This window comes from Theropithecus gelada, chromosome 2 (assembly GCF_003255815.1).
Source record: "Theropithecus gelada isolate Dixy chromosome 2, Tgel_1.0, whole genome shotgun sequence".
NCBI lineage: Eukaryota > Metazoa > Chordata > Mammalia > Primates > Cercopithecidae > Theropithecus > Theropithecus gelada.
In genome coordinates, this window is record NC_037669.1 from 41886487 (window position 1) to 42000422 (window position 113936).

General features: G+C 39.3%; 1 protein-coding gene across 6 annotated transcripts; it reads left to right on the forward strand.

Moving 5' to 3' along the window:
• Positions 1-11966: 11966 nt before the first annotated feature.
• On the forward strand, positions 11967-74380 carry CD86 (CD86 molecule). 6 transcript variants are annotated; one of them, XM_025375878.1, is made up of 7 exons: positions 11967-12137; positions 45727-45776; positions 56296-56631; positions 59038-59340; positions 62100-62243; positions 71291-71336; positions 72678-74380. In XM_025375878.1, the coding sequence occupies exons 1-7, from the start codon at positions 12124-12126 to the stop codon at positions 72772-72774; spliced, it is 990 nt and encodes a 329-aa protein (XP_025231663.1). In that variant the 5' UTR covers positions 11967-12123; the 3' UTR covers positions 72775-74380. The 6 variants fall into 6 exon arrangements, with proteins under 6 accessions (XP_025231663.1, XP_025231668.1, XP_025231666.1 ...); XM_025375879.1 differs by lacking the exon at positions 11967-12137 and adding an exon at positions 32945-33144; XM_025375883.1 differs by lacking the exon at positions 56296-56631 and having other exon boundaries at positions 11996-12137.
• The last annotated feature ends 39556 nt before the right edge of the window (positions 74381-113936 follow it).

Here is a 113936-nt window from a genome sequence, read left to right on the forward strand (position 1 = left end):
CCAATTTCTCCCATTTCGAGTGGGAGCATTTACCCAAGGTCTGTACCCCTATTGTATCTTGGAAGTCACTAACTTACTTTTGATTTTACAGGCTCATAGACAGAAAGGACTTGCCTCGTCTCCAGTGAGACTTTGGACTGTGGACTTTTGAGTTAATGCTGAAATGAGTTAAGACTAAGGGGCTGCTGAGAAGGGATAATTGTATTTTGCAATGTGAGAAGAACATGAGATTTTGGAGGGGACAAGGGCAAAATGGTATGGTTTGGATTTGTGTCCCCACCCAAATCTCATGTTGAATTAGAGGAGAGGCCTGATGGGAGGTGACTAGATCATGGGGGAATATTTCCTCCTTGTTGTTTTCATGATAGTGAGTGAGTTCTCATGATATATGATGGCTTAAAAGTGTGTGGTACTTCCTCTCTCTCTCTCTCTCTCTCTCTCCCCCTCCCATTCTGCCATGGTAGGACATGCTTACTCCCCCTTCACCTTCTACCATGACTGCAAGTTTCCTGAGGCCTGCCAGCCATGCTTTTGTACAGCCTGTGGAACTGTGAATCAATTAAACCTCTTTTCTTCAAAAATTACCCAGTCTCAGGTAGTTCTTTATAGCAATGTGAAAATGGACTACTACAAAACCTGATCAGAACATCTGAGAACTGTCCCCTACCATCATAACTACTCTAATAAGCCACGTAAAATAAGAACAGAATATAGCTCAGAGAGTCGCAAGAGACAAATTCATTCTGTGGAGCAGTATGAAGGGAAGATCCAAAACAAAGCAGGGAAACACAAAGCCAAGTGGGGAGCAGATATTTAGAGAAACACTCTGGCAAATAGCCCATAGCCTAGCATAGGTATTACTAAAGAAATTTGAAGCCTATAGTGCACTGAGGTCAATGATACTAACAACAAACTTCAAATCCAACTAAACTCCACACTAAATTAATGTAAATCCCCATACTACTAAGGGCCTTGCAGAAGGAAAGGCATGTTTATCTGCAGCATAGAGTATATTTATCTCAGTATTTACTATCTTATACAGCACATCTAGCTTGTAACACAAAAACTAAAAGGCACACAAAATGGCAAGAAATAACAAAATTTGAAGAGACAAAGGAATCATCAGAATCAGATACAGATATGACAAAGATGTTGGAATTAACTGACATGGAATTTAAAATAGCTATAATTAATATATTAAAGGACCTATTGGAAAAGGTAAATAGCATGCAAGCTCAGATGGATAATTTCAGCAGAAAGACAAAAACTATAAGAGAGAATCAATAGAAATGCTAGATATAAAAAAATGCATGGACAGAAATAAACAATGCTTTAAACCAGCCTATCAGACCAGAGCAATAGAAAGTGAACTTCTGATCACCATACATTATGCATAGCAAAATATTGTTATGTACCCTATGTGTACAATTATTATTTGTCAATTAAAAAATAAAATTTTGAAACAATTTTAAAAGGTAAGAGAACTTGAAAATAGGTTAACAGAAATTACACAAACTGATATGCACACAGGAAAAAGAATGAAAAATAAAACATAGAACCACTAAGAGCTGGAGGAAAACACCAAGTGATATAACATAAATGTATTAAAATTTAAGAGGATCAGAGAGACAGAATATAAGACATAAGAAATATCTGAAGAAATAATAACCAATAATTTGTTAAAATTAATAGCATACCTCCAACCACAGTTCTAAGAAGCTCAGCGAACACCGTGAAGTATAAATACCAAAAACCAAAAGCAAAAAACTCACTTCTAGGCATGTTAGATTCCAACCACTAAAAACTAAAGAAGAAAATTTTGAAAGTAGCCAGAGTAAAAAAGATATTACACATAGAAAAACAAGAATAAGAATTACAGCAGACATTTTCTTCCAGAAACCATGCAAGCAAGAAGACAGTAAAGGGACATATTTAAAATGCTGTAAGAAAGAAAACTGTTGACCTGATATTCTTTATGCAGCAAAAATATTTTTCAGAAGCAATGGAGAAATAAAGACTTTTTCAGACAAATACCGGTAAAATTCATTACCAGCAGACATACACCACAAGAAATTTTAAAAGAAAAGAAGTTTTTCAAGCAGATGAAATATGATGTATAATATGGGTTAGAAACTAGAATATACATGAAGAAATGAAGAGATTTGAAAACAGAATAAATGAGGGTAAGATAAAATTTATTATTACTTATATTTCAATGTGCTAAAAGATAATTGATTGTTTAAAGCAAAATTATAACTGCATTATGTGTTTATAACATGGGTAAAAATAAAATAAATGATAATAGCACAATTGTAAAATTTACTGACAAGTTCTTAAAAGACTCAGTTAAAGAGGGACTACTTTTTAAAATACAATAAATTTACTTCAGAATGTAAATAGAAAGGATAATTACTATGACTTTTGAAGATTTTGAAAATAAATTAATAAGATATAGCCCTAATAGATACTAAAATTATTATAAGATACTTTAAATCTATGTTAATTAAGAGTATGATACATAATTGTCCCCAAACTGTATATTATTTCACATACATGAAAGATTTTACAATATTACTAACAAAACATCACAAATCAGTGGAGGAGTAAACTAGAATTAAACAAATAATAAGGGAACAATTGGCTTAAAATTAGGGAAAGGATTTATTTACATTCTCACCTCACCAACTTAGTAAAGTCAGTTTTACATAAAGTTACATGTAAAACTGCAATCTTGGAAACCAAGAAAAGATAAAATAGAAAAGTTTTATTTCAAGTTGGGAAATGGGTTTTGTCAGATTAAAAGGGGTTGGAAGAAGTTGCATTAAAAAATCCATATTTTTACTACAAAATATATAAAATATCTGAATTTCAAAAATGTCTTAAGGCAAACATGTTTGGAAAAGAAAATATTTTAAAAATCTTAGAAAATTGAAGAAAAACAGCAAACTTGGAGTACTGATACACCTAACTTCAAGACTTATTATAAAGCTACAGTAGTCAAGACAGTGTGGTATTAGTAAAAGAATAGATTATAGATCAATGGAACAGAATAGAGAGCCCAGAAATAGACCTACAAAAATACAGTCAACTGATATTTGACAAAGGAGCAAATGGCATACAATGAAGAAGATACCATTTTCAACGAATAATGCTAGAACAACTGGAAATCCAGATGCAAAAAAAAAAAAAAAAAAAAAATCTACACACACACAAGAATTAGCTCAAAATGGGTCATAGGCCTAAATTTAAAATGAAAAACTACAATACTAGAAAATGACACAAAGGAAAATATAGATGACCTTGGGTCTATTCCTGACTGTGTAGGTACAACACCAAAGGCACAATGCATGAAAGAATTGATGAGTTATATGTTATTAAAATTAAAAATCTCTGCTTTGTGAAAGACACCGTCAAGAGTATGAAAAGACAAGACACAGACTGGAAGAAAATATTTGCAAAAAGACATATTTAATTTTTAAAAAACTGTTATCCAAAATATATAAAGAACTCCTAAAACTCAGCAATAGGAAAATGAACCACTGATTTAAAATGGGCCAAAAACCTTAATAGACACCTTACCAAAGAAGATATGTAGATAGCAAATGCTGTGCTTTGAATGTATCCCCCGAAAAGCAACTGTTAGAAACTTAATTACCAATGTAACAGTGTTGGGAGATGGGGCCTAATGGGATAATTTTAGGTCATGAGGACTCCCTCCCTCATGAATGGATTAATGTCATTATCACAGGAGTGGGTTTGTTATCACTGCCATAAGTTTGCTATAAAAGTGAATTAGGTTCCTTTTTGTTCTCTCTCACTGTCGCCCTGTCTTGCCCTTCTGCCTTCTGCCATGGGATGGTGCAGCAAGAAGCCCCTTGAAAGATGCTGACTTGTTATTGGACTGCCCAGCATGTGAAACCATGAGTAATAAATTTCTATTGTTTATAAATTACCCAGTGTCAGGTAGTCTGTTATAGCAGCACAAAACAGACTAAGACGGCTATCTTTCCATTTATCTTTGTCTTCTTAATTTCTTTCACTGATGCTTTGTAGCTTTCAGCATATAGGTCTTTTAGCTTTTTAAGTATATTCCTAAGTTTTTAAGAATTTTTGGTGCTATTATAAATTGAATTTTCTTAATGTCCTTTGCAGATTGTTCATTGTTAGTGTATAGAAAAGCAACTGACTTTTCTGTGTTGATTTTGTATCTTCCAACTTTACTGAATTTGTTTATTAGATCTAAAATTTTTTTTTCTGGTGGAATCTTTAGAGTTTTCTATATATAAGATCACATCATCTGTGAACACAGATAATGTTACTTCTTCCTTTCCAATTTGAATGCCCTTTATTTCTTTTTCTTACCCAGTTGCTTGGCTAGGGCATCCAGCACTGTGTTGAATAGAAGTGATGAAGTAGGCACACTTACCTTGTTCCTCATCAAGGAAAAGCTTTCTGTTTTTCACCATTAAGTGTGATGCTGGCAGTGGGATTGTCACATATCTCCTTTATTATGCTGAGGTAAATTCCTTCTTTCCTTCTCTTCCTAGTTTGTTGAGGGTTTTATGATGAAAGAGTGTTGAATTTTACCAAATAATTTTCCTGTGTCTATCGAGATGACCGTATGATTTTAATGATGTACCATATTGATTTTCATATGTTGAACCATCTTTGAACCAGGGATAAATCCCATTTGGTCATAGAGTATAATCCTTTAAATGTACTGTATGGTTTGCTAGTATTTTATTGAAGATTTTTGCATCAGGGATATTGGCCTGTAGTTTTCTTTTTTTGTAGTGTCTTTTTCTGGCTTTGCTGTCAGGTTAACACTGGCCTTGTAAAATGAGTTTGGAAGTGCTCCCTCTTCTTCAAATTTTTGGAAAAGTTTGAGAAGGATTAGTGTTAATTCTTCTTTAAATGTTTGATAGAATTCACCAGTGAAGCCATCTGGTCTTGGGCTTTTCTTTAATGGGAAATTTTTGATTGATGATTTAATCTGATTACTGGTTATAGGTCTGTTCAGATTGTCTATTTCTTTATGATTCAGCTTTGGTAGGTTCTGTTTCTAGGAATATGTCCATTTCTTTTGGGTTATCCAATTTGTTAGCACATAATTGTTCATAGCAGTCTCTTACAATATTTTTTAATTTCTGTGGCATCAATTGCAAGTCTCCTATTTCATTTTTTATCTTATCTGAATCTTCCTTTTTTTTTTTTTGTATAGAGACAGGGTCTTGCTATGTTGCCCAGGCTGGTCTTGGACACCTGGCCTCAAGTGATCCTCCCACCTTGGGCTCCCAAAGTGCTGGGATTACAGGCATAAGCCACCATTATGCTTTAATCATTATTTCCTTTCTCTGCTAACTTTGGGTTTAACTTGTTCTTCTTTTTTTAGTTCTCCAACATGTAGAGTTAGATTTTTTATTTGAGATATTTTTAATATGTTTATTGTTATCAACTTCCTTCTTAGTATTACATTTGCATTCCATAAAGTTTGGTATGTTGTGTTTCTGTTTTCTTTGTTTCAAGATATTTTCTAATTTCCCTTTTGATTCATTCTTTGATCCACTTGTTCAAGAGTATGTTGTTGCATTTCCACATATTTGTGAATTTTCTAATATTCCTTCTGATATTGATTTCTGGTTTCATTCCATTGTGATTGGAAAAGATACTTGGTATGATTTCAATCTCAAATGTGATAGGACTTGTTTTGTGACCCAGTATGTGATCTATTAAAAAAATGTACTGTGTGCTCTTGGAAAAAATGTGAATTCTGCTGTTAGGTAGAATGTTCTGTGTATGTTTATCAGGTCCATTTGGTCTATAGTGTTGATCAAGCCCCTTGTTAACTAATTGATCTTTTGTCTGGATGTTCTAACCTTTATTGGAAGTAGGGTATTAAAATCCTCTATTATTATAATATTGCTGTCTATTTCTCCCTTCAGTTCTGTCAGTGTTTGCTTCATATATTTAGGTGTTCTGACGTTGGTGCATATAAATCTATCATTGTTATATCTTTCTGGTGAACTGAACCTTTTATCATTATATGATGTCTTTCTTTGTTTCTTTTGACAAGTTTTGATTTAAATTCTGTTATGGTCTAAATGTCCCCCAAAATTCATGTGTTGAAACTTAATCCCCATTGTGATGGTTTTAAGTGGTGGAGCCTCTTGGGACGTGATTAAGTAATGAAATATCTGCCTTCATGGATGGATTATAGCCTCATCAAATGCCTAGAGAGAACTAGCTTAGGCCGTTTTTGCTCTTCTACTGTTCCACCATGTGAGGACACAGCAATTCATCTCTTTTTGTCCTTCTTCCACCATGTGAGGATACAGCAAGAAAGCCTTCACAAGACTCGAATGCCAGCACTTTTGACTTCCCAATCTCCATAGCTGTAAGAAATCAATTTCTGTTATTTATAAATTACCCAATTTCAGATATTCTACTATAGTTGTACAAATAGACTAAGATAAAGTCTATTTTATCTTTTGTAGGTATGGCTACTCCTCCTGCCCTCTTTTGGTTATCATTTGCATGGAATATTTTTCCATCCTTATACTTTCAGCCTATGTGTGTTCTTAAATCTAAAGTGAATCTTGCAGACAGTGCATAGTTGGATCTTATTTTTTTAAAACTCCTTCAACTGTGCTATGTCCTTTGGGCAGCTTAGTCCATTTATATTAAAAGAAATTATTGATAGAAAAGGGGTTTTCTATCGACATTTTAAATTTTTTGTGTGTATGTTGTAGCTATCTTGTTGCTCTTTTTATCTCTTGCTGTCTTCCTTTGTGTTTCATTGATTTTTTTATAGTGACATGATTTTATACCTTTCTAACTTTATTTTGTGGAAATTCCATAGGTATTTTCTTTGTGCTCATCGTGGGACTTACATAAAACAACTTACAGATATAACTATCTTTTTAAAGCTGATAAAACTTAAATTCAGTTTCATATAAAACTTTGCTTTTACTTCCCCCACACACACACTGTTATTGATATCACAAATTATATTTTTAATAATGTACAGCCATTAATATATTTTTACAATTATAATTACTTATATGCTTTTGTTTTTTAACTTTTATACCAGAATTAAGTGATTTACACAATACTGTTAATTATTACAGTATTGTGTACCTATCTCTATCTTTACCAGTTAGCTTTATACTTTCATGTTTTTTAATTTTAATTTTTTATTTTTATTATACTTTATATTCTAGGGTACATGTGCACAACGTGCAGGTTTGTTACATATGTATACATGTGCCATGTTGGTGTGCTGCATCCATTAACTCATCATTTACATTAGGTATGTCTCCGAATGCTATCCCTCCCCCCTCCCCCACCCCACAACAGGCCCCGGTGTGTGATGTTCCCCTTCCTGTGTCCAAGTGTTCTCATACTTTCATGTTTTTGTATTGCTGTTTAGTATCTTTCCATTTCAACTTGAAGGACTCTCTTTAGCATTTCTTGAAAGGCAACTCTAGTGATTATCTTATTCTGCTTTTGTTTGTTTAGGAAAGTCTTTATTTCTCATTTTTGAAGGTCAGTTTTGCCAGAGAGAATATTCTTGGTTGGCTAGTTCTTTTCTTTCAGCGCTTTTAATACACCATCCCATTCCCTTTTGTTCTTCAAAGTTTCAGCTAAGAAATTCATTGCTAATCTTATAGGAGTGTCCTTGTATAATGAACTGCTTTTCTCTTGCTGCTTTCAAAATTCTCTTTTTGACTTTCGACAATTTGATTATAATGTGCTTCAGTGTGGATTTGTTTGGGTTCATCTTATTTAGGCCTATTGGGCTTCTTGGATCTGTAGTCCATTTTCTCCCTCAGATTTGAGAAGTTTTCAGCCAATATTTCTTTAAATGAACTCTCCAACCCTTCTCTTTCTCAGACTGCTATAACACATATATTGGTCCGTTTGATGGTGTCCAATAAGTCTCTCAGGCTTTCTTTACTTATTTTCTTTGTTGTTATTTTTGTTGTTCCTTTTTGCTCCTCTGGACAATTTCAAATGACTTGTAATTGAATTGCTGATTATTTCTTCTGCTTGATCAAGTCTGCAGTTGAACCCCTCTAGTGAATTTCTTAGTTCAGTTAAAATTGCATTCTTCAGTTCCAAAATTTCTGTTTGGTTCCTTTTAATATTTTCTATCTTGATTGAACTTCTCATTTGTTCATGCGTCACTTTCCTGAACTCACTGAGCATCAATATGACAGTTATTTAGAATTTTTTTTGTCAGATAATTCATATACCTCTGTTTCTCTAGGATCAGTCCCTGGAGATTTATTTTGTTTCGTTGACTTGACCATTTCTCCTGTTTCTTCGTATTTCTTAGAACTTTGTGTTGGTATCTGCATATTTAAAAAACAAAACAAACAAACAAACAAAACCAGCCACTTCTTCCAGTCTTTACCAGCTGGCTTGGTACTGCGAAAGACCTTCATAATCTTTCTCCTGGCTAAAGATTTTGGGGACCTCTCAAACATTTTCTGTGGATACGTTTTCTCTGGACTTGTGCACATAGATTCCTAATTAGAGAGATTTTCTGGCTTTTATGAGCTCATAATGTCTTGCTCCCTCTGTTGTCTATCTTCTATAGTGTGTGTCCTCCAAAGTAGCAGCACACTGTCCAGCTCTTTTTTTGTTCTTGGCAGCCCCTACTCTTCTAGTGTATGTTAGACCTTCTCTGCCTTAAGTGGGGCTACATGGAAACCAGTCCCTTTGGCAGCCCCCTGAAAAGCCAGAATTCTGGACACATGTTCTTTTCTTCTCTTGCCCTCCTGAAGAAGAGGGCACTGAGCTGTATTGGCCTCTGCTGCGCCACAGGTCCTTTGAAATATCACCACGCTGTTCGGCTCTTTGGTTTCTTTCCATGGGGTCCCAGGCATCTAGAGTATGCCAGTGATTCAAGACAGGCAAGAAAGAAACCAATCCTATGGGCATTTCCCCATTTCCCCAAAAAGCAGGAATATTGGTTGTATGCTTCACTCTTTTCCATGTCCCTTAGGGATAGGCCACTGAACTCTTATCAGTCCGTATCTGCTGTGGCAAGAACCCTCTAGGACAGCAATATATCACCCAGTATTTTTTTGTTCTCAGTGTCTCCCAGGCATCTAGAGTATGGTGGGTTCTATTAACTCTCTAAGACAAGTGAGACAGAGGCTAGTCCCTCAGGCAGCCCCCAAGAAAGTCAGACTTTGTTTTTGGTTGTTTTTTTTGAGACGGAGTCTCGCTTCTTCACCTAGGCTGGAGTACGATGGCGCAATCTCAGTTCACTGCAACATCTGCCTCCCGGACTCAAGCAATTCTCCTGCCTCGGCCTCCCAAGTAGCTGGGATTACAGGCAGGTGCCAGCACGCCTGGCTAATTTTTGTATTTTTAGTAGAGATGGGGTTTCACCATGTTGACCAGGCTGGTCTCAAATGACCCTGACGTCAAGTGATCTGCCTGCCTCGGCCTCCCAAAGTGCTGGGATTACAGGCATGAGCCACCGCGCCCGGCCAAAAAGTCAGAGCTTTGGATGTATGGTCCGGTCTTCTCATTTCTTCTTCAGGGAGAAGCCAAGAACTGGGAATTTCCTCCTAACCATGTGGCACTGTGCCAAGAGGACAGACTATGGTGAAGGTATACCATGAATTGTCTTACTAGCTTCCGTGCAGCTGTTTTATTGCTCACCTGGTGTGATGTAGCCTCTTAGCCAGCTTCTGGATTTCTTACAAAAGGAATTGGTCTGTGTATTATTGTTAAATTAATGTCTCTGTGGGAGGGAGCACAGGCTGGGGTTTCTTATTCTGCCATCTTGCTGACGTTCACTGTGGTTTTGATTTGCATTTCCTTAATGACTAGTGGTTTTGAGCATCTTTTCATGTGAGTATTGGCCATTTGTATATCTTCTTTGAAGAAATGTCCGTTCAAACTCTTTTGCCTACTTTTTAATTATTTGTTGTTTCTTCTGCAAAGTTGCAGGAGGTTTTTAAATAATATATTCTGGATACCAATCCCTAAACATTTATTGTTTTAAGGAAATAAATTTTGAGATAATTTGTTATATGGCAATGGATAACTAATAAATACTAAAAACTCCCAAATATATATACTAAATATATTAATTAGAAAATTGTAATATAAAAATACGAACAGCTAAAATTGTCTGATATTAGAAAGATAATTTTTCTACAATGTATACCTTTTTTGTGTGTATGAGACAAGGTCTCATTACGTTGCCCAGGATGGTCTCAAACTCCCGGGCTCAAGCAATCTTTCCACCTCAGCTTCCTGAGTAGCCAGGGTTACAGATACGTGCCATTGCAGTCAGCTTCCACAGTGTATACTTGATGTACTATTAATGTACTATTTAATGACTACTAAAAAGTTTACGATAGCAGGAGAAAATGCTTATGCTATCTTAAATAAAAATTTGAGTGTATACATTGATACCAAGAAATGGAAATTTGAGTGTGTACACTGATACCAAGAAACTGAAAAATGACATTCCATACCTTTAATATTTATTATGTATAACAAATGAGGTTTACATGGATGTTTTTATCTTATTTCTGATATGTCATGTAGTTATAAATACTATTTTATTTGCATTCCTGCTCTGCAATAATTTTGAAGATAGATAATTTATTTTATATCATTGCTATCTTCATTTTTTAAAATTCTCAAATCCAGATGAAATTATCAAAGTCGATAAAATAATAATTGTTCTATCTTCTTGTTTGAAGATTAGTAATGTGTTGATTTTGCTTCCTTTCTCTAGTTAGCAGTGATGTCATCTGTTATTTTTAAACTTCCTTAAAATAATATATGTTATCTACTTCTAATAATTTTTTCTTATTTACCATTTTGGTCTAAACTAATTCACAATTATTTCGTCTTATTTCTCCATGTTTAACTTGCTTTAAGGCTCAGCACTGGTGTTTTCAGCCATGGCTTCTCCATTTTAAGCCTTTCTATTTTAATTCATTTATTATTCTGGAATATATCCTTAAATAATTTATTTAGAAAGGCTGTCTTGGTGATGGTATTTCTGTTGCAGTTGTTGTCTTGCCTGCTTGGTGACATATTTCTATTGAGTTCACACTTAACTGGCATCTTATCTAGGTAGATAATGCTAACTCAAAATTCCGCAGATATTGTTCTGCTATTTTTTGCCATTTAGGGTTGAATAAGATGCCAAGTTGGTTTTTGTTTCTCTGTAGTCATCCTATGTTTTCATTTTGTTTTTTGCTTGGCCTTTGGAATTTAAAATGTTCACAATGATTTGCCTGGATGAGATTCGATTTTCATAACTTTTGCTTTGACATACTAAAAGTTTGAGTTCCTAGATGATGCCCATTTTAATTCATACGAGGAAATATCTTCTAGTATAGTTTCTGCTTGATTCATTTTATGTTTGTCTCTTAGGGACATCTATTAATTTTATAATGCTGTCTTTTTTTCAGGCTTCTGTTTCAGAATATTCTCTTTCATCAGTTTAATCCTTGGCTATAGTAGGAATGAAATAATAAAAGCAGTAGTTTCTGTTTGCTCTCCTTGGTTATGCAGTCCTCACAGAACATCTCTCCACCTCCCACCCCCACCCCAGCTCAGTGAAACTCTCCATACCTTGGTTGTGGAAATTGGCAGGGGTGGGTGGCTACTCACTCCCAATCCACATCCATAATGAATCACTTTTTATTATCTTACCAAAATCTGTAGATTATTCTATTTTGTAGCTGTGGAGATTTGTTTTCTCTTTCTAATTATTTTATTTTCTAGGTTTTTTGAGGGAATTTCAAGAGGGGAGATTTTTTTTAGTCAGGTTCATCTTAACGTCATGTCTGGAGCTCAAGCCACTGAATTATATATTTTTTAATAGATGTAGACCTACGTCAACGAATTTAAACTGCAAGGAAAGGGTTAAATTTCTTCCTCAAGTGTGGTCAAAATCTGTAGAAAAAAGAGGAACAGCTTCTCTTAAAGAAAGTTAGCTGGGTAGGTACACAGTCATTGCCGAGGAAGGCTTGCACAGGGTGAAAGCTTTGCATCTCTGCTGCTGTAACAGGGACTACCACAGACACACGGACGAGTGGGGTCATTTCCAGATATTAGGCCACAGCAGAAGCAGACAAAATGGATCCCCAGTGGTGAGTAATAATTCTTATTCTTTGCAGAGAAGTTATGAGTTGAGACTGCAGTGAAAGACTGAGGTTGAAGATGGTACTTTGTTGTGTGTCCTCCACTTAGTTCCTAAGTGGAGAAGCCTTTATTTTTTCTACAAAAGATCTTTGTCACATGAAGGTGAGAATTATTTGCAATGCCCAAAGCAGTTTATTGGTGGTAGTTATATATATCTTTTAGGTGCCTAATTTTGGTTTTGTAAATTTGTTATTCAAATACTGAATGTTATGGTCATTGATTTTAAGTGAAGAATCAGGAATTTTTAAAATATCTTCCTAAGAATGACAAATAACAGGGAATATGTTTTTTGTCTACCAGGGTCAGTTTGGTCTGAGGGTGGAGGAATGAGATAGAGAAGATAGAGGGTGAGAGATCAAGAAAAAGAAAGAGAAAAAAGAGATATAAGGAGAAAATACAAAACTCAGTTAATATGTCATAGTCAGGCCATGGGAGATTCTGGGCAGGGTTGGGTAGTGGAAGGATGTAGAGTGATTAAATTAGCTACCATGTATTGAACATGCATGATGTGCTGTGTACTTTACTAGTGTTATTTCACTGAATTTTATTATTCACAATGACTTTTGGAAAGATATCATCATTCTTTTTGACAGATGAGGTAACTGTGGCTTAAAGAGGCTAAATAAACTTGCCCAAGTTCACACTATTCATAAGGCGTAGAGCTAAAATCTTTCCTGCCCGCTTCACTGTGCGCCAGAAGGTTTCTCCATGCTGTGGAAACTTCCTGGAAGGAGTCACACCCGCCCTTCTCTTGGATGGTGGCAGCTGGCACCAGTCACTACGTATTTATTTATTTATCTACTTTTAATTATTTATTTTTCAGACAGAGTCTCGCTCTGTCGCCAAGCTGGAGTGCAGTGGCGCAATCTTAGCTCACTGCAACCTCCGCCTCTAGGATTCAAGCGATTCTCCTTCCTCAGTCTCATAAGTAGCTGGGACTATAGGTATGCGCCACCACGCCCGGCTAATTTTTGTATTTTTAGTAGAGAAGGGGTTTCACCATGTTGGCCAGGATGGTCTCGATCTCTTGACCTAGTGATCTGCCCGCCTCAGCCTCTCAAAGTGCGTGAGCCACCGCGCCCAGCTGTCACTAAGTACTTATAATTACTGTTCTTTGAAACTCGAAATAACTTTCATCTACCCAGTGCATACTGGTTTCAGAAAAAGCTTTGTTGCTTTTATTTCAGAAGATTAAAATTTAATTTTCAAGTAAAGACTCCTTTTGCTCCAATGGAATTTTGAAATGTTATACTCGTATGAAGAAAAAAAGAATGTCAGAATTTATAATTTTTATGGTACCATAGAGGGGATACTACTTAATTATGCCATCACTGTCTGCAGAGGTCTAAAGAACCACAGGCTGCTGTCTATATTGAACTTGTTAAGATTCCTTTTGTTTCAGAGTGCCTGAAGATTGGTCATGAACCAATAATGGCCGTTAAACAATGTTTACTCTCATAAGAGGTGAGGTAAACCCAAATTAAAACAACAGCGAAGTATCATTTTTGTCTCTATGAAAGAGATAAATATTAAATTTTAAAAAGCAAGTAAGCAAGAACCCTCCATCTTGCTAAGAAGGGAGGATTATTTATACCCTAGTTGCCCACTAACGGAGATATCATCTTTCTGGATAATAATCTAGTGATACATATCAAAAGCTTTTTAAAATGTATATGCCCTTTAACCAAGAAATTCACCTTTTAGGAATTTATTCTAAGATATAATAATACATGTTTGTAAAGTTTTAGTGATGGATATTTTTCTTGCTATTGTTTCTAATAAGGAAAATCTTAGAAACAACTTACATGTTTAAAAACAAGTGATTGATTGTTTATGGAACATCCATAATGGAATATCATGTAATTATTTAAAATTCCATTGTAGAATAATTCATAATATATTTAGTTAAAGGGGAAAAATGCAGAACGAACAGTGATGTATACAAACAATATTAATCAGAAATATAGGTGGTTTGTATTTTCTTCTGTGTGATTTTGAACTTGAATCCCATCTGCAAGCAGAAAAATAAAGCTAAATATTTAAGATTAAAAAAATAGCTGTTTTTTTTCAGAGAAGCAACCATCTAGTGGTGTGTGATAATTTATAAGTTGCGAGATTCCATAGTTAGGGCTTTAGCCCTTTGCATTTATCTTTTGTCATCTCTTGAATCCTCTTCAAAATACACCCACTCTACCCATAACTCATTAGATCTTGAAAGCAATGTTCTGATAGAATTTTATATTTAGAACAGGCCGGAGCACTCTTCCCTTATTTTACAGAAGTGATTGCATGACTCTCTAGGGTGAGTTGCATATTGAGAGGGAAGACAATGCAGTGGCTAAGTGGCCACACGTTGAAGCCAGGCTGCTGGGGTTTGAATACCAGTTCCCCAACTTCCTAGCTATGTGATTTTGGACAAGTTGCTTAACCATTGTAATTCCGAGTTTCTTGTCTGTAAAATGGGAGTATGGTAATATGTCATAAAGTAGTTGTGAGATTTTAATGAGATAATCCATATAAAGTGCTTAGAACTTTGTCCTGCTAAGTACTCAGGAATTGTTAGTAGTTTTTATTACTATTACTGTTTGGATTAAGAAACAGAGGAAAAGTGATTTGTCCAAGATTATACAACCATTTAATGGCTTTACTAGGAACAGAATGGAGGAAGGTTTTTTCCAGCAGAAATGTTCAGTATCCTCTGAGCCTGGCAGGACAACCCCAGGTTGTGCTTTTGGGATGCAGGAGCTGATCTGAAACAAGCAGTACCCAAGGACAAGGCCAGCCTCCAGGGAGTGACTGATCACAGTGGGAAGCCAAATGGTAGAAAGCCAAGTGAAGTTAGGGAAACTGAGAGTCAAGTTAGGAGGAGGAATGAAGCCTGGAGCAAAGAGCTACTATAAGAGAGAGCAGATGACTCAGAGACACTCATGGGAGGTTAATGTGGTTTGAAGTCTCAAGGTCTGGGTAATTAAATAGACAAATGGGGTTTAGATGCATGGGGGAATTTTAAGTATAGCTTTGAGAAGATGCCTAATGGGGAGTAATAATAGAGGATGAAACTGGGTGGGGTCAGAACAAGGAGCTCAGAGTCCAGGCATCCAGCTATGATCATCCTAAAGGAACAGCCTAAGTTTGAAGAATCGTAAATAGAGACATTATAAAATTTACTTTAAAAAAAATCCCCTGGCAGAAGAATGAGAACTGATTTGGAGTGACAAGACGATCATTTAGGAGACTATTGGAGTAAGCCAAGGAGAAATGGTGAGGGCATGAAACCAGGGCAGTTATGGTGGAATCAGAGAGGAGAGCATGCATTTAAGAGATATTTAAGCACCAGAATTGACAGAATTTGGTTTTTGACAGATGTAGACACTGGGAGGGGAGGAGAGATCTAGGTGCATAGTGGCATCCTTCACAAAATGGAAGGCATAGGAAGCAGAGTGGGTTTGTGCCAGGCAGAGAGAAAGGACAGATGGTGAATTCCTTCTTTAACGTGTTGAGTTTGAGGTGCCTGTGGAGCAGCTGGATGGAGATGTTCAAGTAGACAAGTAGATATTCAGGTGCAAGTTCGAGAAAGAAGAATGGCCTGGAAGGCACATGAAGAGTCTTCTGCATAAGTACAGTTGATAGCTGAAATTCTCATTGTGGGTCAATTCAGTAGCAGAGAGGATGGAGGACTGAATTGAGAGGAAGCCAAGGACAGAACCTGGAAAACCTCGACATTTAAGGAGGGAGATGAGGAAGAAGAATCTACAACAGATACTGAGGAGAGGCTAGAGATACTAGAGCAGCCCAGGAGAAAAGTGGTGTCATAGAAATCAAGTGGGCCTGTAGTCCCAGCTACTTGGCAGACTGAGGCACGAGAATAGCTTGAACCCGGGAGGCAGAGGTTGCAGTGAGCTGAGATAGCACCAGTGCACTCCAGCCTGGGTGACAGAGTGAGACTCCGTCAAAAAAAAAAGAAAGAAAGAAATCAAGTGGGGAGATGGATGCAAGAAAGAGGAGAATGCATCCATGGAAAGAGCATATTTACCAAGCTTCAGTGTTGAGCACGTGAGATGTGACATAAAAGGTAACTGTAGTGACTACATGCTAAGCGTTGAACTGTGGCTCCCTCAAAGTTCATATGTTGAAGTCCTAACTCCCAGGACCTCAGGATTTGGTCATATTTGGAGATAGGGTCTTTACAGAGATAATAACATTTAAATGAGGTCATTAGGGTGGGTCCTAATCCAAGACAATTGTGCTTATTGTAAGAAGGGGAAACACACAGTGGAAAAGCGGTGTGAAGACACAAGAAGACAGCCATCCACATGTAAGCCAGGGAGAAAGGCTTGCAGCACATTCTTTCCTCACAACCCTCAGAAAGAACCAACCCTGTGGATACCTTAAGTTTGGACTCCTGGCTTCCAGAAAAAAAATAAAGTTTTGTTGTTTAAGCCACCGCAGTCTGTGGTACTTCGTTACCACAGCCCCAGCAAACCAATACACTTGGCGAGAGTGCATACAGCCAGAGAAAGAAGCTGTGAATAAGTACATCAGGGAGGAGGGAAAGAAACCAAAACAGGATTGCATCACTTAAATTAAGAGTAGAAACATTTCACAAAGCAGAGTGTAGTCACAGGTCAAATTCTGCAGAAAGGCGAAGTAGGAGAATGACTGAAAATGTCAGTCCAGAGGCCCTCAGTGACCTTTGCAGAACGCTCCCAGTTGAGTGGAGGCAGTAGACTTTGGAGAGCTCTGAAGATGGAAGCAGCACAGATGGTCTCCTGCAGAAAGTCTGGTGATAAAATGAGACCTCCTCACTGGAGTAAACTCACCTCTGCTGTCCGCGGAAATAATCTGGAGCCAAGCCAGCTAGACCCGGAGTTCTTCCTTCCTCCATTTTAAAGGTTAAACAGAGCTGAGGTCAATGGCTCATGCTTGTAATCCCAGTGACTCAGGAGGCTGAGGTGGGAGGATGGCTTGAGGCGAGGAGTTCAGTTCAAGACCAGTCTGAGCAACATAGCGAGACTCTCATTCCTAAAAAAAAAAAAAAAAATTTAATTTAAATTTAAAAAAAAAAAAAGGCTAACCAGAAATAAAATTCGATACTTTATTTTTCCCACCCAAAACTAGTTTGGGAAGGATTTCTGGAAGAAAATAATTTTTGCAGTCATTTTACATGTTGGATTTTCAGTACACATACAGATTCTATTCTGTAGTATCAGTTCAGAGGCAAGCTATAATTTGAGGCTTTGCAGAGGTAAAGCCTCTGGTGAATCTGGTGATATAAAGAAGAAAACAAGCCCAAGAGAAATTTCAGGGATCATTTATAATTTACATCAATAAGCAGATTGGGAAAAAAAAAAACCCATTGGAGATTGGAATAGAGAAATATTTTCTTAGAAAGCTTTGAGTCAAAATTAATCTTTCTCTAGTGGCAGGAATATGATAAGCCAAACAACCCTAATGTCACAGCTCTATATTATTAGGCATCAGATTAATCAGATTTGCACTAAAACATCAAGTAAAAATAAAAGGAATGAATATTTGGTTAAGTGAACCAACTAGTCAATACAGGCCAGAAACTGGTAAAACTGGATAAACCTAAAATACTCAGCTACCCAAAGGCCAACCTAGATTATCACCCCAATCTTACAATTATTTTCAACCTACTAAACAATAAATCTTTATCAAGAGTCTGATAGTTTAAGGTACTGTGATTAACACAGATGAAATCACTGATACCTTTTTTTAGTCTATTTAGAAATAGAAACCCGCAATTATGAAATGACAAAAGCAATTAATGCAGTTAATAATTCAGTAATTGTTTTAAAAAGAAATAAACATGACAAAGTTCATTCTCACTAAATACTAAAGAAATGCCAATTCAAACACCAATGAGATATTTTCCTGTATCAGATTAGACAGTAAAACAAACAATCCAGTTAGAAAAATGGGCAAAAGATATAAAAAGACATATCCCCAAAGAAAATACACAGATGGTGAACAACCACATAAGACAGTCAACGTCATTTGCCTTTATGAAAAAATTAAACCACTACCTACCTATAAAAATGGTTAAAATAATAAAAAATAGTGACAACACCAAACGCTGGCAGGATGCAGGGAAACTGGATCATGCATCCATTGCTTGTTGGGAATGTACAATGGTCAAGTCACTCTAGAAAACAGTTTGGCAGTTTCTTATAAAACCAAACATGCATTTAATATATGACCCAGCAATGCGTTCTTGGGTTTTGATCCCAGAAAAATAAAAGCCTATGCTCCTGAAAAAATCAGTATATGAATATTTATACCAGCTTTATTCATAATAGTAACAAACTGGGGGAAAAAAGTCCCTCAGTGGGTGAATAGTAACACAAACCGTGTGTGCAAGATGTTACCACGGAAGGAAGCTGGGTGAAGGGTACACAGGACTTCCCTATACATATTGTCAATTTATTTTGAATCTATAATTATTTAAAAAATTAAAAGTTTAAAAAGTAAGAAAAACCAAAAATGTTCATCTTCACTAAATATTAAAGAAATGCCAATTCAAACACAAGATATTATCCTTTTACAAATTAACAATTTATGTGGATTTTGGGATGGTTGGGAGTAATCATGCTAATAAGTATGCAATAAGAGTATACCTTCATATACTACTGATTGTGGGAATATGAACGGGGAGAACATTTCTGGAAAGCAATTTCTGTCAACATATATCAAGAGTCTTAAAAATGGTTGTGCAAGCAGACACCCTGGGCACTTCCAGTTTGTCTATGTTCTTAGTAAATTTTTTTTCAGTTCATTCAGCATCTTTGTTCCAGGCACTGTGCTAAACATTAAAAATAAAGCAAAGATGAGTAAACATGATTTCTGTTCTCAAGAATTTCAGTTTTGTGGTAAATATATCAAAGGTGATTTTTTATAAGAGTTTTTTATAACTGTGTGACGTTTCACAGGAGCATGAAGGTAGCTGTTTCCTATTTGCCTGTAGGCATATGATGTCTTAGGTAAATGCAAGGGTTTTGAGTTAGTTTGGTTGGTGTCAAATAATAAGTAGTTAATAAATCATCTTCTATTTATTAGTGGTATCACTTTGGGAAACCTATCAGCTTCCTGAACTTCAGTGTCCTCTGTAAGATGAGGCTACTAGCACTTGCCAATGCCATGAGGAATATAATAATTTATAACAGACAGGAAGTCCTATGGAAAAAAAATATTTTAGGACTCGCATTCTTTGCTTTAAAATCTATTATTTCCTATATTTTTAATTGTCAGAGTTCTTTAGCTCTGCCATTCTGATTGATTTCCAGCAGATGGACTCTTACCTATAACCTAGAAGTTGCTATAGTAGATCTCCTAACTATAGATAAGAGAAGGGCATGCCAAATGCAGTTCAATCAGGTGAAAGTCAAGCAACAAAGCCGCCTAAAATAAATTTTATGTAAGGTAGGATGCCAAAAACATTAAAATAAAATTCTATTCTATAATAGTAATCATGTAAGTGCTTTCATGACGTTGTCTATGAAAACCTGCTTTTTCGCTTTCTGGACTTCTAAGTAAGTAAGCACGTAGAAAGAATTTTTTTTTGTTTTAAAGACGGAGTCTCACTCACTTTGTCACCTAGGCTGGAGTGCAGTAGTGCAATCTCAGTTCACTGCAACCTTCACCTCTGGGGTTCAGCCTCCCCAGTAGCTAGGATTACAGGCACACGCCACCACACCCAGCTAATTTTCTTGTATTTTTAGTAGAGACACAGTTTCATCATGTTGGCCAGGTTGGTCTCAAATTCCTGACCTCAAGTGATCTGCTCACCTCAGCCTTCTAAAGTGCTGGATTATAGGCATGACCCACCACGCCTGGCCTAGGAAGAATTTTAGAAAGAAAGCTCCATATCAGGAATTGAGAAGCCGGTGTTTTAATTGAGAATATATTTGCACAAGTCTTGGCATAAACATTGGTTTACAAACAAACATACAAAGTAATGTTCATTAATCTTGCATCAGGAGCTGCCCAACAACTCCGAAAAGTCAGCTTATGCAAAACCAGCCAAGGACAGATGAATCAGTCAAACAAGAGGGAAAGGGGAAGGGAAAGTGTCGTTCACAGGCAGTCTTTGAGGCAGTGCATAAACTATGCCTCTCCACCATCCAGACAAGACAACTGTGACACAGGGTTGACAAAGCAGGACAATAAAGGGTAGCTGCTCATAAGGTGGGGATGATGCTGGAGCAAGGGGGTGCCCCAAGAGGCAAAAAAACAAAAAACAAAAAAAAAAACAACAAAAAAAAAGATAGCAAACAAATATGTCAAAATAGTCATAGTAGTTACCTCCTGGTTGGTGGGATTATGGAAATAGGATTATTTCTTTGACTAAAATTGCCAAATCTTCAGTACAACTACATTGCTCTGCTGAGCAGGATGAAATCAAGTTGAAAAGTAATCTAGTAGTGAGGTACAGCCCCTATGCCACGAGTGGCCAGCATAGATCCTCAGATGACGGAAGTGAGTGATGCAGGCCTGTGGTTTATGTACAGCTCCATGACGTATGAATGGCAGAAGCTGTGTACGCCCACAGGCAAGTCCCATTTCGAGGAGTACTTCTGGTCACCACTCTGTCGTCCTGTGTATAAGGATGTGGTTCAGAACAGCCAAGTCTTATATTTCAAGAGGAGCCAGAAAGGCAAACTTACCAGTGAAATCCTAATATTTATATAATGGCTCAATGTCTGGAGGGGCTGGTTTGGTATAAACCACCAATTTTACCTCTGACCTCTGTTAGTGCATCAGAGGTTCAGGAGAGAGTGAGAAAATTGTAAATTGACTATTTTAGGAATATTATATTGGGGCCCAGGCTGCAGTGAGTCAGAGCTAGAAAGTAGGGGGCTGGAACTATTTGACTATTAATTTATTCAATAAAGTTTTATTTAATGTTAGAAAGATGAAGATGAATCAGATGGAAATCCTGTTTAGAAGCTTCTATGGGAAGAGATATCACCATAGCTAATATGTCTTAGCCTCTGACAGGAATTATGGCATACTCTATTGTATCATATATGATCTCGTTTAATCATCATAACCGCAGGAGGTAAGTACTATCATCCCGGATTTTCCACAAGTGAAAACTGAGTCTTGCTTAGTTACACAGCTGACAACAGAACCAGGATTCCAAATGCCAATCTGATCCCAGAGCCAAGCTATGAACAACCATGCTATATATTATTATGGCAGATCAGGGAAGGAAGACATTACTTCTAGCAACAAGAAACATTTGTGGATGAAAAGATTTGAGCTTGGAGAGAGCTGTGTTGAGCCATGTCCAAAACAAGTTCTGGCAACCATATGATAAAGGTAAAAGCCAGAGATTGAAAAGTAAAAGCTTGTGGACTAAAAATGGTCCTTAGACAGAGAGTCATCAAAACAACAACAAAAAAAACAAAAACCTTAATCATAATTAATTGCGAATATTTCAAAAATCTGGAGAATTCACATAAGTTTAGATTTCCAGCTCTTCTGGAGAATTAGAATATCTAGTAACAGTGTGCTAATAATCCCAGATGCATATACTGCATGAAACATTTTATCATCCATAGGCTTCTTAATTTCCTTAACAGCAGTAATATTAATAATTTACATAACCTGAGAGGCTTTCACCTCAAAACGTAAAGTCCTTCTAATTGAACAACCTCCTACTAACTTAGAGTGACTATACACATGGTAACAACTGGTGAATCTGGCAGAGGCTGCCCAACTTCCAATGGGGTATAAGCTATCCTCTTCCTATGCAACCTGCTTGCCTCATTTATATCAGCTGCTTGGATGCTGCAGATGCTTGAGTCTAAGAGCTGTGGTCTGGAAAGTGAGGCCCCAACAAGGAAGAAGGAACAACCTATGGATCAAGGGAGGTGAGAACTGGGAGTCCAGAAATGAAGGTTATTTGCAGCAAGTCTGGACCCAGCCATTCCACTCCTTTAAGGAGACAAGATTCTAAGGAAAAGGCCATTTACATTCTGCTCTCCAAGATCTCTGAGTGTTGGAAGAAACTGAATTGGGGGAGAGGGGGAAACTTGACTGGGGCTCAATACAGACATGTAAATTTGAAGGAAACAGAGTTTAGATGACAGGCAGTAGAAAAGTTAATGTGTCCATTCTATGGCTGACCCAAGATTCTGTTTCCAGGAGATCTCTCTGGCTTGTTAAGTGTTCACGGTTGCAGGGGAAAAGTTAGAAAAAAAGAAAAACAAGCCAAAACACAGCCCCTTAAATGTTTCTAATTTTATTTTCAAACAATCAGGCAGAGTAATCCCTTTACACACTCTTCAGGCATTGGCTGAGGGTCCCAGTCAAGAACCATTCAGTTCTGGGGGCCTTAGGAAAAATATTTCCTATGATTAAAGTAACTTTGGACAGGTTATTGCCTTCTTTGAGCCTCAGTTTCTTTGTCACTTAGAAGGCTGAATGGTTTCCACGTTCAGAGGGTAAGGAATAAGAGGGTGAATGAAGAAATATCAAGTACACAGCTCAGAGTAGGAAGAAACAAGTGACCACTGTGATGACCAGGGACAAGGCTAAGAACTTACTCAAAAGGTACCCAGCTGCTCAGTATTCTGTCCAAAAACCGGACACTGACATCAATCCAACATTCTAACAGTAGTCACATAGCATTATCAGCTAGAAATGAAAACACATTCAATTCTATATTCTGCTAAAAGCTTGAGGGTCACACTAGCTGTGTGATCCTTGGCAGCTGAACAAAACCCTCTGAAAGGCAGCTTCCTCACCTATAAAATTTTTTTTAATATTTTTTGTGAAGATTAAATGAAGTAATGCATTTAAAATACTTAGAGTGCCTTAGAGTTCTAGCAGAGTGCCTAGCTCATAGTAATCAGTTAATAGATATTGACTTTAATAAATAGATACTTAACTGAGCCTCCACTCTGGGCCTGTTACTATGCTAAGTACCAGGAGTAAAGGGAAATGAAACACGTTCCCCAAACTTATGGAACTCAGAGCAGGCCAGCTGAATGAGCAGTGACTTTTTAACAGGATGAGGAAACTGTTATAATGGAAAAATAAATAGTGTGAAGAGGGACTAAGGAAGATAAAGATATGGTGAAAAAAACAGGGAAGGGTTCAGGCTCCAACTGTGGAGTGATCTGGATCTGAAAGGAAGAGTGGAGTATTGCAGTAGAGAAAGCAGGGAAGACATTCCAGGCAGAAGAAACAGCTTCCACAAAGGTAAAGAAGGCAAAACGTTTTCAAAGTTTCTAGGGATGGGGGATGGTGGGGAAGATGGTCACGGAATAGTGAATGGTTCAAGTGTAACTGTTGTATGGGTTGTGGAGGCAGTTGTATGCGTTGGGTAATAAAATCAGAAGAGAAAAATTGAATTCACACTTTGAAAGGCCTTGTGTGTCTGGCTAAGAAGCGTGACCACTAACTCGTGAGGAGTAAGGCGTGGGTCTTTAAAGGAAGGAAGTTTCATAATCAAATTGTTCTCCATGAAAGATAATGAAGGGAGTCACTGTTGCAATCAATCGTCCAGACTAGAGGTGACGAAGACTCTAAAACTGGCCACCAATGAATTGAAAGTGGATGGTGAGGAAGAAAGAATACAGGGTGACATAAACACAATATGTAAACTCCAAGGTATGAAAATGGCCTTGTCCCTTCTTCCTTACCACAGTCATCCCAAGAGACCAAAACAAAAACACAGAAAATCTCTTTTAAAAATAATCTCTTTTGTTTGTATGCAAATAGGCCATCCACAGTGAAAATGCAACTCAAATTCAATATTTTGTCTGCAATCTGCCAAATGCAAAGACCAAATTGGTTTACAAATACTGTCCTTAAAAATTCCAACTCCTCACATTAAAACTATAGCCAGCTAGTGCAAGTTAAGATTGTTTGCAATCTTAAATAAGATTTGAGTAAAGCTGAAATTGAGACACTTTTCAAAAGAGGCCATCCCTTACTCACATTGCTAAAGAGTAGAAAGAGTGACACCTTTTACCAGAAAATTTCTTTCAGGCAGTAATGCCTCTGTGTGGCGGCAGACCCTTCAAGTCTTCCAGATAAAGCATGTAATGGAAGTAGTAGGGAGCTGCAAACATTGCAACTCTTTGATTCTGCATCACCGACTTGAAAACTACAAGCCCAGGTTGACAAATGCACATTTTAAGTGTTCAGAGAAGTCTTACGTGCCTTGGTCACAAAGATGCCACAGGGAAGTAAGTCTTTGAATGTGCAGTGCCCTGTCCCCACCTCTGTTGTGAAATGGAAACTTAAAAAAAAAAAAAAAAAAAATCACTGATTTAGAAAACCACTGGTTTTTTTTTTTAACAAGTTTAGTCATATTGCCTGTGTTCTATATACCCCAATCTATTTCATTTTACTTTGTAGTGTACATTTAATTTATACTCAAATAAATATTTTACATAAGGTGCTTTCACGGATCTTCATGCTTCCTTAAATTTTAAATATGCTGCCATTTGTTAAAATGTGTTAGTTTTGTTATGTGTTATATCCCTTCCCCCTGCATGCATAGAAAAAAAAATATGAACTTAACCTTCAAGCAACTTTTACATTTAGAATATTACCTCATTTTATTTCTTCTAACTGAGGTTATAAAGAAAATGGCAAATGTCATATGCTTTGTAAAGAAATGACAGTTTCTCAGAATATGTAAATGCACACCCTTAGACAAATAGGCCACTTAAATTCAGAGTCACAGTCTTTTGAATATTGGTTTAATATTCTCAGGTAAAGATTGAAAAGGTAACAAGTTTGGGAATCAGGTATCTACTTTGAGTTCTGAAAGGTAACATCACAGGTGTTGGTAGTTTATTGATATTTAATTTTTAAATGTGCTGCTGTATATATTTCATTGGTATTAGAAATATTTTACATAGTTATGTTATTTGTTAAATAATAGACCATCTTTTTATAACCTATCAGAAGAAGTCCTGATATTGTAAGATTAGATTGTAAATCCTACTGAATAGCTAGAATACAGAATTATTAAATTGGAAAGGAAGTTAAATCACTTAGACTGTCCTTCCCCCAGGAAGTTCTCTCTACAGTGTTATCCATGACAAATGTTTATGCAGGCACCCTAACCATTTAAAATATGAACAGAAGGAGAACAGATATATCGATAAACCTATTCCTGAGACAAGAAACCAGGGGAAATTTTTTTTAGTTGTGACCTACACAGCTAGTTAGAATCTACCTCATGCTTTTAAGATGGTGTTTAATCATAAGGATATCATGCATAACTGAAGTTATGTAATGTTGAAAATCATTTCGTGGCAAGTACCTCAACTTTATTAGGTCAGTGTAGGTCTCCTACATTCAACTATGGTCTCTAGGAGGACAGGGACCACACTTCTTAGCTCACCCTGGATCTCAAGACCAGTCCAAGGCCTTCATTCAGTCAGAGCTAGTTAAGAATTTGTTGATTGAATGAAGGAAATTTTAAAAAACTAGAAATTCCAAATGGTGCAATTACATCTGTGAATTTTAAGGTGTTATTGGAAAATGGGAAATATTACTGAGATTCGAAGATGGATAGGAACAAAGGTAAAGCATCAAAAATGTGCATATTTGTGTGTTACTAGAGTCAATAGTGATTGCCAGTTCCTATGCAGCCCTGGCACCACCTCTGAAACCTTAGCCAACCCCTTCCATGAGGTGTTGAGATACACGACAGACAGGTGATGAAGGAGAGGTGCTCTGGATGTTGCCTTGCCGCTAGATCCTGGTCTTTAGTGTCCGTGTCCACGGGGTGAGTTGTGAGCCCATCAGTTTCCCACACTACAGTCCTTCTCTGGCTTAGCCTTGCTTCCATATCCTGTGGTCCAGGTCCCCCCTGGCCCCTGTGGCCTGCCCCCAGGGATGGACCCCCCTCCACACACTTCTGAGGAGCTCCTGATTCTGGGCATGCCCCAGCACACCTCGACTCCACTCTGCCTTGTCTCCATCAGACCAGAGACCTCACTTAGACCCTGGGTATGGGGTTGCTGGTTCCCCATGTGCTGCGGTTGTCACTAGCCTGAGCTCTACCCAGGCGCCCATCTTTCTCATCTTCCACACTGCCCGTTCTGCTAAAGCAACTGCACATCTGAAGGCTATACTTATCCCCAATTCAATGGTACTTTTTCTAAAATGCATACACCCTAATGCTTACCCTTTTGACAACTTTCTCCTGAACCTACCTTTTAATATAAGCAAATTCAGTCTTCAATTCAAATAAGTGTATTTTGCTGCTGAAGCCACCATGTGATTTTGAGAGATAGTAAAGACAGACAGTCTTTTGCATTCACTTGTGGAATCCTGAAAATACCTCTTAGTGTCTCTTGCTTTTCTGACTTCTCGCTTGAAGACATCTAGACAAAAATGTGTCCCTGGGTCCTAGTTTCTGGGTTCAGAAATTGATTAAATGCAAGAAAACAATATACATTGCCTCTTCCTTAGCATGCATGAATGGTAGATGTGAATTTGCATCATGAGAAAGTAAATAAAAGAAGATTTCCCAGGGCAGCTAGGGAGGCAGAAAAAGCCAGCCTAGGATGGAAGTGGAGGACGTGACAGAGGTTATGAGAGTGAGAGTCCGTCCCACCCTACCTCGGTCACTTACTGGTATGATATAAATGCTAAGACTGCAAACTTTTGGCTCACACAAAGAAAACTACTCAACTTCTAATGCTTAACTATGTAAAATTTACTTTTAAAGTACAAGTTACAATTGTGTCGCCCCTCAAAGAAACAAGAAACTCATTACATTTCTAAGAATGTTCCTTCAGAAACATGGAACTGAAAGCTATTTTTAAAAATTGATCTGGCCCTTAGAAAACTGGGGCCTTTTCTTTAATTTACCTAAGGAATTGACATAAAAGTCTAGGGTTCTGCACCAGAAAAATGCAGAAAGTGTCAAAATAGAAGGCAGAAATACAAAAGGAGACTTTTCGCAACAACGTTCTATGTCTAGCATTTGATTCCAAGGGTGCAACATGGGGAAGTGAACATGTGGACTGTGAAATTGATGCTAATTTTCTTTCCCACTAGTCTAGCAGCCCTCAAAAATGTCATGTTATTAATTTAGTTACTTTACCAGAAATCCGTGTATGTGGTTAGTGTGTGTGTTTTTTTTTTTTAATTAAGAGACTTTACTTATTTTTAGAACAGTTTTAGATTTTCAAAAAATTGAGCAGATAGTACAAGAATTCCCATCTACTCCCTTTGTGGCACACAATTTCCCCTATTTTTACCATCTTGTACTAGTGTGATGTATTTCTTACAATTAAGCCATTGTTGCTGCTTCGTTGTTATTATTATTTAAAGCCCATAATTTACATTAAGGTTCTCTCTTTGGGTTGTACAGGTCTATGGATTTTGACAAACATATAATGTAATGCATCCACCATTATAGTATCATACAGAATAGCTTCACTGCCCTAAGAATCCCCTGTGCTCTGCCTGTTCACCCTTCCCACCTCTCCCCAACTCCTGGCAACCACTGATCTTTTACTGTCTCCACAGTTTTGCCTTTTCCAGAATGTTCTATCTTTGGAATCATAAAGTATGTACCCTTTTCAGACTGGCATCTTCATTAAGCAATGTGCATTTAAGTTTTCTCCATGTCTTTTCACATCTTGATGGCTCATTTCCATTTATTACCACAAAATATTTCGTTGTCTGGATATACCACAGCTTTACCAACTGAGGGGCATCTTAGTTGCTTCCAGTTTTTGAATAAAAGTGGCTATACATATTCATATATTTTTCTTAGTTGTGACCTACACGACTAGTTAGATTCTACCTCATGCTCTTAAGATGGTGTTTAATCATGAGGATATCATACATAACTGAAGTTGTATAATGTTGAAAATCATTTGGTGGCAAGTACCTCGTGTGTATTCATGTGTAGGTTTTTGTGTGGACATAAGTCTTCAATTCAATTGAATAAATATACCTAGAAGTGTGACTGCTGGATCATATGGTAAGAGTATATTTAGTTTTTTAAGAAACTGCTAAACTATCTCCCAAAGCGGTTTTACCGTTTTGCATTCTTACCAGCAATGAATGAGGCTTCCTGTTGCTCCACATCCTCGGCAGCATTTGGTATTGTCAGATTTTTGGATTTTAGCCATTCTAGTAGATGTGTAGTGGTATCTTACTGTTTTAATTTTCAATTCTGTAATGACATATGATGCTGACCATCTTTTCATATGCGTATTTGCGTCCGTGCACCTTCTTTGGTGAGGTATATGTTCAGATCTTTTGCTCCTTATTAAGTTGGGCTGTTTGTTCTTTTATCTTTGAGTTATAAGAGTTCTTTGTGCATTTTGGATACCAGTCCTTTATCAGATATATCTTTTGCAAATATTTTTTCCCAATCTGTGGCATGTCTTTTTATTCATATAATGGTTGATATGTGTTTCTGCTTTAAGGAGGAAGGGTTTTAAAAATACAATTTACAGTAGCAGTAAACATAAAAATTCACTGCAAATGTCTTATGTTCACTCTCAGGTAATGTCAGGGAACTAGGGACCCAGCAGAGTTTAATTAAAGGGGAGTGTCAAGTCCTGGGGGCTGTGGCTGACAATCCTACTTTATTAGCAATTGTGCAGCAGGCTGAGAATAAGAAGACAACCCAGTCCTGAGCTGCATCACTTCTAAATTAAGAATAATTCAGGAACTGTGTTTACAGTGAAATCCTGTCCTTCTCACATAGACTATATTATGTATAGGATATGAATTTCCATCCATGAATCCAAGTACATAAAAAATCATCACTTTGAAAATTTCCTTTAGCTCAACTTAATCCCATCTGTGAGCCTCCATTCTGCCGGTTAAACAAGAGACCGTAACTGGGTCATGCAGGCGTCACCTTCCTTTCCTGCAGCCCAGTCAGAATTCAAGAAGTTCACCTGGTACCTGGAAAATGATGGAAGGACCTCAAGTCCCTAGTCCGTCCTGGTTGCCATTGGCACCCTTACTATCTGAGCCCATAGTGGCCTGTGAAGTCCGGCAGCTCCCTGCCCCCATGCCACAGTGGGAAATGAGAATATCTACTGAGGCTGGGCCCCATGAGCAAAGCACACTGCCTTTCTAGGTATGAGCCGTCACACCTGAGGTTGCTACCCCTCGGGAGCACGGACAGAGGGTTAGTTGGGTTTCTACTGCTCGCGGGACCCATACAACCATCCCCTGCCCTCCCTTCTCGCATTTCAAAAGCATTCTCTCCCTCTCCTTTCACCTCTAAGCCACCTGCATCATCTCTTCCATGGGCTTTCACAAAAGTCTCGATGAACCTTTGATCTTGTATCTCTTCTGCTTTCCCCCTTGCACAAACCTCTGCATCAAGAAAGCTTAGAAAATAAACAGTAATTAACATTTCAATAAATAATGCTGCTCTAATTATTTGTGAAAACTATTCTATATTAGAACTCCCATCAGCGCCACCTCCTAGAGTGCTTTTACACTTGACCACTGGCCACAGGAGGCCACTTCCATATAACAACAAACAGATGACTGAACTTGGAAAACTCAGCTAAATGTTCAGAGGTTTCTAGACTCCCATGGGTTTCTGGCTCTGTCACATGGAGTAGATCTCTGGTGAAGTTTGGTGAGGGCAACTTTCACACCCACACATACCAGCTGCTGTGTGTAGCCTCTCCCCCTCTGGTTGCTTATCCTTGCAGCCTTGGCCTCTTCAGTTCTGAGAACATCAGAGAATGAGGCAGTGGAGGAAGTAGGCCCACACAGAAAGCAGCTTTCTGAAGTAACCTCAGCAACTTCCTCCTCACCAAACACAAGGAACTGATCTTCTCCATTGGGCTCGGCCTCCTGTCAGCCAAGGACAACGCTGTTGACCACTATCACAGTTGGCCCCGCTCCACCCTCGGCTCTGATGACATATGTGGGAGTTAGAGGAATTTTGATTGACTGACTGCTGGCCTGTCACACAAACAAGATGGGGCAAGGGGGTGTGATCTGATTTGACATGTGAAAAAAAAGCCATGGTGAGCAACCCCCTGCAACTGTTGAAAGGCTAATTCAATCTCAGACTCATTAACAAAAGTGATCTTGTTCACTGCCTGTTCTGCCCTGAGAGCCTTCTCTGCTAGGAGGTAGGTTGACTGACTCAGGGAGAAGGGTGCTGGCGGCAGAGCTGCCAATGGATGAGGGTCCTAGAGACCATCGGCATGAGGGGCAGTTGAGGACTGTAGTATTCAGCCGAGAGGAGAGACTACTAAGGAAATTTACAAAATCAGCTTTCAGTTATTTGGAAGGGTTTATATAAAAGGATAAAATAATATGTTCTCGTAGTTCTAGAAAACAGGACAGAGACAAGTAGATGGTACTTAAGGATCAGAGGAGTGAGTGTCAGTAGTTTGGGGATTATTTATAAACAAGACATTCTTCTGTTAACTCTCTTATCAAATAGTGAATTTCCCAACTTGACAAGTAAGAAAACACAGGCTAGACATGTATCTGTCATGACACTGAAGGGGTCCTTGCTTGCTTGAGTGAGAGACTGGAATGATGACTTTTGAGGTCCCTTACAGCCTAGTAACTCTAGCTAAGTTGGAGAATAAGAGAATTCCATGACACCATATCACCCCTGATTTCTGCTGCCTGCCTCACCATTCATCTCTCTTTACTCTTTTTAATATCCTTCTACGTTACAGCATTGGAGGAGGCTGCTCTAAGTAGGAACTGAAATAAGTAGATTAAAGAAGTGCTGTGGAAGGGAAAACAGTAAAACAACTCTTTTTTTTAAGAGCCTACTATTGCCAGGATCTGTGCTAGGCACCATATATATGCCATTCTATTTAATCCTCATGACATGCCTATGAGATATTTAGTATTACTTCTGTGAGGAAGCCAAAGCTCAGAGAGGGTAAATAACTGCCCCAAGAACACACAGGCATTAAGTAGTGGAGCAGGGTTTGAACACAGGTCCCTGTGACTCCAGAGCGCACTGTGATATTTATTTTTACTGATCTGTTTATGGAAAATGATACTGCTTTCTGATTTAGTATTAACACAAAGATTTTTTTCTAAATAGATTTACTTAAAGTATGTTATAAAAATACTATATAAATAATGGAACAGATTTTACGTAAGTATGAAGTGTTACTAGTAGCTAGAATGATGAAAGTTTGGGAAATACTACTCCAAATATTTTGACAGCTAGCCTTTCAGTTTAGCCTGTCTTATATTTGGACTGCTGAGTACAAGGAAAAGAAGGAAACATGAAAATTAAGTGAAATATGAGTTACTTCCCCTATGCTCTGATAGGTGGGTAATTGGTCATATGTTACAATGAGAAAATCAAATGAACCCTTTCAAACAACAGCAAAAAAATTGTGATTGTAAAATCCAGAGGAAAACCCCAGGTGGGATCTATCTGTATGAAGGATGAAGTTTCCAAGGTCTGAACATAGAATGACTGGGAGGAAGTGATGACCCTGTGAGTCAAGACCCTGGACTCTGGGGGAGCCCTGTGGGTTTGAGAAGCCCTGGATGAAAGGTGAAGGGTTTTACAGACCTGTTTACAGACCTCTGTAGTGACAGAAGGGAGGGAGATCTTTGTGCAAAGGTCAAAGTAAGAATTGGGAAAGTCTGAAAAGAAAATAGGAAAGTAGTAATGAAGATGAAATAACTGCTTGGCATACTCAGTGCCACGTTATCTACAGGCAAAGACTCCTTTGTTTTTCACAACAATGCAGCAAAAAGTGATTATGAATCACATTTCATAAGTGAGAAGACTGACATTCAAACATGCTCAATAACTGGCCCACGGTCCAGTGGTCAAGCCAGGACTGGACCTCGGACCACCAGTTCCAAACCCACACCCCTTCCCTTGCACCACACACTTTTGCGTGGATGAGCCTCCACAACCCTGTCAACAACAAACTGTCAGTTTGCGACTTTGAATGTCTCCTGCTTCACAGGACACAGCTAGCCTCCAAGAGATCAGGGAGGCATGCCCAGAGGGGGCTGCTTCTCTCTTTTTAAGCTCAAGTGCCACAGACCTCAGAGGCACGTAAATGTCCCCCACACTGAGCAGAGGACTTTGCGGTGCCTGATCAGGGCAGAAAAAGGAGGCATGCACCTGGGGGAAGATCATATATGAGTGAAACCTGTCCCCGCTGAAGCACTAGGTTTGGAGAAATCTGCTGGGCGTTTACACACCTTTCCCACTTCTGCTTGTGACTTGTAGCCAAACTCAAGAGCACCACCCACTACCGGGAATAGTGGACCAAGGTAACAGAAACATTCTAGATTCATACAATTGGGGTTAGATTACGATCATCTGAAAATGAAGGTTGTGTATGTCAATTGCCTTCTAACAGGATGGGTGGAGAGGTGTACTTAATGAATGATTTGGGGGAAGGGCTAGAAGTGAAGCACCTGGCCTCTCTGCTCTCACTCACTGAAGACTGTCTTCTGAAGCCTGTGGAACTCAGTGCCTGCCACATGGTTGCCCACATTTGTTGAACTGAACTGCATTTTCACCTATGGGCTTCAAAGGCTGTATGTACTCTGGGATCTCTGGGAATCTGTCAGGGAAGGCCTCTTTGTCATGTTTGTGGATGGGGCTGCCTTTGGGGGTTTCCCAGGGCTTTACACTCACGCTCCGAGGGTACGTTTGTAGTCATTCTCATCAGTGGAAATGCCCACCTGCCGACAGAAGTTATTTGGAACCAAGCAAGAGCACTGTCCCTGGCTGTGGTGTTGTTTCTCTAGTCAGTTCCCCTTTTTGTATTTGAGTTCTACCGTCAGTCCTGACATTATTTCCCTCTCTGCAAGGAGCCTTAGGAGGTACGGGGAGCTCGCAAAGACTCCTTTTGTTTTTTTCTTACTACCGTGCTTCTGTGTTCCTTGGGAATGCTGCTGTGCTTATGCATCTGGTCTCTTTTTGGAGCTGCAGTGGACAGGCATTTGTGACAGGTATGTTTGTGGAGGCTCAGACGCCTAGGGAGTGGCATGAGATAAAGCTGCAAGATGCCTCTGGGCAGAGGTGCTGATGAGCTAATGGCCGGCCAGGGAATGAGTAAAAGGGGTTGCAGAGAGCATGCTTAAAACCTCTGACCATCAGGTTTGCTTCTCAGATTGACTACATTGGAGGTGGGATATTACAAAAAATGTATCCCTTCCTGCCAGATCCCTTCATCTGTTTTTTGTGAGCTAAGAGACAGAATAGGCAGGAAATAGAAGGTGCCACTTACCAAATAACTGGCAGCTGTCCTTGGCCTTGGGGTGCTGGGGTCTCTGAGCAGCCTCTGCTCTAGAAGAAGCAGTCCAAAGATGTCAGCTGGCCCCGCCTGAGTCCCCTGTGCCAGTGGGAAATCCAGAGAAGGGGGATTTCCTCCTCTTGCAGCCTCTCTGCAACGGACTTACTTGGCTTTCCTGTTTGACCTTTCCCTTCTCTGGTCCAGAGACCCTTCCCCAATATTTCTTCCCATCCAAGTGCCCCATCCCAATATTAGCCCCACTTGGCACCAGAGACCAAGAACTAATTTAAAAAGAAATATTCTTGGGTCAAAAAAGAGCCCAGGCAAGTGATTGAACGTACTGTTTCACATGCTGTGAACATATTTGCATTTGCATTTGCAAACGGGCTTAAAATATCATCTCCATTAATAGTAATTTAAGGTTCTGGAGAGTCAGGTGAAAATAGTTTTTGGCAAAGGGAACTTCCTACTCCTCTTAAACTGTAATAATGAAGGAGATGAACTGTTTATCTTACATGTAACCTCAATCTTGGGACTAAGGCCCTGGACTAAAATGAGTCTATTTATGTGCTCAGACTTGCAGTTCGTGTTATATCTGCTGCTGCAGATACCATTAATATTATTTATGTGAGCTATCCTGTGTATAATGGAAGCTTTTATAAATCTCTATTTATGTGTTCCTAATATATTTATTAAGTGCTTGCTATATTCCAAGTACTAGGGACTTAACAGGTAGCATGAAAGACATAGGTGAAGCTGTACTCTTGGTTTCTAGCCTAGTGGGGAAATCACATTAATTTAATCACACTAAACATGACTACATAGTGCTTTAAAGGGAAGGAAATCGTTCTATGTGACTATATCAGCTGATTAATTACTAAGCCTTTGCATTTGATATTTTGGTTAGTCTATTATTCTTGAATTTCATATGCCTCTTCCTGGGTGGGGTGAGGATGGGATTTTATGGAGTCAAGGCTAGGGCGGGTAGGGAGAAAACATGAGAAAGATGAGATGAGCCAAGCCAGATTCTTCAGCAGAAAAATCAAGGTTGAAATACCATGTTTCAAAAATCAGATTGAGGTGGGAGTTGAGGTTAGGGGTCCCTAGGCCAGGGGATTGAAGCTTCAAAGAGATAAAACTAGAGCAAAAGCAAGCGCAGAGGGTGGCAGAGAGGTCCCTGGGCGGTTTTCCACAGTCCATTCTAGTGCTGGCAATTCACCTTTCATGGCAGGTAAGAGTATTTGTGGGGTGGGAGAAAGGGTAGGGCCATAGGCTAGGCACACAGCCCTTTACTGGCCCTTATCTCTCCTCTCATCTCCTATACAGCGCTGTTTCTGAACTGTACATTGGCTTACACTCGGGCTGAGGTTTGGGGAATAGGCGCCATTTTGAATATGTTTGGAGGAAGAAAAGTGTGTCTTCAGCACTTTCCACCTCCCCATCATGGCCCTGAGACCTCAACACCGGGAAGCATCTCGTTCCCTATTGGTCCTCCTTTATTCATGGATGGATATGATTCCTTTCTAAGTTCCATGTCTTTTTAGATAAATTAACTTGAACCTAATGCCTAATGGCTTAAAAACAAACAAACAAAAAAAACCCTCTCTCCTCCAGCTAGTATTTGCATTTTAACAGGGGCTTTCAAAAAATGCCTTAGCCCAAGGAATGAGTAATGTGGGAATTCCAAGCAGCAGGGTAGGACTGGTGCGCAGAATGGGGAGAGAAGGCCCCTCAAGTTGTGGCCCTGAAACGTTGGCTTCCTCTCTTTGACCATGATGCTGTTTCTGAGAAAACAAGAATCAGGCTACCTTAGGGGGCCAGGATGGGCATGGCTCCTTTTTAGTGAGTTCTGTAAGCCTCATTCCTGGCAGTCAGAGCCCTCGAGTGGATGAGCACAGACTAGGAGAAGCACTGTGAAACTTTGCATGATCCTTTTTTTTTTGGCAAAAAGGAAAAAAAAAAAACATTGTTTTCAAATTCATCAGTAGTTTGAAATAGGGTGCGCTTTGACTCAGAGAGTTTCGATTCTAGATACAACTCGTCATGCCCACCACCCCTTTACTGCTTCAGGCTCACCATCTCAAGTCGATGAGCCTATAATACTGGCTTTCTTGATCCACCCTGATACCAGCCGTCACCTCTTGACAGGGTTATTTTCTTTAAGCTGTCATTACATCATTTTTCTGCTCCCAAACTATTAATTCCAAACTCCCAATTTTCTGTTAAATTAAATATGAATTCCTTATTTGACTTTTCATGTGCTATTAAGCTATCTTGCTCCTTGCTTTACTTATAGAAACTAATTTCCCATTATTTGTCCAAAGACAACCTCTGCTTCAGTCCAGTCAGCTTTTCTTATTATAAAAATTCCGTGATCACTCCTCCATTTCCATGTGTCCTTAAAAAATGTTATTTGATTGGGTCTCAAAAAGTTTCCAAAGAACATTATGCCAATGAAAAGCATCAAACACAAGGTTATACTTGATGCTTTTACACGTGTGTGCATGTATGTGTGTATCAAAAATATGGCTGAAATGTTTATCCAGTGAAACTCAATCAACACTAAAAAATGGTTCTTTCGGAAGCATCAGTTCTTTGAGATCCATTAAACAGATGCCTCGGATGCAGGGTTATGTATTATCAGGAATCTGTCTTGGGAAGAATTATCGGGAGTTTGCAAAGCCTTTCAAGGACAGAGGAAGATAGTTACCACGTTGAGTTCTAGGAAATTAACAATTGTTATTGTTAAATGAAGACAGCGTTTCTCAGAGGAAGACTGTTAAACAGTGCTGTGGCCTAGGCTGACAGCCCTCATGAGTGGGAGTATCAGAATGAGCAGACTTAATTACTTAGAACCAATACTGGGTGGAACCTCATCTGCTGTAACAGAAATAGACTCGTGCAAGTTCTAACATGCAGGGTACAGTTCTGACACCAAGTCTGACTCACTGTCAAAGCTCAGCTCAACTATTACCACCTTTACACCACCTTCCAAGCTGTAGGAGTGCTTGCTATACATGTCTTCTGAAGCCCTGGATCACTTGTAGCCAGCTCAGCAGACTCTACCCAGACAGGGATAGAGATACATTAAATGTACCATATTGTCTACTATGTTAAAATGAGAGGAACTGACTCAGGGTGAGAGCAATGGAGTGTCCAGATGTTCTCCTTTATTTCTCCTTATTCCTGGAAATGTAATGAGAATCTTAGCGGTGAACTGAAAAGTTATGAGTTCAACCACCCACTCAATTCGAGATTCGCTCCTAAAATGTCTCTTCTGTGTTATTACCCCCACTTTGGTTTGAATAGTACTGGTGACAGGGAGCTTATCACCTCACAAGAAAATCCAGTCATTGATTGTAGCTCTCTATTAAAAGTTTTCCATCGTCTGGAACTGAAATCTGGCTCCCTGTAACTTTTAGTTATTGGAACTACTTGCCCTTCAGCAACAGTGTATGTATCCTCCCATGGAAGGGCCCTTAAATATTTGCAGATGGCCAGCATATATTTGCAATCTTTTCTTCTGCAGGTTCATTACCGTAGTCCTTTTAGTTGTTCTTCATCTGACATAATTTCATTATTCACTAGTGAACCTTGCTGCCCTTCCCCTTGATAAACTGAATTTGTCAGTGTCATTCAAGTATAACTGACCTCACAGAACGTGATACCACAAGCGATGTGGTCTGATTAGCAGAGTTCAGTGAATGAATCCTACGCTAGGATTGGATGAAATTTTAGTTAGCCGTACCACACTAACATTTATGTGATTTTTATGTTTACTATGGATAGACTATTTCTCCTGTGTCCACTTATTCCTCTTATACAGTTGTTATTTCAAAACTGAAGTACAGATTCTCACACTTACCCTTAAGAAATTCATCATGTTAGTATTAGTCTCTCTTTTCAGGCTTTATGAATATTAATTCAGCTAACCAATTTTTGAGCGATCTCATTTTGTCCCATCTGCACAGCATAAGTTTGATTTCTGTTGCTTTTATTAGTAGTTTTACTAAATATGTGAAAGTGAAATAGTAAAACACAGAGTCTTGTAGCATCCACTGTGGGATCAGTCTTTTAGACAAGAATGATGCAGTTGCTGAGTCAAATGAATAAATGAATAAATCAAACAATACTTTGTCCTCATTTCCTATATTGATCTATAACCATATCCTGTTAATTATAATTCTAAATATTTCTTGATCTATCCACTTTTCCCTCACTTCACCTGCTACTATCCCAGACCAAACAGCCATCTTCTTTTACTCAAACAAGTGCAGTAGCCAACTGATTGGTCTTCCTGCATCTGTCCTGGCTTCGCTGTCATCCATTTGCTACACAGAAACCATGGTCATCTTTTCAAAATGCAAATCTGATGATGTCACTCTCAGCTCTAATTTCTTTGATGGTTCACATATAAAGACCGAAATCTTTAACTGACCCAGAAGACAAGTGTAATCTGGCCCCTGCTCACCTCTTCAGCCTTGTCTTTCACTTGTCTCTTCATTTTGGCCACAGGGACCTCCTCGTACATTCTCTCATGTGCCCTCCTGCCTCAGTGCCTTTGCATATGCTGTTCCCTTTGCCGAGAACTCTTCCTGTCAACTCCCAAGCCCTTCACCTACTTAGCACCTACCTATTCAATCTGTTCTGTTTGCCTATTGATACATTACAAACTGTCCCCAAACTTAGCAGCTTAGAACAAACTTACCCACTCTCACAATGTTTGGGGTCAGGAATTTGAGCAGGCCTTGGCTGATTTTTCTGTTCCTCATGCCATCAACTGGTATCACCTGATGTTATTAAGCTGATGGATGGGCTGATCTGGAGATGCACTGTCCAGTTTTGTAGACACTGATCACTTGAAATGCAGCCAGTTCTAACTGAGATGTGCTGTAACTATAAAACACCCACATGATTATTGAAGATTTGGTACCACCAAAAAACGTTTAAAATATTCATTAATAATTTTTATTCTGATTACACATTGAGATTATAATATTTCAGATACATTAGATAACATAAAATATGTTATTAAAATTAATGTCACCAAGGCCGGGCGCGGTGGCTCAAGCCTGTAATCCCAGCACTTTGGGAGGCCGAGACGGGCGGATCACGAGGTCAGGAGATCGAGACCATCCTGGCTAACACGGTGAAACCCCATCTCTACTAAAAAATACAAAAAACTAGCCGGGCGAGGTGGCGGGCGCCTGTAGTCCCAGCTACTCGGGAGGCTGAGGCAGGAGAATGGCGTAAACCCGGGAGGCGGAGCTTGCAGTGAGCTGAGATCCGGCCACTGAACTCCAGCCTGGGCGACAGAGTGAGACTCCGTCTCCAAAAAAAAAAAAAAAAAAAAAAATTAATGTCACCCATTTCTTTTTAATTTCTTTAATATGTGACTACTACAAGTTTTCAAATTATATCTGTGGCTTGTAATTGTGGCTTGCATTATATTCTTTTTTTGAGATGGAATCTTACTCTGTTGCCCAGGCTAGAGTGCAGGGGCGCGATCTCTGCTTATCACAACCTCTGCCTCCCAGGTTCCAGTGATTCTCCTGCCTCAGCCTCCTGAGTAGCTGAAATTACAGGTGCCCGCCACTACGCCCGACTAATTTTTGTATTTTTACTAGAGACGGGGTTTCCCCATAATGGCCAGGGTGGTCTCAAACTCCTGACCTGAGGTGATCCACCCACCTCGGCCTCCAAAGTCCTGGGATTACAAGTGTGAGCCACCGCACCTGGCCTGTTTTATATTCTTATTGGACAGTGCTGATCTAGAGAAGGGATCAAGCAGTTTTTTCTATGAAAGGCCACATAGAAAATGTTTTCAGCTTTGCAGGCCATGAGGTCTCCATCATAGCTGTTCGACTCTTCCATTGTACTGCAAAAGCAGCCATAGATAATAATTTACAATAGACATGGCTGTGTTCCAGTACAACTATTAATAAAAGTAGGTGGTAGCCAGATTTGGCCTACAGGCTGTAGTTTGCTGACCCCTGATCTAGAAGATCCAAGATTTTATTCATATGTCTGGTGGCTTGGTAGAGATGGGAGGAAGGCCCAGATGGGACCATTGACCCAAACAGCTATACAGGCCTCTCCAGCATGATGGTCTCGGGATAGTGGGACATCTCGGGATGGTGGCTCAGAACTCCAGAAAACGTACTCAAGACAGACAGGTAGAAGCTTCAAGGCTTCTTATGACCTAGCTTTTGAAGTCCCAGAATACCCTTTGTACTGCATTCTATGGTCAAACAGGTCACTCAGGCTAGCCCAGATTCAAAGAGAGGAGATCAGACTCTACCTCTTCATGGGAGGAGTAGCAGCCAAGAATATGTGTTTATTTTTAATCTACTATATCATTCTTCAAATCTCAGTTTAGGCTGATCCTGTTATGGGCTCTCAAAGTACCATGAACCTCTCTTTTGTAGCACTTGTCATAGCTAGTTTTACATTTCTTTGTATGATTACTTGATCACTATCTTGCTTTTCTACTAAACTGTAGGCAACCACATGAAGAGGAACTGTTTCTGGTTTTGCTCATTATATTCCTAGCACCAAACACAATGCCTGGTTCAATAAATATTTGTGGAAGAAACAAATGAATGAATGAACCGATAGCAAATGAATGAATAACAACTGTATCAATATTAATACCACATTTCTCCCTATTGCTGTCAAATATATCATGAGATACTCTGTCAGAAGCCTTGCTAAAATTCAAATATATTTGATTCCCAATAACCTTCCTATTTTGCAGTTCAGAAACTTTATAAAGAAAGAAATAAGCCTGTCTTACTCCTCCCAGTATCTTGAAGGTAGTAATACCTGCTGCCAACGTATAGCTTCAGGTCCTGGTGCTCTGAGAAGCAACGCTGTGCAGCATATCACACCCAGAAGCAAGCCAAGGCCCCAGGCAGCTAGGGTTGCACTGGAACTCCACTCTCCTCTCAGCAAGCTGATGACGTGCCAGTCCAGCAGGCCTGGTTTGTCCAACCACAAGTATGAATTGGCAGAAGGCAGTGAGCTGGGCCCTGAGTGCTGCGGGGCTGAGGCTGACCTAATCCTTCCTCCACAGAGGCTGTGGTGTCCCCTGCTTTGCTCAGGGCAAGAACTCTTGTATACCTCACGATAAGCCAAGGACTACCTACCACCTTCCACACTGGCCCTGGAGCCTGCATTGTAGTTATTTGTGGACACTTCTTCTTCTTTTTAGTGTCAGGTGAGGGACCAAGGCCTGCATGTCTTTACAACCCCTCAACATCTAGAACAATCTGACACTGAGTAGATGCAGCGAATATTTGCCTGAAAGACTACCTCAATAAATAACCTTCTGAGGCACCAACAAACTTCTCAGCAATTTTCCTGATACTCCGGTTACCACTAACATTCTAGACAAAGTTGTGAAATAAATCTTTTTCTTTGTTGCTCTCCAACGTCTACCGTGGACCCCTCCTCTCACTTCCTGTTTCGTCCTCTCTGCACTCCCCTATCCCACCCCATTTCTGGCTGCTGCCACCCCACGTCCCCTCATCCTGCTCTTTGCCTGAACAAGAACCCACACGCTCCTTCAGACCTCAGACACAAAGATACCCCTTCTTAGTTCCTTCCTTTTCTGCCCAAGTGGTCATATTTCCCCAGAGCTCTTCTAGATGTGACTTAGATGGTCCACAGTAGTGTGCACCTGAAGCCTAAACCCACGCTGGGAAGCTAGTGCCTGCCCAGGTTAGAGTGGAGAAGAACTCTCTGTACCTGGCACACAGTGGGTATTCGAGTAGTGTTTGCAGAATGAACAGCAGCTCAGGGGAGAAACCCTCCTGATGCAAAGGGATGCTTTACGGCCCCTTCTCCCAGCCCAGTCTGTCTCTCTGAGTGTCCTCTCGATTCCAGGAGCCACCATCACACCTGGCCCTAGGCTGTGCTGCTCCCCTCTGTCTCAGAGGCTAGAGAGCATCAGAGTCCTTTCCGCTGGCTTCTGTGGCAGAGCAAAAACTGGGTGGCATTTTTAAAGGTGCTCCGCCAGTGTGAAAGAAACACAGTGAGGCTGCATGGGTTTAAATCTCAGCTGTACCATTTACTAGCTGGGCGGCCAAGGGCAAGTACTGTGACCTCTTTGAGACTCCATTCCTTCATCTGTAACATGGGGACAAATAATCTCACCCTGTCGTGAGCAGTAATAGTACGATTAATCATTTAGCTGGCTCTTACTCATGTTCTTTGATGGGCCAGGCATACAAAGTAAGTGAAAGTGGGTTACGGCAGGTGCTCTTCTTGGTTTCTGGAGTGAACCTTCAGTTACATGGAGGCTTGGAGGCTCCTCTTTTTAGATTGCTGACTAGTTCACCCACCTTATTCATAGACCTTATTCTGTGCTTAGCTGACAGAAATCTCCTCTCAGAGAATCCCCCCGGTAAATTCTTAGGTTCTTTCCTCTTCCATTCCCCTTTTTGCTCTCTCCCTCCAAAGGCAAGAGTTTTCACTTTACAGGCCCACTGGAGAAAGTTATGGCTTCTGGTTGTGGTTTGGGGTTCACTCATCTTCACAGTCAATGACATTGGAGAAACTGGCTTCATAACCGAGCACACACCCTCATGCACACACATCATGGCTAGAGTGGAGAGAAATTCTTCATATGGGGCACTTGTACTTAGTAAAAGAAAATCATATCAATCTTGTGTATTTTAGCATCCTATTACATCAGGGTCACTGATAAACTAAATGTCCAGAGTGTTTTCTAGGATGGTATATGGTCTCCAAATTAACATTAGTGAAGTTTACTGGAAGGATTACTTCTGGGCCAGGCCAGGATTTTGAGGAGAGATGTGGTTGCTGTCACCACATCCTTGAAGGACTTTGGCAGAAGTGTCTTAGGCTTACTCAGGATAGCTTCAGAGGACAAAACCGGTATTGACAGAAGGAAGGTAAGGAGAAGCAGCTTCTAACCCAGGGGAAGAGAGAGTTTTCAAACTGAGAATTCAAAAATGATACTGATTCCTTGTCAGGGTCAGTGCTTCTCCCCACTGTGTGAATTACAGGGGCCATTTGTCCAAGATTCCTCAGAGCAATACTGATTTCATGTAATTATTTGAATATAATTTTATATTGAATTTATTTTATTGTGAGTATGACCATCTTTTCAAATGTATGAGATAGTTATTTCCAGTTCCATGTACTATCTGTACATTTCTTTTGCCCGCTTTTAATTTGGGTCTTTGGCCTTTTTTCTTGTTTTTCTTATTAATTTGTAGAAGCTCTTTTTTACATAGAAAATTAATACTTTGTGACTAGTTGCAAATATTTTCAGTTGCTGAAAATACACAGTACGTGTTCCATGTAAGAGCTGAACGGCTGGTTCCTGATCGCTGCCTCCCTCCCTTCCAGCCAATAGATTTCAGAGTTTGGGCATTACCTATTGAGCCAAAGCTGACACCACAACAAGGGCAGAGCGTGGGAACAGAGTTCTCTGTCTGATTCCTGTGAACTTCCTCATACTAAATCACCAACAGCAACCTACTTATCATAGAATATGAGAATTGAACAAGTGTTGGCAAGGATGTGAAGAAATTGGAGCTCTTGTTCCAGTTGTCGATGGGAATGTAAAGTGATGTAGCCGCTGTGGAAAATAGTGTAGCAGTTCCTCAGAAAATTAAAAATAGAATGACCACATGATCTAGCAATTCCCCTTCTGGGTATATACCCAAAAGAACTGAAAGCAAAGTCTTAAAGAGATATTTGTACACCCTTGTTCATACCAGCATTATACACAATAGCCAAAAGGTGGAAGCAACTCAAGTCTGCATCAACAGATGAATGGATGAACAAAATGTAGCATATACATACAGTGGAATACCATTTAGTCTTAGAAAGAAAGGAAATTCAAACACATGCTACAATGTGGATGGCCCTTGAATACATTATGCTAAGTGAAATAAGCCAGTCACAAAAAGACAAATACTGTATGAATCTACTTATACCCCAAGCAGTCAAATTCATGGAAGCAGAAGGTGGAATGGTGGTTACCAAGAGCTGAGAGGAGAGAATGAAGAGCTATTGCTGAATGGGTATAGAGGCTTAGTTTTGCAAGATGAAAGAGTTCTGAAGGTGGATGTAGTGATGACTGCACGACAGTGTGAATGTATTTCACACCACTGTACACTCAAAAGGTGAAGATGGCAAATTTTATGTATATCATACCACAACTAATAATGATTTCTAAAACTTATGAGATGTAATTTCACCCTTTCCTATTGCTAAAGATCACAAATTAGAAAACACTTTGGGAAAAGGTACATGAAAATAAGTACTCTTGTGTTGATCAGAGCATAAACATAGAATCTCAGGGGAGAACAATTTGCAACTATTCTTCGACCCTTTGGTCAAGCAATTCTACTTCCAGGAATGTAGCTTACTCCCACCTGTGTGATATGGCATATAATCAAGGTTTTCCATTGCAACAAAAGATTGGGAATGACGTTTAAGTATCCATCAGTAGTGGTCTGGAGATATATATATATAAAATTGTCATCCAATAGAATATAATAGACTAATATGCAGCTGTTAGCCTGAGGATACTCATTACATGCTGATACAGAATAATCTCCAAGGTAGTCATATGTGTGCAAAACTGTACACAGTATGCTACCATTTGTGCTTAAAAATAAAAAGAAAACAGAATATGGATCAATGTTTTTGTTTAGTTTTGTCTAAAGTAACTTTAAGTAGAGGCAAGAAACTGGTAACAGGTAACGATGATCACCCTGTTACATCTATAGAAGAAAACTAGACAGCTAGGGGACAAGGCTGGGAGGGAGACTTGCTTTCCACTATTTATCACCTTTACCTTTCAAATTTAGTACCATCTACATTTAGTACCATGATCTATTCAAAAATATTTATTAAAAAAAGAAAAAGTATAGTCTAGAAGGAAGAAAAAAACATAACAGACACTTCTAGCCCAATGCTTTGCACTGGGTGCTATGAGAGCAGAGGAAAGAAACCCAGATGGCTTCTAGACAACACCGTCTGGGGAATACATTTCTGCTATTGGATCAAGAATAGTTGTGCATTTTTTCCTGGAAAGAATTGCTTTGTTTTTCTCAACAGACCTACGAATTTAGTGGACAGACCTGTGAATTAATTCACTGGCTAGGTTTTCCTTTTTACATTGGCTGTTAAAAAACTATAAGCCAAACTTATGTCCTGCTCAGTACAAATTGGGCAGATTTTTAGGACAAGCATTTAGCACTGGCCTTGTCCCTGGCTCTGTATTATACTCCTGTATTTGGTTTGCTTTTCCACCTGTTTCTTATGTTTGTCATCTTTCCTGTCTATGGCCGTACCATCCTGAATGTGTCTGATCGCATCTAATGTTGGTCACCTCTCCTTATTCTTTGCTTCCTTATAGGCCACTAAGCAGCCTTCTTGGTGCTAGTTAGGGTAAGTGCGTGGGTGGTGAAGGAGGGAGGAGGGGAGGAAGAAAGAAGATAGAGGTTATAAAGTAAAGCATATCCTTTTTCTTGGCTTCATAATGTAGATTAAGTGAATTGCTCTCAAAGCGTGGTCCTTGGGCCGGCAGCATTGTCATCACCTTATGTTGTTAAACATAAAAATTATTGGGTTTCATCCCAACCTACTAAGCCAGACTTTCTGTGGATGAGGCCCAGGAAACTCTCCAGGTGATTTTTACTCACATTCAAGTTTGAGAACCACAGGAAAACAAAAGGAAGGCTGATTTCTAAGATTAAATACAATACTCTCCAATTGCCTCCATGATGCCTGTTGTGTTGGTCAAGATAAATAATGCTAGCTACTGCAATAATCAATCTCCCAAATTTTATTTTTTGCCAATATCACAATCCAATGTAGATCAGTTGTGGGAGAGGTGTAAAGAGAGCTGCTTTACTAGTTTATTAAGCAAACCAGGTCCCTTCCATTGTAAGACTTTGCTATTTTCTAGGCCCTTGGACATTTCCTCTGAATCCCCTGCTGCTAAGAAGGCAGGAGAGAGAGGCGAGAGAGGAGATTTAGCAGCCAGATCTGGAAGAAACATCTTTTCTGCCCACAATTCCATTGGCTAGAAGGCAGTCTCATGGCCTATCTAACTGCAGGGGAGGTTGGGAAATGTGACCTATCTATGGAGCTAAGAGCAAAAGGAAATGGCTTTGATGAACCCCTGGCATTGTCTCTGCACACCCAAGAACCCAAGTGAATCCCAACCTCCACTTCTAGGTCATGTTTTGGTGAACATCGGTTTTCAGTTTCCTTTTCTAATCAAGTTTTACCTTTTCTTTTTTGACTCTAGCACTATGGGACTGAGTAACACTCTCTTTGTGATGGCCTTCCTGCTCTCTGGTAAGAACCTTTCAGCTTTGTTAAGTCCTGGAATCCTACTGTCTCCTGATGAGTCTGACCACTGCAAGCCCAGGCCTGAGACTTGGTGGGTTTTACTCACTTTCTACTGAGCGTTGTACAAGACCACATGCAAAAAAGACTTTCCTGGAGAAGAAGGAAGTGTTATGATTGAGAGCAGCTGATGGCAGGTAGCTGGGATGGAGCTCTCCTGCCATGTGCTTCTTCCGCCTCCGCAGTCTCACATCAGTGAGTCTAGATGCTCACAGTGGGGTAGCCTGGCCTATCCCATGGGGATAGGGGAAGGCTGCTGCACTGAGGCCCCTGAGACTTGACTCTTTTGCTCAACACATATTTCTTCTGGTCTTTTCTGACCCTGTTTCTGTCTTTCTCAGGCTCCTAGGAAACAACTGATGGAATTCCAAAAGTCTCCCTTCATACAGAGCACTGGTTTTCACGTCCCTGCCTTCCCTACCCTCTCTCACTCCCTTCCCTACCCTCTCTCACTCCCTTCCCTATAGCCCATGCACATACATCATGGTTGCCACAGCTTCCTGACAACTATGGATCGTCAGCTAATTGTGTCAGCTGATTCACAGTGGAGCCTAATGAAGCTGAAGCTTCAGAGCCCTCCATTTGCACAACCCTTTCTAAATCCCCCTCAAGACCCTGTGAAGGGCCCTCTAGCACTGTGGTCACATGTCTTATGCCTTGGTAAAATTTAAGTAAGTAAGATATTTTAACCACAATGAGTTATGACCACTGTCTCCTTCCTCTGCAACTTTTCCCTCCATGCCATTCTCCTCCTATCTGGTGGTGTTAGCAGTCAGGGGCATTTCGTATTTGAATTCTACATTCTTTTTCTTAACTATCCACCGCCTCCCCTCAAAATTTTAACAGCATCCAGCCTCACAAAACTCAGATCTTCCCTGTTTACTGTTCCACTTTGAGTTTCAGTTTCTTCATCTGTAAACAGGGGTTGGCTGCGGTCCCTGCCATGTATCCTGTGACTCAGTGTCTTGTAGTTACTCCTGGCCTACCTCTTCCTGCTGCTCCTTCTCTCCACCTGCAGGTCTGAGAGGGAAGCCACCCCACTAAGACAGGGAGGTGAACTGAGCCTGAAGTTTGGCTACAGCACCCACAGGCCACCAGCCATGAGTTCACCTCCTCAAGATAACCACACACCATGCCCTTGGCCACTGTTCCCATGTCTGCTGTGGGTGATGAGGAGTCAGGGAACTACAAAGAGATGGTCCCTCAGATCCATGCTCGCTGGAATAAGCCTTTTGGGATTTCTGTTTTCTGCTTAGCTTGTGGAGTCCTTGAGTGTGAGGTCTGTAGATGTGCCAGCTGTTCACTGACTTAGGTAACAACAGCAGCTTCCAACCCCCAGGGTCCATGACCTGCTACCTTAGCTCCTGGGGAGGTAGGAGGTATGCGTGTGTCAGAGAGCAAGGCAAGAAGACAAGACTGTAGAGAACATTATCCAATAAGATTCCCTTCTCATCCAACTTCTTATTTATTTATTTATTTATTTATTTATTATTTTTTTGAGACAGCATCTCTCTCTGTCACCCAGGCTGGAGTACAGTGGCACAGTCACAGCTCACTGTGGCCTCGATTATCTGGGCTCCAGCAATTATCCCACCTCAGCCTCCCCAAGTGCTAGAATTATATGAATCAGCCACCGCACATGACTTATTTTATTTATTTGACAAATGCATATATACACAAAGTCATGAATCATTTAACAACAGGGGTACATTCTGAGAAACACATTGTTAGGCGATTTTGTCATAGTGTAATCATCATAGAGTGTCCTTACACAAAACTAGATAGCATAGCCTGCTCCATACCTAGGCCACCTGGCATAGCCTATTGCTCCTAGACTACAAGCCTGCCCAGCATGTTGCTGTGCTGAATACTGTAGGCGGCTATAACACAATGGTAAGTTTTTGTGTATCTGAACATATCTAAGCATAGAAAAAATACAGTAAAAATATGGTGTTATAATCTTATGGGACCATCATTGTATATGACTAAAATGTGGCTGTGCAGTACATGACTGTATATATATACATATATACCCCTTACTTTGTGCCTGGTACTGTTCTAAGTACCTCATAAATATTAACTTGTTTAAGCCTCACAATAACTTTCTGCTTTAGATCTTGTTATTATTTCCCATTTTAAAATGTGGACACTAAAGCCCAGAGAGGTGAAGTAGTTTACCCAAGATCGACATAGCTACTAAGTGGCAGAGCTTGGATTCACACACAGCAATGTAGATTTCGCATTTGTTCACTTGACTCTTACCCTAACTCTCATGGTAAACCATGAATAAGTGGTAAGACTTCTTCCATGGGGCCTGAACAGCTTTGGTGGATAACACAGCTTCCACCTCATCCATGTTCATCCAGTGCATCCTCCCCATCACCTGCAGCTGACACCTCAGTTGACCCAAGAGCTTGGGCCCAAGCCCTTCTCATCAAAGTGACCAGCCCAGCTCTTAAGATCTGGGAGAGAAGGAAGAAAAATGTCCTGGAAACACATTTCCAGAAAACACTAAACTGGAACACCATCTCCCACCAACTTTTCTGACTCTGCACACTGAAAGTGAGAAAGTAAAGCCAAGACACTCTATGAAAACTGAGTTCAGCTGTCACTTTTGGCCTTGACTTGCTGTTGACACTTCTTAGAAATTTCTTAGCTCCTGAGAAAAGAGTTATCAATATTGAAAACAACAACTTCAAATGGTAACCGTTTAAGTTTTATGGTGGTGAGAGAATAAGTGACTATATTTTTGGCAGTGCAAATTTAAAGAAATAATGGAAAGCCCATGACATCAGATTAGAAAATAACATTGCCAATAATTCACACACGATGAAAAGCAACAACAAATCTGATTCTATTCTTCTTTAAAAAAAGGAAAAATTCCATTTGAATTCTATCTGCCTTTCTTCTCAGGGCACACCTCTGCTTACTGGGCTGGTGAACAGTGACCTAGCCACAGGGCAGGCATCCAAAGGGAGAAAGGAGATGCAATTGGCCCAAATAATCCACCCCCAAAATGTAGAGCTGAATAATTCATTTCATGTCATAGAAACAGCAATACAGTGGGGCAATTCTGTTTCACTTTTCGTTCCCTTATATGTTGTGTCCTCTGTCATGGAAATTTGACACAGTAGTATTTGCCACCCCTGCTCTTGAGGGTAAAATTGGATGGGAGTTTAAGACTGAAATGGGCACCCGTGGCCTTGCAGAATTAGGTTACAGTTTGTGCCCTGTATTTATAAAGCGAAAGGAATTTCTAGTGCCACTTGCAGAGGCACCTCTAACTTTCAAGCTCTGTTTGCCGCTGTCCTGGCACCTGCATCACACTGTTAGGCTGGAGCCAGAGAGGTTTTCGAAAAATCAGTAGCTCCCACATCAGAAGGAAGTATCTTTCCAGTTTGAGTTTTGGTAGCTGCTCTCTTTTGGTCTGAGGATTCTCTGGGTCCTAGGGCTTCTCACTTCTCTTGAACAATACCTCTAGTTAATTTCATGTACCTGGAGTGGTAGTTGGAATATTTCTTCACTTAAAGATTTTTTTTTTTTTTTTTTTTTTTTTTTTTTTTGAGACAGAGTCTCACTCTGTCACCCAGGCTGAACTGCAATAGCATGATCTTAACTCATGGCAACCTCCACCTCCCGGGTTCAAGCGATTCTCTTGCCTCAGCCTCCAAAGTAGCTGGGATTACAGACACCTACCACACCCAGCTAAGTGTTGTATTTTTAGAAGAGATGGGATTTCACCATGTTGGCCATGCTAGTCTCGAACTCCTGACCTCAGGTGATCTGCCCAACTCGGCCTCCCCAAAGTGCTGGGATTATAGGCATGAGCCACAGTGCCCGGCCCACTTTAAGATTTACGCAAGATTGGCTCAAACCCTTATTCCTGTGGAAAGGTCCACTGGTTTCCTCCCAGATTTTTGCAGATATCTGCGTGGATGGTTACTTTTGACTCCCATTTCCTGCTGTTGTTGATAGCCCTCATTAAAACCATCACCTGGAGGTGAACAGATAGCTGAGACCTATCATTCCCAAAGAATTGTCATGGAGCCTAATAGTTCTATTGGATCCACCCCCTTATGTTAAGCCACCATTTCAGTGTTTTTAAAAATAGATGTATGTTGTTTAGTAGGGAGTATCTTACCCCCAAATTAGTTGATTGTTTCAGTAGGGCTTTTAGTGTGTTCCAGAGAAAATGAGCAATCAGACAAGTTGATTTAGTGAAAGACAATCACTGAACAGGATGTGTATAGGGTTGTTTGGGAGCAAGAGTGAAACTGGTATGGAACAGAGAGGCTCCCAAGGCAAGCAGACATTTTTTTTGGAAGGAGCAAGTGTTTGAGAGTCTGTGGCTTATTTTTCCTTTATGAGAGGGGAGTTTTAATACCATTTCCAAAATATGTAACCTGGTATTTTGTCCCCAGAAGTCCTGTTGACATGTATGGAAGCAAAAAACTCTGTCACTCCGGCTAGAGGAGTGCAGTGGTGCCATCAAAGCTTACTGCAGCCTCTAATTCCCAGGCTCAAGAGATGTTTCTGCCTCAGCCACTGGAATAGCTGGGACTGTAAGTGCATGCCACCATGCCTAGCTAGTTTTTTTTTTTTTTTTTTTTTTAGAAACGGGATCTCGTTTTGTTGCCCAGGATGGTCTTGAACCTTTTTAAAGTGATTATCTCGTCTCAGCTTCTTAAACTCCTGGGATTATAGGCATGGCCTATTTTTATGTTTTATAATGTTTTGTACTTTTTGATGTTACTTCAAATATCTTTTTAAGTATCCTAAATATACTTATTTAAAAACTTTTTTGAGTAAATTTATCTATAAATTATTGATTTTATGTTGACAGACATTGTTCTCTATCATTAATAATGTTAAAAATAAATAAACAAAAACAAGTAACTCAATTAATGCTTACCACAGGCCAGTATTTGCTCCAGTGCTAACTCGAACATTCATTTCTTTAATCCTCACAACAAACCTATGAGGTAGGTACCATTATTGTTCCTGTTTTTCACAAGAGGAAATTGAGACACAGGGGAGTTAAGTAATTTGCCTATAGTAACACAGGCAGTGAGTAGTTGAACTGAGATTGAACTCACACTGTCCAGAATCCATACTCTTAGTTATAATAGTGTACTGCCCTATAGCTTTCTGTTTCACAGCTACATGGCATTACTTTATATGGATGCATCATTATTTGTTAAACCATTTAACTTATTTCCAGTGTATTGTTCTTATAAACAATGAATATCTGTATACCTCTAATTTCGTGCACATGTATCTTTTGTAGAATGAATTCCTAAGAAACGGAATTGCTAAGTCAATGCTTAAGCCCATAATTAATTTTCTTACATATTACCAACTGTCCTCCAAAAAGGTTGTACCAGTTTAGAATTTCACCAGCAGTATATGACAGGACCCATTTTCCTAATACTCTCACAGACACTGGGTATTACCAGGATGATTTTTAATATGTGCCAATCAGATGGGCAAAAAGAATGGTTTCTCACTGAGGTTTAAATTGCATTTCCCTAGTTCTCAGTGTGAGGGGAAGGGATCTGGTATAATTTTCAGTCTGGTGGGAAGGCATCAGAGGCTTCTGAACAGGAGGATTATGTGATTGGAGCTGTATTTTTAAGGGATCATTTTGGCTTGAGAAACTAGACTCCGGGACAAGGATGGAGCAGGCAGATGAGTTAGAAGACAATTACATTGGTCTCCTCCACCCTTTTCTTAACATATTGGAGTTCAGCTCTGGCTGTAGTAGTTCTAGATGTCCTCAGACACACTTGTGTAGAGCTTCTGTTGGGTATTTTGGGTATACAGATGATCCATCTTGGTTACACAGATGATTTAGATGATTGTAGACATAAGAGGCTTGTCTGGGAACCATTCCCAGACAGGGAAGCATTCCCTGAGATAGAGGAGAGGAAGGCTGAAGGGGAGGAAGAGAGTACCTGTTGCGATCTAGATAGAGACATCCAGCAGGAAGTTGGATACACGTATCTGAAACTCTAGTGAAAGTTATGGGTTGGCAATAAGCACCTGGGCGCTATTAGCTTGTACTTGACAGTTGAATCCATGGGGCTAGAGGAGAAAAACCAGGGAAAGTATGGAGAATAAGACCAAGAACATGCACTCAACGTTACCGAAATTAAAGAGTGATTTGAGAAAATTAATGAGGAAAACAGAGATTGGGAAAGAATAGAGCATTTCAACGAGGAGAGATGCCAACACTGTTACATTTGACACAGCGGTCAAATGAGTTGAGGTCTGAAAAGAGCTCAAGCCTTGGCCATGGTGTGAAGTCAGCAACAATCTTTGTCAGGGCATTTCAGTAGAGAGGTGGGGGTGGGAGCTTGGGAGTGAAGGCGGCAATTGCTGCTTACTCTTTCAGGGAGTTTGACTCCAAGGGAAAGAGAAACTAAAAGCAGCAGCGGTGGGTTTGTGTTTGAAGTAACGGTGGTGAACCAGGCAAACAGCCCGGAGGCCGAGTGAAGTGAGACTGGACACTGCAGATTTGGAATGTCACCAGTCTGCACTACTGAATAATTTCCTCTAGAACTGCTCAATTGCCCAGTTGTAAGAACAGATATGTAGACCAAAAGTAGAGTGTCCCCAGGGTAAATTTTATAGAGACAAAGGGGTGTGTTTATTGAAGTTGTGGCAAGGAATAATTACAAAGATATACTATTGTTGCATTGTCCAATATAATAACCACTAGCCATATGTAACTACTTAAATTTCAATTAATTAAAATTAAATAAGATTAAAAATTCAGCTTCTCAGTCATACTAGCTACGTATCAATTGCTCAATGGCCACAAGGGCTGGTGGCTATCATATTGTTCAGCACAGAGACAGAGCATTTCCATTATCACTAAGAGCTCCTGTGGAAAACACTGCACTACAGGGTCTGGATAAAGCTGAGGTGTTGATGAAGTTGAACAACAGATGTAGAAGGAGTAAGCAAGAGCAAAACCTGGATGAACAGCAGGTTGTGGACAGAGATTAGCATATTGAGATTAAGATTCTAGGGACTGAGCTGCTCCAGGTGAAAAGATTCAGGGTTATGTCATAAGAGGGTGGAGGGCAGCTGCTGAAATAGTCTGTGGGTGAAGACCTGTGAAGTTGACAAGATCAAAGAAATTTGAGGCAAGTTTGTTAGACTCATTCATAAAGAAGTCACCCAAATTGTTAGCAAGACCTTGCATCTAATGCCAAAATCCTCATTGAGCAAGGTGGTAGTAATTTAGTAGCTAAAAGCAATGAGAGAGTCAGACACCTCAAAAGGGGAGGGTGTTGCTCAGAGGCCCCATGAAGTGTGATAAAACAAACAGTAGCTGGGGCAGGAGCAAGTGGCTTCCTTTGGGTGAAGCCAGATTTCACTGAAATAATAACCTCAGGGAAAACAGTCAATGAAGGGGTTAAAGTTGTGGGAAAGTTTCCTTGTAGTAATTAATGGAATGAGGCGTCCAAAGGGCCAAATAAAACTTTGGAGGAAGTTTAGTAAAAGAAGGAAATTTTTTAGTACAGATAAGCATAGGAACATAAGAAGAGATAATTCTTAAATATATAAGGTATGCATTTGGGGATAGTAGGCAGGGAAGACTGAAGTCCCAGTGGGGTGAGAGACTTCGTAAGGTTAGCAAATTACAGTTTTTGAGTGGCATTCCAACAGTAGAGTATATTGCTCAGGAAGTCCTTAATTATCCTTTGAAACAAATTCCTTCAGCTGATTACGAAGGCATCTAGCTGGATTCTTGAGTGACTTGTTCCTGACATCATAGCAACCCGTAACTAGACTTCAACCATTCCTCTTACCCAAGTGCTGGGGAAGGGAGAGATTCTCAATGCTTACCCACCTATGGAGTCCCAGCAAGTCCAGTTGCTAGGTGGCTTGAGGTCTGGGGTCATAAAATGGAAGGCCTAATGCCATTTGGTGATCACAGACCTTGAGCCAAACTTTCCCCATTTAGTCAGAGAAAGGATTAGCATGCCTAACTGTGTGTGAGATCATGGAAGCCAGTGGTTGGTGAAGTGCTATGGAGTATAAATTGCAAAATACTTTCAGTTCCACTCGGAATGGATTTCAGAATGATTTCCACCCCATGGGGAGGAGAGGGAGTCTGGGGAGGGATGGATGGAAAAAATTATTTCCTGTCATTTTCTGTGATCCACTCTGAAGACAGAGGCAGAGATTCTCTACAGCAGCCGCTCAAACTTTTGCTCTTGTTAAAATGGAGGTTCTGAATCAGTAGGTCTTGGGTGGGGCCAGAGATTCCGTGTTTCAGACCAGCCCACAGGTGACGTGAATGTCACTGGTCCGTACATCACGCTTTCAGTTGCTAGGTGAAGAAGGGAGCACTCGATGAGTGGAAGAGAAAGTCGTTGTAATCTTTGGGAAGAGGGGCTTGAGTCAGCGGAGTTAGACTGGTCTGTGAGTGAAGAGAATGGATGGGAAGGAAAGAAGATACTGTGAGGCTCTACTGAAAAAAAAAAATGTAAATCAGGAAGACATAAGCAGCTAAAGACGAAGTCATTTCCAGGCCCAGAAGGCACAACTAACAGCTGAGTAATAACATAACATTGACTGTTAACTGGCAGAATTTTTAACTGTGTGTTTGGTTTCTCCATCAGGTCATCTGTCAATTAACAGTCAATGTTATGATTTTAGAGTAAAACCAGTATTTTCCCAGAGACAGTGCTAAAAGCTTTTACAGTAGGTGGCACTCTTGCATTACATTAAGAGCTCAGCAAAGAAGACGCAGAAGCCTCAGGTTTGCCTTGTAAGGTGATTAATAAACACACTAAATCTTCCTTAGGTCTCCCTTTCACTGTCAGGGTACCCATATAGATTTTCCCTCCTCCCTCCAATACAGGTACGCATCCTCTATAGGTGGTGCATTTTATACCTCAAGTACTTCATGGAGTCCTAGTGAGTGTAATGCAATAGGCAGTGATTCACATTTGTGCAAACTCCCACTGATGCCTGCTGTCTGCTTCCCTTAGAGTTCAAGTCCATCACCAACCCCTTGATTATGTGTCCTCACTGGGCCATTCTGTACACAGTTTAGTTTGACAAGTGCATGTCACTGTTATTTGTCCCTCTTTCAAGAGAAAGCACATCAGTTTAATTACTCCCCCACTAAGAACTCTTCAAATGAGACTCCTCTCCTCTCTCTCATCAACCCATCTTCTCCCTTTCCTCCTCAGTGTCAACATCCCTTCACATAAATCCTGAATGATGAAATTTTATTTAGAACTTACACTAACTTCCTCTCCAAGGTGGCATCTAACTTAATATTAAGTAAGAAATAGCCTTTCCACTCTCCACCCCCATACTTCTCATCCAGCACTGCTTACTTTTTTTTTTTTTTTTTTTTTTTTTGGCCAATTCTCAAGTAATTCTGTAACCTAGAAAAGGTCCTACACAAACCCTGTGATCATTCACATTTAAGTAGTTGGGTGGCCCACATCCTTCCCACAAACCCCAAAGTGCCCTCAAGGACTAAAGCCTTTCTCTGAACTCTTCCAGACTGATCTCTATGGTTGTAAAATTGTCCAGGGTCAGTGCATCCTGGGAGCAGCAAGCTTGTGGTGCCTGGGGTTTCCCCAATACTCCCAAAGCACATCCTCACCTGCCCATCTATGATTCACTTCCAGCATTTCATTCATGTGCCTTAAAGGGTCATTGACCACCACAATCCCAAAGCAACCATCAAATTTGCCCAGTTCTCTTTCTGATCTCTGAAAGAGCTCAGAGAGGTCACTGAAAATAAAGGCCTTGGTTCACTTTTGAAGTCATTTCTAAAGCATTTGACATCCTTGGAAGTGCTGGCCATGGGAGCAGTAGTCATAGGGGAAGTTCTCTAAAGGGAGCTATTTGAATTTCAAAGATGTTACTCAATGTGATTCCCCAACTAATGAAGTATAATAAAGGGGGGCTATAATTTATTGCCATTATCAGCAACCTTTTCACCATAGCAGACCAAGGAATATGTGGATAGGGAGGGGAGGGGAAAGCTTTTGGTGATGGTATAGAAGTTATGGAACCTGTAACAGCTATGGTGATGAGAACTAAAATTCAGGTTATAGAAAGGTAACTGGTGGGTGAATGGGTTGTCTACCTCTGCTGGTTTTTCCCTGTCCTGCGATTTAAATTCACAGAACCACAGTACTAGAAAGACCCTTAGAACATTTAGTCAACCACTTCATTAATCAGATGAGGAAGCTGAGGCTCATAAAGATTGTAGTTTGTACAAGGCCACACATTTAGTCAGCAGTGAAGCAAGGACAAAGGTCCTAATCTCCAGAGGCCAAGCATGTGTGCACAGTTCCAGAGCTTAATATCTAATTCTTCAGCATGATTACTGATAAGGTAGTATCTGGGTATTGTATAAAGAGAAATGGAGGTTTTCTTCCTCTTTCCTCGAATTTCTCCCTCCCTAATCCTTAACCTTCCTTTATAGGTGCTGCTCCCCTGAAGATTCAAGCTTATTTCAATGAGACTGCAGACCTGCCATGCCAGTTTGCAAACTCTCAAAACCGAAGCCTGAGTGAGCTAGTAGTATTTTGGCAGAATCAGGAAAACTTGGTTCTGAATGAGGTATACTTAGGCAGAGAGAAATTTGACAGCGTTCATTCCAAGTATATGGGCCGCACAAGTTTTGATCCGGAGAGTTGGACCCTGAGGCTTCACAACCTTCAGATCAAGGACAAGGGCTTGTATCAATGTATCATCCATCACAAAAGGCCCACAGGAATGATCCGCATCCACCAGATGAATTCTGAACTGTCAGTGCTTGGTATGTGGTCAATGGTGTGTGTTCAGATTCTTAGCTTTCTCAGATGAGACTGCAGATGAGTTAGAGAAACATTGGAGGAGGACTTGAGGGGCCCAGGGGCAAAAGGGGGTCTATAGAGAGAAGGCAGAGGACAGCCACTTCTGGGAAGTGCATTTGAAGGGAGTGTAGAGTCTGGGAGTAGGGAACTGAAAGTCTTTTGTACTTTTTATAGTCTGCTTCTGAAGGATCAGTAAAAATCTGCTTTGGGGAAAAAATAGAGCTAATTGAACAAAGATAATATGGCTAATTACCCATGGTAAAAACCATAGGTAATTTGGCCATTACAAAGTTTATATAACCATAAAGGCCTCAGATGTCTCACAATTCATTTTTTCCTTGGGTCCAAGATTTTTCACCTACCAAATCTTTACCTGGAGCTCCTAGCAAAGGGGACAGCTGACACATTTGGGTTTTCCCTTCAGCCTCGTCTAGGTTGCTTATGAGTTGTTTGCAGCCACAACCATGAGCCTGGTAGACAGAAGGGGAAAAAGCCCAACAAACATAACCCACAAACTTACAAACCAGCTCCTCCACTACACCAGACCTCAGAAGGCCTAAATGTCACTACAGATATTTTTTAAACTATCACACAGTAAACTGTCCACTGATTTTATAGATCATGTATAGATTAGGTAACCGCCACAAGACATAGAGCATTTCTGTCACCCCAAAAATTTCCCTCAGGCTATCCCTTTATAGAGTCATACTCTGTCCGCACTCATAACCCTTGGTGGGCATCCTATAGTTTTGTCTTTTTGACAATGTCACATAAGTGGAGCCATACAGTATATAACCTTTTAAGACTGGCTTCTTGTGTTTAGCGTGCCTTTGAGATTCACCCAGGTTGTTGCACATATCAAGCTTGTCCCTTTTTATTGCTGAATAGCATTTTATTGTTGATCCATTCAACTCAGCAAAAGACATTGGGTTGTTTCTGGTTTGGGGCTCTTATGAACAGAGCTGCTGTAAACATTCATGTACAGGTTTTTGTGTGAACATAAGGTCTCAGTTCTCTAGAGGAAATACCCAGGTGTGGTATTACTGGATCCACGTTAATTTTTGATGAAACTTAGAAAGGCAGATCAACACCTATTCTAAAATCATAGAGTAAAACAGAAGCAAAAGTAAAAATAGAATGGACAGCTTCTCCCTTTGAACCCTGTGTGATTAAAACTAGGCTGCAGGGCTTTGGGAGCAGTTAACCAAGTGCTAAATCCGTGTTTTCAAAATGTGGCCAGGTACCACTGGAAATGGAAATGTTTTTGGTGGGACACAGATAGACAAGCATTTTGAAAAGCCATGTTGTATCTGTTTTAATGTATATTAGAAAAACTCTAACCTTGCACTCCAGCCTGGGCGACACAGCGAGACTCCGTCTCAAAAAAAAAAAAAAAAAAAGAAAAACTCTAACTTACGCAACATGTGATTTCACAGATGTTGTTAATAAAGCTAAATAACAGTCTGGCAATTCACCTTCTACAGACCACATAAAGTCCAAGAAGAGTGCTCAAATAGTACACTGATACAGCAAAACTTATAAAGATGACACGCAAATGGCAGACCTTTTAGTCAGAATACACTAAATTATAAATTAGTTTGTAGAACCTGCAAACTACCTAGTAACTATAAAAGAACAAGAGATTTTTTTCTGACAGAAGGCACATGACACAGATCTAGGGGCTCCACGCCAGTGATCCTGAACAGCCAGAAAAGTGTGAATGGCAAACAAAGGCAAGAGAAACACTGTGTTTATTAAGATCATGTATTTTTCCCTAAAATAGCTGGATTTGGCCTTCATCTTAGAGTATGTTATGAAGACACTTTGGTGCTCATGCCAAAAATCAGTGTTCTGAATTTCAAATTCCAAAATGCCCACCCACTCACTTACCACAATCCTGCTTGGGTTCCTGAAAGATATGACCCAGGGCGTCTCAGCACCATGAACTGTCAGTTCCTGGTGAGACTTCAGCTCAATCCCTTTCTGCTCTCTTAGTCTGGTGAGCTGGAATGTGTCCCATGGGACACCTGGGCCCTAGAGTCAGACCACTTCTCCTTCCAAAGACTTTACTCCCTGGAAATACAGGCTTCATTATAAATATTTGGGGACTCAATTACAGCCCTCCTATCACTTAGCACCCCCTTGATTTGGATAAGCAGGAAATAAGCATGGCCCCAAACTCTATTGTTGCAAAATAAACATGAAGTCATTATGTGGCACTCACCTTGGGCCAAGGGTCACATTTTAGACACCCTGAGGCTCCCAGGTATGCCCCAATGAGCCCCAGATCAAGCACCCAGTTATTTGCTATTCCCTCCTAGATGCATCTAAACTTAGATTGACTTTTTGTATCTCTCTTGTGCTTTCAGCTAACTTCAGTCAACCTGAAATAGTCCCAATTTCTAATATAACAGAAAATATGTACATAAATTTGACCTGCTCATCTATACACGGTTACCCAGAACCTGAGAAGATGAGTGTTTTGCTAAGAACCAAGAATTCAACTATCGAGTATGATGGTGTTATGCAGAAATCTCAAGATAATGTCACAGAACTGTACGACGTTTCCATCAGCTTGTCTGTTTCATTCCCTGATGTTACGAGCAACATGACCATCTTCTGTGTTCTGGAAACTGACAAGACACAGCTTTTATCCTCACCTTTCTCTATAGGTAAAGATGTTTTCCAAGACTATTTCTTTCAGCAGGTATTATACACAAATGCTTAACGCAGATTATCCAACATCTCCGACTTGCTAGGAAACCTCTATCTGGGCCATGTTATGATGCTGTTAGGAAGGACCCAGATGGAGGGCTCCTGCTTCGCCTGAGTGATGCAGGGTCCAGGAGGCTAGGAGCCTGTGCTGCACTTGAAGAAATAGGCTTTTAGCCCTGAAACTAACTCAGTCTCCTGGTTTACCTTTGGATGGAGGATTCTGAAGTTTTGATTAAAAAATGCAGGTTTCCTCCAGGCTAGAATTCTTTCTTTGATTAAAACACATACATGCGCTTGCACACACACACATCATGCATACACGCATACATACAAATGGTACTTATTGTGAGTGTAGAACCATTTGGGACATTATTGGTTGCAGGAGTGAAAACAAAAAGATATGACACCCCCTCTGCCCTTGAGGACCTTCCAATGGAATCATAACCCTGTAATGTGCACACATGAAAAACGGGATCTTTAAAAGGTCGAATTGGAATCTAAATTTCATTCCATGGAAATATGGGACTAGATTTAAAACAAAAGTGACTGGTAATGAGTTTTATGGGCATTCAGAGGTAGGCAAGATCCCTGAGGGTCAGGGAATGGTTCCTAAAGGAAGGGGTACCTTGTAACACGTAAAATAAATTATTGGGGTTAATACATGTGGTGAGGAGGGGAGGGCATTCTGGATGACAGGTTCCCAAAACTATGGTGACTTCCTTAGCAGAAAAAACTTGAGACAGAATCTGGGCTCAGCAGGTGAGAGGACCACAATGGATCAGCTGTATCTGACATAAGGCAGGAGGTATGTCAAAGAAAGCCTTGGAGGCAGAAATGCTTGTGTGTTCAGAAGTATTCTTCAGGGACCAGTTCAGTGGAGGAAAGGACTGAAACTAAGCAGTAGGCACTAACAGGAGCCTGACATTTTAAAGTCCTGGTTTTACCCAGGAGGGCATGTGTCTATATTTGACTCCTCTTTTAAGGATCTGTAACTGCAAGATTCCCTCCTGGAATAAAGGTGGCCTGCACCTACCCTGTCCCATCACTGCCTGTGCTGACCTTGACCCCCCACATCTGCCTTCTTCTTTCCTTGACCCTTTCTCCAGCGATGACTCCTTGGCTTGCCCCCTCCAGTGACATCCATCCAACTCCTTGCTCCATTCCCTGGCTTTGTCACCTCCTTTCTCCCAGTGTCTTGTTGTTCAGACATAAATTAGTCTGTGAACAGCCCCTGGGGTCAGTCCCCACGAACCAAGTTTACAACTGGGCCAATCTCATCTCCTACTACTGACTTCTTTCTACTCAGACACTTCAGCCTCTGAGAGTGCAGTAAATGGTGGAGCCACTCATCCTGTCCCAGTTGCTTCTCCTGTATCCTCTCTTGGCCAGATAGAAGCCTCTCCAAGCTATGCCTGGAGTTCAGTACCTCCTTCAAAGCGTAATTAGTTTGACTGGTGGCTATCTTGTGGCCACCAACATCACTATATATGACATGCCCCAGAGCCCTCTGTTATGGCTCCCATAGTCTACAAATTAACAGGGACTTGCCACCAATATAACCTCATCATGGCTTACCTTCCTGCTGCTTCTCAACTACTGTTCTGCCAAAACTTCCACAGGTACCCCCATCTTCATAAATGTTTCAGCTCTAGCTGCCTCAGGAAGATGGGGCTTGCCTGTCTGGGTTTCCCATTCTATCACTTGATCAGAGATAGGTTAGACCCTGAATCAAGGGACCTTTTTTGCATATTAAAAGGTAGCAGCCTCCAAGTTAGTAAGTATAATCCCACACCCCCTTTACTGGGAGTGCCAAACTGGCTCAAGTGGGATAGACTGAGACAGACTCAAAAGGGGTTAAATATGGCCTCCAATGTCAACAACTCCTTAACATCTCAGAAACAGGGCATGTGTCCACAAATTATAGCTAAGCTAATAGATTAGCTGGTCCTAGTTTTCCTGAAATTTGGAATTAGCTACCAGAACTGTTCCCAAAAATATCTTTAAAGTGGGCGACTCAGTTCTAAGTTTTCCCCACAAAGCCTGTTTTCCAACTCCCCAGAAACTTAGGAGTTCTCATGTAAGGAAGTAGGCCCTGAAGGTGTGAAGTTTCCTCAAGGCATGAAGAAACATCAAAGGATTTTTAGTAGATGAGATATGCTGAAAGCCATACAGAGGAAACCTGCTGTGATCTCAGCAGGAAAAAACTAAACAAACAAGCAAAGGAAAACTAGAGGTAGGGGCCTGTGTGGAGGCTGTTCCATTTGTCCAAGTGAGAGGTGTCTGGAGATTATAGTGGACAGAATCATCATCACAAGAGGAACTTCAGGGCCTGAGAACTGACTGCAGAGGTGGGTGGGGTAGCAGGCACGGCACAAATGACTGCACATGCAGAGCCTCAGCACACACACCTCACCCAGATTCCAGGATCATGGGCCAGGCTGACCCTCTTCTTCCTGATCATGGTCGGTGTTATCCCCACCTCCAGGAAGGCAGGACACTCAGTCCAGGCATTTGGCCAGAGGCATGGGCTTGATTCTTAGGTCCCTGCTGAGGCCCTGAGACTGGGACTTTCTATGGCCTCCTATTGTGGATTTCAGGCTTCTCTGGCCTTAGAGCCCTAGGGAGAGCCTGGCAGGTAAACAAAGAGAAGAGCAGCTAGCAGAAACCCTTTGTAAATGACTCTCCTGGCTGATTGAAAATTTGTGGTCATTTGTAGAGCTTGAGGACCCTCAGCCTCCCCCAGACCACATCCCTTGGATTACAGCTGTACTTCCAACAGTTATTATATGTGTGATGGCTTTCTGTCTAATTCTATGGAAATGGAAGAAGAAGAAGCAGCCTCGCAACTCTTATAAATGTGGTGAGTCAGTCCTTGTCCTCCCCACAGACTGCCACTTTGCACCTACTTCCCAATCGGCTGGCTGCCTTCTGGAGCTTGTTGTCTGAGCCTAGACTGGCAAAAAGTCAGGAAGTTGTTGGGAAAAAAGGTTTTCCCTTGGAGTTTTGAGCCTATACAAACTGGCAGCAGCTGATAATGTTGCTCTTGGACTTCAAAGAAAGGCAACACTTCTAACCTCAGGTTTACAAATGTACTTCTGATTTCCAGGGAAAACTGATTACTTACTTTATCTACCTCACTTCCTGAGGTTACTGTGACATATACATAAAGTAAAATGGTGAAACCACTCTTAAATGTTAAAGGTTATGGACCTGGTTGTGTTCAAGCAGGGATATTTGCTAAATGACCACAAGAATCAGCTTCTCGTCTCTAAAAAAATCTAGGTTTCTTATTAAATAAGTTAGATGAATTATTGCCCATTGACCTGTAACAAACAATATTAACTTTTACTAATTTCTAAGTAATACATATCCATTATCATATATACCAAAAATAAAATCATCTATAATTCCAGTAGTAAGAAAAAATGATTACACAAACATTTTTGGTGCCTATCTTTAAGATTTTTCTATGTATCAATCTATGTTGTTTTCCATAATTAGGATTATCATAAGGGTTATTTTTCACAATTTGGATAATATATGTACTGTGTTCTAACTTTGTTATACTAAATGTAGCAAGACAATTTTCAATGCCATAAATATCATTCTACAGCATCATTTTAAACTGCTGCAAGATATTCCCTTATGTGGATACACCTTAATTTATTTATTTAACCAACCTCATTTTTTGGACACTTGAGTTAGTCCAATAGTTTTGTTATTATAAACATCCTCCCCACTGACTTCTGTTATAAAAATGTTTAATGAGGACAAAATGGTCCCTAACTTTGTAATAATGCCATGCCTTTTTGTAGTTTGGGCTGGTTCGAAGATAAGATTGGACTTTATCTCAGTAATTGCCTCCAGTAGTAATTAGTTTGGTGCTAATAATTAAGGTAACCTTCTTACTGACTTATGGTAGAAAGCACAAGATGAGTATTGCCTCTGGCCAGCATCTTGTTTTTCAGTATACTGATTTTAAAATCTATCTAGAAAATAGATGGATGACATTAGCAGTCATTCATTGCATCCTGCTGTACTTTAAAAATAAGAAATTGGGGAGCAATGATCAAATTTAAATAAATTAATACAAAGCATGTGGCAGAGCCATTCAAACTGCCAATGTATGGAGTGTGCTGAGAGATTTCTATGATATAAAAGTATAAAATTCATAGCACAGATGTAAAGACATATCATGCTTGTCCAGGCTTTGACTTTTCAAGGTGAGAGTTTTGAGCTTCACTTTCTTTCAATCTCATTGCCATTTAGAATTAGTCAAATATGAAGAAGTGACTTACATCTTGGGAGTAAGCTGTTTCCTAAATTTTTCTTCACATTACAATGATCAGCTTACAAATGAAACAAAGAAGGGATAGAGAAAAAGATTAAGGATGTTTCTTCCCCCATGAGGCAATGAGAAAAAAATCAGGAGAGTAGATAGGGGAGATAAAGAAGATATGTGTGTTCACATGAAAGAAGTTAGAAGGTGGTTAAACAAGCTCTTTGGGTACAGATGAGATGGTCAGATTGGGCTGAGTGGCACATATATGACCCCCAAGAATGTAATGAAGAATATTGGTAAGAAAAAGTTATTTGTTCAGACAGTCATCCATGCCAGTGAGTTTGATCAAAGAGAGAAGCCTTGCTATCACTGTAGGGAGGGAGATGCAACAGGTATAACTATGCCATTATAGATATGAGATATTTGTAAATTTGGATTCTGTAACTTCAGCAATATCTACCCTTGCTTTGTGGGTACTCTTGGCATTGGCTATGTGATAGGCAAAATAATGCCCCCCATAAGATGTCCATCTCCTATACTCCAGAACCTGTAATATGTTATCTTACAGGGCAAAGGAACTTCACACAGGTGATTAAGGCACCAAGCTTGAGATGGTGAGATTAGCCTGGATTATCCAGGTGGGCCCAATGTAATCACATGAGTCAGAGAATCTTTCCTAAATGGGATAGAGAAATGAACTGGAAAAAGGAGGAGAGATCTGAAGCTTGAGAAGCTCAACCCAGCATTTCTAGCTCAACCCAGCATTTCTAGGAGGAAGCCATGACCCAAGGAATGTAGGTAGCTTCTAGAAGCTGGAAGTGGCTCTCAGTTGACAGCCAGCCATTAAGGAAATTAGGATCTCAGTTCTGCAATTATAAGGAGCTGAATTCTGCCAAGAGACCAATGTGGAAACAGCAGATCCCTCCACAGAGACACAAGCTTACTGATAACTGGTAGGAATTTCTCCAAAAGTGGAGCTTCCTCCTACTCCAGTGTTAATCCCTTTCTCGGAGGAGACAGCCCTCAAACTAACTTGGCACCAAAAGTCCTGTCCAATGTTTTCTCATTATAGATTTTCTATGCCTCAACTGTACATATTTACCCTGTTTAGGCTGTTTAAATGAATAAAAGGGAAATGCCATAGTTATTCTAGCCAGTTTCCAACCTCTTTTCTCTTTTTTTGTTTTGTCAAATAGGGCAGATAAGGCATGAGAATTTGTAACTATGAATTACTGTCTTTTCCGAAACAGAAATCACCCTATCAGCTTACCCATTGGGAGAAAGACAAAAATGAACTGTTTCTGAAAACAGTTGTTTCATATATTTTGTCTGCTTTCTAGTTGTTTATGGAAAGAGGGCAATTCCTATAGCAGTTAATCTTTTGTTGGAGGAAGCAGAAGTCTATTTGATCAAACCCTGAAATTTTGCTTCCTCATTTGGGTCTTATGTGACTGAAATCTGTATATAATGCCCTAGCAACAGTTTTTACAACTTGCCTCCCTAGAACAAACCTAGGAGTCTCAGCTCTTTCAGGAATGATTTCTTAAAGGTACAGTGTCTTTTTCAAAACAAATTATTATTATTATTATTTATTCATTTTTTTGTGAGACAGAGCCTCATTCTGTCACCAGGCTAGAGTGCAGTGGCACAATCTCAGCTCACTGCAGCCTCTGCCTCCCAGGTTCAAGCGATTCTCCTGCCTCAGCCTCCCAAGTAGCTGGGACTACAGGTGTGTGCCACCACACCCAGCTAATTTTTGCATTTTTAGTAGAGACGGGGTTTCACCATGTTGGCTAGGATCGTCTTGATCCGTTTTTAACCAACATTTAAACAGAAATATTCACAGGCTTAAAAACTGAAAGTTAGTGATATCATCACATTTTCCCTTCAAAATGCTAAATTTGTAATCAAATTTAAAAGTTTAGAATCTACCTTTTAATTATCTGCTTTCATTTTTTTGATAGTGGCTTTTTTTGATATGATGACTATTTTGTCATGGGTATAAAAGGATAATTTATTTTGTGTTAGTCTGAAGACATCTGAAACACTGTATTCAACTATAAGTACCATTTTTTTACATTTATAATAAGATTATTTTTCAACATTTTTATTTCAACAGTTTTTTGGGAACTATTGAACTAAACTAAGTGATTTTTGGTTACATGGTTAAGTTATTTAGTGGTGATTTCTGAGATTTTGGTGCCACCCATCACCCGAGCAGTGTACACTGCACCAGTGTGTAGTTTTTTATCCCTCACCCCTCCCTCTCTTTCCTCTGAGTCCCCAAAGTCCATTATATTATTCTTATGTCTTTGCATCCTCATAACTTAGCTCCCACTTACAAGTGAAAACATACAATGTTTGCTTTTCCATTCTTGAGTTACTTCACTTAGAATAATGGTCTCTGGTTCCATCCAAGTTGCTGCAAATGCCATTATTTTGTTTTGTTTTGTTTTGTTTTTATGGCTGAGTAATATTCCATGAGTTATATATGCCACATTTTCTTTATCCACTCATTGGTTGATGGACATTTAGGTTGGTTCCTTATTTTTGGAATTGCAAATTGTGCTGCCATAAACATGCATGTGCATGTGTCTTTTTCATATAATGAATTCTTTTCCTTTGGGTAGATACCCAGTAGTAGGATTGCTGAATCAAATAGTAGAGTTCTACTTTTAGTTCTTTAAGGAATCTCCACACCGTTTTCCGTAGTTTTTGTACTAGTTTACATTCCTACCAGCAGTGTAAACATGTTCCCTTTTCACCATATCCACACCAACATCTATTATTTTTTATTTTTTAATAATGGCCATTCTTGCAGGAGTAAGGTGGTATCTCATGGTAGTTTTAATTTGCATTTCCCTGATAGTTAGTGATATTGAACTTTTCTTCATGTTTGTTGGCCATTTGTATATTTTCTTTTGAGAATTGTCTATTCATGTCCTTATAAACACCATTATTTTTAAGAAGAAACTTTACAAAAGTAAAACACAGCCAGATTTATAAAGCATCTGGGAGCTCAGTCAAATAAGAAATAGCTCAAGTAACTGAGGATGCTTCACCTGAAAGAAGGCCTAGAGAGAACAGAGATGCTGTCTTCAAATATCTGAAGAGCTGCCATAGGATGCAAAGATTGAACTTAATGGTATGACTCTGAAGGATATCTCAACGAATGAAGGTTATGAGAGGGTGTAAGGAATTAAGAGAGACTTTTCTAACAATTAAAAGGTCTTTTAGGCCAGGAGTGATGGCTCACACCTGTAATCCTGGCACTTTCGGAGGCCGAGGCAGGCAGATCACCTTAGGTCAGGAGTTCGAGACCTGCCTGGCAAAACATGGTGAAACCCCATCTCTACTAAGCATACAAAAATTAGCTGGGTGTGGTGGTGGCCACCTGTAATCTCAGCTACTTGGGAGGCTGAGACAGGAGAATTGCTTGAACCTGGGAGGCAGAGGTTGCAGTGAGCCAAGATCGCACCACTGCACTCCAGCCGGGGTGACAGAAGAACCAGATTCCGTCTTAAAAAATATAAATAAATAAATAAATAGTCTTTAAAATTTTATAGAATAAATAGACTTCTGCTTCCTCCAACAAAAGATTAACTGCTATAAGTATTGCCCTCTTTCCATAAAAAACTAGAAAGCAGACAAAATATATGAAACAACTATTTTCAGAAATCAGACGACAGAGAGCAGAAAACTGTAGTCCCTGAGTGAAGGAAAGAAAAAATGAGATAAGCCCTATGATTGCTCCAGTTTACTGCCTGGAGCCAGTGTCCAGGCTGCTCTGAAGGCAGGGGAGCCCTGATACTGAACTAGGAAAGACATTGCAAGAAAAGAAAACTACACACATCTCTTGTGAAATGCTTAACAAAATTAGCAACTAAAATCTAGTAGCATGTTAAAAGTATAATACATCATGATCAAGTGGGGTTTATTCAAGAAACACAGGTAAGCTCAACATTCAAAAATCAGGCAATAACCTTTACTACATAAATAAACTAAAAAGAAAAAACATATGATCATGTCAATGGATACAGGAAAAGCTTTTGACAAAATTAATACCCATTCACAGTTTTAAATGGAAAGAAAAACTCTCATAAAAATAGGAATGCAAGATGACTTCCTCAACCTGACAAAGGACATCTACCAAAAATTCTTCTGTTAACATAATATTTCATGATAACAGATTGATTGCTTTTACCCTAAGATGGGGAATAAGGGAAAGATGTCCACTCTCTCTACTTTTGTTCAACATTGTCCTGGAGGTCGTAGCCAGAGAAACAAGACTAGAAAAAGAAAGAAAAGACACACAGATTGGAAAGGAAGTAAAATGGTCTTTTTACACAGATAGTGATCATGCTTGTAGAAAATCCTGAGGAAGCTATCAAAAACCTATTAAAACTGATAAGTGAGTGTAGCAGAGGCACAGGATACAAAGTCAATACACAAAATCAATTATTTCTATATACTAACAACAAGCAATTGTACATTGAAAAAATAGCATTTACAGTAGCATCAAATAATATTAAAAACTTGGAAATAAATTTAACAAAACAAATACAAGGCCTATATACTGAAAACTATACAATATTACTACTGAAGAAATTAAAGTAAACCAAAATAAATGGAGACATAGGCCATGTTTATGAATCAGAAGACTAGATCTTGTTAAGATATCAGTTCTCTCCAAGTTGATCTATGGATTAAATGTAATCACAATCAAAATCCTCATAAGCTCTTTAATAGATATTAAAAATCTTACTCTAAAAGTTATAGGGAAATGCAAAGAACCTACAATTGCCAAAACAATTCTGAAAAATAAGAACAAAGGTTAAAAATACAAAATCAGCTGGGCGTGGTGGCGCATGCCTGTAATCCCAGCTACTCCGGAGGCTGAGCAGGAGAACGGCTTGAACCCAGGAGGCAGAGGTTGCTGTGAGCTGAGATCGCGCCACTGCACTCCAGCCTGGGCAACAAAAGCAAAACTCCGTCTCAAAAAAAAAGAAAAAAAAAAAAAAAGGTGGATTTAACCTACCTAATTTCAATATTTACTATATAGTAATAGTAATTAAGACAGTGTGATATTGGTAAAAGGACAGACATATCAGTCAATGGAACAAAATAGACAGTCAAAAATAGATTCACCCTGTTGACAAAGGTACCAAGGTAATTCCACGCAGATAGTCTTTTCAACAAATAGTGTTGGGACAATTAGATATCCACAAGGAAAAAGTATGAACCTAGACACACACAAAGTAACTTAAATATTAAGAATTAAAATGAAAAGACTTCTGAAAGAAAACAGAGGAGAAAATCTTTGTGACTTTAAGTTAGGCAAGTCTTCTTAGATAAGACACAGAAAGCAAAAACCATATCATAAACAGATAAAATGGATGTCATCAACATTGAAAACTTCTGTTTTTTGACTTTGTTTAAAAAAGGAAAAGTCACTGGGTGCGGTGGCTCACGCCTGTAATCCCAGCACTTTGGGAGGCCGAGGCGGGCAGATCACGAGGTCAGGAGATCGAGATAATCCTGGCTAACACGGTGAAACCCCATCTCTACTAAAAATACAAAAAATTAGCTGGGCACGGTGGCGGGCACCTGTAGTCCCAGTTACTCGGGAGGCTGAGGCAGGAGAATGGCATGAACCCAGGAGGCGAAGCTCGCAGTGAGCCGAGATAGCGCCACTGCAGTCCGGCCTGGGCGAAAGAGCGAGACTCCGTCTCAACCAAGAAAAAAAAAAAAAAAAGGAAAAGTCAAACCACAGATAGGGAGAAAATGTTTGTTTGCAAAATATGTATCTGATAAAGGACTTGTATGCAGAATATGTAATTACATATTGCTACTCATTAGTAAGACAATCCATTTAATAAAAGGCAGGAAATGAGAGACTTGAACAGATACATAACAGAAGAAGATATACAAATGGCTGATGAGCACAGTCACAACATCATTAGTCATCAGGGAAGTACAAATTAAAACTATAATAAGATAGCACTGCACACCCTCTAGAATGGTCTGATAAACATCAAGTGTTGGAGAAGATATGAAGCAACTGAAACTCTCATGTACTGCTATACAACCCAAAATCCTAGACTTTTACCAAACAGAAATTTTAAAAATATATAAAAACTCATACACAAATGTTCATAGCAGCTTTCTTCATAATACCAAACCTGGCATCCTAAATTTACATCAGTTGGTGAATGCATAAACAAATGGTGGTATATTTATACACTGAAATACTGCAAAGCTATAGAAAGGAATGAACTACTAACAATACACAAGAACATAGATACATTTCAGAAGCATTATGCTAAGTGAAACAATCCAGGCACAAGAAGAATACACATTATACAATTTCATTTATATGAAATTCGAGAAAAAGCAAAACTATTGTAGGTAGACTCATGGTTATCCATGGGATGGGGGAAAGGAATCAGCTAAAAAGGAGTAGAAGGGAACTATTTTGGCTTATGGAAATGTTCTCGATCTTGATTGTGGTTACAATGTTGGTGGTGGTTACGTGACTATATATATTCGTTAAAATCACCAAACTCTATACTGAAAATGATTGGAAATGATTGGGTTTTATTATTTATTAATTATACCTCCATAAAGCAGATTGTTTTTATCTTTTATTTTTATTTCAATAGTTTTTGGGGAACAGGTGGGTTTTCGTTACATGGATAAGTCCTTTAGTGGTGATTTCTGAGATTTTGATGCACCTGTCAACCGAGCAATGTCCACTGTACCCAGTGTGTAGTCTTTTATCCCTGATCCACCTCTCACTCTTCCTCCCGAGTACCCAAAGTCCATTATATCATTCTTCTGACATTATGGCCTCATAAAAGCTGATTGTTTTTAAATACACACATGCACACATAAAAGAGAACTTCCAATGACAGGAAGTGTTCAAGAATACTCTATTTAGTAAAGACAGAATCATAAAACCAACAGAGGTATTGTTGAGTGGATTCTTGTGGTCTATAAATACCTCCATGGACACTCAGGTTAGCAACCTGTTGGGCTTTAAGTGGGACAATAGCATCATCACAACAGTCAGCCTAGAGAAGTTTACATCCCAAGTTGTGTCAGTATCAAGTCCCTATCAATAGCAACTCAGGCTTTGTGAGGTCTAGCTGGCTAGAAATTTCCCACTTGGGCTTGTCCGTGCAACATTGTATAATATTCTTAGCACCATCTGGCTAGTCCATTTAGGCAACAACATCTTCAAGACTTCTTTTCCTCCTCCTTCTAAACCTTGCTTTCAGAAAAGGATTAGAAACTCTTCCAATCGCAAAATGATTGCTAAAACTAAATATATTACCCCTCCCAATGGTATTTTTTGGTTAGCCAGGATAGAGCTATAAGCGAAAAATATATTTCCAGTGTTACAATTTAAGGTACAGTGAGCAAGGGAAGGCATATACTTTTTGAATGCAAGAAACTTCTTCCCAATGCCCCTGAAATTGCATCATTTAAGTAACTGTCTCTTCCATATAAAAAGTCACAACAATTTCTCTCTGAGTCCCAGAACTTTGAAGCCTTTTCAAACTTTCCTTCTTTTGGTATCTATGAGGAATACATTTTTGAAGATTGGTCTTGGTGTCTTTCAGGAACCAACACAATGGAGAGGGAAGAGAGTGAACAGACCAAAAAAAGGTAAATCCTGACCCTGAGACATTGATGAGAGAGGTATAATCCCCAGAGTGCCTGTTATTTGAATAGGCTTATGCCTAAGGCATGTTGAGACCTCAACAAACCTGAACTAATAGAGAGGGAGAGGAAAATAAGACTAGTTAAGACCTAGAAGAAAATAACCTGTTAATGGATGTCAAGGTATCCAATGCACAATGCCCAGAAAGCATGACAAGCTCCGTCATGGTCAAGCAAAAGTCAATACCAAAGATTTCAGAGGTGGTGAACCTGGGCTGCATCTTGTCTGCCACAGTAACCCCAGTACCTAGCACAGTGCCTAGATTAGTGGGCATCCTACATGCATGGAATGAAAAAATGAAGAAGTGGGGAATGATAACATGTTTGCTTCAGCCTGAGCATCTTAGTATTTGCTATGACCCTGTTTAGATGTTCGTCTGCTACTTCTTTACCTCATTCTTCAGATCTTGCCTCAAGCAGCACTTTCTTAAAAACCGTTTCCCAAACTAGAAAATGTCCACTTGTTACAGTGTCATGTGGATCCCTTGGCTTTTTCTTAATAACACCAGATTATGCTTACATATTTGTGTAATTATCTTATTAAACTCTATAAACTAGACTAAACTAAATTCTATGAAGAGCAGAGACCATACCAGTTAAGCTTATCATTGTGCTGCTAGCACTTAGCATGGTGCCTGGCATATAGCAGGTTCTCAATAAATGCTTATTGAAAGAATGATTGATGCATGATGAATACATAAAAGTTCTTGGTGATCAGTCCTTTCACAATGTGAAAGATAGTCTGTAACTCTAACCCTCCTGAGAAATTAAGCTCTCAGGAATATTAAGACTCTGACTGCATACCCATAGGATCAAAGCAACCCTCAGTCGCAAGCCTGGTTTCGGAGACAGGGTCATAACCCCCAGGGTGCACAGACAACCAAGAGAGCCCAGCACTAATCCAGATATACCAGCCACTGTGATTCTAGCAACAAGACTAATAATTCCGGGCACCCTTGGACAATGAGAAAGGGTGCTGAAATCCTGCCTACCCTGTCAGATTCAGTTTCAGAAATGGTCTGGAAGAGCCTGAAGAGGGCAGGCAGCAGAGAATCAGCAGAGGGCATGGGAAGGGCCAGGCAGAAATAAACAGTAGTTGTTGATGCATAGACAACAGTGTAGACCATGGTTCTTTTCTCTTGCCTTCTCCACCTTTCTCTTCAATAGTTCGTTTCTCCTCATTGCTGTTCCAATGGCAACCTCTATTGTGCCCTATCATTGAAATCTAGAAAAAGAAAGTAGCTCAACTGTGAAATATCACCTAATCTTTTCTTCTATTTTTTCCAGAGAAAAAATTAATGTACCTGAAAGATCTGATGAAGCCCAATGTGTTTTTAAAAGTTTGAAGACACCTTCATGCGACAAAAGTGATACGCATTTTTAATTAAAGAGTAAAGCCCATACAAGTATTCATTCTTTCTACCCTTTCCTTTGTAAGTTTCTGGGCAACCTTTTTTATTTCTTCCAGAAGGCAAAAAGACATTACCATCAGTAATAAGGGGGCTCCAGGACTCCCCCTAAGTGGAATAGCCTCTCTGTAACTCCAGCTCTGCTCAGTATGCCAAGAACAGACTAATTCTCTTATTGCTTCTTTTCACTTCAGAGCACACTTATGGGCCAAGCCCAGCTGAATGGTTCATGACCCGGAAATAAAATTTAGGACCAATACCTCCTCCAGATCAGATTCTTCTCTTAATTTCATAGATTGTATTTTTTTAAATAGAACTCTCAATTTCTGGAAAACTGCCTTTTATCTGCCCAGATTTCTAAGCTGGTGCCCCACTGAATCTTGTGTACCTGTGACTAAACAACTACCTCCTCAGTCTTGGTGGGAGTTATGTATTTAAGACCTTATGTTGTTAATATTTTGAAACATGGAGATCTATGTACTGTAATAGTGTGATTACTATGCTCTAGAGAAAAGTCTACCCCTGCTAAGGAGTTCTCATCCCTCTGTCAGGGTCAGTAAGGAAAATGGTGGCCTAGGGTACAGGCAACAATAAGCAGACCAATCTAAATTTGGGGAAATTAGAAGAGGCAGAGACAGAACCTGGAGCCACTTCTATCTGGGCTGTTGGCTAATACTGAGGAGGTTTGCCCTGCCCAACAAGCCCTAGTGGAGAGAACTGAATAAACAGGGAAGTGCTGGAGCTTGTGAACCCTGTTTCTCTTGAAGAACTGACCAGTGAGATGGCCTGGGGAAGCTGTGAAAGAACCAAAACAGATCACAATACTCAAAAGAGAGAGAGAAAAAAAGTGAGATCTTGATCCACAGAAATACATGAAATGTCTGGTCTGTCCACCCCATCAACAAGTCTTGAAACAAGCAACAGATGAACAGTCTGTCCAAATGGACTTAAGATAGACAGCAGTTTCCCTGGTATTCAGGGAGGGGTTTTGGTGATACCCAAGTTATTGGGATGTCATCTTCCTGGAAGCAGAGCTGCGGAGGGAGAGCCATCATCTTGATAATGGGATGAATGGAAGGAGGCTTAGGACTTTCCACTCCTGGCTGAGAGAGGAAGAGCTGCAATGGAATTAGGAAGACCAAGATGGAGATCACCCAGGGGCTTACTTAGCCTACAGATGTCCTACAGGAACATGGGCTGGCCCAGCACAGAGCTAGCAAATTTGAGTTGGATGATTGTTTTTGCTCAAGGCAACCAGAGGAAAACTGCATACAGAGACGGATATACAGGGAGAAACGACTTTGGAAACCTGGCTCTAAGGTGGGATCAGTAAGGGATGCGGCAGTCTCTGTCCAAACCTAAAGAGAACTCTGGGGGGGCCCGAGCCACAAAAAATGTTCCTTTGTTTTATGTAAACAACCTTCAAGGGTTGTAGGCTGCCATGCTAGATAAGCTTGTCCATGTAATATTCCCATGTGTGTACCCTGCCCCTGCCTTGATTAGATTCCTAGCACCTGGCTAATTTCCAACATGTTTTGTGCAGCACAGTTTTTAATAAATGCTTGTTACATTCATTTAAAAGTCTACATTTTCTGCTTTGGCTTCAAGAGTACTACTCAACCCTTGTGGTCTGATATTCCCCACTCTTCCTCTGAATGTACTTCCTTTCTCTTTACATCTGTATGGCTAGAAGCCTCTGACGCATGCTATATCTTCTCCTCTCTTTCCACTACCATTATTTGAGAAAGGAGGCTTGTATACTTCTATATGTTTATCTCAGTAATGAGTCAGAAAAAAATCAAGTAAGAATGGTTGTTTTTGAGGACAACTAAGAAATCTGGAATAAGGAAGGGAAGCTTACTTTTGAGTTTGTAACCTGTAATGTGTAACTTTTAAATTATATGCTTATATGTACATTAAACAAAAGTTTAACATAAAAATATTCCTTGAAAACACCATGATTATAAAATAAGTGCATATATACATACAGCATGTGAGAGGAGCCAGGAAAATTCTGGACAAAAGAAAATGACCTAGACTCTGTGAGGGCAGGAATGTGTTTAATTTCTCACCAATGGATCCCAGGTACCTAAGATAGTTGTCTATCCTATTGTCCATCTTTTTGTCTTTTGTTCTATTTCTTAAAGATTTCCTCAACTTCATCTTCTAACTTCTGTTGTATTTTTATTTCTGCTATCATGTATTCTTTTCAGAATTCTTTTTTCTTCTCTCAAAACATATCTGTTTAAAGATTGAATGAAATATTAACATGCCCTATGGTGAGAACATCCCTCCTTTGTATATTAAATTCACTAAACTACTGTATTCTAAGACTAGGGGAAAGAAAAAGGAGGTTGAAAGAGGTCATTAGGCAGAATAGTACTAGCTAACGTTATTTCACATTTACCATATACCAGTCGCTCATCTAAACCTTTAAACTCATTATCCTGTTTAATCCTCACAATGACCCTGTGACATAGGTAATGGAATATTATGCCCATTATGCTGATGAGAAAATCTAAACACAGAGATGAGTCAGAGTAATTTACCCAACACTGTTAACTTTGTAAGTGACAGAGCTCGGTAACAGGCAGAGGTTGGAAGAGTTTGGAGGGCTCAGAAGAAGACAGGAAGATGTGGGAAAGTTTGGAATGTCCTAGAGACTTGTTGAAATGCTGATAGTAATATGGACAATGAAATACAGGCTGAGGTGGTCTCAGATAGAGAAGAGGAACTTGCTGGGAACTGGAATAAAGGTGACTCTTGCTATGTTTTAGCAAAGACATTAGTAGCATTTTGTCCCTGCCCTAGAGATTTGTGGAACTTTGAACTTGAGAGAGATGATTTAGGGTATCTGGCAGAAGAAATTTCTAAGCAGCAAAGCATTCAACATGTAACTTTTGTGCTGTTAAAAGCACTCAGTTTTATGTATTCCCAAAAATATGGTTGGGAATTGGAACTTATGTTTAGAAGTTTGGAAAATTTTGGAGCCTGACAATATGATAGAAAAGAAAACCAATTTTCTGAAGAGAAATTCAAGCCAGCTGCAGAGATTTGCATAAGTAACAAAGAGCCAAATGTTAATTGCCAAGACAATGGGAAAATGTCTCCAGGGCATGTCAGAAGTCTTCACAGCAGCCCTTCTCATCACAGGCCAAGAGGCCTAGGAGGGAAAAATGGTTCCTGGGCCAGGCCCAAGGCATTGCTGCTTTGTGCAGTTTCGGTACTTGGTGCCCTGCATCCCAGCCATGGCTAAAAGAGGCCAAGATGCAGTTCAGGTCATGCCTTCAGAGGGTGCAAGCCCCGAATTTTGGCAGCTTCAGCACAGTGAGCCTGCAAGTCAAGAATTGAGGTTTGGGAACCTCACCATAGATTTCAGAGGATGTATGGGAACACCTGGATGTCCAGGCCAAAGTTTGCTGCAGTGGTAGGGCTCTCATGGAGAACCTCTGCAAGGGCAATGCAGAAAGGAAATGTGGGGTTGGACCTCCCACACAGAGTCCCCACTGGGGCACTGCCTAGTGGAGCTATGAGAAGAGGGCCACCATCATCCAGACCCCAGAATTGTAGGTCCACCAACAGCTTGTACCATGCACCTGGAAAAGTCACCAAAACTCAATGCCAGCCCATGAAGGAAGCCAGGAGGGGGCTGTACCCTGCAAAGCCACAGGGGCTGAGCTGCCCAAGGCCATGGGAGCCCACTTCTTGCATCAGCATGACCTGGATATGAGAGATGGAGTCAAAGGAGAAAATTTTGGAGCTTTAAGATTTCACTGCCCCACTGGATTTTGGACTTGCATGGGGCCTGTAGCCCCTTTGTTTTGGCGAATTTCTCCCATTTGGAATGGGTGTATTTACCCAATGCCTGTATGCCCATTGTATATAGGAAGTTACTAACTTTCTTTTGATTTTACAGGCTCATAGGCAGAAGGTACTTGCCTTGTCTCAGATGAGACTTTGGGACTTGGACTTTTGGGTTAATGCTGGAATGAGTTAAGACTTTGGAGGACTGTTGGAAAGGCATGTTTCGAAATGTAAGGACATGAGATTTGGGAGGAGCCAGGGGTGAAATTATATGGTTTGGCTGTGTCCCCATCCAAATCTCATCTTGAATTGTAGTTCCCATAATCTCCATGTGTTGTGGGAGGGACCCAGTGGGAGGTAATTGAATCGTGTGGGCAGTTACCCCCATGCTGCTGTTCTCATGACAGTGAGTGAGTTCTCATGAGATGTGATGGTTTTATAAGAAGCTTTTCTGCCTTTTGCTTGGCACTTCTGCTTCCTATCATCCTGTGAAAGAGGATATGTTTGCTTCCCGTTCCACCATGATTGTAAGTTTCCTGAGGCCTCATCAGCCCTGCTGAACTGTGAGTCAATTAAACCTCTTTCCTTTATAAATTAGCCAGTTTTGGGTGTGTCTTTGTTAGCAGTGTGAGAAGGAACTAATAAATACATTAACCTAGGCTTGAAAGCAAAGAGTCATCTCTGATGACTGCATTCAACCTTTCCCTCAGCACCCACTGCTCACTCCTTCCCTCCTGTCTCATTCTGTTATCAGTCATCACCAGGCCAGGAAAGCATCCTCCCACTTTCACATCCACCTCTTCTTTTCTCATTCAGGACCTTATTTATTCATACCAAGAACATGACAGTCACTTCCCAACTGATCCCAGTCTCCTGTCTCTCTTACCCTGCATTCTGTCTAACATGCCAAGGGAAACAAGAAGGTAAATAGTGAAAAGAAGGTCTCCCTCACATTCCCTTTCCCTAGCCACACAACTTTGATCTCCAGCTTCCTGGGTATCCATTCGTAGTCACACTATGCCTATATTATAAGTGTGTGTACACACACATGCACATATTCCCCTTATTCAGGCAGATTTGGTTTTAATTTACACCACAGTCTAAAGAAATCAGAATACTCTTGCTAGGATGATTGACATCAGTTTTCAGTGTAATCCTTCATATTAAAAACATACATCTGTATGTATAAGTTTTCATTCTCACCAACATTCTAGCATTATTGTGGATCTTATAATAAAAGTGAGATTCCATTGGATTTTACTATGTCTACCTGCTCACTTTAGAAGAAAAGATACTTACAGATGCGGAATCCTTCACTGTCCTTAGACATAAAGTTTCAAACCTGCTCCAATCTGAACAAGTTACACCCTAGGTCTGGTAAGCAACAGTTACCCTGAAGGGATCTCCCAATTCCTATGTCTATATAGTTGTCTTTCTTGATTTACCCCCTCACTTTGGTGGTGCATATCCTTCAGTAGCTTGCTCCAGTAGCTTTCTGAGAAAGGATCTGTGGGAAATATATTTAATGAAATTTTATGTGTCTGAAAATGTCTTTATCTTACCTTCCTGCTTAACTATTAATAATAATTTTCCTTTGTATAAAAATTTGGATTGGAAATTATTTTCATTGTCCAGTTTCCAGTGTTGCTCTTGAGAAATCTACAAATATTCTGACTCCTTATCTTTTTACATGAAAGCCTTTAGAATCTGCTTAGTGTTCTAAGCTTTTGTCATGAAATGCCTGTTTGTCCATTGTGATTAACACTCAAACGGACTTTTCTTCTGGAAACTCATGCCCTTCCCTCCAGGAAAATTTTCCTGAATTATTTCATTGATTATTTTTTCCTCTCTATTTCACTAGTCTCTCATTTTAGAATGTCAGATTCCTGAATGTTGAATCTCCCAGACTGATCCTCCAATTTTCTTATTTTCTCTCCTGTTGTCCATATTTTGTTTTTTGTTCCATTTCCTAGAGATTTTCTCAAGTTTATCTTCCAGCCTTTCTGTTGTATTTTTTACTTCTGCTATCATGTTTTATTTTCAGAGTTCTTTTTTGTTTTCTGAATGTTTCTTTTTGCAAGGAACCTGTTCCTAATGGTTGAAATATTATTTCTTAACTCTCTTAGGATATTAACAATTAGGTTGTTTGTTTTTCAAAATTTTATATTCCAAGTTATTTCTTCCTGTTTGTTTGTTTTGATCTATATTATCCATGTTAAAGTAGTCCCCAGCTGTCTGATGATCCTTGATTGTCTGTTCATGATTAAGAGTGAAAAACTAAAAATTTGGAAGATCTGAGTTTATGGATGGGTTTGTCAATTTTAGCTTCATGGTAGAGGGATCTGGAGCAAGACATTTTTAGGAAATCATTTTTAGGTCTTCTTTTTTGAGCTGGTAATTTCAGCGTCTTGCATGGAAGGTGGAGGTATAGCTGCTGGTATTTTGGGAGCCAAGTGAGAGAAGAGGGGTGGATATGAGTAGTAATGGAACCTCTGCATTCCTTATTCAGTATGCATAAATTTACTTACTCCATGTGTTTTTAGTATGACAGCCCTATCCTCAAATGTGTGAGACGTCTCTCTATTCAAGCTCTCTGCTTTATCCTCTCCAGAGAACAAGATTCCAAACTTCTGCTGGGGTGGAAAGAGGGAAGTTGCCCAGTGGTGTTGAGTGGGAAAAGGGAGTGCAACTCCAACTGCTGCTCAAAGAACTTTTACAATGCCCCTTATTTTGGCCCTCATCATTCCCTCAACTTTTGCCCTCAATGAATTACCAGTCCTGCCAGTTCCAGAGGCTTCTGAGAATTCTGGGGCATGAATTGGGTTGTTTCTTAGGTTTCCCCACTGTTCTGGCTTTGGTTTCTCACCCGAAGTGTGATTTGGTTTAGGTTTAGTTCCTAAAAAAGCTGCCTCTCACCATCCAGGGTAATCATCCCCCTACCCATCTCTACCTCCTGGACTTATTATTTCAGAGCATTTACACCAGACCAGCTCTTTCCAACCAATAGGAAGCCACGGAAGGTAAAGGTGCTCCATGTATCTACCCCTTTATTTTAGCAGGCATCCTTGTTAACTAAGCCAAACCTCTCATTTCATGAAATCATATACTTTTAAAACTTAAAAGAAGTCAAACTATCCTTGGCTCTCCTGGAAGATAGGGGCCAGGTATCACAAGAGTTGGGAAGCACAATCTGGAGAGACAGGAAACAGAAAACAACGCTGGCATGCACAAGAATGTGTGGAGTGTTGGAAAAGGTGAAGTAGAATAAAAAAGGAGAAATGCGTGTTTATGTCAAAATTTCTGAATCTTGCTATGCTTTAAGTTTGATAGTATGTAAAAAAATGCTTCTCATTATGTAAACCGTTCTCTCTGTCCCTTATACATTTCTTAAGAAATTATTTTCTTGTAAACAGTGCATTAACAAGCACGAAGGATAAAATGTATGGATCATGAAGGAAATAGAAAAGAGATCAGAATCACTAGTTTTTATATCTTATAAAGAAGCACATAAGATTCCCCACTTCTCAAACTATTTCCTGTTAATCTACACTTTCAATTACAGTGATTAATAAATTATCTTTAGTGGATGAGGAAAAAGGAACATATCTCAGTATTTGTAGGACCCTACACATGTAGGGTCTAAATCAGAATCATACATTTGGGGGAACCACAGATACCGTGTCTACTAATGATGTCTTCAGAGAAAACTAAGTTCCATCCTGGCACAACTTATGTTTCCTATCCACACATCACAAACACAATGAAGCACCTTTTTTTATAAACAAGTGTAACTTGACAAACATTTGAGCACTCAGAACTTTTTAAATGACTTTATTGTGAAGCCTTTCAAAAATATACATGAACTTATTTCAGAAAGTGGTCCTCACTTGCAGTAATGCCAGATCAACACTACTTGTAGCATGTGGCAAAGTGGTTTCTATTCCCATGGTCAAATTATAACATTGACTCTGAGATTAAACATTGTGAACTCAGTTTCCTAAATATACCAAGTACAGAGTAAAAAGTCACAAATTGTCCTAACAGTCTATTAGAAATGGAAGAAATTCAGAAAGCAATGAGGAGAACCTTCCCATTGTATGTGGCAGATGAGGGCAGAGAAGGGAGTAATTCACCCAGCACCAAAGAGAGCCATGACTAGAACTCAGGTTCCTGATTTCTCAGTCCAGGGTTCTTCCCACCCCACTGTGCCCCCCTAGCCTTCCTGTTAACTGGAAGAGCTGGAACATGTGTCAACAGAGCATAATGAAGGAAGATTGTGGACTTCAGGTCAGATAGACTTGACACCACTACACTTGACTGTGTGACCTTGCCTTAATTATTTAATCTCTCTGATTTTCAGTTTTCTTATTTGTAAAATAGGGTTAATATCTACCTGCCTTACAGGATCAAGGGCAATCCAAAAGATGAGGATTATACTGTTTAAAAAAGGAAAAGAAAGAAAAATCAAACAGCCACAACAAATAAGCAATTGGGTAGCTTGTTTCAACAGGGTGGGCTTGAGGATGGTGAGTGAGCATTAGTAGTGGGAGGATGGCAACTTCACGTGAGGCTGATGTAGGAGGAGCTATAGGTTGGGCTGTACATGGATTAACAGGTGTGGGCTTGGATTCTTTCATATAACACTCAGCCCAGAAGTCTTCCAAACACCCTGCTGAAAGCCAGAAATGCTCCTACAACTCCTCGTGCATCAGCCTCACATGAAGTCCCATTCTCAGGATCTCAACTTAGGGACTGAGATGATTCATGCTCTCACCTTATACATGTGGAAATTTTCCATCTTTACCTTCTGAGACCAAAGTCAAGTTCCTGGGACCTCCTTTATCTTTCCTTTCTCAAGATTATTTCCAGACAATCAATAGTATCTACTTCTTTGTGAAGATAACAGGAAGCTCATTCCTTCCAAATATAACATGAAATTCTAAGCAGTTAAGCTGAGAATAAAAAGGACCAAAGGCTCCCAGTCAAGATTTTGGAAAGCCCTTGTCTTGAGGAGCAGCCGTGTAGAGGATGGTTTGTATCGGGGAGGGCTGTGCAAATTAGAGGGAGGGAAACCATTAGGAAACAGATACAGTTAACCTCAACAAGTTTGGCAATTCTAAGGAGTTGAATTAGCAGAAGCCTCCTGAAATTTCTAGATTAGATCCTGGTACCCAAGCTTATTAGACCAGGAGCAGGGCAAGGTAGACTCCATAACAAAAGTAAACTCAAATCAGAGGGAAATAGAAACTAACAGGAGCTGCTTTATTGGAGATGGACCACAAGAGCTTTCTGCACTCAAATGATATGGGGAAAAAGAAATCCTAAAATATAATGTTGGAAAAGTTGGATAGCCCAGGCACAGCTAGCAGATTGGAAATAGTATTAGAAATCACAGTTTTTTATTTAATCACCAGGTTGAAAAGATCCTTTTCTTTAGCATAGACCCAGCACAGGGGTGAGGTAGGGGCTAATTTCTGGTATGAGAGACCAGAGGCACAGAGCATAGAGCAAGAAGCAGGAGCTGATTGCTTTCTGATCACTAACTGCCAAATAATTAAAACATTTTCTTAAATTCATATTTTGCAACCCAGAACATATACCTGAAGCTTATTACTAGAACATGTTAGGGTATAGTTACAATGCTAACTGGCGACACAAACTAGTTACATGCTGTTTCCACCAGTCTATCTGCCACTTTTTAACTACACACATCAAGTATTTGCCCCCAGGCTTCAGGCCTCAACCTCTGTAAGAACAGTTGAGCTGTGTCCACTTGACAGAAAAACAAGTCTATTCCACTTTTTGTTTCAAAAAGTCAACCCATCCAATCAAATAAATTCCTTTACCCGTTTTTTTTTAAAAAAAAAAAAACACACATTTACTAGTTTTCCTCCAATTTTCAATGTGTTTGTTGAACTCTCTTGGAGTTACAGTCTTGGAGTATTTTTGAGACTACTGTTATCAATTTAAAAAGAAAAGAAAAGGAAGGAATGCTTTTTAAAAAAAACAATAAATCTTGTTCCTGTGTCCAAACCAGCCATGCATATTAACGTGTGTGACTGTTCTCAGGGTTTAAAATGTTTTAGCTCGGAAAAAATATATTGTAGAAGACTTAAAGAAACAAGATGGCATAGCAATGAGAATTTTAAGAGTTTTCATTCTCCCTGAGAAATTACTTATATCGAGAACTTATTAGGAGTAGTTTATTTGCATCAGGAAATACAGGTATGATATAAGAAAACTCTTGATCATCAGGGTCTTAGGCATTAGAAACATTCAGATGCTATGATCCTATATCTAGAAAACCCCATAGTCTCTTCCGAAAGGCTCTGGATCTGACAAACAACTTCAGCAAGGTTTCAGGATACAGAATCAATGTATCCAGGGTACAAAGTAACATTTTTATATACCAATAACATCCTACCTAAGAGACAACTCAAGAATGCAATTCCATTCACAACTTCCACAAAAAGAACAACATACAGCTAAACCAGGGAAGTGAACAATCTCTACAATGAGAATTACAAAATACTGCTGAAAGAAATCAGAGAAGACACAAACAAATGGAAATATATCACATGCTCACAGATAGGAAGAATTAATATTGTTAAAATGGCCATGCTGCCGAAAGCAATTTACAGATTCAATGCTATTCTTATCAAACAACCAATGGCATTTTTCACAGAATTAGAAACATCTATTCTAAAATTCAGATGGTATTCATGCAAGGCAGACGAGCCTCAAATTGGGGCTTATCCTGGGAGAGTCCTTGGCTTTGCTCAGGAAAGAATTCAAAAGTGAGTTGGTGGCTCACACCTGTAATCCCAGCACTTTGGGAGGCCGAGTCGGGAGAATCACGAGGTCAGGAGATCAAAACCATCCTGGCTATGGTGAAACCCAGTCTCTACTAAAAATACAAAAAATTAGCCAGGTGTGGTGGCGGGTGCCTGTAGTCCCAGCTACTTGGAAGGCTGAGGAAGCAGAATGGCGTGAACCCGGGAGGCGGAGCTTGCAGTGAGCTGAGATGGCACCACTGCACTTCAGCCTGGGTGATAGAGCTAGACTCCGTCTCAAAAAAAAAAAAAAAAAAGTGAGTGGTTGGTGGAAGAAAACAACTTTACTGAGGTGGCAGTGTTACAGCTCTGTGACTGCTCCTGCAGAGCAGGGCTACCCCATATGCAGTGTGCTGAGAGCAGCAGCTCAAAGGCAGTTCTGCAGTCATATCTACTTTTAATTACATGCAAATTAAGGGGTGGATTATGCAGAAATTTCTAGAACGAGTGGTAACTTCTGGGTTGTCAGGTTGCTGTCATGAAAAGGGGCAGTAACTTGCAGGTGTTGCCATGGAAATTGTAAGCTGACACAACACACTGGTGGGCATGTCTTATGGAAAACTGCTTGTGCCCCATCCCTGGGGCATTTCTCAATTGAGCTAGTCCTCAATTTGGTCTGATGTCTGAGCCCAGAGTCCAGTCCTGCCTCCTACTTCAGAATCAGAAAGGAGGCCAAATAGCCAAAGTGATCCTAAGCAAAAAGAACAAGGCCAGAGGCATCACATTATCTGACTTCAAACTATACTACAAGGCTATCATAACCCAAACAGGATGGTACTGTTACAAAAACAGATACATAGACCAATGGAACAGGTAAGAGAACCCAGAAATAAAGCCACACAACTACAACCATCTGATATTTGACAAAATCAACATTAACAAACAATAGGAAAGGATTCTCTATTCAATAAATGGTGCTAGGATAGCTGGTTAGCCATATGCAGAAGATTGAAACTGGACTCCTGGCCCGGTGCGGTGGCTCAAGCCTGTAATCCCAGCACTTTGGGAGGCCGAGACGGGCAGATCACGAGGTCAGGAGATCGAGACCATCCTGGCTAACACTGTGAAACCCCGTCTCTACTAAAAATACAAAAAACTAGCTGGGCGAGGTGGCGGGCGCCTGTAGTCCCAGCTACTCGGGAGGCTGAGGCAGGAGAATGGCGTGAACCCGGGAGGCGGAGCTTGCAGTGAGCCGAGATCCAGCCACTGCACTCTGGGCGACAGAGTGAGACTCCGTCTCAAAAAAAAAAAAAAAGGAACTGGACTCCTGCATTTCACCATATACAAAAATCAACTCAAGATGGATTAAAGATTTAAATGTAAAACATAAAACTATAAAACCCTAGAAAAAAAAACTAGGAAATACTGTTCTGGACATTGTCGCTGGCAAAGACTTCATGATGAAGACTCCAAAAGCAATTACAACAAAAACAAAAACTGGTAAGTGGGTCCTAATTAAACTAAAAAGCTTCTGCACAGTAAAGGAAACTATCAACACAGAAAAGAGACAACCTACAGAATGGGAGAAAATATTTGCAAACCATGCATCTGACAAAGGTCTAATATTCAGAATCTAAAAGGAACTTAAATCAATAGGCAAAAACCAAACAACCCCATTTAAAAGTGGGAAAAGGACATTAATTAACAGACAGTTTTCAAAAGAAGATATACATGTAGCCAACAAGCATATGACAAAATGCTCAGTATCACTAATCATTAGGAAAATGCAAATCAAAACCACAGTGAAATACCGTCTCATACCAGTCATAATGGCTGCTATTAAAAAGCCAAAAAATAACAGATGCTGGCAAGGTTTCAGAGAAAAGGGAACACTTATACACTGCTGGTAGGAGTGTAAATTAGCTCAGCTGCTGTGTAAAGCAGTCTGGAGAGTTCTCAAAGAACTTAAAACAGAACTACCATTCCACCCAGCAATCCTGTTATTGGTTATATACCCAAAGGAATACAAATTGTTCTACCATAAAGATACATGCACACATATGTTCATGACAGTACTATTCACAATTACCAAAGACATGGAATTAATCCAGATGCCCATGAATGATGGACTGAATAAAGAAAATGTAGTAAAGTTGCAAAGACAAAAAACATTTTTATATCTTCTTAAACCTATGTAAGGTACATTATTGTTCGCCCCCTCCTCCTCTTCTTCCTCCCTCTCCTCCACAGTGCTGTTTATTGAGCATACCATGTGCCAGGTACTGTGTTAAATAGTTTACATACATTGTCTTGGGAAGAAGGAAAAAAGGCTATATTGCAAAAGTCTAAAAAGTTATTTTAAGAAGAGAAGGGGGAATCAAATGGAAAGAAGAGTGAATTAAGATATTCTGAGAATTTAAAGAAGAAAAAAATTATGAGAGCAGCAAAACAGTGAACTAGTGTTTTGTTGTATTCTGGCAGGAAGAAGAGGTGTGATTTGAGCCCACGTTGTCCTCTACTATGATTCGGGTATAAGTGATCATAAGGAGAAGACTGGTGGGGAAAAGGAGGGTGCCAGGAAATAATCCATCCTAAAGAAAGACAGAATCCAGGCATGGATGTTTGATTCAGGATCATGGAACCATTGTCAAAAGTGGGTAAGTAGAGTTTTGAGAAAACCAGAATATCTGTCACTCAGCCTATTGTCTGATTCATATTTGACCTGAAGATGGAGCCAGTTCTAAGGAAGAAGATCCATGGATCATGGTGATGTCATGCACAAGCTTTTTCCAGCCACGCTTGAAACAAATCTAATCTTGGGCTTTCCCATTATGTGAGCCAATAGACTGTTTTCTTCTCTCTCTCTCTCTCTCCTTCTCTCCTTCAACCCCTTTTTTATTCCTCAAGTTGGTTTTGCTCCTTAATTCAAACTTTCTATTCCATACCAAAAATAATTCCTAATTTATAAATTATAGAATGGAAAAGTGTTGGCCTTGCTGAGTCCAAAGGCACAATGAATATTTTCAGCCCACCCTCTTTCTCTCTCAGGTTTTGTTCTTGGCACAGATTTTCTTTTTCATGTTGATCTCCTTCTCTCCTATTATAGGAAGATTCTTCTGTGCAGCTGGGAAAAATGACCACAGATGGCTCCAGTGTATGTTGTCCACAGCATCTTTTCTGTTACCTCCAGCAAAAAATATCCTTGAGGAGGATGCAGATTGGGCTCATTTGGGTCACAAGTTCATCCCTAAAGCAATCACCATGGCCAGAGATTTTTGACTTTATTAAAAGGACCAAGTGTTTTTCTCTTCTGCTCCCTCCCCCAAATCCTAGGAGAATGGAGTTAACCCAAAATTAAATAAATAGAATGGGTGAAAGGTGGTATAATAGATATTGTTGGTTCCTCACCCTTACCTGGCCAAGGCATCCATCCCCCAGATGCTGTGAGTGTTGACTGTTAACAACCCACAGTCGCTCTCTCTGTGAGACTTGCCCTTGACCAAATAAGAACCCCTTCCCCTAATTCTATCTTTATTTAAAACTTTATTGTGTTCATCATGAATTTGTAAATTCATTTTTATTTATTTAATATATTGCATTAATATCGTATTAACCTTGATTATTGGGTTTTTTACTTTCTCTCAAACTTTACCCTGTTCACTTCACCCCAGTCCTGGCCCTGGCTAAGAAGCTATACTCCAGCTCTCCATCACCCCTCTAGGGACAGACCTCAGCCAATGATTAACTGATGTAGGGGTACAAAAGGTCACCCCCTTGCCTCAAGGTAGGGATAACTCTGCAGTAGAATTTGTGTTCCAGATTTGCCCCAGGATCAGGCACTAAAGCTAGTCACCAGCTAAGACCACATTCTTGCTTTTATCCCTACCCTGTCCTGCCTTCCTCACTCTCTTTTCTTGAGAGTGTTCCACACACATATCACTTGGATAAGATTACCTGCCTTAGGTTCTGCTTCTAGGGAAGCCTACCTAAGAAAGTGGACACCAGGAAAGGTCCTAGGAAGCAGACAGTAAGTGTAGGATTTTGTCATTGGATTACTCACCAGCTGGATAACAATAGGACCAGCTGCTGATACTGCCTGGATGCTGTGTGCCATGCACCAAAAAAGTATTTTTGTGGCAGCAGTGAAAGTGGATTTTTAAGGCTTTTACCGGTAGTGAGCTATAACGGGATACAGGTGCCAGGGGATGCACTAACTGGTACAATAACCTAGGTTAGTGGTTCCAGTAATCTGCACATTAAAGTCACCTAGGAAACTTAAAAATGCCTAGGCCCAGATCACACCTAAGACTAATTACATTATAATCTCTGGGGGTAGGACACTGGCACTGGTATTTTTAGACACTCCCATGTTATTCCTATGTGCAGACAAGTTTAGAAACTACTGCCTCAGGCAGTTGGGGCTTGTAGGGTAATAGTGCCTGCAAGAAAGGATTGTGGAATGGATAGCTGTTGTTAATTATTATTGATTCATGGCAGAAAGAAAAATCTCAGGCTCAGATCTATTAATCAACAACTTTAAGGCCAGGTGCAGTGCCTCAACCTGTAATTCCAGCACTTTGGGAGGCCGAGTTGGGTGAATCATTTGAGGTCAGGAGGTCAAGACCAGCTTGGCCAACATTGTGAGACCCCATCTCTACTAAAAATGCAAAAAATTAGCCAGGCGAGGTGGCAGGTACCTGTAATCCCAGCTATTCAGGAGGCTGAGGTAGGAGAATTGCTTGAACTTGGGAAGTGGAGGTTGCACTGAGCTGAGATCGCGCCACTACATTCCAGCCTGGGTGACAGAGTGAGTCTCAAAAAAAGGAAAAAAAAAGAAAAAGAAAAAAAGTTTAAGCAAAGTGTAAGAGTCAAAGTATCTCCTTGAAAGCATTTAAAGACACTCATTTCCTGCAGTAGGAGAGCTGCACAACTGAAGATCAGGTTGAGGATTTTCATAAGAATTTTCAGTTGCCTAAACCTCTTGGTCTGCAGAAGTGACCAACTCTCCCTTGTTATAAGATAGGGGCCTTCTATTTATTGAAGGCTATTAAAAGGTGTCAAAGGAGGCAGTGCTTTGCAAATAAAGTTGCCAGATAAAATGTGAGATGCCCGGTTAAATTTTAATTTCAGATAAACAATGAATAATTATTAAATTTTCACGAATTATTACAGTATCATAATCTCCTGTATCCTGTGTTTTTATTTGCTAAGTCTGGCAACCCTATTTATAAGGTAATACTTACCCTACTCAGGATCTGCCCTAACCTTTCATCCGGCCTCCAGACACATTTTTAAGGGTGGAGGATGGGAAGTGGGTGAGAATCGAAAAACTATTTATCAGGTTATATGCGCATTACCTAAGTGATGAAATAATCTGTACACCAAATCCCCAAGACATGCAATTTACTCATATAACAAACCTGCACATGTACCCCCTAAACCTAAAATAAAACCCAAAGTGCTGGAATTACAAGTGTGAGCCACCGCACCTAGCCTTAAAGTTGTTGATTAATAGATCTGAGCCTGAAATTTTTCTTTCTGCCATGACTCAATAATAATTAACAACAGCTATCCATTCCACAATCCTTTCTTGCAGTTAGAAAGGAAAAAAAAAATCATCAAAACCTGATTGAGGAAGTATGAGGCTTGCTAAGGGAAGAGAGAGAAAATACGCCAAAGGAGCTGTAGGACCTGGTAAGAGGGGAATAAGGATTGTTGAAAATCTGGTAATATCTGTTATCTCTAGGCAGGAATGACAGTATAAAATTCTATGTCAGAAGTGGGCTTTACAGTATCAATGGGATAAGTGTATTCATTTGTTTTGGACTGCTGTAATAGAATACCTGAGTCTGGGAAATTCATAAAAATTAGAGATTTATCTCCTCCAGTTCTGGAGGCTGGGAAGTCCCAGGCTGAGGGGCCCTTATCTGGCAAGGGCCTTCTTGCTGTGTCATCCCATGGTGGAAGGTGGAAGAGCAAGAGCGCACATGAGCACACAGGCACAAAAATGCATGAGACGAGAGAGAGAAGGGGGCAAAGCTGCTTTTATGATGAACTCACTCTCACAATAATGAACCCACTCCTGAAATAACAACATAATCAATTTATGAGGGCAGAGCCCTCATAACTTAATCACATCTTAAAGTTCAGGTCCCACCTCTCAGCACTGTTGCATTGATAATTAAGTTTCTAACACAGAAACTTTGGAGGACATATTCAAACCATATCACCTGTTTATTAGTTATTATTATATTTATTATAATTGCAGATACATTTCTGCTTAAATCTATCATTTTATTTTGCATTTTTTATTTGTCTCACATGTTCCATGTGTGTTTTCTCTTTTTTCTTGCCTTTTTTTAGATTGTTTTAAAACATATTAGTTTTTTTCCTCCACTAGATATGAAATTAAACATTCTCTTTCCATTGTTTGCAAGGTTTCTATAGAAATTACAACATGCAAGCTTAACTTATGGAAGTCTACAATTAATCATTATCTCTTATTGAACAAGGTCCACAGAACATTTTAATATCATTTAAACCCCTTCCAACTTACATATTATTTTTTTCATGTATTTAAATGATATATTTTCTTCTTCTAACAATAAAAACATCATTATTCCTTGATTTGATTCATTTCCCTTAGATTTGCCCACATATTTACTCTTCACTGCACTTTATTTCTTTTTACATTGTAGCCTTTCTCTGTAGGATTATTTTCTGCCTATATAGGAAGTATACACATTAGAAATTCTTTTAGTGAGGGTCTGCTGTTGGAAAAATCTCTTAGTTTGTATTTACCCTATTCATGACAGGTGTAAAATTCTATGTTGGCAATTATTTTCTCAGTGCATTGAAAGTATTATTTCACTTTTTTTATTTTTTTTTTTTTTTTTTTTTTTAGCATTCCTCGTTATGTTGAGAAACCAACTGACAAGTTGTTACTTCTTTGAAAGCTATCTTTTTTTTTTGAGACGGAGTCTCGCTCTGTCACTCAGGCTGGAATGCAGTGGTGCAATCTTGGCTCACTGCAGTGTCTGCCTCCCGGCTTCAAGCAACTCTCCTGCCTCGGCCTCTCAAGTAGCTGGGACTACTGGCGCTCGCTGCCACGCCTGGCTAATTTCTGTGTTTTTAATAGAGATGGGGTTTCACCATGTTGGCCAGGATGGTCTTGATCTCCTAACTTCATGATCTGCCCACCTCAGCCTACCAACGTGTTGGGATTACAGGCATGAGCCACCGTGCCCAGCCTCTGGCTTCTTTTAAAATCTTCTCTTTGTCTTGGAAATTCTAAAGTTTCATTATAATGTGTCTAGATATGGATTTCTTTTTATTTACGTTGTTTGGGTTTTATTAAGCTTCCTGAGTCAGTGTTTTAGTGTCTCTTCTTCATTTCCGTTAATGTCAGCCATTATCTCTTCCTCCATTGTTTCTCTTTCCTTTCCTACTGCAACTCTAATTAAGTGATTTGTACCTTCCCATGCTAGCCTTCTTGTCTCAGCTTTTCATCTGTCTTCCTAAGCTCCTTTCCCTGGACACTTTTTCTGTCCTATCTTATAATTCACTATCTTTACCCATGTCTAATTTGCTCTTAAATATTTCCATTGAGTTTTCCATTTTAGTTATAAATTTTTCATTTGTATAAGCTCTATTAGTTTTTTTCAAATATTTTTAGCTTCCTGGCCCTTGTAGATGTGTTTAGTTCACTTAATCTATAACAAAATACCACAAATAGGTATTTCTCATAAACAATAGAAATTTATTTTTCACAATTCTGGAGCCTGGGAAATCCAAGATCAAGGTCCAGTCAATTCAGTGTCTCATGAGGGTCTGCTTCCTGATCATATGTAGCCATCTTCTCACTGTGTCCCCACATGGCAGAAGGGGCAAAGGAACTCTTTGGCGTCTCTTTTATAAGGGCACTAACTCCATTCATGAGGGTTCTGCCTTCACAACGTAATCACCTCACAAAGGCCCCAACTCTAAATACCTCTCAATACATTGGATATTAAACTTCAACATACGAATTTGGGGGTAGGGGAAAGTACAAACATTTAGTCTGTAGCAAGATGTTTTTGAACATGTATTTTATTTTGTAACTATGCAACTAAGCATAGCTTTTAAGTAGACTGTCAGATAATGACAATATACAAAAGTTTTGTATATTCGTTTCTGTATACTTTGTTTCCCTTTTGTACATGGTTATTTTTTACATTGTGCTACTCATTGTCTTTGAGTTTATAGAAATATTTATGACCTAGAGTAAAAATGCCTTCCTCTAGAGAGGATTTTTACTGAGAATACTCATTAATCAAGTTCATAGCCAAAGGTTCCTGGGATGACCCAAGGGACTTGAACTCAAGCTGCAAATTCACTTGAGATGGATTGTTTCTGATTCTCCTTTTCCCTCAAAATCTTCAACTATATATTTTGAAGGAGTTATTGGTTGGAATCTATTTATATCTCTTAGGATTTAAGTAATCTGGACAAGTCATGTATTCTTATTCATTAGCCCACTTACCTCTCAAAGGGTAAAGTTTCTTAGCAATTTTTGATAGTATATATAGTTATCTGAGGACATAAAACCCTTGCTATCTTTGGCTTTCAGAGAAACTCCCTAAAAGTTTCAATACACTTCTTCATACACACAGGGAAATATCTTCAGGACTCCTGGGGGAAAAAAGCCTATGGTAGGGTAGTATCTTTATTTGAAACTGAAAAGTAAATTTATCTCTTCAGTATATAGAAATGCTACACTTGCCAGACCACTGACTATTCTAGTTTCCTAGGGTTGCCATAGCAAATTTCCATTAAATTTTCAGCTTAAAACAAAAGAAATTTAATTTCTCACAGTTCTAGAGGCCAGAGTCTGAAATCAAGTTGTCACTAGGGCTAACCCCAAAGGCTCTAGGAGAGACTCTTTCCTTGCCTTGTTCCACTTCTGGTGGCTGCAGGCTTTCCTTGGCTTGTAGCTGTATCACTGCAATCTCCCTCCATCTTCACATGGTCTTTTCCTCAGTGTCTGTGTCTTCTTCTCTTCTGTCACTTATAAGGACACTTACATTAGATTTAAGGCCCACCCAGAAAATTCAGAATGATCTTATTTCCTAATTATCTCACTCATCTCTTAGTTTAATTATATCTATAAAGACCCTTTTGCCAGATAAAGTCATATTTACAAGTTCTAGGGGTTAGGACTTAGACACATCTTTTTGGAGGCTGCTAGTCAAACCACTACACTTACCATCTTTCTTCTCCAGTGATTAGCCTCCTTTAAAAAAAAAAAAAAAAAAAAAAGAAAGAAAAAAAGAAAACCTTGTCTTGAGGAAGAGGAACATCTATTGAATTTGAGCTATTTCCAATAGAAACCAATACCCATAACTAGTATATGTGGGTGAACACAAAATCGTGAGATCTTTGAAAAGTTATCAAATCAGTTCCTATTCACATTGGTGTTTTTTGTGGTTGTTTGTTTTGTCTAACAGCAATGTGGTAATTTTGTAGATTATTTTTATGGTTCCAATAAAAGAGAGGTTGTATTTTATTCATTTTATCCTTCTGTTTAATGTTAAAAACACAAAAAGAGTTAAAGCAGTTTCTAAAAATGCACTTTAAAAATATTCTTCAAAATAGTTTACTATAGGTGATGAAACTAGAATAAAAGGAAAATCAAGGCAGGCAAAATAAATTTTAAATCAAAAGTAAAAATAATTCACAAAATGCATGCAAATGTGAATTAACTTGGGTGCCAGAAGAAGGTTACAATTTGAATCTGTGCTTCATAGCTGGTAAGGCAAAGTTAAGAACACAATCAGGTAAAATATTTATAAACCAACTGCTCTGGGGAAGCAAAATCTGGTTTTGTTACTCAGATATGAAAAAAATTTCCCAAGGTTTTAAAAGGGGATGATCATGAAGTGTATCAGATAATGTCTTTAATAACAGCCCAATAGTAGATACAATTATAAATTCCATGACCTCACTAGAGAACAATGACAAAAACTGAAGCAATTTTACATAGGCAAAAACAATGACCCAAGATAAGCACTCTGATAATCAAACTAGAGCTAAGAATAAAATACAAACCATCTGAAGAATAAATGGCTTGTATGTCTTCTATGCAATGTTCTGTGACTGTTATCTCTCAAAATTAAATTTTCAATAAGAATTGGCTGATGAACATCACTGGCCATCAGAGAAATGCAAATCAAAACCACAATGAGATACCATCTCACACCAGTTAGAATGGCGATCATTAAAAAGTCAGGAAACAACAGGTGCTGGAGAGGATGTGGAGCAATAGGAACACTTTTACACTGTTGGTGGGATTGTAAACTAGTTCAACCATTATGGAAAACAGTATGGCGATTCCTCAAGGATCTAGAACTAGATGTACCATGTGACCCAGCCATCCCATTACGGGGTATATACCCAAAGGATTATAAATCATGCTGCTATAAAGACACATGCACACGTATGTTTATTGCAGCACTATTCACAATAGCAAAGACTTGGAATCAACCCAAATGTCCATCAGTGACAGACTGGATTAAGAAAATGTGGCACATATACACCATGGAATACTATGCAGCCATAAAAAAGGATGAGTTTGTGTCCTTTGTAGGGACATGGATGCAGCTGGAAACCATCATTCTTAGCAAACTATCACAAGAACAGAAAACCAAACACCGCATGTTCTCACTCATAGGTGGGAACTGAACAATGAGATCACTTGGACTCGGGAAGGCGAACATCACACACCAGGGTCTATCATTGGGAGGGGGGAGGGGGGAGGGATTGCACTGGGAGTTATACCTGATGTAAATGACGAGTTGATGGGTGCTGACGAGTTGACAGGTGCAGCACACCAACATGGCACAAGTATACATATGTAACAAACCTGCACGTTATGCACATGTACCCTAGAACTTAAAGTATAATAATAATAAAAAATAATAAATAATAAAAAATAATTTAAAAAATTAAAAATTAAAAATTAAAAATCTTTAAGTAACTAGAAAAAAAAAAAAAAGAATTGGCTGATGAAAAACTCAAAGTCCTATTTTCTTACAAGAACCTGGAATGTATTTCGATGTTCAACCAAACAAAGGAGGTAATGTTGCCATCTTTCTAAAAAGATGAGAACTCTGATCAAAACCCCAACTTTAATGTGAGGATATTCCACTTCCAAATGGACACAGGACAATGAAATGCTTATGGCAGATAAGTGTATTTTTAAGTATTTCATACCATAAGTAATGCATATAATTTTTTTTAAAGCTGAAACATTATAGAGAAATGAAAAGTCCCCTTTGACTACCATCTTCATTCCTTGTCCTCTTTCCCTCTCCAAGTGTGATCACAGTTAGCAATTTGGTACATTCTTTCATTACTTCTTTGCATTTGCATATGTATGTATAGAAAATATCTAGTATAAAGTATTATTTTGTGCAAATTGCTCTTTATATAAAAATTTTGGTATTTCTATTAGTCACTTTTTCCCCACTCAACAGTGTACATTGGATTTCACATCATGCCATTACCTATAAATCCACTTCATTCTATTTCCTTCCTTCACAGGTGAACATGTAGGTTGTTTACTAATCCAAATATTGTTAATGACTATCTTTGCATCTGCCTCATTGGCACAGGAGCATTTCTTGACTACTAGTTTTTGAGAAGTGGAATTGTTAGATGGAACTTATACTTTTTTAACAGGTACTGCCAAATTACTCCCTAAAGTGATTGCACCAATGTACACTTCTTCAAGTAGTGTATGACTGTACCTGTCTCCTTAGGCCCTCAGTAACACTGAACATTATGAATCTTTTAACAATTTTTAATCCAAAAAAATGAAAATGGTATCTCGTTGTTTGAATTTGCAATTCCCTGAGTATTACTAAAGAAGCACTTTCTTTCCATCTTGAGTGATCACTAATGTTACCTCTCCCACCCAGTTTTCAAATAAATTTATTTTTATTTTATTATTTTATTTTTAAATTTGAGACAAGGTCATGCTCTGTCACCCAGGCTGGAGTGCAGTGGCACAATCATAGCTCACTGCAGCCTTGAATTCCTAAGTTCAAGGGATCTTCCTGCCTTAGCCTGCCTTATAGCTAATTTCAACACACCATTATGCCTGGCTACTTTTCAAAATTTTTTTATAGAGATGGAGTCCTGCTATGTTTCTCAGACTAGTCTCAAACTCCTGGCCTCAAGTGATCCTCCTGCTTTGGCCTCCCAAAGTGCTGGAATTACAGGTGTGCTGCCAATATGCCTGGCTCTTCAACCATTTTTTTAGTAAGTTATTTGTCTCTTACTTACTGACTTGTAAGAATTGTTTTATTAAGAATTATTTTATACATATAAAGATATGTATATAATACAAGTCATTTGCCTATTATACACATTGTAATCATTTACTTTCAATATGTTTGTCTTTTGTTTATGGCGCAATGTAAAATACCAACATTTTTCATTTTGGTGTAGTCTAATTCACTGACCTTTTCCTTTACTTCATTTTAGTATCTTATATTGAAAACATAAGATTCTCTACCAAATGCAAATTTATTATGCAGAAATCAGAAGCCACTTGTGACTTCCTTTGCCTATAAATCCCTTACTGATTCTCTCTTCCCACCTGATCTTTACTATCCACCCTACAACATTTAGCACATCTTCTATGAGAGGCAGTCCTTGGGCCTTCACAGGGTAGAATGGTTGCCATTCATTAATTTATTCATTCAATTAATACTCAGTAGTTATCATATGCTAGGCACAGTGCTAGGCCTTGGTTATACAGCTGTGAATAAAGCAGGCAAGATTTTTGCCCGCATGGAGCTCACAGTCTAATGAAAACAACATCCATTTAACAAATAATTAAAAATGTATACTCATCACATACTGTCACAAGTATGAAGAAAGAAAAGGACAGGGTGCTGTGAGAGAGAGTGGGTGTTGGATCTTCCACGGTGCTGAGCTGACCTCCATGACGGCTCTCATCATACTGTATTCTAATTTTCTGATCCCTATGGCTTTTATACTATGGCCCCCACCATTGTTTGTCTGACACCAGTTTCCCCAGAGCCATCTTCCCTGACAGGGCCAGACTCCAGGTTTGACTATGCCTGCCTCTGTCTTGCTGCTCTGCTGACTTAGCACAGCATGAGTCACTCTTGCTCTGAGAAACAAAGTTCTGAGAAAACTGAGCCAACAAACAGGTGACAGAAAAATAAAACTCCTAGCGTAAGGGATTTGGAGCATGTAGGGGTGGAAAAATCACTCCGGAGTTGTCAGATGAACCTGATCCCGATAAATACTCTGGGCTTGGATGAACAATCAGATAGCAAACTAAATAAAAGTGCATTTTGAGTACTGTTTGAAACAGTGATGTGTAAACACCTTCTATACCTTGGGAAAGGCCCTCATGGTAACAATGGAGATCTTGTCACAGAACAAAACTATAATATTTGGACTACGAAAAAAAAACAGAAGATAGAACATGGATCCAATGAATCCACATTCCCTGTCACTGTCATCTGGAAAATCAGCCATTATACCCTCAGGGTTTCAAGATCTTAGAAGAAATCATGAAAAGGCAGGAACGGGCCTCCCACTGTCTTCCTCGCACTTGAGGCCTGGCATCTACAGCCAACCCTCTGATCCACCAGCTGTATAATGTTAGGCAGGTGGTTTACATCACTGTCTCTGCCTCAGTTTTCTCATGTGTAAAATGTGAATAAATAATGGGCCTCCTAGAGTCTTTTTAAGTGCTTAATACATGATGGGCATTATACTTTTATAGTGCATAATTTTTTCAGCACTGAGCCTGTCAGTATGTTCTGCAAACTGCCACCTCGGACTTGGAGGCAATCCAAGACAGCCAAGCCCAGCTAAGGCCTCCAGGCATGGAAAGGAAATAAGTTCTTCCATCTTCCTGGCCCAAGTTTCTTGCTGGACTTATTGACCTTCCACCTTCCTAGGTAGAGAGCAATTTGGATATTCTTTATTTAAATAAATAAATAAGTACTAAGTAATGCTTATAAGCATTTTCTTAGACAAGTTCAGCAAAAAGGAAAACTCACGCTGGCCAAAAAGGCTTCACTACCAACTGCTCAACACACAAGTTTGAGTGGCATTAGCTTTCCCTAGCAGGCCAGCAATCTGGCACCAGGCCCCACACTCAAATCTGGAGCTCTCCTTCCTGACCAGAGCTCTATCCCATGCTCTGAAGGTCTGAGCCAGCTCACATGTTTTGCCTCTCCCAATCAAGCTACAGAAATTCTCTCTTCTATTCTGTTATCTGCTTCACCTCCCCAGTCACAATATGCCAAATCATGAACTGTCTGATGATGGGGTGGTGCCTGCCTGTAGGGCCACTACCTCTGGCTGTCTCCCTGAGTGTTTACTGCTAATCTGAGCTCTGCGGGGCAACTCTGTTCACGGTGATCTGGCCCCTGGGGTGAAAGGGGTCTCACTCTGATTTGCACTCAGTCCCAAACCAGGTTGTAACAAGGAATAAACAGGGATTCTCAGGGAAGAAGAGAGACATTCTTCAGGCTTTTCTACCTGAAAGGGTAGACTTCATCCTAGAAAAGGCTAGAAAATGTGATGGACTCAATCAGTAGATCACCTAAAATCCAAGGAGATTTGCTTTGTACCACAAAGAAAAATGAGGGCAGAATTTTTCTTCTCAAACATGCCTAAGCCACTATTTGGAAAGGAAGTTTGATATTTACAACTATGGTTTTCTCAATAATCAGTTAGCAACAATTTTAAAAATCAAGAATTGAGACAGAAAAAACACTCAGAAATGAGCTTGGGACATCATAGTTGAAATCAATACTGTGACAGTAAAAGAGTCAATCCTGGGTTCACAGCTGTGGGATAATTCAGAAAAAAAAATGTTTTTTCTATTTTTCTATTTCCTGAATGCTAAATACTAGGTTCTCCGTCTAATCCCAGGCCACTTTATCCTAATAAATAAGGAAGTCGTGCTTATTAACAGGAGCTTAATAAGATTGAAGCCCCTTTAAATATCCTGAAGACATTGGCAGCTCTCCTCTCTAGCAGCAAACTGTGGTGGGCATATTAAGGTCATTTCCTGTCCTGTCCTTGACCACTGGCTGCAGCCTGTGGACATGGTTGACCAGGGCACAGGGCCACATGACTCATCGTTCTTGTAACACGTGGATATGAGGGCAACATCGTTTCACAGAAAAGCAAATACAATTTTGTTTTATTTTGTCTAATACGGTTCTGGCACAACACAAGCTGTCCCTATTCTAAGGCTGGAGAATTTGATTTCCTCTCTGGCCTGTGGAAATGGGCTCAGCATATAGCCCTATTTAATCACAGAATGCTAACACTAATCTGACTAAGATGGCTGACTTGAGGTGCTCCCTAGGCTGCAGCAGACAGTGCTAATCCTTCTAGCTGAACCTGGGCCCAACTTCAGAGAACAGAGCTGTTGGCTGTTTAATCACTCATGTAGGCATGACTGATTGAAACCATCATATACTTCCTCAGTTCAAAGACACATATGATTATTTTCACTGGGAGGATAAACACAATACTATTTTGACAGTTGGCTCCAGAATCCCACTGAGAGGAGAGAACAGTGAGTTCTAGCAACAGTAATGTACATTCTTTCTGATACTCCTTTCAGTGCCATTTTCAACCCCCCACTCCATTATCTCAAAATGCTTAGTAAAAGTCTAATATCCTTGTATCCTGAGGCCTTGGGGAATGAAGGCAAAGATGGTGTGGGAGAGGAGAGCCACTGCAGATGTGGGAAGAAATGGTAGAAGCCAAGAAATGGCAAAGAAACAGATGGTAGTGTGGGCAAATTCAGAAATGCAGGCACAGGAGAAATCTTGCCGACAGGGGCAGGGAATGGGGAAACACCCAGAAGGGGTAGACTGCCTTGGTGCTGATATATGAAAAGCGGCTTTCCAAGTGCTAGACATTTGAATTCAATGAATATTTGCTCAAGACATCTGTAATGATAACTCATGTATAATCTAATACTCTGACGTTTTGCAAAATATAATCTCAGAAGCACTTTCTATGTGAATAATATCATCGTAAATATCATTTTCAGTGGTGTCATAATAGCCTATTGAGCAGATTTGCCATGGTTTATTTAATGTTTCCCTTTTGGACTTTCAAATAAATTCAAATGTTTAGCTATTAAGGATAATGACGTTATCCTTAATGTCTAAAGATGTTATGAGCATCTTTAGACAGAAAGCTTTTACCACAGTTAGGATAATTTCCTCATGGTGAATTCCCAGCAATGAAGTTCACTGGGTTAGATAGCATGAAATTTTTGAACTTTTGATAAATAGTGATAAAGTGGTTTTCACTTCCATCAATACTGATGAGGATCCTAGTTTCTCTGCACCTGGGAATCTCAGTTTCTCTGCACAAGAAAAACTATTAAATACCACTTATTCTCTGGAGGGAGATGTTCTTAAGGTTGACATGTATTTTTAGAGGCTACATTCTTAAAGGTAAAATTACTAAGTCAAAAAGTATGTATATTTGAACTTTTGGAATCAATATCTTCAAAATGGCCATACTGCCCAAGGTAATTTATAGATTCAATGCCATCCCCAGCAAGCTACCAATGAGTTTCTTCACAGAATTGGAAAAAACTACTTTAAAGTTCATATGGAACCAAAAAAGAGCTCGCATTGCCAAGACAATCCTAAGCCAAAAGAACAAAGCTGGAGGCATCACGCTACCTGACTTCAAACTATACTACAAGGCTACAATAACCAAAACAGCATGGTACTGGTACCAAAACACAGATATAGACCAATGGAACAGAACAGAGCCCTCAGAAATAATACCACACATCTACAGCCATCTGGTCTTTGACAAAACTGACAAAAGCAAGAAATGGGGAAAGGATTCCCTATTTAATAAATGGTGCTGGGAAAACTGGCTAACCATATGTAGAAAGCTGAAACTGGATCCCTTCCTTACACCTTATACAAAAATTAATTCAAGATGGATTAAAGGCTTAAATGTTAGACCTAATACCATAAAAACCCTAGAAGAAAACCTAGGCAATACCATTCAGGACATAGGCATGGGCAAGGACTTCATGACTAAAACACCAAAAGCAATGGCAACAAAAGCCAAAGTTGACAAATGGGATCTAACTAAAGAGCTTCTGCACAGCAAAAGAAACTACCATCCATCAGAGTGAACAGGCAACCTACAGAATGGGAGAAAATTTCTGCAATCTACTTATCTGACAAAGGGCTAATATCCAGAATCTACAAAGAACTCAAACAAATTTACAAGAAAAAAACAACCCCATCAAAAAGTGGGCAAAGGATATAAACAGACACTTCTCAAAAGAAGACATTTATGCAGCCTACAGACACATGAAAAAATGCTCATCATCACTGGCCATCAGAGAAATGCAAATCAAAACCGCAATGAGATACCATCTCACACCAGTTAGAATGGCAATCATTGAAAAGTCAGGAAACAACATATGGATGTGGAGAAATAGGAACACTTTTACACTGTTGGTGGGATTGTAAACTAGTTCAACCATTGTAGAAGCCAGTGTGGCAATTCCTCAAGGATCTAGAACTAGAAATACTGTTTGACTCAGCTATGCCATTACTGGATATATACCCAAAGGATTATAAATTATGCTGCTATAAAGACACATGCACATGTATGTTTACTGCAGCACTATTCACAATAGCAAAGATCTGGAACCAACCCAAATGTCCATCAATGATAGACTGGATTAAGAAAATGTGGCACATATGCACCATGCAATACTATGCAGCCATAAAAAAGGATGAGTTCATGTCCTTTGTAGGGACATGGATGAAGCTGGAAACCACCATTCTCAGCAAACTATTGCAAGGACCAAAAACCAAACACAACATGTTCTCACTTATAGGTGGGAACTGAACAATGAGAATACTTGGACACAGGAAGGGGAACATCACATACTGGGGTCTGTTGTGGGGTGGGGGGAGGGGGAAGGGATAGCATTAGGAGATATACCTAATGTAAATGACGAGTTAATGGGTGCAGCACACCAACATGGCACATGTATACATATGTAACAAACCTGCACTTTGTACACATGTACCCTAGCAATCAAAATATAATAATAAGAAAAAAAGATAATGTCAAATTACCATCTAAATAGGCTATATCATTTAAACTTCTATCAACCATCTATGAAAATACTCATTCCTCCACACTATCTCCAACTATGGGTTGTATCAAACTTAAAATAACATTTTTTAGTCAAATCTGATATCAAAAATATCTCATTATTTTAATATGCATTTCCACAATGGCTAGAGAGGCTAAATGTCTTTTCATATTATTAGCTACCTGTGTTTTTTTCATCTGTGAATTGCTTGTTCATATACCTTGCTCATTATTCTCTTAGTTTGTTCCTATTTTACTTATTAACTTATAGAAGTGGTCTATTACTGGCCGGGCATGGTGGCTCACGCCCGTAATCCTAGCACTTTGGGAGGTCAAGGCGGGTGGACCACCTGAGGTCAGGAGTTCAAGACCAGCCTGGCCAACATGGTGAAACCCCGCCTCTACTAAAAATACAAACAAAAAGTAGCCGGGCATGGTGGCAGGCACCTGTAATCCCAGCTACTCGGTAGGCTTGAACCCAGGAGGCAGAGGTTGTGGTGAGCCGAGATTGCGACACTGCACTCCAGCCTGGGTGCCAAGAGCGAAACTCCATCTCAAAAAAAAAACAAAAAAAAAAAAATATATATATATATATATATATATATAGCCTATTATGTACATTGCAAATATTTCCCACCTTTTCTTTGTTTATTCCAGTCCTTTTATTGTACAGAAAATTTTAATTTGTATATATTTAGATCCATCTGTTTTTCCCATTTTACACCTGTTTTTAATCTAGTTTAGGAAGGTTTTAACTATCCCATGGTTATAAAAATATTCTCCAACGTTTTGTTCTAATAGTCTTGTTTTTTATTCTTATTTAATTTATATGGAATTTAGCTTTGCATATGTTGTGAGGTATGATTTTGTCCCAAAATTTTAGCAATTGTTCATTTATCACGAAATAATTATAGTCTTCTTGGATCCGGTTTTCTACTCTCTAGTCATTAACTTCATAATAGGTTTTGTTCTGGTGAAGCAAGCTCCTTTTATTTTTCTTGTTTCAAAATTTTATTGGTTATTCTTGTGCATTTATTGTTCCAGATGAACTTTGAATAATTTTGAAGGGAATTAGTTTTCAAAGTTAGTAATTTTCATTGAGATTACACTGAATTTACCTATTAATTTGTGAACAAATTATGCTTTTGTAATATTATAATACTAAATCTTTCTATGAAGAAAATCACATTACTCTCCATTTGTTTATTTATTGGACTACTTTTCTGTTTCTATTTCTACTGATACCTTCAAATTTTTCACCTTATCTTGATTAAATTTTTAATAATAGCTTTATTAGGATACAATTCACATACCATAAAGTTCACTTTTTAAAAATGTATAATTCGATGGTATTTAATATATTCACAGGGATGTGCATTGATCACTAGTGTCTAGTTCCAGAAGATTTTAATCACTCCAAAGGGAAACCGCATATCTGTTAGCAGATATTCCCCATTTCCTCCTTGCCCTAGCCTCTGGCAACTACTAATCTATTTCCTGTCTCTATGAATTTGCCTATCCTGAAGATTTCATATAAATGAAATCACACTGCCACGCATGATTCATACATGTGACCATTTATGTCTGTCTTCTTTCACTTAACATAATTATTTCAATGTTCATCTATGCTGTAGAATATTACTAAAACTTATTTTTATGGCAAAATAGTATTTCATTTTATGACTGTCACATTTTGTTTATCCATTCTTCAGTTGATGAACATTGGGTTGTTTCTGTTTTTGGGTTATTATGAATAATGCTGCTGTGAATATTTGTGTGCAAGTTTTCCTTAACGATATGTTTTTAATTCTGTTGTGTATATATGTAGGACATAGATATACATACTTAAATCTACTCCTATATATTCCTGGAATTAATGGATCATATGATAACTCTATAACAATTTGAGGAACTGCTAAATTTTCCAAACTTGCAAAGTGGGTGTACTATTTTACATTCCCACCAGCAATTTATGAGGATCCCAATTTCTCCACACCTTCACCAAGACTTCTTGTTTTAATTACAGCCATCTTAGTGAATACGACGTTATTTCTTATTGTGGTTTTAATTTTTATTTCCCAAATCACTAATGATGTTGAGCATGTTTTCAGGTGCCTGTTGACTATTTACTTCTGTGTTTTCTTCTGAGAACTTTGTAGTTTTAGCTCTTATATTTATGTCTATAACCTACATTTATTTTTGTATATGGAGTGAGGTAGGGGGGTCTATCTTGTTTTTTTGTTTTGTTTTGTTTGTATATGGCCATCCTGTTTTCCCAGTATCATACATTGAATAAACCCCCACCCCTTCAGTGGTCTTGGTACCCATGTCAAAAATCAGTTGATCATAGATGCATAGGTTTATTTATGAACTCTCCATTCATTTCCATTGATCTATATATCTGTCCTTATGCCAGTACTACATAATCTTGATGACTATATCTTTGCAGTAAGTTTTGAAATCAAGAAGTGTGAGTTCTCAAATTTGTTCTTTCTTTTTAATACTGTTTTGACCTTTCTGAGTACTTTGCAACTTCATAAGAATTTTCTAATCAGTTCTTCAATTTCTAAATGAACTCAGCTGGGTTTCTGATAGGGATTGAATTGAATCTGCAGACCAATTTAGCAAGTGTTGCCATATTAACAATATTAACTCTTCAGATTCATGAGCATGAAATGTCTTTTTATTTATTTCAGATTTAATTTCTTTCAAGTATGTTTTGTCAGTTTTAGAATACAAGCCTTGCACCGGTTTTGTTCAATTTATTGCTAATTTTTGATACTATCGTAAATCAAAATTTTTCTTCATTTTCAGATTGTTTTTTGTGTATATAAGTCACTTGGTTTTTGTATATTAATTGTGTATTCTGCAACCTTGATAAACTAATTTATTTGTTCTAATTTTTTTGTATTTATTAGGATTTTCTATATATAAGATCATGCCACGGAGATTGTTTTACTTTTACTTTCCAATCAGAATGCTTTTTATCTCTTTTTCTTGCCTAACTGCCCTTGCTAGAACCTCCAGAATAATGTTGATAGGAGTGGTTAGTGCAGAAGGAAGGGGCTTCATGATGGCTGACTAGATGCATCTGTTACTTACCTCTTCCACGGAGAAAAACCAAAATGGTGAGTAATCACACTTTGAATACATTGTCTAGGAGAGAGCACTGGAATTCAACAGAGAATTGATGGGAAGCACCAAATGGAAAGAAGAAGAGGAAAGTGTGGCAGCCTGCTCAGCTGGGATCAACTGGAAGCCTGGAGAGGCTTCCTAATGCAGATGAAGGGTCAGTAAGAGACCCCTAGTGGCTCAAACTCCCACCATGAACTCCAACAATTCTAACCACAAGACAGCGCCTCAACCCATACAGGACCTCAGACTAACACAGGGAGCTGTCTGGAGACTGTGCAATGGCATTGCTCCAGAGAGGGAGCTCATGCTGAGGCCTACAATCCCCTGAGTACTAAGCAGCTGCAGCATGGCATCATTTTTGGAGCCCAATATCTATTAGAATGCTTCCTGCCCTGAGGACCAACAGCCCTTGCATCTCCACATCTTTGGTGCCCAGTTGACATTTTCTATCTGTAGCCACTACTGCCAAGGTTGAGTAAGAAGCCACTGGCAGCAACCCCACACCTCCAGGAAAGGTGTGGCCAAGCATCTTCACATTCTCGAAGGACAGATCCCACAATCCACAATTTCTGCAGCTGCGGGCTGCTGTGGGGCTGAAGTGTAAGTAAAGTGTGTGCCCCCCAGCTGCCTGCCTACAGCTGTTCTCACTGAAAGCAATCCCATACTCCCTTGTAGCAGGGCTGCAGCATAGCTACTGCTGCCACAACCTAACCATTCCACTGGTGGCTAGAAGATCACCCTGCTATATTCATAGTAGAGCAAGCTCCTGCATGCACCAGTGGGAGGCCTCAGGACAGGTCTGCCCAGCCCAGCTTCATCCCCCAAATACTCAAGCATGCCATTCAGGTGCCTGGGAATTGCTCAGCCCAGTCCTCTACCATTGGTACTTGAGCACTCCTCCTAGGATCTTAAGTTAGGCCTACCCAAACTGCTACAACAACCACAGCTGACACCCACCACCATGTGCCACCTGCAGGCCTGGGGACTGGCCCACTTATCCAGTCACACCTTAACATGGACCAAGAACACTTGCATCCCAGAGGGTTGTCCTACCATTGCTACTGTCATAACCCATACTTCCTGCTGCCCAGGGGCCCCAAGAACCTACCTAACCACCCAGACTACTGCTGTCACTCCTGGCACCCAAGCAAGGCACCTGGAGGTCCAAGAATCAACCTGTCTGGACTTACCAACACTAGTGTGAGTACATGCTGCTCTGGGGCCCAAAGACAGGCATGCTCAGACTGCTGCTGCCAACAATGGGGCCACAGGACTGGCCATGGCATTCCAGTCCCCAGCAAAACTTCATCACAACCTCCACTAAGAACCACACCCTAAGCCAAACAGGAAATTACAGATAACACTGACCTTGTTTACAGCTGAAGAAATCACACAGAGGCTACACTACCACATGCACCCACAATCAAAGCCAAAGCACCCTACCCAACAAACACTATAGATACATCTTTAGAAAAATGTCCTCCCCTGTGAAAGCAAACTCAGAAAACTGGAAGAAGCAACTGTTACACAGGGAGCTATCTGGAGACTGTTAACCAGATGTGCAGATATCAATGTAAGGTCATAAGAAACATGAAAAAGCAGGGAAATATGAAACCCCCAAAGGAACAGCATAAGAATTATAATGGAGAACCACCAACAGATCTCAATCAAAAAGAAATTTATGAATTTATGAAATCCCCCCCCAAAATTCAAAATATTGATTTCAAAGAAATCCAGTGACAGACAAGGGAGAAAAATACAATGGAATCAGGAAAACAATTCAGGATATGAATGGAAAATTTACCAAAGAGATAGATATAATAAAAAAGAACCACATAGAAATTCTGGAAATGAAGAATTTATTGAATGAAATACAAAATACATATGAAAGCTTCAACAATCGATCAAGCAGAACAACTAAATCAAGCAGGAGAAAGAATCCAGCAATTGAAGATAGATGTTTTGAAATAACTCAGTCAGATAAAAATAAATGAAAAAGAATTTTAAAAAATTAGCAAAGCCTATGTGACATATAGGACACCAAAAAGTGACCAAATATTTGGATTTTTTGTGTCCTAGCAAGCAAAGAAAAAAACAAAAGAATAGAAAACCGATTTAATAAAATAATAGATGAAAACTTTGCAAGTCTAGCAAGAGATATAGACACCCAGATACAGGAGGTTAAGAGGTCCTCAAATAGATACAATTCAAGAAGGTCTTCTCCTCAGCACATTATAGTCAAACTGTCAAAAGCTAAAGACAAAAAGAGAATTCTAAAAACAGCAAGAGAAAAGTATCTGGGCATTTATAAAGGAATTCTCATGAGAATAACAGCAGATTTCTCAGCAGAAATCCTACAGGTCAGGAGAGAATGGAATAATATATCCAAACTACTGAAAGAAAGAAAGAAAAAACTGCTGGCACAAATATTATACCCAGCAAAGTTATCCTTCATGAATAAAGAAAAAATAAAGTCTTTGCCAGACAAGCAAAAGCTGAGGGAATACATCACTACTAGACCAGACCTACAAGAAATGTTTAAGTGAGACCTACACCCAGAAGTGAAAGAATGATATCTAACATCACAAAAACACACACAAACATAAAAAACACTGGAAGAGCTAATACATAAGCAAGGAAAAACTCAAATGTTACCACCACAGAATACTGCCAAACCCCAATGATAAACAATAAAAGAGAAAAGAACAATTAGAAATCAGTTACTAAAATTATGGGAATAAGCCCTCACATATATAATATAAAAGATAGAGGCTGGCCAAATAGATAAAAAATTATAACCCAACTATATGCTGCCTATAAGAAATTCATCTCACCTATAAAGACACATATAACTGAAAGTAAAGGGATTGAAAAAGATATTTCAAGTAAATAAAAACCAAAGCAAGCATCAGTAGCTATAATCATATTAGATAAAATAAACTTTAAGTCAAAGACCTTAGAAAGAGACAAAGAAGGTCATTATATAATAATGGAATCAATTCAGCAAGATGATATAACTATTCTAAACATATATGTACCCAATACCAGAGCACCTAGATATATAAAGCAAATATTATTAGATACAAAGGGAGAAATCGATTCCAATACAATAATACAATATATCAGAGAATATTATGAACAACTATACCCTAACAAACTGGAAAACTGGAATATAAATTAATACAATCTCTATGGAGAACAGTTTGGAGCCTCATAAAAAAACTAAAATTAGAGCTACCATACAATCCCCCTCTCTCACCATGTGATATGCTGGCTCCCCTTCACCTTCTGCCATGGTCGTAAGCTTCCTGAGGCCCTCATTATGCTTCATGTATAATCTGCAGAACCAGCAGCAAAATAAACTTCTTTTCTTTTTAAGTTACCAAGGCTCAGATATTTTTTTTAATAGCAATGGAAATGGACTACCACGTAAGGTGTGTTTCTTCTATGCCTAGTTTGTTGAGAGTTCTTTTGTTTTCGTTTTCGTTTTTGTTTTTGAGACAAGGTATCACTCCCATTGCCCAGGCTAGAGTGTGGTGGCATGATCTTGCAACCTCTGCCTCCCAGACTCAAGCAATTCTCCTGCCTCAATCTCCCAGGTAGCTGGAACTGCAGATGCAAACCACTGTACCCGGCTAATTTTTGTATTTTTTGTAGAGACAGAGTTTTGCTATGTTGCCCAGGCAGGTCTTGAACTCCTCAGTTCAAGTGATCCACCCACCTCAGCCTCCAAAAGTGCTGGGATTATAGGTATGAGCCACCACGCCTGGCCTAGTGTTTTTATCATGAAGAGATGTTGAGTTTTATCCAATGCTTTTTTCTGCATCTATGAGGTGATCATATGATTTTTTGTCCTTCATTCTATTGTGATGTATCACATTTACCAACTTGCATATGTTGAATGATACTCACATCCCTGGAATAAATCCCACTTGATCACGGTGTATTCTTATTATTTTTGATAAGCTGTTGCTAGTATTTTACTGATAATTTTTGCATAATGTTCATCAGGGATATTGGTCTGTAGTTTTCTTTCTTTCTTGTATCCTTGTCTTGTTTTGGTATCAGGGTAATGTTGGCTTCAAATAATGAGCTAGAAATAATTCTCTTTTCTTCAATTTTTTGGAAGAGCTTGATTAGAATTGGTGTTAATTCTTTGAATGTTTGGTAAAATTTGGCAGTGAAGCCATATGGTCCTGGACATTCTTTTTTGGGAGGCTTCTTATTACTGATTTGATTTCATTACTCATTATTGGTCTATTCAGGTTTTCTACTTCTTCCTGATTCAATCTTGGTAGCTTGTATGTCTCCAGAAATGTATTCAGTTTGTTAGTGTATAGTTGTTCAAGGTGAGCTATGAGTCAGGTGAAATAAGACAAACCATGAGAATGGAGTTTTGATAATGTGTTTTGGAAATAAAACAGTAATTATTCTCTAAAGATGAAACTTTGGGGAACTCCAAAGTCCTTCTGCTTCCTCCAGTGATTTCTAAGGCTGCCAGTTTTCATAATGACCATAACTGCATGACTCTTGGCTTTCAAGGTTTACCCAGAACTGGGAAAGGAAAGTTATAATAGAATTAAAGCAAGTCGAAATGCCACAAGGCCTGCAGTTTCTACTGAGCTTCAGCCAGTTTTCTTGAATAAACACTTTTCTGATTGTTACAAAACTCAAATTTCCAGAGTACTAAAAGACTTGGTTTTGACTGTTTGTTTGTTTGTTTTTGAGATGGAGTTTCATTCTTGTCTCCCAGGCTGGAGTGCAACGACACAATCTCAGCTGTTTTTGAGATGGAGTTTCATTCTTGTCTCCCAGGCTGGAGTGCAATGACACGATCTCACCTGACTGCAACCTCCGCCTCCTGGATTCAAGTGATTCCCCTGCCTCAGCCCCCCAAGTAGCTGGGTGCCCACCACCATGCCCAGCTACTTTTTGTATTTTTAGAAGAGACGGGGTTGCACCACGTTGGCCAGCCTTGCCTCGAATTCCTGACCTCAGGTGATCCGCCTGCCTCAGCCTTCCAAAGTGCTGGGATTACAAGCGTGAGCCACTGCTCCCAGCCAACAGACTTTTTGCCAGCATTCAAATTGCTTTTTTAGAAGAGGAGAACTACTTTTATTGCAGAAGTCCTTACTATAGCATTCCAGAAGTCGAGTTTTTCTTTTAAGTTGTGAACTTTTTAAAATTTTTAGTTTTTGTAGGAACATAGAAGGTGCAATATTTATGGGGTACATGAGATACTTGGATACAGGTATGCAATGCATAACAATCACATCAGGGTAAATGGAGTATCCATCACCTCAACATTTATTCTTTGTGTTACAAACAATCCAATTATATACTTTTAGCTATTTTGAAATGTACCATTAAATTATTATTGACTATTGTCACCCTGTTCTCCTATCAAATACTATATCTTGCTCATTCTCACTATTTTTAGTCACCATTAACAATTCCCACTTCCCCACAATGCACCCCCACTATCCTTTCCAGTATCTGGTAACCATCCTTCTACTCTCTATCTCCATGATTTCAGTTGTTTTAATTCTTAGTTTTGTAATTGTCAAAAGATGTGAAATATGTCTTTCTGTGCCTGGCTTATTTCACATAACATAATGACCTCCAGTTCCACCCACGTTGTGGCAAATGACAGAATTTCATTCATTTTTATTACTGAACAATACTCTAGTGTGTATATGTACACTTTTTTTTGTCCATTTGTTTGCTGATGGACCCTTAGCTTGTTTCCAAATCTTGGCTGTTGTGAATACTGCTGAAATAAACATGGGAGTGCAGACATTTCTTTGATACACTGATTTTATTTCCTTTCTTTGGGGTATATACCTAGCAGTAGGATTACTGGATCACATGACAGCTCTAATTTTAGTTTTTTGATGAGCCTCCAAACTGTTCTCCATAGTGGTTGTACTAATTTACATTCCCATCAAAACTATACAAGGGTCACTTTTTCTGCACATTCTCACCTGCATTTGCTATTGGTTGTCTTTTGGATAAAAGTCATTTTAATGAGGGTGAGATGATATCTCGCTGTAGTTTTGGTTTGCATTTCTCTGATACTCAGTGGTGTTGAGAACCTTTTCATATACCTGTTTTCCATTTGCACGTCTTCTTTTGAGAAAGGTCTATTCAGATATTTTGCCCATATTTTGACCAAATTTTAGATTTTTCCTATAGAGTTGTTGGAGTTTTTTTTTTTTTTTTTTCTTTTTTTTGGAGACGGAGTCTCGCTCTGTTGCCCAGGCTGGAGTACAGTGGTATGATCTCGGCTCACTGCAACCTCTGCCTCCTGGGTTGAAGCCATTCTCATGCCTCAGCCTCCCTAGTAGCTGGAATTACAAGTGCACACCACCATGCTTGGCTACTTTTTGTATTTTTAGTAGAGACAGGGTTTCACCATGCTGGCCAGGCTGGTCTCAAACTCCTTACCTCAAGTAATCCACCCACCTCAGCCTCCCAAAGTGCTGGGATTACAGGTGTGGGTCACCGTGCCTGGCCAAGGTTGTTGGAGTTCTTTCTATATTCTGCTTATTAGTCCCTAGTCAGATGAAGAGTTTGCAGATATTTTCTCCCATTCAGTGGGTTGTCTCCTCACTTTATTGATGTATCCTTTCCTGTACAGAAGCTTTTTAATTTGATGTGACCCCATTTATCGATTTTTGTTTTGGTTGCCTATGCTTCTGGCGCATATGCTCAAGAAATCTTTTTCCAGTCCAATGTCCTAGAGAGGCTCCTCAATGTTGTTGTTTAGTAGTTTCATAGTTTGAGGTCCTAGATTTAAGTCTTTAATCCATTTTGATTTGATTTTTTACACGGTGAGAGATAGGGATCTAGTTTCATTCTTCTGAATATGGATATCCAGTTTTCCCAGCACCACTTATTGAACAGACTGCCCTTTCCCCAAAGTATGTTGTTAGCACCTTTGTGGAAAATGAATTCACTATAGGTGTATGGATTTGTTTCTGGGCTCTTTATTCTATTCCATTGGTCTATGTGTCCGTTTTTTATTCCAGTATCATGCTGTTTTGGTTACTATAGTTCTGTAGTGTAATTTGAAGCCAGGTAATGTAATTCCTCCAGTTTTGTTCTTTTTGCTCAGGGTAGGTTTGGCTATTCTGAGTCTTTTGTGGTTCCATATAAATTTTAGTGTTTTTTTTTTTTCTATTTCTGTGAAGAATGTCATTGGAATTTTGATAGGGATTGTGTTGAATCTGTAGATTGCTTCGGGAAGTATAAACATTTTAACAATATTGATTCTTCCAATCCATGAACATAGAGTATCTTTCTATTTTTTGTGTGTCCTCTTCAATTACTTTCATCAGTGTTTTATAGTTTTCAGTGTACAGATCTTATACTTCTTTGGTTAATTCCAAGGTATTTTATTTAATTTGTTGCTACAGTAAATAGGATTACTTTGTTGTTTCCTTTTCAGATTATTTACTGTTGGCATATAGACATGCTACTGATTTTTGTATGTTGATTTTGTATCCTACAATTTTATTGAACTTATTTATCTGTTATAATAGCTTGTTGGCAGACTCTTTAGGTTTTTCCAAATATCATATCATATCATCTGCAAACAAGGATAATTTAACTTCTTCCTTTCCAATTTGGATGCCCATTATTTCTTTCTCTTATTTGATTGCTTTAGCTAGGACTTCCAGTAGTATGTTGAATAATAGTGGTGAAAGTGGGCATCTGTGTTGTGTTCCATAACTTAGAGGAAAAACTTTCAGTTTTTTCCCATTCAGTATCATGCAGCTGTGGGTCTGTCACATGTGGCTTTTATTATGTTAAGTTATATTTCTTTTATATCCAGTTTTTTTAGAGATTTTCATCATGAAGGGATGTTGAATTTTATCAGATTCTTTTTCATCATCAGTTGAAATGATCATATGGTTTTTGTCCTTCGTTCTGTTGATATGATATATCATATCAATTGATTTGCATATGTTGAACCATCGTTGCATCCCTGGGATAAATCACACTTGGTCATGATGAATGATCTTTTTAATGTGTTGTTGAATTCAGTTTGCTAGTAGTTTGTTGAGGGTTTTTGCATCAATATTTATCACGGATATTGGCCTGTAGTTTTCTTTCTTTGATGTGTCTTTGTCTGGTTTTGGTATCCGGGTACCACTGGCCTTGTAGAATGAATTCAGAAGTGTTCCCTTCTCCTCTATTTTTGGAATAGTTACAGTAGAAATGGCATTAGTTCTTTATATGTTTGGTAAAATTCAGTAGCAAAGCTATCAGGTCCTGAGCTTGGCTTTGCTGGAAGACTTTTTATTATGACTTTGACCTCATTACTTGTTACTGACCTGTTCAGATTTTGAATTTCTTCTTGGTTCAATCCTGGTAGGTTGTATGTATCTCAGAATTTATTGACTTCTTCTATGTTTTCCAACTTACTGGCATATAGTTGCTCACTATAGCCATTAATATCCTTTGTATTACTGTTATAGTTGTTGTAATATCTCTTTTTTAATCTCTGATTTTATCTATTTGAGTTTTTCTCTTTTTTTTCTTAGTCTGGCTAAAGCTTCAGTTTATCAATTCAGTTTATCGTTTCAAAAAACCAACTTTTCATTTCACTGATTTTTAAAATTGTTTTCTGTATCTTAGTTTCCTTTATTTCTGCTCAATCTTTATTATTCATTTTCTTCTACTAATTTTGGGTTTGATTAGCTCTTGCTCTTCTAGTTCTTTAAGATGCATTTTTGTTTATTTGAAGTATTCTACTTTTTTTATCTAGACGCATATTGCTATAAACTTCCACCTCAGTAGTGCTTTCTCTGTATCCTGTAGGTTTTGGTATGTTGTGTTTCCACTATCATTTGTTTTACAAAATTTTTAAATTCCCTTTTTAATTTCTTTATTGACCTGCTGGTCATTCAGGAGCATATTGTTAATTTTTATATGTTAGTATAGTTTCCAAAATTCCCCCCATTTTTGATTTCTAGTTTTATTTCATTGTGGTCAGAGAAGATGCTTGATATTATTTCAATTTTTCTGAATGTTTTAAGACTATTTTGTGGCCTAATATGTGGTTTATCCTTGAGAATGATTCATGTGCTGCAGAGAAGAATGTGTATTCTGCAACCATTGGGTGAAATATTCTACAAATATCTACCAGGTTCATTTGGTCAGTAGTGCAGAGTAAGTCTGATTTTTCTTTGTTGATTTTCTGTCTGGAAGATCTATTCAAT

What these genes read in the sequence shown, in the direction of transcription:
- CD86 (XM_025375877.1), top strand. Translation starts at nt 45,581, where the DNA reads ATGGCTTTGATGAACCCCTGGCATTGTCTCTGCACACCCAAGAACCCA. An exon ending in TCGCAACTCTTATAAATGTG is followed by an intron (nt 62,244 to 71,290) that starts GTGAGTCAGTCC and finishes GGTGTCTTTCAG; the next exon opens with GAACCAACACAATGGAGAGG. An exon ending in AGTGAACAGACCAAAAAAAG is followed by an intron (nt 71,337 to 72,677) that starts GTAAATCCTGAC and finishes TATTTTTTCCAG; the next exon opens with AGAAAAAATTAATGTACCTG.